This window comes from Mustela nigripes, chromosome 3 (assembly GCF_022355385.1).
Source record: "Mustela nigripes isolate SB6536 chromosome 3, MUSNIG.SB6536, whole genome shotgun sequence".
Classification (NCBI taxonomy): domain Eukaryota; kingdom Metazoa; phylum Chordata; class Mammalia; order Carnivora; family Mustelidae; genus Mustela; species Mustela nigripes.
In genome coordinates this window covers 138,453,386-138,597,564 of record NC_081559.1, presented here as the reverse complement: position 1 = coordinate 138,597,564, position 144,179 = coordinate 138,453,386, and the positions used below count along the sequence as shown (strand labels likewise).

Below are 144,179 nucleotides of genomic sequence, written 5' to 3'. Positions count from 1 at the left end.
GACTGAACCTTCCAGGCACTCTTCATTGTATTTTGGATTAACATTTCCCTAAGGACTTGTTAGGGAAATGCTGAACATCGCTTCTGGTGTTTGCTATATATTTGCATATCATCTTTGGAGAAATGTTTATTCAAATCTGTTAAATATTTTTCAGTTCTGCTGTGAGTCTTTTTGTTACTAGTCATAGAGTTTTTCATAAATTCTGGACCCTAACCCCTTATTAGACATCATTTACAAATACTTTCTTATAACAGTTCTATGATTTTATTTATTTTTAAAGATTTTACCTATTTATTTGACAGAGAGAGCACAGGCAAGGGGAGCAGCAGGCAGAGGGAGAGGGAGAAGCAGGCTCCCTGCTGAGCAAGGAGCCCTATGCTGCACTCAGTTCCAGGACCCTGGGATCATGCCATGAGCCAGAGGCAGACCTTAACCAACTGAGCCACCCAGGCCTCCACAGTTCTGTGATTTAAGCTGTTAGATTTAGGTCTTTGATTTTAAGTTAATTTTTGTATATGGTGTGAGGTAATGACTCAGCCTCATTCCTTCTTACACGGGCTTCCCAGTACCATTTGTTAAAGAGACTATTCTTTCCCCCATTTAAGGGTCTTGGCACCTTATTGAAAATAAGTTAACCATAGCTATATGGGTTTATTTATGGGTTCTCAACTCTCTTGCATTGAGAGTCCTTTTTTTTCTTTTCTTTTTTTTTTTTTTTAAGTAATCTCTACACTTAGTGTGGGGCTTGAACTCAAAACCCTGACATCAAGAGTTGCATGCTCTACCCACTGAGCCTATCAGGTGCCCCATTCCATTGATTTATTCTTGTGCTAATGCCACAGTATTTCCATTACTGTAGCTTTGGAGTAAGCTGTGAAATGGGGAAGTGTGAGGCCTCTAATTTTATCTTACTTTTTCAAGATTGTTTTGGCTATTTGAGGTCCCTTGTTTGTATTGGGGTTTTTTTGTTTGTTTTGTGTTTTGTTTGTTTGTTTGTTTGTTTTTAGTTTTGATTTAAATTCCAGTTAGTTACTGTACAGCATGATACTAGTTTCAGGTGTACAATACAGTGATTCAGCACTTCCATACAACACCTAGTGCTCATCACAAGTACATGCCTTAGTTCCCATCACCTGTTTAACCCATCCTCCTACCCACCTCCCTTCTAGTCACCATCAGTTTGTTCTCTGAAGTTAGGAGTCTGTTTCTTGCTTTGTCTCTCTACTTTTCCCCCCCTTTGCTCGTTTGGTTTTTTTCTTCAATTCCATACAAGAGTGAAACAGTATGGTATTTTCTTTCTCTAACTTATTTTGCTTAGCACAATACTCTAACTTCATCTGTGTTGTTGCAAATGACAGGATTTAATTTTTTATGGCTGAGTAATAGTCCAGTTTGTGTGTGTGTGTGTGTGTGTGTGTGTACACATAGACAAATACACACCACATACCACATCTTTATCCATTTATTAGTTAGTGGATACTTGGACTCTTTCCATAGTTTGGCTGTGGTAAATAATGCTGCTATAAATATTGGGATGCATGTATCCCTTTGAATTGGTATTTTTGTATTCTTTGGGTAAAAACATAGTAGTGCAATTGCTGATCATAAGGTAGTTCTATTTTTAACTTTTTGAGGAACCTCCATACTGTTTTCCAGAACGACTGTACCAGTCTGCATTCCCACCAACAGTGCAAAAAGAGTCCCCTTTTTCCAAATCCTTGCCAACACCTGTTGTTTATTATGTTGTTGACTTTAGCCATTCTTTTTTTTTATTTTTTTAGATTTATTTTTAGGGAGAGAGGGAGCATGTGAGCACAAATAAGCAGAACGGCAGGCAGAGGTAGAGGGAAAAGCAAGCTCCCCGCTGAGCAGAGAGCCCAGTGGGGGCTTGATCTCAGGACCCTAAGATCATGACCTGAGCTGAAGGCAGATGCTTAACTGACTGAACCACCCAGAATTTAGCCATTCTGACAGATGTGATACTTCATTGTAGTTTTTATTTGCATTTCCCTTATAATGAGAGATATTGAGTATCTTTTCATGTGTCTGTTGGCCATCTGTGTCTTTTTTTTTTTTTTTTTTTAAGATTTGTATTTATTTATTTGACAGAGAGAGATCACAAGTAGGCAGAGATGCAGGCAGAGAGAGGAGGAAGCAGGCTCCCCACAGAGCAGAGAGCTCCACAGAGCTCCCCCAACTCGGGGCTTGATTCAGAACCCTGGTATCATGACCTGAGCCAAAGGCAGAGGCTTAACCCACTGAGCCACCCAGATGCCCCCATCTGTGTCTTCTTTGGAAAAATGTGTATTCATGTCTTCTGTCCGTTTTTTAATTAGATTATTCAGTTTTTCGGGTGTTGAGTTTTATAAGTCCTTTATATATTTTGGTTATTCACCTTTGTCAGGTATGTCATTTATAAGTATCTTCTATTCCATATGTTGCCTTTTAGTTTTGTTGGTTGTTTTTATTTGAGGTCACTTGTAATTCCTTGTCTGTATTTTTTACTATGGAGATTTTAAAACACACACAAAAGTAGAGTAGTATAATACATTTCCATGTACCCATCATCCACCTTCAATTTTATCAATGTTTTGCCAATCTTATTTTCATCTGTTACCATTTTTCTATGAGTATTTCAGGCTGATTATTCCCTGCTAGTGTCATTTGACTTGCAAAATCTATGAAAGTTCCCCAGGACTCTCCCTTTTTTTCAGACCATGAATTTTATGGTGAAACGCGGTTATTTGTAAAATGTCCACATCTAAATTAGATTTAATATTTCATCTTGTAAGTTTATAATTACAACTCTAGAGGCTTGATTAGAATCCAGTTCATTTTTCTAGGCAAGAATACTTTATAGGTGGTACCATTCTATTCCTGTTGTCTCAATCTTTTAGTGATGTTGAGATTGATGAGTGAGTTCCAGGGTTAGCAAGCTGATTGATCTATGAACAGTCTGTGGTCAGATTTCCATATAATGCTTTTAGTGTTCATTGTAATTATTGCTGAGATTTACTTCATTTGGAATTACAAAACAGTGCTTTTCTAATTCTTAAAATTTCTTCTGCATTTATTAGTTAGAATTCTTATTATAAAGAACTATTTGGTTATCCTGAAATATAACTCTGAAGAGCAAAGAAAAAATAAATGCTTTTTTTTCCCTTTACATATAATTTTTCAGTGTAATGAAATGATTCTTCAGCATCCTGTAGTAGCAAAGAGTATTTTGGGTTTTGTTTGGATTTTTTTGTGTCTCATTTTCAACTTGTGACTTTTTATTATTTGATGCTTTTTAATCTAGTGCAGTCTTTCTCACTGGTGCTCAAATTGTACCATTTGTTCCATTTTTATGCCAGAAGGAGCCACATCAGGTTGGTCTCATGTCCTTTTGACATGGCTCTGGTAGTCTTGGATAGCTGTACTACTTTCTGTAATAACAAGATTTCTCAGGTTCATTTTTTTTTTGTTGTCTTTTTATTTTTTTTAAAGATTTTATTTATTTGACACAGAGAGAGAAAGAATACAAGCAGGTGGAGCAGCAGGCAGAGGGAGAGGAAAAAGCAGGCTCTCCATGGAACAGGGAGCCTGACATGGGGCTTGATCCCAGAATTCTGGGATCATGACCTGAGCCAAAGGCAGCTACTAAATGGTCTGAGCCACCCAGACACCCCTTTCAAGCTCATTTAATAGATTATTCTCTAATCCTGGGGCACCTGAGTGGCTCAGTGGGTTAAAGCCTCTGCCTTTGGCTTGGGTCGTGATCCCAGGATCCTGGGATCGAGCCCCGAATCGGGCTCTCTGCTCAGCAGGGAGCCTGCTTCCCTTCCTCTCTCTCTGCCTGTCTCTCTGCCTACCTGTGATCTCTGTCTGTCAAATGAATAAATAAAATCTTTTTTTTTAAAAATTATTCTCTAATCATGAAAACAGACATTTTTCCAAAGAGCTGTTTTCTTATAGTGGAAAATAGTACTTAGGAACGCCAGTTTGGTTGCTACCAGTACTCATTGTTCATAGGTTGAATTACTTTTGGACTTCTATACTGGATAGAGCTTGGATGTACTTAGAAAACCAAGGTCATGGAAGTTAATAAATTTTAGTTAATAATAAAATTAAAAGATATTTGGTTTTTGTAAGCTTGATCTCCTTTAGTTTATCTGCAGCCCAAAACTAATGCTTACATCAAAAGGAATGAAGTACTAATACATGCAGCCTTCAAAATATGATAAGTGAAAGGAGCCAGATATAAAAAGTTGCATTTATATGATTCCATTTGTATAAAATATCCAGAATAAATCCATAGAGACAGAAAGATTGGCATTTGCCAGAGGCTGGGGATGGGAAAATGGACAGGAACTGCTTAAAGGGTATGGGCTTTTATGTTGGGATGATGAGAATGTTTTGGAACTGCATAGCAGTGGTGGTTGCACAGTATCATGAACGTACATTGAATTGTATACTCTAAAATGGTTAATTTTATGTTATATGATTTTTACCTCAAAAAACCCTAATGTTTATTTAATATCAAAACTTACTGGGCACCTGAATGGCTCAGTCAGTTAAGCGTCTGCCTTCGGTTCAGGTCATAATCTCAGGGTCCTGAGATCTCAGTGGCAAGCCTGCTTCTCCCTCTCCCTCTGAGATCTCTCTCTTCCTCAAATAAATTTTAAAAATAAATAAATAAATAAAAGCTTACTGTTTGTTGGTAATATTTCATGCAAGAAAGAGAGTTTTAGTCATTGACAAACCAAAATTTACCTCATTGCTATGAATTAATTCTTCATTCAGTCCTGCTCTCCTTTCTTCCCACCCCACCCCCCAACCAGTAGAGCGTTATTAGAAAACTTTAAAAAAAAAAAAAACTACATTCTTAGCATTTTTCCCTTTTATATTGACTATACAATGCTAGTCCTAGACTGCTAAGAACCTGTTTTCTTCCTATAAATGCTAAATACTATAATCTCTATATAGCTAAAGAAATTTTGAGATCATTAAAAAAGTTTATAAAGTGTTACTAAAACAAAGGGAAGTAGCTTATGAGGAGCTCTCACTAACATAATCAAAATTTTGAAAACTAAAAGGGGACACAGTAGGTTTGCTTTCTTAAGAAAATGCTTTTAGGGGCACCTGGGTGGCTCAGTGGGTTAAGCCTCTGCCTTTGGTTCAGATTGTGATCCCAGGGTCCTGGGATCGAGCCCCGAGTCGGGGCTCTCTGCTCAGCAGGGAGCCTGCTTCCCCCTCTCTTTCTATCTGTCTCTCTGCCTACTTGCGATCTCTGTCTGTCAAATAAATGAATAAAATCTTTTTAAAAATGCTTTTAAATAGTATTATATTTATTATCTATTTTTACCTGGCAACTCCATATAGCACAGGGCTCCTAATGATCCATAAAGATTTGATTCCTTAAACTGAATCTTCTAAAAGATTTGTCTTTTTTTGTATCCTGTTCACCCTCACTTAATCATGCCACCATGATTCTTAGGAAAAGCTAAAGTGTCCAAAGTCCTGGAAGAAAATTCGAATTTTAAAATTCAGTCTTGATTAATCTCATTTGCAATCTTAATAAATTTTTTTTATATTTATACTCAAATCAATTATGTCTTTCTTTTGATGCTAGTTGGGTTCATTCTTTTCACATTGTATTAGTTTACTAAGACTGCTGTAACAAAGTACCTTGGACAGAGTGATTTGAACAATAGAAGTTTACTTTCTCATAGTTCTGAAGGGTAGGAATTTGAGATCAGGGTATCGGTAGGGTTTCTTCTGAGGCCTCTCTTCCTTGCTCTGATGGCTGACTTCTCCCTGTGTTCTTCACATTTTCTTCCTTCTGTGTGGCTTTGACTTAACCACCTGTTCTTAAAAGGTTACCTGTCATATTAGATTAGGGTCCATTCTAATAATCCTGTTTTTTGTCTTAATTACCTCTTCAAAGACCCCATCCATGAGTCATTAAGCAGCATCTATACTAAAACTGGAATAATATAGAGAGGATTAGTATTGCCCCTATGCAAGGATGATACACAAATTTGTGAAGCATTCCGTATTTTTAAAATGTTTTCTGAACAGAAAAAAAAGAGCAGGGAGGAGGAAGTGCCTGTCTCGAAATATGGTCACTTTTGGAAGTACTGAGAGTTAGGACTTCTCAACATGTGAATTCATTCATCCTGTAACAAACATACTCCTTTTCTTTTACAGGTCAGTTTGCTGAGAACGAAACTAATGAAGTCAATTTTAGAGAGATTCCTTCACACGTACTATCAAAAGTATGCATGTATTTTACCTACAAGGTTCGCTACACTAACAGCTCCACAGAGATTCCTGAATTCCCAATTGCACCTGAAATTGCACTGGAACTGCTGATGGCTGCGAACTTCCTAGATTGTTAAATAAAATAAATTATAATAAACTGTTAACTTTTTTCAGTATTTAATACCTGTAGTTCAGTTAGTAATTTTTTCATATATAGCATGTTGCCTGTGTGCAGATTATCTTCTGTTCTTTTGCATAGCAATCAGAGTTGAAATTTGTTTGCTACATCAACAAATTAAGGACATTTTCACAAATTGAGAAATAAACAAGTATGCCAATTCGTAGGTGGTTTTGCCTTATCCTTTGGATGTGATTTTTAAAATTAGAGCAGTGGTGAAATAGTAAATACTGAAATTTAAGAATAAATGAACACATTCTACAGGTAAATAATGGGGCTATGTATTTTTGTGTTTTTAGTGTTTTTTTTTTTAAACCTATTCTGATCTTAAAACTGTTGTTAGCATTATTAGAGATATGCAAATAATTTCATGATAAACATGTTTATAACTTAGCCAGAACATTGATTTTTATAATTGTCAAAGACATAAGAGTTGACATTTCTTATGTGTCTTTTGATAAACTGCAGTATTAAGTGTATCTTGTCTTTTTGTTTATTGCTACAATTTAAGAACTTTATTTAAAAGAGATTTTGGAAGATTATTAGGTATAGCTTTTGGAGCAATCACTTTTTGAACTGTAGCCACATGGTCAACAAGTAAACTACATGACTGATTTCATGTGCATTGTGCATTTTGGCCAATCCAAAGTACTGTATTTCACTCACTATAAAGCTTCCTTCACAATATTCATTCTTCTTACATAGTCCCTTGTTGTGACTGCACTTTTGATTATTTAAATGTTTTAAAGGATTCATTACAGACTTTATTTACCTCTTAAAAGCTAGACTTTTCTGAACTATTCCAGTCTTCCTCCACCAACTGAAATGTTATAAAAAATTTTAAAACATTGGGAGATGCAGTGCAAATCTTATGATGCACTTTGATATAGTATATGAATTATCTTCTGTTAATTAAAATATGTCCCAATAAGTATGATACCCATAATCTGTGGGTCTTCTACTTAAATCAGACTTAGGTCATTCAGCTTTTATACTAAACACACAAGAAATTTGAAAAACTTGACAGAGCACCTCTGCTTAGGCATGGGAAAAGGAGCACTGGAGTAGCGTTTATTATTATCTCTAACTTAGTAGTTCGGTAATGCTGTCATTATAGGAGATACATAATTAAGCCTTCAGCTTAGGTCTTTGAGACTGGTTTAATATGGACCAGTTTTTCTGGAACCTGCCAAGAACATAAGCAACCAAGATCTATAAAAGTAATTTTTCCTCATAGAAGACCTAACATTGTACTTTGCAGCTTACTGAAAGCAATTAAATATATTAATTGCATATATTTTAGTAACTTCTCAAGACATACTGGTACATATTTTAGTATAGAAGATTATCAAGTACAAGAATTATATTCTGCTACTTGCTGACAAATAATGTCAAAAACCTAAATAATAAATCTTAAAGGTCAAAGTGACAACTAGAATAAAATTTAACTTTGACCAGTTTTAGTAGGTTACTTTATGTATGAGATCCAGAAGTAGCCTTAAGTTTAAAATACTGAAATAGAACTGAAAGGTTAGGAAAAACTGTATATCTTGCGGCAAATGATACTTGCATGTTAATAAAGGCTCTTGACTGAAAGGTTTGATGAACACTTGGTGTTTGATCTTTTTAACTTTAATTTTCTCGTTCTCCTGAGAATTCATGAAACTACTTGCTTCAGGACATCTTGCCATATGATTTAATAGCAAAAATTTTTATTTGGTTAAATCAAAGAGATCATTTTATATAGCATTGAAAACAGTTTTCTGACACTTGGTAATTAGTTTACTTGCCAAATTATGGGCAAATCTGCCCAACCTTTTTTTTCTACACACAAACTATTACCACAAAATTCTGTTTTATTCAGTTAATATTTTGTTTCTATACTAAGATTACTTTATGATTTGTAGGTTGGTTATCTTTCATGTAATTATTGACAAACGACAGTCTCCTTACTTTTGAAGTCTTCTTGATGCCAAGAAATACAAATTCAGGGGCGCCTGGGTGGCTCAGTGGGTTAAAGCCTCTGCCTTCGGCTCAGGTCATGGTCCCAGCGTCCTGGGATCGAGCCCTGCATCGGGCTCTCTGCTCAGCAGGGAGCCTGCTTCCTCCTCTCTCTGTCTGCCTCCCTCTCTGCCTACTTGTTATCTCTATCTGTCAATAAATAAAATCTTTTTAAAAAAATACAAATTCAGCTCATGTTAAAAGAAGTACATTTAGAGACATCTTGCAGTGCATGGAATGGTCGTCAATCTTAAAAAAAAAAAAATGCTGTTAAAGACTTATGGGTGTTTAACCCTAGAAATTCCTGTCTATATAATTTTCTATAAATAAATTTCATACAACTTAACGAAGTTTGGATGTATCCAGACTTAGTAGTGCTAAGTTGAGCTTTTGATTGGTTATCTCTGAGTTTGATAAAACATTTAAGATCTAGAAATCAGTAAATGCCGTTGATTTTTATATCGCATTTTATTTGCAATATATAAATATGTTTTAATTCCAGTCATATATGTGCCAAGATTTTACAATTCTATTAAGTTAAACTCAAATATTGTATCTAATGATTTCTTGGTTTAAGCAAATATTGATTAACTCAGAAGTATTTTTGGTATGGTAGAGCACAAAACTGGGAGTTAAAGTCTGGAATCTTACGTTAATTAGCCATGTGATCTTGAACAAATTACTGGGCCTTAATTTCATATTTAGCAAATTAGGAGACTACACATTAATTGGGTGATAATGTTTACCACATTAACTTTTTTAATGAACAAACAAGATTGTGGATATTACTTAAATCCAAGATTGCAAACAATACAGATGATAAGATTAGGATTACAAGTGAGAGAAAATGGCTTTGTTGTTACATCTCTTAAAACTAAATTTAAAAAAAAAAAAAACAACTAAATTTCAGTTTTGCTGGTTTTTTTTTTTTTTTAGTTTTGCTGCTTTTGATTATTAAATACCGTACATCAGTACTACATATATTAATTAGAATTAATTTAGAATCCTTATAGTTTTCCATTGCCTGCTACATAAAATCCAATTTTAGTTCTGGTTATCAATAATCGTTAATATAAAGGGAATATTGGCTGTTTTCAAACCAGTATCATGTCATGTAATGCAAGCTCAACCCAAAACTCATTTTTCATTCATACCCTAAATCAGTAATTTACGCTGAAACAGATACATGTGTAAATTACTTACTTCATGTATTTCTAGGTTAAAACAAGTTTCCCCCCTCCAATGCCCTGTTGGAATATTGTTTCCTTCCTCCACATTCCCTTAATTGGTCCCTCCGTGCCCCTAAGTCATTTGCAAATATTTTCTTTTAACAGTTCTATAATTTTAGCTTTTGCATTTAGGCCTTTGATTTTAAGTTAAATTTCGTATATGGTGTGAGGTAATGATCCAGCCTCATTCTTTCTTATGTGGGCATCCCAGTACCATTTGTTAAAAGAGACTATTCTTGGGGCACCTGGGTGGCTCAGTGGGTTAAGCCGCTGCCTTTGGCTCAGGTTGTGATCCCAGGGTCCTAGGATCGAGCCCCGCATCAGGCTCTCTGCTAAGCAGGGAGCCTGCTTCTTCCTCTCTCTCTCTGCCTACTTGTGATCTCTGTCTGTCAAATAAAATAAATAAAATATTTATTTTAAAAAAAGAGAGACTATTCTTTTCCCCATTTAATGGCCTTGGTACCCTTGAATATTTTAAAGTTGCTTTAAGATAGAACTTTCATCTTAATCATCAAATTGTTCTATAAGTTTTGTGTTAGTTGTTACTCTTAAATAGAACCCAGGGGCATCAGAATTAGATTACTTTACCCCTCTGTAGTATGAGATGCTTACAGTCATTTTTAATATAAAAGTGTCTTACAATATTTACCTAGATATAAGTTTATATGTTAAGGCCTTTATTTGTGGTAAGATCTACTGCTTCATTAGAGAAGCATGTATATGATGATAGCTTAGGATATGAAAAATTCGAATTTCATGACTTTATTCAATCAGAATGGTCTAAAATCTTTTAATCAGCCTTTTACATCATGAAGTAAGGCTTGTGATTAATTATGTCTATGCATATCAACTGCTCTAGTTCCACTGTTGGATTTTTTGTAATATATCACTAGGATTTTTAACTATAAGGCATGTTAAGTTTTGATGCAGATTTACCAAATACATTTTACTTTTTGAGTCAGTGTAGTGTCATTTCTGTGAATCCCATGTCAAGTATAATTTTGAATTGGAAAGTACATTTTCTTCAGATTTTCTTCAGACATTTTTTGTCTTTCCATAATTCATCCATTTTTGAAAATGCATGTTTCTTTAGTTTCTTACAGCCATCATTTGGATCAACCAATATGTTGCCTTTTGCCATTTGGTTTTTATTTTGATGAAGAACTAAGACTAAACTTACAGTCCAAGAAAGTCACAAGCTAATTTATGGTGAGGTTCTAGATTCAGAATATAGTTCAAATTAGAATAAACAAGCTGCTTAGATTCTAGACATGACCTATGACAGCTACATCCAGAAAAGGAAGTCATGGTTGTTAGAATATTGACATAAACAGAATATTGAAATGGCAGCATTGAGATAGGGAGGTAATGCATGAGGTGTGCCTATGAAATAGTAAATGCTTAAATATATAACATTTCTATCCAAATGAACATTATCCTTCACTTAGGGCTATTGTTGCTCAAAATGTTTCCAGACTTTAGAGCTTATAATAAGTGTTCTTTTGAATAAGCTCATTAGTGTGAGATGCTTTTCTTTAAATGTTTTGCAATAGCCAGTAAATGTTTTTTGGTGTGTTTTTGTTTTGTTTTGTTTAATCTAAACTTACTGAATAAAGGTAAATGGCCAGGCTCATTCTGGAAGAAGGTGTATAACTAGAAGAATTAGAGTAGCTTTCTCATGTAGCCACTAATCTGGTTTAGGTATCATGGCATGTCACAAAAACCAAAAAGAAGAATGTAGCAGCATCAAAGCTGTAATTCAATGGGTTTTATAAAATTGCTCACTTACAATTTAGCACATCTCTGTTACTTTGCTCAAAGTAGACAGGGTTTAAGCATCGTGCTTGCAACATTTTGGAATGCTGTTTTTTTCCAACATCATATTGAAAGACTATTCCTGTTCTGGGCAAGAACAGCTCTATCTGGTAAAGTACCATACCATTTTTTAACACTGAAGTTACTCTAATGAAAACCTATTCCTAAAGATTTGAATCCAGGAAGTTTCACTGACTAGGGAAATGGCTATACTAAAGTTAAAAAAGGCCAAAAGCTTGTGAAACTAAAACAATTTATGTTATTTGGTTTTTAATGCAACTGTTAACATTCTTTTCCTAGTGGCAATTTTTGCCTTCTGCACATCTTCTAAAAACTAGATTGTAAAACAGTAGGAATGAAGGGGGAGAATTATTTTATTTTTTAGGGGTGTTACTCTGTTATCTTTCCTGGTACCCAGCACAGTACCTTTACACTGCAAGCATTCAATAAATGTTGAGTTGAAGCAAACCCGCTGGTGTGTAAAGGTAGTGTCTCAGTCATGTTCCACTGCAACCTTAAGTTTTATGTCTTAATTACGGATACATAATTATTGAAATAAAAGATTAGTCTGAGACCAACTGGAGATATCTGCACATCATCTAGTCCGCCACTTGCAGGGAAGAGTACTGAATGGAAAGGAAGGAAAGCTTGGTTCAAGAACATTGTTAATGATCCAGCTTCTTGATGTTCTCCCATAATAGTCTCTGAATAAACATTCTAAAGAAGATATAGAAATAACCAACAATAAATGCAAACCTCATGTCATAAGTCTTTAGGGAAAAAACAAACCACAATAAGATACTTATGATAGCTATTTTTTAAAAGAACAAAAATAAATGTTGGCCCAAATGTGTAAAAACTTGCAACTTAAAAAGTTGCAGGTGTGAACATAAAATGTAACAGCTGCTATAGAAAACAGTTTGGCACTTCAAAAAATTAAAAGGAGGGGTTCCAGTTCAAGATGGTGATGTGGAAGATTGAACTCACCTCCTCCAGAGAGCATGCCAGATTACATCTCTTAACAGAACAATTGCTCCTGAGGAAGAACAGGCTGAACAGCTACTGAAAAACAAAGAATAGCAAGAGAAATGGAGACATGCCACAGTTCGAAAGAGTAACTGGTATATCCAGGTAGCCAGCAAAAGTCACTAAACACGCATAATCTGCATAGGGGACACCATACACAAGACCATCGCTTCAACTTAGGAGAAGTAGCCATTTCACCAATTGACAGAAATAAAAAGAAAATCAAGCAAATGGAGAGTTCCAAAAGAAAGAATAAAAACTAAGAAAAAGAAAATGGAACAGACAAGCAAAATGCCTGATAAGGAATTTAAAATCACAAAGATACTGAGTTGGAGAAAATAATTGGAGAACTCAGTGAGACCTTCAATAAAGAGATAGAAAATATTAAACAGAATCAAAGTTGAAGAATACAATAAGTAAAAAACACACTAGAGAGAATCAACACTAGATCAGAAGATGCAAAAGAACATATCAGGATCTGAAAGAAAGAATAATAGCATGCAAACTGAAGAGGAAAAAGAGAAAAAAAAATGAGAATAACTTAAGAGATCTCTTGGACAACATCAATCAAACATTTGTATTATAGGGGTCCCAGAAGAAGAGAGAGAGAGAAAGGTGTAGAAAATTTATTTGAACAAATAACTGTAAAATTTCCTAACCTAGGATAGGAAAAAGACATCCAAGTCCAAGAAGCACAGAAAGTTCAAACAAGATATAGAGACTCCTAAAAGCAGAAAGAAAACAAAAAAAGAGGGGCACATGAGTGGCTCAGTGGGTTAAAGCCTCTGCCTTCAGCTCTGGTCATGATCCCAGGGTCCTGGGATCAAGCCCCATATCAGGCTTCCTGCTCAGTGGTGAGCCTGCTTCCTCCTCTCTCTCTGTCTGCCTCTCTGCCTACTTGTGATCTCTGTCTGTCAAATAAATAAAATCTTTAAAAAGAAAGAAAGAGAGAGAGAGAGAGAGAAAGAAAACAAAAAGAATCAAAAGCAAAGAAAAAAAGTTACCTACAAGGGAAAACTTATAAGACTATCAGTTGATTTTTTTAGCAGAAACTGCAAGCCATAAGAGAGGGACATGATATATTCAAAGTTCTGGAAGGAAAAAATTAACAACAAGAATATTCAATAAGGTTGTCACTCAAATACGAAGGAGAGATAAAGATTTTCCCAGACAAACAAAAGATAAAGGAGTTTATCACCATAAAACTAACCTTACAAAAAAAAAAAAAAAAAAAACTAACAAAAAAATGGGACTTCTTTAAGTGAAAAAAAGAAATGGCCATAATTAGGGGCGCCTGGGTGACTCAGTAGGTTAAAGCCTCTGTCTTTGGCTCAGGTCATGATCCAAGGGTCCTGGGATCGAGCCCCACATCAGGCTCTCTGCTCAGCTGGGAGCCTGCTTCCCCCTCTTTCTCTGCCTACTTATAATTGCTGTCTGTCAAATAAATAAAATCTTTTAAAAAAATGTAAAATGTGACAAAAATACACATAAAGTATGGGGAAAGAGGTAAAAAAGGAAGATAGAGGGGGAAAGAATATTTTTTTCCCTTTTTTAAAAAAAAATGTGTTTGGACTTAATGACCATTGAATTAATATGGACTGTTATTAGTATATTTTATATGGACCTCATGATAACCACAAACCTGTGACAGATACACAAAAAATAAAGAAAAAAAAAAGCCAAACAAAACACTGCAGATACTCCTCAATCACAAAGAGAACAAAGAACTACAAAAACAACCAGAAAACAAGTTTTTAAAATAGCAATAAGTACATGCCTAAATGTAAATGGCCTAATGTAAATGACCTAAATGATACAATCAAAAGACACAGAGTGGCAGAAAGGCTAAAAAAAAACAACACCCATCTACATGTTCCTAGAAGAGACTCCCTTCAGACCTAAAGATGCACACAGACTAAAGGTGAAGGGATGGAAAAACATTCACCATGCAAATGGAAACAAAGCCAGGGCAGCAATACCTTTATCAGACAAAATAGACTTTAAAACAAAGACTGTAACAAGAGACAAAGAAGGGCATTACATTATGGTAAAGGAATCAAGCCAACAAGAGGATATAACAATTGTTCCCAACACTGGGAACACCTAAATACACAAGGCAAATATTAATAAACATAAAGAGAGAAACTGATAGTAATGCAATAATAGTAGGGGACTTTACTCCTCCACTCACATCAATGATAGGTCATTGAAAATCAATAAGGAAAATCAATAAGGAAACAATGTCTTTAAATAACACACTGGATCAGATGGACATAACAGATATATAGAAAACATTAAATCCAAAAACAACAGAATACACATTCTTTTCAAGGGCACATGGAACATTCTCCAGAATAGATCACATATTAGGCCATAAAACAAGATTCAATAAATTTGAGAAGACTGAATCATACCAGGCTTCTCTTCCAATGAAAATAGTATGAAACTAAAAATAATTCACAAGAAAAACAGTGGAAAAAACACAAACTGATACTAAACAACCAAAAGGTAAATGAAGCAATCAAAGAAATTAAAAAAAAAAATACATGGACACAAGTGAAAATAAAAACAAAATGGTCCAAAATCTCTGGGACACAGTGAAAGCAGTTCTAAGAGGTAAGTTTACAGCAGTTCAGGCCTGCCTCAAAAAACAAGAAAAAACTCAAACAGGTGTGCCTGGCTGGCCATGTCATCAGAGCATGCAACTATTGATCTTGAGGTTGTGGGTTCCAGCCCTGTGTTGGGTGTAGAGATTACTTAAAATTAGTTTCTTTAAAAAAAAAAAAAAGACAAAGCTCAACCTCAACTGTGCCTAAAGGAACTAGAAAAAGAATAAACAAAACACAGGGTAACTAGAAGAAAGGAAAGAACAAAGGTCAGGACAGAAATAAATAAAATAGAGACTAGAAAAGCCATAGAAAAACAAAGATAAAATAGAAAAAGATAAAATTGACTAACCCTTAGCCAGACTCATCAAGAAAAAAGAGAGGGGGCATGTGAGAGTGGCTCAGATGGTTAAGCATCTGCCTTCAGCTCAGATCATGATCTTAAGGTCCTAGGAATAGCTCTGTGTCAGGCTCCCTGCTCAGTGGGGAGTCTGCTTCCTCTCCCTCTGCCTCTCCCCTCTGCTCATGTTTGTGTGTGCTTGTGCTCTTTCTCTCTCAAATGAATAAATAAAATCTTTAAAATAAAAAAAAAGAAAAAAGAGAAAGGATTTAAATAAATAAAATCAGGAAAGAGAGAGAAGTAACAACTAACAAAAATACAAAGGATTATAAGAGAATACTATGAAAAATTTTTTTTTAAATGGATAAATTCCTAGAAACACAATCTTCCAAAACTGAAACAGGAAGAAATTTTTATTTATTTTTTGAATTTCTTTTCACTGTTCCAGAATTCATTGTTTATGCACCACACCCAGTGCTCCATGCAGTATGTGCTCTCCATAATACACACCACCAGACTCACCCAACCTCCCACACCCCGCCCCTCCAAAACCCTCAGATTGTTTTTCAGAGTCTCTCATGGTTGTCTTCCCCTCCAATGACCCCAACTCCCTTCTCCTCTCCATCTCCCCATGTCCTCCGTGTTATTTCTTATGCTCCACAAATAAGCAAAACCATATGATAATTGACTCTGCTTGACTTATTTCACTCAGCATAATCTCTTCCAGTCCCGTCCTTGTTGATACAAAAGTTGGGTATTCGTCCTTCTGATGGAGGCATAATGCTCCATAGTGTATATGACCACATCTTCCTTATCCACTCGTCCGTTGAAGGGCATCTTAGTTCTTTCCACAGTTTGGCGACTGTGGCCATTGCTGCTATGAACATTAGGGTACAGATGGCCCTTCTTTTCACTACATCTGTATCTTTGGGGTAAATACCCAGCAGTGAAATTGCAGGGTCATAGGGAAGCTCTATTTGTAAAGGAAATAGAAAATCTTAACAACAAATTACAAGTAATGAAATTGAATTGGTCATTTAAAAACTATCAAAAAAATAAAAGTCCAGGACCACACAGATTCTCAAGTGAATCCTACCAGACATTTAAAGAAGAGTTAAAACTTACTCTCTTTAGGGGTGGCTGGGTGGCTCAGATGGTTCAGCGTCTGACTTTAGCTCAGGTCATGATCCCAGGGTCCTGGGGTTGAGCCCCACATTGAGCTCCCTGCTGAGCGCAGAACCAGCTTCTCCCCACTCCTTCTGACATTCCCTCCACTTGTGCTCTCTGGCTCTGTCTATATCTCTATCAAATAAATAAATAAATAAATCTTAAAACACAAACAACAGCAAAAAAACAACTATTCTCTTCAAACTATTCCAAAACAGAAGAAGAAGGGAAGATTCCAAATGCATTCCATAAGACCAGAATTACCCTTATAGCAAAACCAAAGACACACACTCACAAAAAAAACTATTGGCCAAAATCCCTGATGTACATGCAAAACTCCTCAAAAAAATATTAGCTAACCACATATAATAATATATTAAAAAGATTATTCACCATGATTGGTGAAACTTATTCTCTGGATATAAGGAAGGTTGCAAATCACTGTCATATACCACATCAACAAAAGGATAAAATCTTATGATCTCAATAAATGCAAACAAAACAAATAAACAAACAAAAAAACACCAGTTAACAAGATTCAACATCCACTCATGAAAAAAACAACAAAATAAAGTTAGAAGGAACACACCTCAACATAATAAAGGTCATATATGAAAACCCCACAGTAAACATGATACTCAATGGGGGAATATTGAGAGCTTTCCCTCTGAGGTAAGGAACAAGACAAGAATGTCTATTCTTACCACTTTGATTCAACATAGTACTAGATATCCTAGCCATAGTAATTAGATAAGAAAAAGAAATAAGAGGCATCCATATTGGTAAAGAAGAAGTTAAATTGTCACTTCCCTCTATTTCTCCCCCTGCTCACTCTGTATCTCAAATAAATAAATGAATAAAATATTTTTTTAAATGTATACAATTCTAAAGAAGCCAAACAACATCAAAACTAGCAAACAATCCAATTAAAAGCTGGTCAGGGGACCTGAGTAGACATATAGACATACAGATGGCCAACAGATATATGAAAAATTCTCAATATCACTAAGCATCAGGGAAATGCAAATCAAAACCACAATGAGATACCACTTCACACCTGTTAGGAAGGTGACAAGAAGACAAGAAACAACAAATGTTGGCAAGGATGTGCAGAAAAAGGAAACTTTGTGCATTGTTGGTGGGAATGTAAATTGCTATAGCCACTGTGGGAAACAGAATCAGTTTCCTCAAAAAATTAAAAATAGAAATATGACTACACTACCCAGGTAGTGCAGTCAGTTGAGTGTCCAACTCTTGGTTTTGGCTCAGATTGTGATCTCAGGGTTGTGAGACGTAGCTCCACATCAGGTTCTGTGCTCAGTGTGGAGTTTGCTTAGGATTCTCTTTTTCTCTCCCTTTGCACCTCCCCCTCCAAAATATATAAATAAACTTAAAAAAATAAAAATAGAGGGGCACCTGGTTGTCTCAGTGGGTTAAAGCCTCTGCCTTTGGCTCAGGTCTTGATCCCAGGGTCCTAAGATCAAGCCCCACACCGGGCTCTCTGCTTAGCGGGGAGCCTGCTTCCCTTCCTCTCTCTCTGCCTGCCTTTCTGCCTACCTGTGATCTCTGTCTAAGTAAATAAAATCTTTAAAAAATAAATAAATAAAAATAAAAAATAAATAAATAAAAATAATAAAAATAAAAATAGAAATACCATATGATCTAGTAATTGCACTATTAGATATTTACCCAGCGAAAACAAAAACAGAAGTTATACCTACCCCTGTTTATTGAAGCATTATTTATAATATCCAAGAAATGGAAACAATCTAAGTGTTCATCAATAGACAGATGGATAAGGAAAATGTGGTACACACACAATGGAATATTACTCAGCTATAAAAAAAAAAAAGGTTGAGATCATGTCATTTGAGACAACACTGATGGACCTAGAGTTTATTATGCGAGGAGAAATAAGACTGAGAAAGACAAATACCTACCATATGACTCCACTCATAAATGGAATCTTTAAAAAAGGAATAAACAAATCAGAACTATAAATACAGAGAACAAATTGATGGTTGCCAGAAGGAAGGCAGGTAAGAGGTTGGGCAAAATGGGTGAAGAGCAGCAAGAGATATAGGCCTCCATTTATGGGATATACAAGTTATCAGAATAAAAAGCACAGCATAAGGAATATAGTCAATGATTTTGTAATGGTGATATAATAGGACAGATGGTAACTACACTTGTGGTGAACAAAGCATAATGTATAAACTTGCCAAATCACTAAATTGAACACCTGAAACTAATGTAACATTTTGTGTCACCTATATTTAAATTTTAAAAACTGTTTAAAAAGTTAAACAGAATTATCATATGACTCAGGATTTACACTCCTAGATAAATACTCAAAATTCCTAATGAAATTTTAAACATCAAAATAGCTAGCTGAAGGGGAAAAAATAGTTATGATTACAAGACACTCTTCCAAAAGAGAGTAAAATTTTTTGAGGGGCAACTATTTATCTTAAGGAAATTCATAGCCTCGATTATATATGACAGAATGAGAAAAAAAAAATAAAGCACTAAATTTAAAACATTTGAAAAAAATGCCAAGGAAAGTAGGATGAAAGAATTAACAAAATTATGGGATGCCTGCATGGCTCAGTCGGTTGAGTGGCTGCCTTGGCTCAGGTCGTGATCCCGGAGTCCTGGGATGGAGTCCCGCATTAGGCTCCTTGCTCCGGGGTGGGGGGGGTCCTGCTTCTCCCTCTGCCTCTGCCTGCCACTCTGCCTGCTTGTGCTCTCTCTCGCTCTCTGACAAATAAGTAAATAAAATCTTAAAAAAAAAAGAATTAACAAAACTAGAAACAGAAAATAGGAATTAGTAGATTATAAGGACATTTATAAATATGAGATGATTCAGAATAGACAAATTTATGGGACATACCAAGAGAAAAATGGAAAGGCAAAAATGCACAGATAAAATCAAAAGAAAAAACAATGCCCAATATTTGTTATGAGAAAAGGTATACACAAAAAAAATGATTCCAATAAATTTTTGAATTGTGATTGACTTTTTAGGAAAATATAAATTATGAAAACTAAACCAAGATAAAATCTAAGTTGACCAATGAACCATGGAAGAAAAGAAAAGAAAAATTTTCAAGGCATTTCTCCCAAAGAGGTATAAGACTAGATTATTTTTACAGTTAAGTGTTTGGTTTTTTCATATTTAAGGAACATAATTCCCTTAGAAAATTATTTTAGCATAGAAAAAGATGGCAAATTTCCAAGTAACTCTTATAAAACTGTATCTTGAATTCAATCTCTGACCAAACATCCCCTCCTAAAAAAAAAAAGAAAAGAAAAAAAAAAGATATTCACAGAAGCCTCTTCCACAGGCATATAGAGGCAAAAATTCTAAATGAAATAATAGCAGATCAAAACCAGACTATAGTCAAAGATACTACACCATAATTGAGATTTATTCTAAGAAAGCAAAGATAGATGATGGCAAGAAGATGTCTTGATATAAATTTACCAAAGGAAAAAAGTAAGAAAAAAGATCATCTCAATAGACATTTGAAAGTCATTTGGTGGGCGCCGGGGTGGCTCAGGGGGTTAAGCCGCTGCCTTCGGCTCAGGTCATGATCTCAGGGTCCTGGGATCAAGTCCCGCATCGGGCTCTCTGCTCAGCAGGGAGCCTGCTTCCTCCTCTCTCTCTTTCTCTGCCTGCCTCTCTGCCTACTTGTGATCTCTCTCTGTCAAATAAATAAATAAATAAATAAATCTTTAAAAAAAAAAAAGTCATTTGGTAAAATATTTCTACTCCTGATTTTAACCTAATACACTAGGAACAGAATATATCATACATTATTTTAAAACAATATCAAGCCAATAGTTATCACACTGAACTTAAAATATTCATCAGAGGACTTTTCATTAAAAAAGAGGACAAAATAACAAGTGTTGGTGAGGGTTTGGAGAGAAGGGAGCTCTTGTGCACTGTTCGTGGGAATGTAAATTGGTGTGGCCACCATGGAAAGCAGTATGGAGTTTCCTTACAAAATTAAAAATGAAACTATCATATGATTCAACCATCGCACTTCTGGATATTTATCCGAAGAAAACAAAAGCACTAACTCAAAAAGATATATGCCACCCCCCACTCTGCCCATGTTCGTTGTAGCATTATTTACAATAGCTAAGATATGTAAACAATCTAAGTATTCATCAGTGAATGAATGAAGAAAATGCCGTATAAATACATATATACACACACATATATGTATATACACTTAAACATACGCAGAGAGAATGGACTACTATTCAGCCATTAAAAAGAATGAAATTTTGCCATTTGCAACAACATGATGGACCTTGAAAGCATTATGCTAAGTGTAATAAGTCAGAAGGAGGAAGACGAGTACCATACAATCTCACTTATATGTGGAACCTACAGACCAAACCAAAACAACACAAATCAAGCTCATAGATACAGAGAACAGATAGACTGGACATTGCCAGAGGTGGAAGGTGGGGGACTGAAATAAGTAAAAGAGATCAAAATGTACAAATTTCCTGATTAAATATGTCATGGGAAGGTAACGTACAGTATGACGACTGTAGTTAATAATACTGTGTTGCATATTTTTAAAGTTGCTGAGAGTTGATTTTAAAAGTTCTCATCATAAGAGGTTTTATTCCTAACTATGTATGTGACAGATATAAACTAGACTTATTGTGATGACCATTTTGCAATATATACAAATATCAAGTCATGTTGTACACCTGAAACCAACTAATATGGTGTTTATGTCAATTATATCACTTAAAAAAAAGAGAGAGAGGGAGAACCAACATAAGAATACTTGCTATTGGGGCGCCTAGGTGACTTGCTATTGGGGCGCCTAGGTGGCTCAGTGGGTTAAAGCCTCTGCCTTGGGTTCAGGTCATGATCTCAGGGTCCTGGGATCGAGCCCCTCATTGGACTCTGCCCAGCAGGGAGCCTGCTTCCTCCTCTCTCTCTCTCTGCCTACTTGTGATCTCTGTCTGTCAAATAAATAAAATCTTAAAAAAAAAAAAAAAGAATACTTGCTATCAACATACTACTGTTTCTTGGAAATTTCCAGAAAATTGTCATTTTTTAAATTAGGTATAAATACTGGAGGCAAAAAACAGACAATAATGTGTGCAGGCAATGTGATGTCTCACAGAAAGTCTTCAAAGTGTCAACTGAAAAATTCTGAAGTCTAGAAGAAAGAAGTTGAAAATGCAGTGGACATTTTTGTGGGATGTTTTGTTTGTTTACTTTTGTTTTAGCTGTATATCATATAAGTTCCCATCCTGGATTTGGAAAATACCCATCATCTAAATACAAGTGAAGGAGGAGCTCCCAACCTTCTACTAGAGAAGCCAAAAAGAGACTTCTTCCCAGCTTCCTGACTACCCACGCAATGGGATGTGATCAAGGAGCCCTCATCCTTCAATACTTGCTTTTTATTTTCTATCTTGGCTTCAGTTGAAGATGATGAGTCTTATAGAAATTGATGTTAAAATTAGGTTAAGGGTAATAAACTCTTTAAGAAAAATGGGGGAATCTGATTTTTTTTTAAATTACCTTGGCTAGATAGGGTCAAAGGAGTGGCAATTCTGTAGTATTGATAAATGGTAATCTGAAAATTAAGAGCTCAGGGAGGTTAATTAGCTATTCAAGTTATTTCTTGCCCATTGAGGACAGGGCTTTGAATGCTTGCAAAGCACTTACCAAAGAAGAAAATGGAAGATATAAAGAATTAACAGTGTGAAAGTATAGCCTGAGAGGTGGAAGGATCGCTTTTAATTGTAATGAATAGCTTGAAAAAAGAGGATAACCTCAAATCTGTTTTGTTTCAAGGCAGTTAGAATTCTAGGAAATTTCTAGTATTCTGTTCTTCAGCCACATGCAGCTTTTTGATCATTATAAAACTAAATTTGAAGATTGACTCAATAAATTGCTGAATTAAAATGTTAGTTGAAGGGTGCCTGGGTGGCTCAGTAGGTTAAGACTTTAATTCTTGATTTTGGCTCAGGGTTGTGAGATCAAGCCCTCCATCTCTCTCCCCCTCTGCCCCACCCCCAGCTCACACACTCTCTCCCTCTAAAAAAAAATTAATTTAATTTAATAAAAATAAAATTTCAGTTGAGTTGGTCACTGTGGCTACATGTCTACTATGTAAAATTTAAGATATTGATTAAGAAAAGAGTAGGAACCCCTCAAATTAAATAGGAATAGTTTCTAATCCCTCATGACCCTTCTCGACAACTAAATCTGCCACAATGTTCTGAAGCAGGGACTCCTTTATACCTAGGAAATATACTCTGGGGAGAGCTAATTCTTGCCTCACACATCATTGTTTCAGACTAGGAATATAAATTGAACCCTGGAGATTCCTTAGATCCAGCATCAACGTTAATGAAAGATTACTGTAACTCCATGAAGACAGGATCACTAGGATCACCAGGAGTTTAGGCCACCCCACTTGGTAAAGAATTCCAGCCAGAATGTTTCCTGAGTGGAGGCAGAGGAAATACAATTGAAGAGGAAAACCATAAAAACCTGTTTTAGCGGGCACCTGGGTGGCTCAGTGGGTTAAACCTCTGCCTTCTCCTCAGGTCATGATCTCAGGGTCCTGAGATCGAGTTCCGCATCCGGCTCTCTGCTCAGCAGGGAGCCTGCTTCCTCCTCTCTCTCTCTCTCTGCCTGCCTCTCTGCCTACTTGCGATCTCTCTCTGTCAAATAAATAAAATCTTAAAAAAAAAACCTGCTTTAGCCTTACAACCATTTGTAAAAATGACAAGTACGCCTCTAACTATATATTCTTTCCTGCTATGTCCTGTGTATCTACATGTGTCAACCACCTCCCCTTTTTTCCACCATCTCCTTTTTCCCCCCACTATTTCATTTAGCCCTTGTGGAGGTTCAACTTTATAATTAGTCCTTGAGGGGATCACAAGAGAACTGGAGTAGAAACAGATATCATGTAGAGATCTCAGATTTGTTTTTAAATTCAATAATTAACAAAACATTGAGTCGCTCCTCTCCAGGGAAGGGGTAGTGCCTTTTTTTTTCCAGTTTTATTGAGTTATAACTGACATACAGAACAATATAAGTTCATTTATCTATTCTACTGTTGATGGACATTTGGGTTGTTTCCAGTTTTGAGCTCTTACAAATAATGCTGCTATGAACATTTTTTGTACATGGCTTTTGCTGCTCATATATACACATTTTATGCTAATAGCCAGAAGTAAAATTGTGGATTCATAAGAAATGTTTATGTTTGGCTTTACAAATTTCTGGCTAATGGTCTCCCAAAATGGTTGTACCCAGTTTACAATTTCACCAGCAGTGCATGGAAGTTCTAGCTACTTTATAGCCTTACTAACACTTAGTAACATTTTCATTTTAGCCATTCTAGAGGAGGTACTGCAATACTGTTTTTGTTTAGATATTCTCTTTTGTGAAGTGCCCCTTTTGCCCTGTTCCTACTGAGTTGCTGGTCTCTTGTTTACTTATGAGACTTCTTTATATACTCTAGATATGCATCTTTTTTGCTAGATGTATTGAAAATATCATCGAAGGTGCAGGCTGGCTCAGTCGGTAGGAACATGCAAATCTTGATCTCAGGATTGTCAGTTCAATCCCTGTGCTGGGTGTGGAGCCTACTTAGGAAAGTAAAATAAAATCTTGAAGAAAAAAGAAGAAAGAGAAAATATCTTCTATCAGTTGGTGGTTTGCTTTTCACCCTCTTATTCTTAGATTCTTGTGAATAACAGTTCTAAATTTTAAATAATAAAATTATTTTTCCTTTATGCTTTGTGTTAATACTGTGTTAAGAAATTTTTGATTACCCCAAGGCCCTAAAGCTATTCTCTTATGTTCCCTTTCACATTTAGAATTATAGTCCATCTAGAATTGATATTTATGTATGGTATTAGGCAGAGTTCAAGATTTCTTTTTTCCCACATTAATGTCTAATTGACCCAGTATCTTTGACTAAAAAGGCCATTCTTTCCCCCCGCTGCACTGCACAGTTGCCTTTGTTATAAATCAAGTTACTGTGTATGTGTGGGTCTCTTTCTGGATTCTTTCTTCTATTATTATGGACCAATGAAAAATGAAGCCATTTTCTGTCATTACTGGATGATTCTGAAAGATATTGTGATATCATTCCATATACATATAAAATACATATTTTTTAAGGCCATCCACATTCTGAATCCAACCTATATTTCTAACATTACATCCCACCAGCAGCTGGCACAAGAATCTTTAGCTCTGAGTCATGCAGAGTCCCCAGTCCGAATATGGTTAACTAATGCATTTTAGAAACTTCATCCCCATTATTTGCTGGTTAATAGGGTGAAATTTCTTGCTCTCAGGCTCATATCTAGTAAGTTTGGGATATATGTATGGAATTACAGCTTGTCTCTCATCTCTGACTCCATGCTTTATTGGTCTGACTTTACATCTGCTGCAAGGTTCTGATTCTAATTCAATTCCCTTACCAATTATGTTGTAGACCTGGACTTCCTGCTTGACTGGGGCCCAAACACCATGCCTAAATATTGCCAAAATGTTTTTTTTTTTTTAAAGATTTTATTCATTTATTTGACAGACAGAGATCACAAGTAGGCAGAGAGGCAGGCAGAGAGAGAGGAAGAAGCAGGCTCCCTGCTGAGCAGAGAGCCCGATGTGGGACTCGATCCCAGGACCCTGAGATCATGACCTGAGCCGAAGGCAGCGGCCCAACCCACTGAGCCACCCAGGCGCCCTGCCAAAATGTTCTTAATGGGACTAAAAATGTTTCCATGGAAACTCAAACAAAGTGAGATCTGTTTCAAACACGTCTTGAAACTGTAATGCACCTCCACCGCTGGCTGCACTGGTGAGTTTTGCCTAGAGATCCCAGCCATGGTGTCTACTCTCTAAAGCAAGCTTGACAGGTATTGACCCCTGTCCCAGGTCATGTGTCCTCCTGGAAGTTGTGTCAACAGATCACTGCTATGAGAGCCAGGCCTTTCCTGTAGCCCCTGTCCCTCATTTCCTCTTTTTCCTCTTTCTCTCGCACCTGCAGTCCACCACTCACATTCTGTCCTGCTTCATAATCAAAATGGTATATATCTAACTTATATCCCTACCCTCCTTCACAAGCAGCCATGCCATCCTAATTATCACTTACAAACATTCTGACTCCTTTGTCTTCATGAAAAGATTCTTATCCTTACGTACTCCTATGGTTATTACAGTATTAATTATAATTGCCAAAATAGGGAAGAAATTGATTAAGTTGATTAATAGAGGAATGGATAAAAAAATTTTTATATATACATACATGTGTGTATATATACATATATATGCACACACAAAACGGAATATTCCTCATCCATAAAAAATGAAATCTTGCCATTTGTAACAACATGGATGAATCTAGAGGGTATAATGCTAAGTGAAATAAGTCAGAGAAAGATAAATATCATATGATTTCACTCATATGTGAAATTTAAGAAACCAAACAAGAAAAAATAGACAAAAAGACCAGACTCTTAGAGAACTGCTGATTGCCTGTGTGGGTCGGGGAGGGGATGGGTGAAATAGGTGAAGGGGATTAAGAGTACATTCAGGACAAGCACTGAGTAATGTACAGAATGTTGAATCACTGTATTGTAATACCTGAAAATAATATAGCACTGTATGCTATTTGGAATTAGAAAAATCAATTAATTTTTATTTTATTTTATTTTTATATTTTATTTATTTATTTGCCAGACAGAGATCACAAGTAGGCAGGTGGCCGGGGGAGGGGGAGCAGGCTCTTCGCCGAGCAGAGTCTGATGTGGGGCTCAGTCCCAGGACCCTGAGATCATGACCTGAGCCAAAGGCAGAGGCTTAACCCACTGAGCCACCCAAGCGCCCCTAGTAGTCAATGTGTATAAAAACATGTACATATATATATGCATATGTATGTATATATATATATATATGAATATATGTATAAAAATATGACCCATAATGGAATTAATCAATCATGGGAACACAGAATTGACACAGATGATAGAATTAGCAGAGGAAGTTAAAACTGTTTGTTGTAATTATATTCCATATGTTCAGAGAGTTAGAAATGTATAAGATGCAAAAAGATCCATATTGGACTTTTTTTTTTTAAGATTTTATTCATTTATTTGACAGACAGAGACCACAAGTAGGCAGAGAGGCAGTCAGAGAGAGGAAGGGAAGCAGGCTCCCTGCTGAGTAGAGAGTCCGATGCGGGGCTCGATCCCAGGACCCTGAGATCATGACCTGAGCCTAAGGCAGAGGCTTTAACCTGCTGAACCACCCCATGCCCCAAGAAAAATCAATTAATTTTTAAAAAGATGCTTATGCTTTCCCTTCTTTTCCCACAGCTCTCCTTCAAGACCCATTTCAAAACATCCCTTTCCCAAACTCTGTTTTCTCATTTGCTTTTTTTAATTAAAGATTTTTATTTATTTATTTGACAGAGATCACAAGTAGGCAGAAAGGCAGTCAGAGAGAGGAAGGAAAGCAGGCTCCCTGCTGAGCAGAGAGCCTGAAGCAGAGCTCAATCCCAGGACCCTGAGATCATGACCTGATCCAAAGGCAGAGGCTTAACCCACTGAGCCACCCAGGCTCATTTGCTTTTATTTGTATGTCTACTTCAGCATGTACCACAACTAGCCTTAAATCATAAGTAATTATATGTGCCTATATAATTCTATAATTTACATTTGTCTGTTACCCTTACAAATTGTGGAACACTGGACATATTTTTAATTTCCATAAATCTTGTATTGGGTCTTGTGCACAGCCAATTTGTAAATACATACTGAGTTTAAGCTGAACCCTGGAGTCTAGATACCACGTGACTGTGTGGTGTAGAGGAAAAGAGGATTGAATACTGATTCTACCACTTATTCACCTGCTACCATGCACACCTGTTGCATGACCTTGGCCAAATCATTTAATTTCTCGGATACAAAAATGGGAACAATTAAATACACTACTAGTTTATTAAATGACATAATATGTTTAAGAATACTTAGCGTATAGTGGTCTCATAGTAGGGTTTTTTTTAAGATTTTGTTCATTTATTTGTCAGAGAGAGAGAGAGCACAACGAGAGGGAGTAGCAGGCTGAGGGAGAAGCAAGGAACCCAATGTGGGACTCAATCCCAGGACCCTGGGATCATGACATGAGCCAAAGACAGACATTTAACCAACTGAGCCATTCAGGGGTCCCTCATAGTAAGTTTTTTAAATATAAAGATCCTTAACTACAAAAAGAAGAACAGAACTAACAGATGAAATGATAGGAATTTCCCAGAAATAAATGATTGGAAAGTGTATGCTAGAAATCCCACCATTTTGTAAGTTCTGATTTAAAATTAGCTCTCTCATTATGTAGAATACATATATATGTGTGTGTGTAAAATTTGTAATTTTGACTGACCATCTGAAAGTTGCAGATTTCTTGACATTTTCACCCATAAACACTAAAACGTGTTTGCCCTAAAGACTAGTATACTCTCCTATACAATACAGTGAGTGCAACAAAGTAACTTCGATACAGTAACATTAAATTTTCCTTAATTGTCATAACTTTTTAAAATCTAGCATTTACTGAAGATTTCTTATTGCCTTTGTTTTGTCTTTTTACTCTTATTAATTAATTAATTAAGTTTAAGTAAACTCTATATTTAATGCAGACCTCAAACTTGTAACCCTGAGATCAAGAGTCAATACTATGCTAACTGAACCAGCCAGGGACTCCATCTTTTTGCTCTTCTTTAATTCTAGCACGATCCTATTTTTTCCCCTTTTGTCACACCGGCATTGTTTTTTAAAATGCTAACATTTTTTAAGAGCCCAGGCCAATTGTGTTACAGAATGTCTCACATTCTGGATTTGACTGACTATTCCTTCATGATTTGATTCAGGTTAATATTTTAGTCAAAGAACATTAAATAAGTAATGCTGTATATTTAACCTCAAATCCCAGTAGGAGGCATTCAGTTTGTTTCTTTGGTTCAGTTCATATAGTTATCATCAGTTAGATATCTCTATTAATAAAGAATATGCTTTACCCTTTGGAATTGATGAGTAAGCTGAGAGTTGGTGGTTTGTGACTACCCTGTTCCTCAACAACACTTTATCTAATGTATTAGTGTCCACGGATGATCTTTGCCTGAATCAGTTATTACTCTGATAGTTACAAAATGGAAATTTTCTTTGTGTTTTTTTTTTAAGATTTTTTTAAAAAAATTTATTTGACAGAGAGAGACACAGCAAGAGAGGGAGCACAAGCAGGATTAGTGGGAGAAAGAGAAGCAGGCTTCCCACCAAGCAGGGAGCCAGATGTGGGGCTCAATCCCAGGACCCTGGGATCATGACCTAAGCCAAAGGCAGATGCTTAACGGTTGAGCCCCACAGGCGCCCCCAAAATGGTGATTTTCAATCATTACTTCCTCATTTATTAGCGGGCACTCTTCTGTAAAAGAGGTTTCCCCTTTCCCTTTTCTTTTGGAGTACTGCCATGATTCATCAACTTTTTCTCAGTATTTTATAATTCATTACCATCATTATTCTTTTTCATAACCGAAATATCCCAGTATGACCAGTGGAAATCCTTTCAAGATGGATATCTGGTCTTTTTTATATGTCCTCATCATTCTATAAACACTTAACTTTCTGGCACGGCATAGTTTTTGGCTAACCTTGAGCTCTCCCTGCCGGAAACCTGGAATCAGCCAGTTGCCAATGAGTTCTTCCTTTGAGTGAGGAATAATACTTGAAAACAAGTCTTGTACTTATTGTTACTGGATGATCATTAATTCTGTACCATTTCAGTGGGGAGAGCTAGAAAATGTATGCATGTTTGTGTGTGCTTGTCTTCCCCCCTTTTTTTCGTATGCAAAAGATAGCATGCTACCTCCTCTTTCATGCCCTGCTTTTTTCACTTAATCATTCCATGTACATTCACAGAGCTCTTTCTCATTCTTTTCATAGTTGCACAGTAATTCCACTGTGTAACTACACCATAGCTTATGAACTGGTCTACTATGGATAGGCTCTTAAGTTATTCCAATAATAACTTACAAATAATGTCACAACGAATAACCTCATAGAAATTTTGTTTTGTAGTTGTGGAGGGGTAAATAAATTCTCTGAAGCAGGAATGCTGGGACAAAGGGTAAATGCCTATTTACTTTTGTTAGACTTGCCAAATTCCCTTCCAGGGAGGTTGTACCATTTTGCATTCTCAACAATAATGTATAAACCTGCCTGTAATCTTACAGGTTTACACCATTTTAATTTCTTCCAACCTCAAAGCTGAGAAATGGTATTTCCCATTGAAATGGTATTCCCCCCATGCAGTTTTGTGTTTCTCTTCCTATTGGTAAAGGTGAACAGTTTCTCATGTGCTTAAGAATCTTTCTCTTTTTTTTTTTTCTGTAAGTTGTCAGTTCGTGTCTTTTGACTACTTGCCAGTCAGGTGTTTGGTCTTTTTCCCCCTTTATTTTTAAGAGTTACTTAGATTAAAAAAAAAAAAAAAAGAGTTACTTAGATATTTGGGAGATTATGCCTTCATCTGGGATATATATATTGCCATATTTTCTACCATTTTGTCATTTGTCTTTTGATTTTGCTCAGACTGCTTTCCTTCTAGTCATTATGTGGTTTCATTTTTTACACTTAGATCTTCGATTCATTTGGAAATTATTATGATATATACTGTGAGACATAAATCCAACTTGATGTTTTTCTCAAATGGCTATCTAGTTATCTCAATACCATTTATTTAAGTGTCTATCACTTCTCTAGTGGATTGAGATGCCAAGTTTTTCACATATTAAATTTTCATATGTATTTTGTTCTTTTTCTGGATTTTCTATTCTGTTACACTGACTTGTCTATTCATACACTAGTACCGTAAGACAGAGAAAGAAAGAGAGAGCACGAGCATGGGAGAGGGGCAGAGAGAGAGAGGGAGGCAGGCTCTCAGTTGAGCAGGGAGCCTGATCCAGGGTTTGATCCCAGGACCCTGAGATCATGACCTGAGCTAAAGGCAGACGCTTAACCAACGGAGTCATCCAGGTGCCCTACATTTTATTTTTTAGAGAAGTTCGGGTTCATAGCAAAACTGAGTGGAAAGTACGGAGTTACCATACCCCTCGTCCTCACACATGTACACCTTCCCCACTAGTGACATCCTGCACCATAATGGTACATTTGTTAGAATCAATGAACCTACACTGACACTTAAGTATCACATTAAGTCAATACTTTACATTAGGTTTCATTCTTGGTGTTAGATATTCTTCGGGTGTTAGACAAATGTATAAGGGTATATATTCACTATTGCAGTATCATACACAATAGTTTCATTGCCCTAAAACAAGCTTCTGTGCTCTGCCTATTCATCCCTCCTTCCTCCTAAGCCCTGGCAACCACTGATCTTTTAACTGTCTCTGTAGTTTTTGCCTTTTCCAGAATATTATATAGTTGGAACCATACAGTATCTAGCCTCTCCAGATTGGCTTCTTCCACTTAGTAATATGTGCTTGTTTCCTCTGTATCTTTTCATGACTTGACAACTCATTTCCTTTAAGAGCTGACTAATATTCCAGTGTCTGGATGTACCACAGCTCATCCACTCACCCATTGAAGAACATCTTAGTTGCTTCCAAGTCGTGGCAATTATAAATAAAACTGCTATAAATATGTGTGCAGCTTTTTGTGTGGACACAAGTTTTCAGCTCTTTTGGATAGATATCAAGGAGCACTATCGCTGGATTGTATAAAAAATATGTTTAGTTTTGTTCTCCAACTGTCTTCAAAGGAAATCTACCATTTTGTAGTCCCACCCTTAGTGAATGAGAATCCCTATTGCACCATATCCTCTCCAGCATTTGGAACTGTCCATGTGGGTATTTTAATAGGTGTTTAGTAGTATGCCATTGTTTTAATTTGCAGTACTCTATGACACGTGATATTGAACATCTTTTCATATGCTTCCTCGTCATCTGTATATCTCTGACTAGGTATCTGCTCAGGTCTTCCACCCATTTTTTAATCTAAGTTGTCATTTTCTTGTTGCTATCTCGTTTTCTTACTGTTGAATCCTTTATATATTTGGGATAAGTGTTTCTCAGATGTGTCTTTTGCAAACATTTGCTTCCATTTTGTGGCTTGTTTTATCCTTCTCTTGAAAATTATCTTTTCCGGACAAGATTTTTAAATTTTAATGAAGTCCAGCTTATCCATTATTTATGTCATAGATCATAGCTTTGGTGTTATTTCTAAAATGTCATTGCATAACCAATGATACCTGGATTTTTCCTATATTATCTTCTAGGAGCTTTATAGCTTTGTGTTTGCATTTAGATTTATGATTCATTTTGAGTTAATTTTTGTAAAGGATGTAAGGTTTGTGTCTAGATTCTCTTTCCTATATGGATGCCTAGCTTCAGGACCATTTATTTTTAAAAAAACTGTCTTTACTCCATTGCATTGTTTTTCTCCTTTGCCAAAGATCTGTTGACTATATTTATGTGGGTCTACTTCTGGGCTCTTTATTCTGGTCCATTTACCTGTCTATTATTTTGCCAATACTACACTGCTTTGATCACTGTAGCTTTATAGTACATCTTAAAGTCAAGTAGTATTAATTCTCTGATTTTGTTCTCCTTCAGTAGAGAAATAGATGGCTATTCTGGGTCTTTTGCCTCTCCATATAGACTTGAGAATCAGTTTGTTTATAACCACAAGATACCTTTTTGAGATTTTGATTGAGATTGCATTGAATCTATAAATCAAATTGAGATGAACTGACATCTTGATGATATTCAGTCTTCCTATCCATGAACATGGATTATCTCTTTATTTGTCATTTATTTGATATCTTTCATCAGTTTTGTAGTTTCCCTCACATAGGTCTTATATTTCATTAGATTTATACCTAATTATTTCCTTTGAGGGGGGTGCTAATGTAAATCACGTGTTTTTAATTTCAAATTCCACTTGTTCTTTGAAATACATCAGCAATTGATATTTGCATATTAACTTCATATCCTACAACCTTGCTATAATCACTTATTAGTTCCAGGAGTTTTATCATTTATTTTAGATTTTCCATGTAGATGTTCATTTCATCTGTGAACAAAGACATTCTTGTTACTTCCTTCCTAAACCATATACTTCTTATCTTGTTGCATTAGTAGGACTTCCTGTATGGGGTTGAAAAGCAATAATGAGAGGGACATATTTGCCTTGTTCCTAATCTTAGTGGGAAAGGCTATTTCCCACCACTAAGTATGATATTAGCCATGGGATTTTTATGGATAATTATTATTAAGTTGAGGAAGTTCCCTTCTATTCCTAGCTTACTGAGAGTTTTTATCACAAATGGGTGTTGGGTTTTGTCAAATGTTTTTTCTGTACTTATTGATATGATCATATGATTTTTATTTTCTAGTCTATTGATATGATGGATTACATTCATTCATTTTTTAGGTTACAGTCTTGCATACTTTGGTAAATTCTGACTTATTCAAGGTGTATAACTCTTTTTATATATTATTGAATTAGATATGCTAATATATTGTTAAGGATCTTGAGTCTATTTTCACAAGATACACCGGACTTCTTATACCGTCTTTGTTTGGTTTTGATATTAGGGTAGTGGTGGCCTCAAAGAATGAGTTAGGAACTATTCCCTCTGCTTCTATTTTCTAGAAAAGATTACGGAGAGTTTGTATAATTTTTTTCCTTTAAATGGTATAATTCGGGGCACCTGGGTGGCTTAGTAGGTTAAAGCCTCTACCTTCAGCTCAGGTCATGATCCCAGGGTCCTGGGATGGAGGCGGATCCAGCCCGGCATCAGGCTCTCTGCTCAGCAGGGAGCCCGCTTCCTCCTCTCTCTGCCTGTCTCTCTGCCTACTTGTGATCTCTGTCTGTCAAATAAATAAATAAAGTCTTTAAGATAAATATATAAATAGTATAATTCACCAGTGAATCTTATCTGGGCCTGGTGCTTTCTGTTTTGTAAGGTTACCAACTATTGATTTGATTTCTTTAATATATGTAGGACTATTTCGATGTCTATTACTTTATGTATGTGTTTTGGCAGATTATATCTTCCAAAAAATTGGTGCCTTTCATCCTGGTTACCAAATTTGTGGGCACAGAGTTGTTCATAAGAATATTCCTTTATTTTCCTTTTAATGTGCATGGGATTTGTAGTGATATCTCCCTTTAATTTCTTTTTTTTTTTTTAAAGATTTTATTTATTTATTTGTCAGAGAGAGAGTGAGTGAGAGCGAGCACAGGCAGACAGAGTGGAAGGCAGAGTCAGAGGGAGAAGCAGGCTCCCTGCGGAGCAAGGAGCCCGATGTGGGACTCGATCCCAGGACGCTGGGATCATGACCTGATCCGAAGGCAGCTGCCCAACCAACTGAGCCACCCAGGTGTCCCTCTCCCTTTAATTTCTGATATTAGTAATATGTGTCTTTTTTCTTAGATAGCATGGTTTGAGGCTTATTGATTTTATGATTTTATCAAAGAACCAGATTTGATTTTGTTGATTTTACTGATTTTTTTTCTATTGCATTGATTTCTGCTCTAATTTTTATTATTTCTTTTTCTTTTTCTTCTATTTACCTTGGATTTAATTTGCTCCTCTTTTTCTAGTTTCCAAAGGTGGAAGGTTTTATTGATTTTAGATCTTTCTTCTTCTTTTTTTTTTTTTAAGATTTTATTTATTTATTTATTTGACAGAGAAATAGAGAGCACACGTAAGCAGAGCAGCAGGCAGAGGGAGAGAGAGAGAAGCAGGCTCTCCGCTGAGCAGGGAGCCCAAGGTGGGGCTCAATCCCAGGATCCTGTAATCATGACCTGAGCCGAAGGCAGAGGCTTAACCCACTGAGACACCCAGGTGCCCCTCTTCTTTTCTAATATATATATATGATGCTGTAAATTCCTCTAAGTACTGCTTTCACTGTATACCATGAACTAAAGTTTGTATTTTCACTTGCTGTAAGTTGTAAAGTTGTAAAGTAAGTTGTATTTTCACTTAGTTCAAAATATTTTAAAAACCTATTCTTGCATTTTCTTCTTCAACTCATGCATTATTCAGAATTGTGTTGACTGATCTTCAAGTATTTTGAGATTTTCCTGCTATCTTTCTATTGCATCTAGTTTAATTCCATTGTTGTCTAAAATCAGACAATGTATGACTTTTATTCTTTTAAAATTGTTAAAGTGTGCTTTAAGGCCAAGAATGTGAATGTTCCATGTGAATTTGAGGGGAATGTGTATTTAGCTGTTGTTGGATGAGGCCGTCTATAGATGCTAATTACACCCAGTTGATTGATGGTTCTCTTAAATTCAACTACATCGTTTTTACTGATTTTTCTGCCTGCTGGATTTGTCCATTTCTGAAAGAGGGGTGTTGAAGTCTCAAGCAGTGGATTCATCTATTTCTCCTTGCAGTAACATCAGTTTTTGCATCACATATTTTGATAGTTTTATTTTTTTTTTAATTTTTAAAAATTTATTTATGACAGAGATAGTGAGAGAGGGAACACAACTACAGGGGAGCTGGAGAGGTAGAAGCAGGCTCCCCACTGAGCAGGGAGCCCATCCTGGGATCATGATCTAAACCAAAGGCAGACGGTTAACGATAGCCACCCAGGCGCCCCTGTATTAAAGAGCATACACATTCAGGATTTTTATGTTCTCCTGAAGTATTGATCCCTTTATCATAATACAATGCTCCTCTTTCTCCCTGATAACTCTTTTTGCTCTGAACTCAGCTCTGTTTGAAATTAAACAGCTGCTCCAACTTTCTTTTGATCAGTGTTAGCATGATATATCTTTCTCCATTCCTTTCCCTTTAGTCAATATGTCTTTATATTTAAAGTATATTTCTTGGGGCACCTGGGTGGCTCAGTGGGTTAAGCTGCTGCCTTCGGCTCAGGTCATGATCTCAGGGTCCTGGGATCGAGTCCCACATCGGGCTCTCTGCTCAGCAGGGAGCCTGCTTCCCTCCCTCTCTCTGCCTGCCTCTCTGCCTACTTGTGATCTCTGTCTGTCAAATAAATAAATAAAATCTTTTTTAAAAAAGTATATTTCTTGTATATAACTGTATCCTGTTTTTTTGATCCACCTTGATATTCTGTCTTTTAATTAGTGTATTTGGACCACTGATGTTTAAAGTGATTATTGATAAGAGTTGGATTAATGTCCACCACCATATTTTTGCTGCTTTCTACTTGTTGCAGTTCTTTTTTCCTATTTTTGTCTCCCTGTTGTCTACCTTTCTCTATTTATTTACTGTGGGTTTTTTAAAAAATATTTATTCATTTATTTGGCAGAGAGAGCAAGATCACAAGCAGGCAGAGAGGCAGGCAGTGAGAGAGGGAGAAGTAGGCTCCACGCCGAGCCGAGAGCCCAATGCAGGGCTCGATCCCCAGGACCCTGAGACCATGACCTGAGCTGAAGGCAGAGGCTTAATCCACTGAGCCACCCAGGTTCCCCTGTGGGTTTTTGTTTTGTTTTGTTTTGTTTTTTTAAATATTTGAGAGGGAAAGAGACAAAGAGCACAAGCAGGGAATGGGAGGGAGGAGGGAGAAGCAGACTCCCTGGGGCTCAATCCCAGAGATCCAGACCCAGAGATCACGACCTGAGCCAAAGACAGAGGCTTAACTATCTGAGCCACCCAAGTGCCTGCTTTTGTGTTTTTTTTTTTTTTAAGATTTTATTTATTCGTTTGACAGACAGAGATCACAAGCAGGCAGAGAAGCAGGCAGAGAGAGAGGAGGAAGCAGGCTCCCTGCGGAGCAGAGAGCCCGATGTGGGGCTCAATCCCAGGATGCTGGGATCATGACCTGAGCCAAAGGCAGAGGCTTTAACCCACTGAGCCACCCAGGTGCCCCGCTTTTGTGATTTTAATTGAACATTTTATAGGATTCCATTTTCTTTCCTTCATTAGCAGTGTGTGTATATGTGTGTGTGTGTAGTTTTTTAGTGATTACCCTAGTTTCCACATTTACAACTAATCCAAGTCCATTTTCAAATAACACTATATTGATTCATGAGTAATGCAAGTAACTTGTAGTAACAAAGTAATCCTAACTCATTCCTCCCATCTCTTGTATTATTTGCTATCATTCATTTCATTTATACCTAAATATATATAAATATATATGCACATACATAATTGAATACATTTTTGTCATTATTTTGAGAAAAATGTTACCTTTTAGATCAATTAAGAAAAACAAAAATTAAAGTTTTTATTTTACTTCATTTATTCCTTCTCTCTAAAGAACTCCTTTTAACATTTTTTGCCAAGCAGGTCCACTGGCAACAAATTCCCTTAATTTTCATTTGTCTGAGAAAGTCTTTATTTCTCTTTCCCTTTTGAAGGATAATGTCACAAGGCACAGAACTGTAGTTTGGTGTTTTTTTCCTCTGAACACTTTAAATATTTTACATCATTCTCTTCTTGCTTGCATGGTTTCTGAGAAGTTGAATATAATGCTTTTTCTTTGTTCTTTTATAGGCCGTTTTCCCCCTGTGACTTCTTTTAAGATTTTTTTTTTCCTTGGGTGCCTGGGTGGCTCAGTTGGCTAAACAACTATCTTTGGCTCAGGTCATAATCCTGGAGTCCCAGAATCGAGTTCCGGGATCGAGTCCCACATCAGGCTCCCTACTCACCAGGGTGGCTTCTTCTCCCACTGACCTCTCTCCTCTCATGCTTTCTCTCTCTCGTTCTCTCTCTCTCTTTCAAATAAATAAATAAAATCTATACAAAGAAATTAAAAAAAAAGATTTTTTTTCTTAATCTTTGATTTTTTTGGTGTTTGCATATAATGTGCATGTAGGCTTAGGCATAGGCATATAGGCATAGGCTTAAGGTTTTTGCTTTTGTTTGTTGGGATTCACCCTGCTTGGTAACTCTGAATTTCCTGGACCCGTGGTGGTTTGGTGTCCGACAGTAATTTGGAGAAATTTTTAGTCATTATTGCTTCAATATTGCCTTTGATTCTTCTTTTCTTTTGGTATTCCTATTATATATACATTACACCTTTTGTAGTTGTCCCACAGTTCTTGGATATTGTCTTCTGGGTTTTTTCCAGTCTTTTTTCTCTTTGTTTCTGTTTCTGTTGTCATATCCTCAAGTTCAGAGGTTCTTTCCTCAGCCATGTTCAGTCTACTCATGAGCTCATCAAAGCCATTCTTCACTTGTTAGTGTTTTTTATCTTCAGCATTTCTTTTTGATACTTTCTTAAAATTTTCATCTCTCTGCTTAATTACCCATCTGTTCTTGCATGTTGTATACTTTTTCCATTAAAGTTCTTAGCATTTAATCATAGTTTTAAAAAATTCCTGTTCTGATAATCCCAACATTCCTGCCATATCTAACTCTGGTTCTTGTATTTATTCAGTCTCTTTAAACTATTGCCCTCATAGCATAGGTACATGTTCACAAATGCAAAAAACTCTCAGTGTTTTGGGCAAGGGAGGTTGTAGAGACATCATCAGGTAGGCATGCTCAATTACTAAGTCAACATCCAGTACCTTTCACCTCTCTGGGAGTTTGGGAAGTTGGACTGAAAGTTTCAGGATTCTAATCAAGGCTTGCCTTTTTGGCAATCAGCACCCAACCTGAAGATAACTAGGGGCCTGCCAAGAGTTAAGATATGATGCTCCTGTCACTAAGAAAATTCCAAGGGATTTAGGAACTCCATGTCAGGAACCAGAGACAAAAACCAAACATATATTCCTTATTATACCACCTAAATCTTTTAATACTTTTTGTTCCATTTGCTGTTTTTCTTCAGGAACCATCAACTATGCCTATATATTTATATATTTAATAGTATTTTTATGTCTTTCATATCTATAATTTCTTCTCTACTCCTTAAAAAAACCCACATATCCAGTCTGTGTTTATCTGTTATCTAGTTTTCTCAAAAATGTCTTCTTATAGTTTGTTTGAATCAGGTTCTACACAAGGTTTACAGAATACATTTGTTTAATAACTTCTTATCTTTTATTTTTTGAGTTTTCCTCTACCTCCCTTTTTGCCATTTATTTAAAAAACTGCATCATTTGTCCTGTAGAATTTCCTATAATCTGACTTTAGCTATTTGCAGCCTTGTGATGCAATTTAATAAGTTTCTCTGTTTCACATGTCTCTCATCCTTACTTCCTATAAACTGATCATGAGATATAGAGTCTTGATAAGTTTTTTGTTTTTTGGGGCTTTTTTGTTTGTTTGTTTGGCAAGAGCACTTCACATTACTTTCTATTTTATTGTGTTCAAAAGGCATATAGTATCTGGTTGTCCCACTATTACTTATATTAAAGTTAATCAATTGGTTCAGGAATATTGGCATGATCCATCTAACAAAGTTCCCCTTCAACTTTTTGTTCAAACTGATTGCTTTAGCACCCATTGATGATTGATGGCGGCCTCCATCATTTCACTAGGGCTAGCACAATTATTATTCTTTTATTCTTTCATAGTTTCCATGTACAATAACTGAAATTCTTCTCTGAAGAATTTCCTTGCATCAATCATTTGGTTACCTTGAAATAGTTTATAGAGTCAAGGCCAAAAAAAATGTTACTTTTCCCTTTCCCCTTTTTGACCAATGAATTGGTGACCTAGCAAATGCCAAAGGCAACCAATGAGGTTTCTTTCCAGTTACTGTTATGAATTTATGATTTTATATTATTGTGTCTGTATATAGATGTGTATACACACATACACATACATATATATTTCCAAGTATATAATTAAATGCTTCAATTTATTACAGTCCTTACTTTTCTATTGCTTAAACCATCTTATCTTTGGCCAGAAGATCTCCTTCAGAGTTGGCTTCCCTGATAATTTTAAACTTTGTTCTTTTTAAATTTCATTTGATAAAACCAATTAAGCAAATAGAGCCAGGAACAGAATAAAGTTTAATATTTACCTATCGGTTCTCTAAATTTTCACTTAGGTAATTCTAAGTGTGTACTTGAATCCCCAGGAGTCTGAAGAATATTATATTTTAAAGAATTTATCCAACAGTAAAATTCATGCTCTAGGAGGATGTACCATGTTTATCTTATGATTTCATATACTGTATGTCATATCCTAAGATTACATTTCCCTCAGTACTAGCATATTATGTTTTAAGAAGATATTAGGATCCTTCCTCAACATCAAACCAAATAATTATGACCAACACAGCCTTCCCTCTTCATATGGCTAACATTGTCTTTTCTTTTCTTTCTTTCTTTTTTTTTTTTTAAGAGTGTGTGTGTGAGTGGGGAGGGGCAGAGGGAGAGGGAGAGAGAATCTTCAGCAGGCTCCACACTGGCAGAGACACAAGGCTCGATTTCACCACCCTGAGTTCATAACCTGAACCGAAATCAAGAGTTGGATGCTTAACCGACTGAGCCACCCAGGTGCCCCAGTACTGCTAACATTTTCAAACATCTCCCTCTCTACTGACTCCCTTTACCCTATAAAATTGCTTAAATCACTTTCTGAAAATAAACAAGAAATAAACGTCCCCCCAGCTGTTGACCTTGCATTTATCTTGAATAGTTTCATCCTTCTTTCTCTTCTCTGACAAATCTCTTAATGTCTGTATGTCTTCCCTTGCCAGTTCACTTGACAATTCACTCCAATAAAAAATAATCTGATGACTATCATTGATAGACCCCACATCGCAAGTTCAGTAGAACCTTTTTTTTTTTTTTTTTAATTTTTACGAGTCCTCTTGGATGAATTTACATTACTGCTTACTCCCAGTTGAGGCTCTTGGATGAATTTACCTAACTGATTACTTACTCCTTGTTCAAGACTCTTTGGCTTTTAGGTCACTCTCCTCCTCCTAGCTTCTGACCTCAGCAACATGTACTTCTCTTTCCTAAACTCTCATTTGGAGCGATCTCTTTATTTTCATGGTTTCAAACATAATCATTTTACTGAATGAGCCAGACTTTATGTGGTGCTATTTCCTGCTGAAATTCCAAACTGGGCTTTCTTTGCCCTGGATAAAATCTCAGGAAGGAGCCAGAACTTCTCCAGCCCCTTTGTCACAAGAACAATCTTATCATAAAAGCATTAATTTTGAGCACATCTAATGTTATATCAAAATCCAACACTTCACTTAAATGAAAGCATCTCCCTATCCTCTCCCAGTTTGAGTCTGTGATGTAAGATTGCTGGCTGAATATATTCTCTTTAAGTGTGGCAGTGAACTCTGTCTTTTTTTTCCCTCTCTGGCATTTCTTGTGTTATCTCCCCTCATTGTGTATAAGCTTCTTCTTATAGGAGACATCACATCTGATTTCAGTAGGGCTGACCCCTCTGGCACCCAGGAGACAAGAGTCAGCCCAGCCCTAATCAACCAGGATACCTCACCTCTCTCATCACTGATGAGTTGAGAGGTAGAGTTCATTAGAGCTAAGCCAACTGGAGCTGTTCTCAGATATTTGCTGCTAGAACTAGGAATACTTAGCTGGTAGGATGGATATGAGTCTTGAGACTAGTGGCCATTCTGCTCACCACAAAGACTGACAGAAAAAGAGCCCTGCATATCAGTTGAGGCTCTGTGAACTCATTTGAGATAGATTTTACAACTTTCACTTGAAAAAGGCGTAACAGATGTCCTACAGGAAATTTAAAATCTTGCAACATGTCCAAAATGAATGATTTTTTTCTTCCCCTTCTACTTTCATTACTTCTATCTCTACAAACTCTCATATTTCCAAGTAAAAAAACCTGGCACTCAACTCTTTCCTTGTCTCCTGCATACAACAATTCTTAGTTCTGGGTGCCTGGATGGTTCAGCTGTTTAAATGACTGCCTTCAGTCCCAGGATCAAGCCTCATATTGGGCTCCCTGCTCAGCAAGGAGTCTGTTTCTCCCTTTGACTCTCCCTCTCTCATGCTCTCGCTCTCTCTCCCTCTCCCATTCTTTCTCTCAAACAAATAAAATTAAAACAAACAAACAAACACAAACCTCAGTTCTATCTGTTCCCCATTCTAAATATCTCTAGAGTTCTTCCTTTTCTTTCTGCACATGCCCTAGTCCAGTTCTCTTCCACCATTTGTCAGATCCTTACAATAGCCTCCTTTTCTGACTTATCTTCTATGATATTACCTGATTAAAACTGTTCAGTCACCAGAGCCATCATGCCAAAAACACAAATCTGGCCTTACCACTTCCCATCTGAAAATACCTCCAATTTGGTAAATGCTTTCTAAGATAAAGTCCAACCTGCTCATCAACTAACAAAGCCTTCCATGACCAGGTCTTGCCTGCCTCTTGTCTCCTACTTCCTTCCATCCAATTTCTATTGGACAATACCAAACTGTTACCTCCTGTTGACACCAATTACACAGTTCCTGCTCCCTATGCTTGGAATGCCTCTCTTGTGTTCCCTTTTCACCTCTGCTAGGGCCTTAGTTCTTCTAGATAACTGTTTTTAGCTGCTAGGCAAGGTCAAGAGCTCCCTTCTTATGATCCTGTAATAGCCAGTAAGTAGCTTTTTCCATATTCTAGCAAAATCCTTTCTTTCATCTGTCTTTCTGATTGTAAGCAATGTTAATATGCGAACGGTATCTTCCTCATCTTTATATCCCCAGTGCCTGGCATTCAATATATGCTTTTTGATAAAATTTTAAGTTCCGCAGTTTAAAATGAATCAATTTGATTAGAGTTCTTTTTATTTTAAAACTCTATTGACATGGGTCATTAAGAGAATATATTTGGAAGGATAATACTGTGTATTAGTTAAAGAATTCAATCTGTAGAGTCAGACAGTTGGAGTTCCCAAGGTAGAATTCTGATCCTGCTATGGTTATACACTAGCTGTTTGACTTTGGCAAATTACCTAGCCTCTCTAGGCCTGTTTTCTTACCTGTAAAATGAGAATTGTTTTATGTACTTCATAGTGCTGAATTAAAGATTATATAACCCAAGAAATATAAGTGCCTCTTACACTGCCTATATGGCACATACAAACATTCCATCAATTGTTATTAATAAAGGCAGGTCTGGAAAGATGCCACATGTGGGGAAGAACACTGGGTGGGGCAGGGAAAGGCAACATCCCAACCTTGAAATTCTGTCTATAGCAAGCTCAGTTCAAAGCACTGTCTGGTTCATAGACCAGACTATTCTATGTTCACAAGAAACTGGGGGATCTCGTCATCGGTATTTCTCAGTCACTGACACACACTGAAGGGGCAGTGTGTGTCAGTGACTACTCCTTATCTCTAGCTAACATGTCATCTGCCCACTGGAGAGAGAACTTAGAGTAATTCAGAAGAAAAATTAGCTATTGCCTGTCACCTATACAATGCTATGTGGTTTACAAAACTTCTTCAGATTCATGATTCATCTACACTCTGTCACAAACCGTGGGTTGGCATTTTTGTCTCCATTTTATAGGTAATAGAACCAAGATTCATAGATGTTTAAATAACCAACTCCAAGTCATGGAAACTAGGATGTTGCCGAGTTAGGATTCAAATGAAGGCCTTTCGATTCTAAGTCTAGGGCCTTTTCTAACACACAGTAAGAGATCAGGCAAAAGGGAACACAAAAATGGGATGGGGATGTAAGGCAGAAAGATTATAGGATAAGAAAGAACTAGCTGGCAAGGACAAAATCAGAAGGGCTGCCATCCCTCCTGAGGAGTATAAGAATGATAAATATGTGTTGGGGCAATGAAGGCCTTATGAGCTGGTGAAGAGGGTAATATGAATTATGAATATGAATTATTTTCCTTTGACAAGGAAAATAACTTATCTGGAAAGCTTTGAAGAAATCATTGACTCTCCATTTTACAGATGAAAAAAATCCAGATGTAGGGAGATACCTGATCACCCTTCAGTTTCATACCATTAATGGGAGAGCCAGTCCAAAGACTAGCCACAACTTACTGGTATGGGTGTGTTAAAATCTTGAAATGCCTTTTCCTTTTTAAAAATAGCTTTACTGGGGAGGTGATAGCTGGCTGGTTGGCTCAGTCCGTAGAGCACGCGACTCTTGATCTTGGAGTCATGAGTTTCAGCCTCATGAGCATAGAGATCACTTGAAAAATAAAAAACAAAAAAATTTTTTAAAATAGCTTTTTGGGACATAATTCATATACCATAAACTTCACCCATAATAATTACTCAATAATTTTGAGTAAATTTATACAGTTGGGTAACCATCACAATCCAGTTTTAGAACATTTCTGTTCTAAAAAAACACTGAAATACTTCAGTAGTGGTTAGTAAATAGCCACTTCCCTCAAATCCCCAAAAGAATCACCCTTCAATTCTCAGAATCACTCTAGACCTCTCTATGATCTATTTACAGTATCTGGTCCACAGAGCAGGAGCATCCATGTCCTTGCCCCAACACTGAGCAGCTTCTGTTCTTCCTGGTTGGTACCTTTGCTACATCTGTGCCCCATCTGTTGTTAAATAATGTTTGTGTCACCCCTGGAAGGATCAAGGCAAGCATTTAACTCCTCTGGTTCCTAATCTGAGCTTTTCACATAACATCCTGCTTTTCAGAAAGATAGGAAATTAAGTAAGTGAACAAAAGAAAACAAGAGCTATGAAATTATGTCTACATACAAGATAGACAGGTTTTGAAAGTCAAGAGATTGAGCTGGTATTTATAGTGATGGTTACCTCTTCGGTAAAGGTATTCTTATCTTGAGGTTTATACACTTTTGGTAATGGATGAACTTCTGAAGATCAGGTACCTCCCTGAAATACAAAATTTCATGAATACACACATTTTTCTGTGAAGTGGGTCCATGGACCAAAAAAAAAAAAAAGTATAACTTGCTAGGAACATGTTTGGTAAGAGGTTTGGGGGAGAAGTAAAAAAGGAATGTGCTCAAAGAGTACATACCTGGGGAAAAGAATTTTAGCTAAAGGGATAGGAAAAAGAAAGAAAGTGAAGACAAAGTTCTCCTAATTCATGGTTTTATTTACAAGCCAGATATGTATGTGAATCAACTATTTTTGACATGTAGAATAAGTCACACAGATTAGGTCACGTATATAAATGCTTTATTATTTTGCTAACTTTCTTTGTCCTCTGTTAGGAGAGTCACATGAAATGACTAATTTGGGTTATGCTTTTCCTAAAGTACCACTCTAAATTGTAAATCTGGAGTTTTGGTACTTCATTAAATCCCATCTATGGCTCAACTGGATTACATTAGAATTTTAAAATTGTTAACTATGGCCTGCCAGTAGGTCTACATAAATTACGATGAAGTCAAATTCATTCCTAGTATATCTATAAATGTGAGTTTTAAATTCAAAATAGTACATCATTCCCATTGCATTTTATCTTAGACTTTTTAAGATGGTATTTTGGACATATTTAAATTTTGATGATATCTACTAGGCACATGGAATTTGAAATCTGGAAGAAAACTTGGAAGATTATGCAGTCTGATTTGCTCATTTTATTGATAAATAAACCCAGAGAGATTAAGAGCCCTGACCAAGCTTGCTTGTGACAGAGCTAGGACAAGGCTACAAACATTGGATTCTTAGCTTGGTGCCTTTTCCAACATCTAGTTAACAAGCTAATGGTTACTTAACTGTGACATTTCTCTGATGATATCAGTCAGTAGGAGAATATGAATAAACCATCTGTGGAGACATAGGCTCAAGCAAAGACTCAACTCTGCCTCTTCACACTCTGACAAGACGATTCTCATAGGACTGCTCCTAACTCTCCAGTCTAGTGAATCACTAGAACTCAAACATTCATAAATCATGTAATATTATCAATATTGTGGCATTTGCCCAATGATCAGTTGTGAGTTCTCCAAGTTACTGGACTCTGGTTTCCAATATTTCCTCCCCTTTTCTGCCAGAAAGTTCAGCTGCTTTTAGTCTTCTGTGTCACAGCCTCTACCTTAGCCTTGGTGGGGACAACCTCAGGCACATACATAGCTTCTGCATGCCCCTTTTTTTTTTTTTTTTTTCCTTCAGGGAGGTAGAGGTGGGGTAGTTTGTGATATGAGGGAGAATACCTTCTTGAACATGATAGTCATTTGTAATTGATGTGGAAATAAAAAAACTATCAAACCTAAGAAAAATAATAATAATTGCTTAATATCATCTAATATGCATTTTATGTGTAAATTTCTCCAATTGTTTCAAAAATATCTTCTTTACGGCTGGTTTGAGTCAGGATCCAAACAAGGTTAACATGACTGCATTGGCTTAATATGTCTCTTAAGTATCTTTTTTCGCAAAAGGTGCTATTAAAAAGATTCCTTAAGGGCATGGGAAATTTTAATTTTACTATTATTGAACTGTTTTCCAAAGTGATTGTCCAAATTTGCTCCCATAGAGCTCTTATTGAGAGCTTCACTCCGCTTTTGGTATTGTCATACATTTTATCTGTTGCCTATGTGATAGCAAGCCCCACACTATAAAGAAATATGTAAGCCTTATCTTCAAACACTGCATAAGTCAAATGTTTTATTTATTTTTAAAATTTATTTATTTATTTATTTGACAGAGAGATCACAAGTAGACAGAGAGGCAGGCAGAGAGAGAGAGAGAGAGAGAGAAGCAGACTCTCTGCTGAGCAGAGAGCCCGACGCGGGACTTGATCCCAGGACTCCGAGATCATGACCTGAGCCAAAGGCAGTGGCTTAACCCACTGAGCCACCCAGGCGTCCCAAGTCAAATGTTTTAGATAGAAAAATATTATGCTCGCTGGAGATACTATATGTTCCACCCCATCTGAAAGTCACTGTTTTAGCTCCTGAGTACATCAGGATCTCTCCATTATATATTAATAAAAACATGAAGAAGATAGTAAGCATATATCACTTAACATTTCCCAGGAAAGGTATGACTGGTACAGACTTTTCCCTCCCCTGAAGGTCCTTTTTAAAAGGACCTTTTTAACATAAAGCCCCAGGGACCAGATGTTGATTTTACTGAGGAGTGTTAAGAATTCTGTTGATTCCCTTTTCTTATTCATATGTCATGGCAGGTTGTTGGTTCTGAGGATGTCACAATGCTTTGCTTGTGGAGTCCTCTGATGTCACTTACACCTTAGGAAGAATCAGCTTTTAAATAAAATGAACTTTAGATGGTAAAACTTGATCTTCTGGAGAAATTTTCAGAGATCATGGGGATACAGATCTCCAGAAGAAAATATATATGGAAAAACTTTCCTCTTTCATTGAGATTATATGGGTTTTACTCACAGTTGAAATGTTAAGAACACAACTGAGCTGACACCAGATACGCTTCCAGATGATTCCTGGTTGCTAAGAGCCTCCAAACATTCCTCAAGGACACCATCCTTTTGCACAACAAAGGGAAAACCAGCCCATTTCTGGCACTATGATGGTATTCTAAGAGGAAAGAGCAAACCAGTGTAACTTCCTCTCCATCAATTAAAAACAGTTGGTTTAATATTACACTATAGGATAACGTGTATTTTAAATTATAACGTGTATTTGACAGATCACAAGTAGGCACAGAGGCAGGCAGAGAGGGATAAGCAGGCTCCCCGCTGAGCAGAGATTCCCGATGGCGGGGGCTCCATCCCAGGACCCTGAGATCATGACCTGAGCCAAAGGCAGAGGCTTAACCCAGATGCCCCCTGATTTTTTAATTTTTTTTTTTTAAGATTATTTGAGAGAGAGCCAGCACCAGCAGGGGAGAGGCAGAGGGAGAGAGAAAGGGAGAAGCAGACTCTCCACTAAGCCGGGAGCCCCACGTGGGGGGCTCAATCCCACGCCCCTGGGATCATGACCAGAGGTGAAGTCAGGTGCTTAACCGACTGAGCCACCCAGGGGCCCCCCAAATGATCTATCTTTAGAGTGGGAAGGAGGATATTCTACATTGTTCTTATATTTAAGTCCTACAGAATTTTCTTAAAAAGAGCTCCAAGTTAATAAAATGACAGATTTCAAGCTTTTGTTCTGCTAAAGTAAAAGCCTACTACTCAATATGTCAGCCATTTAAATTTTTAAAAGAGCAAGAACAGGAGGTGCAAGTCTTTGGCTTCCATTTTCCTCTTAACCAATGACATCTTCAGTTTTTGGATAGCTTTTTAAAATGTGGCTTCCGATAAATGTTGGCAGAACTGGTGCATTCCCAGAATAAATACTGAATGTTCAGCTTTCCCTATTCAAATAGGGACCTATTCAAATAGGTCGAACGACCACAAAACTGCCCACTGTGAAACAGGCTGAAGAGGAGTCCAGATGTGATAGAAGGGGTAAGTGTATCCTCAAAGTGCACTGGTACATTAAAAAAACAAACAAACAAACAAACAAACAAACAAAACCACACCACATCTAGGGTCAAATCTCTAAACAAATGTGGATGTCGTAACAACCATAACCATTACTGACACACGTGAAGTTTAAAACTGACGGGTTGGAGTAGAGGGGAGACAACAGTACACGAACAATAGAAAAACTTCAAAAATTTCTCTTCCCTTTCAGGCAAGTTTCAGCTCTACAAATGTACCCTTGCCTTTAAAATAATCAACGTGTTGTGTTGCTCTCAATCCTCATCCCATGGTACAAAGAAATCTGCGTCTTTCTCCCCCAAATTAGGAATATGAGAAGCCTTTCAGACCGTCAAGACTAGAAAGCAGCCCCACGGAAAGTGGTATCCCGCCCGAAGGATGTGAAAGTGGGCATGGTGGTGTGACATCGATGGGGGGGGGGTACTTCAAACCATACACCTGTGGTTAAAAAAACAAAAAGAAAAACCCACGGGACTGGAGATCACCAAGATTTTAGGGTATATAGAGAAAAAAACAACAACCGTGGCCAGGTCAGACCAGAAGCGGCGTTTCTTGGGCGACAGTAGCAGCGGGTGGGGCAGCCGCGGACGCCGGAGAGCAGGATGTGACTGAAGGTACCAACAACGCCATTTACCGCGCTCTCGCCTGCCCCTCCTCCCCGGAGGCTCAGCGCGCCAGCCAATCCCCTCCCGCCGTCCCCTTCCCACCGGAGGCCCCGCCCCCGGCGCCCAGGATGCTGGGCCCCCGCGGCGTGACGCGAGCACGGCAACTCCGCCCCCTGCGTCTCTGGCCTCGCCGGCCTTGGGGGGATGGTTCCATCATGGCGTCAATGCAGGTGAGAGGAGTTTGCAGCATCTGGGCGGGCGAGGGAGCCGCCGAGAGGACGCAAGCGTTTTGTCGGGGGCGGCGTCTGGGACTCTGGGGTACCCGGACGGGCTCGGGAGTGGCCCTGGTGGCCGGTCTTTCCCAGCTTCAGGACGTTGGGGAGGGGTGAGAGGTGGCGAGAAGGGCGGGGGAGGGGGGGTCCTCGGTCGGTCGAAGCGGACACCAGCCGGCTGGGAAGTTGGGTGATAAAGAAGGCTAAGACGAGGAAAGGGAGAAGTTTGGCGTTGGCTCGGCGGCAGTGGTCTCGGAATCCCCTCTTGCTCGCTCAGACGTCGGCCTGCTCGCCCGCCTCAGGGATGCCTTCTCCCTGGTCCTTGGCCGGGCGGAAACAGCTGCTCTCGCCGTGGTAGCTGGGGCAAGGGCGGCCCTGAGAGGGGCTGAGTGTGGGGGAGCTGAAAAGGCGTTCCGAGAGAAGGCGGCTGGCTGCAGAAGCGCTTTGCGGCCTCTGCCCAGGCCTCCCACGCCCAGCTTCCCCGACTGCCCGGCCCCTCGGCTCTCCTCTCTTTGACTCTTAATCCTTTACCCCGTGGGTACCTTTCTCTCTTGGTCTTCGCATTCTCAACGAATATTAGTCCGGCGGCTCACTTTGTCGCTCTTCCCGAAACTGCCCTTGAATATCATTTGCCGCCTAATATGCAATCTTCCTGAGATCTGAGTCACCAGCCCCTTTATACCTCCGGGATAGCTCGCCCTCAAAAAAAAATTTTTTTTTCCCCTACGGTGCCCCACCCTTATGGTCCGCGGTAAGGCTTTTGCCCCTCTTCCCTAGATCTTTAGTGGAATCTTAGTTTGATAGGAGGCGTTTATTAACCCGTGTCCTATCTCTCTGACTTAGCAGTTCATGGTTTTCTGGCTTTCCAACTTAATGCACTCCTTTTTTCCAAATCCAAGGAGTTCGAATTTTTTTTTTTTTCCCCCAGGCAAAGATGGCAACCACAACTGCAGTTTTGTAAAGATTGTCTCTGCATTATCTATAGCCTGCATTTAATTTTACAGATGAAGACTAGCTCGAATGAGAACATATAGGAAGAGAAGGTAGAACTGTTTGGAGTGGCAGCTGAGTGCTTTTTAGAGTTTTAACAACATCTTAAAGACAACTACGTTTTTCTTAGCATTTAGTGCTTTTGTTTCTGGAAGAATAAGCAAGCCTTCCTACCCCCCACCCCCCGCCCCATTTCTAGGCGAGAGTAGTTTTTCTTCTCTTTTCTGCGTCTTCCTCTTTTTTGCACATATTTGCTTCACGTTTACTTCTGTGTTGTCTGTCCCCTTTCAACCTATTTTCCATGCGATATTCTCTTTACCTTCTCTTCTTCCCCTGGACTTTCCTGCAGAATAGAAAAATGTCTTAACTTTCCTACTTTCCGCAGATCCGTGCGGGGGTGGGGGCGGACAAGAACAATTTGAGGAAACATTATACTTTACACTTGTCTCCCCAGAGACATTAGAGAAGTTTCGTCATTTGAGGCCAAAAAAGGAACTGTGCAACACTAGTTGAACAGAAGGCGTATAAAATAAGATTATTTGTATTAAGATCAAAACTATTTAAGACTAAAAATTATGGTTAAAATCCACAATGCTTGTGATTATATTTGACAAGAGAATTATTGGGATGACTAATTAGCTGGTTAGATTCAGACTTAGAGTCTGAAAAAGGGCAGATTTCCATTTTTAAGAGAAAAAGTGAGTATAGAACTGAGTCAGTACCGAACTTATTGATAATCTTGAATTTTACATGTGACTTAAGCAATAGAAAGAAAAATACATGCCAGTGAAATACTGCATTTTTCTGTGTCCCAAGTATTACCAACCATCTTACCACCCTTTATTCCTTTGTGTCTTCTGATTAGAGGAATGGAAAACTGATGTTTACTATTTTAATTAAAACCGAATCTTTCCTTTTGTTTGTATTTTTGAAATATTTGATACAGGTTTTCTGGTTTCTTGAAAACTAATCTAGATAAATCAAGCTTTTTGAAACACAATACTACTTTTCTTTGTGGTTATTCTGTCTTTGCTGAACAAAATTTTTTCCTTACCATCTTAATAGCAAAATTTTGTTTTAAAGATTTCTATTTTTTAAAGTAATCTTTACACCCAGCATGGGGCTCGAACTCAAAACCCTAAGATCAAGCGTTGCATGCTGTACCAACTGAGCCAGCCGGGAGCCCCTTAATAGTAAAATTGAACTGTTCAGAACAACTGAATTACATATAAAACTGCAACCAAATTACGAAATTTGTTTATTCACTCATAAATTTCAAAAGCCTACTGTGTCTGATATGGGTCACGGTGCTGGAGATAGGGCCGTGAACAAAAACAAAGATTTCTTGCTGTAGGTAGGGGAGATAGATAAGAAGCAAATATTTAAGTATTATATTAGGTGATAATACTATTAAGAGAAAGCGTGGAAGGGAGTTAGGAAATGGATATTTTGGGGATTTCAGTTACAGTGCTTAGGAAAAAGTATACCATACACAAATGCTGCTCTGACCATGTCCTTACCTAAAAAGTTTTCAGATTTCTTTAGCTTATGCCAGGATATTATTGCTGTTGAGATTACTTAAGCTGTAAGAACTATTTTAAAAACCTACAAATTATGGAAATGTAATACAGGATTTGGTTACTTGGTAGAAAGGAAATAAATAGTCTTCAGAATCAACATCAGGTAAGGGTGGACTTTGGCTTTTTCATTGGAGAGTATTTTGAAGTTGAGGTTTTAACTCTTAATGCACCCTATCAGGTGCCTCCCAACTTTATCTCAGGTGGTGCACATAGAAAATAATTTTTGAATCACACACTAAGGTGGATGAAGTGAAACACTGGGAATGAGTATCAGTATTCTGACATGTCTGTAATGCTCGGGTTGCTCTACTCTGTAATATTGCTAAAGTTGTTCTTCAATACACAGTTCAAGGTTGTGGTTTTCAAACTTACTTGAGCCTTTGAGATATTCTCCCCCCCCCCTTCTTACTAGAACGAAGTTGCAAATTAACAAGATTGTGGTTAGATTATGTTCTAAGAAAGCTTTCTTAGAGAATTGTAGGCTTCTGGCAATACTTAAAAATATGAGTACTTAGTATAAAGAAACATCTCCATTTAATTGTGTTAGTTCTAGAAATGTTAAATAACTCCTGTAGATTTTCTGCTTTCTTTTTCCTCTCTTGCCTAATGGGGTTCTTAACTGTTGATTTGACTGGATGGAAGGAGATTAAGATTTAGTAACAGATAGATTATGAATGTGTGCTTATTTTCATACGACTGTGTAAGATTGTTATGTTTTATTCACAACTCTGCACTGCTCTTTACTCAAGTGTCTGGCTGTAGTGATTGAGAGAGGTAGAATATGGGTTCTGACTTTTTTAGTAGTCACATTGCCTGGACAGGCGGCATATGATTATTGTTTGATGAGGCCGTGAAGGGGTACAGCATAATCAAAACTTAGGTAATGGATTCATCTTAGATCCTGAGGCTTATTGAATACTGGGAACTTGGGGGAGTGTATATACCTAGAATTATATATCTGAGAAGGTTAACTGGGTACTCGGCTTGGTATAGGGAGCTGTTGGGACAAGTCAGGGAAAGGGGGAACAGTAGGGAATAGAACGGAAGGTACTTTGTTTGAGAAATCTAAACATAGGTGGAGTACAGGTGAATAAGGAATAAAGCTAAGATAATCATCTTAACTTTCAAAGCAGTCACTGTGATACTTTCTTTTAGCTGTTAATCAATTACTGCTTAATTAGACAATTTCTATTTTTATCCCAAAGTGTGGCATTTAACTTTTCAGGTCTCTTCCACTCCCCTGGGCCATATATCTCAGGAGAATAGGAAAAATACCTTTTCTTTGTCTCTTAAAGTCACCTGGTGATTACAGTAAATGTTTAACACTTCAAAAAATGTTTCTAATTAGCAAGTTCTGCATTAGTTTAATTCTATCTTAGAGAAATCTTTTCAGCAATTCTATAATGGTAAGATTGAGTTCCTATAAAGGAATAACTTAAAGGTGATGTTTTTATATACATATTCCCCCAAAGGTGACTTATTTTCTTGGTTTATATGTTTGCCATAACCTTAACGGTTTTCAAAGTACTTTTCTGTTCTTTTCTCCTTGGATTCTTACTCCAACCTTGTAAAATGGGAAGTCAGATAATCCTATTTCATTTCAGTAGAAACAGAGAGTGACTTTAGGTAAGTGATCGCTTATTTGGAAATTGACTTACTCCAAATTAATAGCAACTGAGTGCTGAAGCTGCGATTAGAAACCAAGCTTTGAAATTTGTTGATGCTATGAAGTTGTATATAATTAATATGTTAACAAGTTTGGCATTGTAAAGAAATCATTGGGATAATTACTTCTCAGTCAAGAAGTAAATGTTTACTGGGATAATATTATGTAGCTTCTGTAGCTAAGATGGGAGAAAAATATTCCTTATATTTTATAACATATTTTTTGCATACATTTTAAAAAGGGTCTTTATGCATGTACTTATGCACTGAATAAAACTATGGCAGAGGTTTACTGTTCAAAGATAGTCTTTATTATCAAGGAGAGTTTTTATTTTATTTTATTTTTTTAAGATTTAAAAAAAAATTATTTATTTGACAGAGATCACAGAGAGAGAGAGAGGAGGAAGCAGGCTCCCCAGTGAGCAGGGAGCTCGATCCCAGAACCCTGGGATCATGACCTGAGCCAAAGGCAGAGGCTTAACCCACTGAGCCACCCAGGTGCCCCATCAAGGAGAGTTTTAAAAGTAGAAGTGATCTGGCATCTTTCTGAAAATACAGTTCTGCATAGTGTTTATTTGAATTGAATATTTGTTACATGTTATTTCTTTGTATTGCGGCTCTCTGCATTAATTTTATTTACAAAATACTTGTTTGTGTTTGTGGAGTGTTTTTAATTCTTCATTTGATAGCCTTTTTTGTGAATGCAGGTGTTGGGTCACCAACAAAAGGCATATGCCTTTGAGTTACTATATTCTGAGAAAAACTAATCTCATTCAGTAAGTCTTGTAAAAACTTCACTAGGTCTTCTGGAATCAAAAGACCTGGATTTAGGTTCAGTTTCACTACTTAATATCTATGTTGCCCAAAAATCAGGGTGTCAAGTTGGTGGTTAAGACAAAAGAAAATTAATAGAGAGGTAAACATGTATAAAATTATTTTTTTTACTTTCTCAAATCTTTTTTTTTCTGTATTTTTCCCCATTTTGGTACATGGCAACTTTTTTCATCCATTTGTTTAACCAGAAACCTTGGTTTAATCCCATCCTCTAGTGAAAACATTAGCAAATTCTGTCGAGCTCGATCTTCAAAATATATCCAGAATCCAACTGTTTATCCTTTCTTCTGAATTACTCTGTGATGTAAATCATCATGATCCCTCATCTGGAATATATCAACAGTTCCATAACTGGTTTCCCTGCTTCTGCCTTTTATTCCCTCACTGTGTTTTTCTCAGCCCAAATATTATTTAGATTCTTTCAAAACAAAAGCCTAATGTCACTTTACTTACAAACCTTCTGTGGCTTCCCTCTTTTACTCAGAATATACAGTTGAACCTTTAATAATGAAGGGTTAGTGGTAGTGACCCCTTTGCAGTCCAGAATTCATGCATGGCTTTTGACTTCCAAAAACTTAACCATTGGGTGCCTGGGTGGCTCAGTCGGTGAAGCATCTGCCTTTGGCTCAGGTCATGATCCTGTGATGGGTCCTGGGATGAAGTCCTGCATTGGGCTCCCCACTCAGCAGAGAATCTTCGCCTCCCTCCGACCATACCCCCTTTTGTGTGCTCTCTCATACACACACCCATTCTCTCTCAAATAAATTAAGTTTTATAATAAATAATAATAAGTAAAATAAGTAAATAAGTAAGTAAAATCTTAAAAAATTAACCACTAATTGCCTACTGTTAGTTCAAAGCCTTATTGATAACGTGGTTAATATATATCTTAAATGTTATATGCAGTGTATACTGTATTCTTTTTTTTTTTTTTAAAGATTTTATTTATTTATTTGACAGAGATCACAAGTAGGCAGAGAGGCAGGCAAAGAGAGAGGAAGGGAAGCAGGCTTCCCGCTGAGCAGAGAGCCTGATGCGGGGCTCCATCCCAGGACCCTGGGATCATGACCTGAGCCGAAGACAGAGGCTTTAACCCACTGAGCCTCCCAGGCGCCCCTGTATACTGTATTCTTATAATAAAGTAAGCTAGAGGGAAAAGTTAAAATCATAAGGAAGAAAAAATGTATTTCTAGTACTGTACTATATTTATAAAAAAAAATTCACATGTAAGTAGACCTGTGCATTTCAAACCTATGTTCAGGGCTCACCAATAATCCAGAGTCCCTGTTAAGGCATAGAAGGCTTTATTACATTATCTATCTCATTCAAACACCCCCCCCCCCCCCGACTTGTCCATACTCCTTGCTATTTCTACCTCTGGGCCTTTACTCTTACTTCCTCAGCTTGGAATCTTCACCTATCTGGGTGGCTCACTTCCTTTATTCTCTCAGGTCTATCTTTAAATGCAGTTACTTAGAGAATCCTTCCTTGACCACCAAATGTAAAATAGCTCTCCCATCCCTGCCACTTAAAATTCCCCTTACCCTGCTAAATTTTTCGTAGCCCTCACATTTGTTTATTTATTTATTTATTTATTTATTTACTATTTCTCCTGAACATAACTCAGTACCTGGCATGTAGCAGGCCCTCAGTAAATGTCGAAGGAATAAATGAGCACAGCTTGTGGATTCAGATAAATGGTTTGAATTCTAGCTGTGTAACTTTTTTTGCCCAATATAAAATAGGGATAATAATCATGGGGTAAAATTGCAAATCATTGCACATGTGGATTTTTATAGTTGTTATAATGCTCTAGACCTCTTATTTTGAACTACCCCTATCAGATACTCACTTTAAGAAAAAAAATTGTTGGGGAGCACCTTGGTGGCTCAGTGGCTTAAGCCTTTGCCTTCAGCTCAGGTCATGATCTCGGTCCTGGGATCAAGCCGCACATCCGGTCTCTGCTCAGTGGGGAGCCTGCTTCCCCTTCTCTCTCTGCCTATTTGTGATCTCTGTCTGTCAAATAAATAAATAAAATCTTAAAAAAAAAGATTTTATTTGAAAGAGAGAAAGCATGAAAGGGGGGATAGGAAGGAGGGGACAAGCAAACTCCCCACTGAGCAGGGAGCCTGATATGAGGCTGGATCCCAGGACCATGGGATCATGAACTGAGCCAAAGGCAGACCCCTAACTGACTGAGCCACCCAGGCACATTGGAAGTATGGTTTCTAATTAGCATGTATGCTTGACTAATTCTCAAATACTGAAGAGGATTAGTGAAGTAGTATTTTGAACCTCCTATATCAGTTTTAAATGGCAAATTCTGTTTTTTATTTTTTAAATCAAAATATAATTCATATACCATGAAACTTAACCTATTAAAGTGTACAGTTCAGTGGGTTTTAATATATTTATAACCACAATCACTATCTAATTCTAGAACATTTTCATCACCTCAAAGGAAACCCTTTACCTATTTGCAGTCACTCCCCATTCCTTAACTATGCCCCACAGAAATCACTAATCTGTTTGCTATCTCTATTGGTTTGCCTATTCTAGGTATTTCGTATAAATGGAATCATACAATATGTGGTCTTTTGTAACTGGCTTCTTACCATAATGTTTTTGAGTTTCATCTGTGTTGTAGCTTATATCAGTACTTATTTTTTATGGCTATGAGTTCATTTTATGGTTGTCTGCCTACAGTTTATCTGTTCCATCAATTGATTGACATTGGGTGGTTTCCTGTTTCCATTCATCAATTAATTGGCAATTTGTATTGTTACACATCTACTTTCTGGATAATGCCACTATGAACATTCATGTACGTGTTTTTTGTTTTTTGTTTTAAATTTATTTATTTGTTAGAGAGAGAGAGCAAGCACAGGCAGACAGAGTGGTAGGCAGAGGCAGAGGGAGAAGCAGGCTCCCTGCCCAGTAAGGAGTCCGATGTGGGTGGGACTCCATCCTAGGACGCTGGGATCATGACCTGAGCCAAAGGCAGCTGCTTAACCAACTGAGCCACCCAGGCGTCCCTCATGTACGTGTTTTTATTTGGACATGTTTTAATTTGTCTTAAGTGTATGCCTAGTAATGGAATTGCTGGGTCATTTGGTAACTCTATGTTTAACTTTCTAAGAAACTGCCCAGACATTCCAGGACAGCTGTACTATTTTACATTCCCACCAGCAGTGTGGAAAGGTTCCAATTTCTACACATTTTGGCCAATATTTGTTGTCCCTTTTTTTTTTTTAATTAAAGCTCTGTTAGTGGATGTAAAGTGATACCTCTTTGTGGTTTCGATTTGTATTTCCCTAATAACTAATGATATTGAGCATTTTGCATTTATTGGCAAATTTCTTGGAGAAATGTCTATTCAAATCCTTTGCCCATTTAAAAACTAAAGTTGACTTTTTATTGAGTTGTAATCAAGTTTTTTGTTTATTTTGAATACAGGCCCCTTCTCATATAAGTGATTTGCAAACATTTTCTACTATTAGTTGTTTGCACTTTCTTTTTTTTTTTTTTTTTATAAATTTTTTAAAAAGATTTTATTTATTTACTTGAGAGAGAGACAGTGAGAGAGAGCATGAGCAAGGAGGTCAGAGGGAGAAGCAGACTCCCCATGGAGCTGGGAGTCTAATGCGGGACTCGATCCTGGGACTCCAGGATCATGACCTGAGCCGAAGGCAGTCGTCCAACCAACTGAGCCACCCAGGCACTTTCTTGATGGTGTCCTTGAAAGCACAAAATTTTTAAAATTTTGATGAAGTCCAATTTATCTTTTTTTAAAGATTTTATTTATTTGATTATTTATTTGATTATTAAAGATTATTATATTATTTGATTATTAAAGGTTATTATTTATAGGCAGAGAGAGATGGGGGGGGAGCAGGCTCCCTGCTGAGCAGAGAGCCCGATGCGGGGCTCGGTCCCAGGACCCTGGGATCATGACCTGAGCGGGAGGCAGAGGCTTAACCCACTGAGCCACACAGGTGCCCCCAGTTTATCTGTTTTTTTTAATCTGTCATTTATGCTTTTGGTGTCATATCTAAGTAATCATTACCTAATCCAAGGTAATAAAGATTTATACTTTATTACAGCTGTGTGGGGTTTTTTTTTTTTTTTTTTTTTTTGAGATTGTTACAGTTTTAGCCCTTATATTTAGGTTTTTGATTCATTTTGATTAACTTTTGTATGTGGTGAGGCATATTTAGTTTTATAGCATTAATAGAGCAGCTTTTTTTTTTTTTTTGAAGTTGCATAGGCCCAAGCTGAGAGCTCATCAGATTTGATAGTACCCTGCTGGATTTAAGTGATTTTTCTAGGTTGAGTGGAGCTGTTAAACTGTTTTTCAGGTGAGAATTTATATTGCAGCCCTACTACTAAGAAATGTGATTGTGGTCCTGATAAACAATTACTGAGAATACTTATTCATATATCAGCTTTTATAGTAATTAAAATTGGCGTACCAACTTCAGTTTTTAGACTTGAAAAGTTTTGAGCCATAGGACATTTTAGAGGTCAGCTTGTTCAACCGTCATACTTTTTGTTTAAGTCATTGCTGCATTTTGTGATTAGATGTAGTTGGTAAAATATAGTTTGTTTACTTTTGTACTACATGAAGATACATTGAACAAATTGAATATATAGGGTTTTTTTTTTAATGTAGATTTGTTATGAGAAAAACTCACATTTTTAGGAAATCCAGTTGGGGGATTCTAGTGGGGAAAATTATATACATGAGCATGTTGGTGTTCTTTAGTTCTTGTGGGGTTTTTTTTGTTGTTGTTGTTATGTTTTTTTTGTTTAAGATTTTATTTATTTATTTGAGAGAGAGCATGAGCAAGGAGAAGGTCAGAGGGAGAAGCAGACTCCCCAAGGAGCCAGGAGCCCGATGCGGGACTCGATCCCAGGACTCCGGGATCATGACCTGAGCTGAAGGCAGTCGTCCAACCAACTGAGCCACCCAGGCATCCCGTTGTTCTTTAGTTCTTGATGTTGCTTAGTGGAAACCTTCATAGAATTCATTGTAACAATTAGTTTAAGCTACCGTGATTGATACTTCTACCTTGATTTTGATACTTCAGTATTCATGGATTCTGTATCTGTGAGTCTGCCTACTAGTAAAGTTTATTTGTAAGCCTAAAATCAATCCTCATGGTGCTTTTGTGATGATTTGCACACATGTGCAGGGCTTTGAAAAATTGGGAGTTGCTAGATGTAGATCAAACAAGGTAACATTCTGTCTTGCTTCAGCTGTCATGCTGTAAACAAGTGTCCTTTTCTCAGTCTATTTAGTGCCACGTTTTTTGCATTTCAGCACTTTTGGGGATTTCACTGTTTAAAATGGCCTCCAAGCAAAGTATTGAAGTGCTGTCTAGAGTTCCAAATTGCAAGAAGACTGTAATGTACGTTTTGTAGAAAATGTGTGTTAGATAGCCTTTGTTCAGGCATGTGCTGTTAGCCTTGGGTTCGATGTTAATGAATCAACAACGTATATTAAGGAGTCTTTAAACAGACACACGAAAACCTACGTTATTAATTGGTTGAATGTGGCCAAAGGATGCAGGAACCTAACTCTGTATTTCCCTTAGGAACAGTTGTTCAGAGTCTGTAACATAACTACTGTAAATAATGAGAATTGGTTGTATTTTTATTTAAATTTCAGTCTGTTCAGGGTGCTTGGATGGCTCAGTTGGTTAAGCCTCCCACTCTTGATTTTGGCTTGGGTCACGATCTCAGCCCTTCATGGGGCTCTGCACTGCCCATAGAGCCTGCTTAAGATTCTCTTTCTCCTTTTGCCTCTCTCCTGCTCCCCCCCCCCCCCCGGCAAATAAGTAAATTTCAGTCTCCCTTTGATTTGAAATGTATTGAAACTGGTAAAATGTAATGTCCTTGCTACATCCAGGTCACCCCGCCCCCGCCATTTTATACTATAGATCAGTTTCTTCTAGTTTTTTTTGTTACCCATACAATTCTGATTAGTGGTTTCCCATTTTGGCATTGTATTGAAATCACCTGGGGAGTGCTTTTTTCCCCTTTTTTAAAAAAAATTTCTTTTCAGCGTAACAGAATTCATTGTTTATGCACCACACCCAGTGCTCCATGCAATAGTGCCCTCCATAATACCCACCACTTGGCTCCCCCAACCTCCCATCCCCCGCCCCTTTAAAACCCTCAGATTGTTTTTCAGAGTCCATAGTCTCTCATGGTTCATCTCCCCTTCCAGTTTCTCTCAACTCCCTTCTTCTCTCCATCTCCCTGTGTCCTCCATGTTATTTGTTATGCTCCACAAATAAGTGAAACCATATGATAATTGACTCTCTGCTTGACTTATTTCACTCAGCATAATCTCTTCCAGTCCCATCCATGTTGCTACAAAAGTTGGGTATTCATCCTTCTAATGGAGGCATAATACTCCATAGTGTCTATGGACCACATCTTCCTTATCCATTCGTCCGTTGAAGGGCATCTTGGTTCTTTCCACAGTTTGGCGACTGTGGCCATTGCTGCTGCAATAAACATTGGGGTGCAGATGGCCCTTCTTTTCACTACATCTGTATCTTTGGGGTAAATATCCAGTAGTGCAATTGCAGGGTGATAGGGAAGCTCTATTTTTAATTTCTTAAGGATCTCCACACTGTTCTCCAAAGTGGCTGCACCAGCTTGCATTCCCACCAACAGTGTAGGAGGGCTCCCCTTTCTCCACATCCTCTCCAACACATGTTGTTTCCTGTCTTGCTAATTTTGGCCATTCTAACTGGTGTAAGGTGGTATCTCAATGTGGTTTTGATTTGAATCTCCCTGATGGCTAGTGGTGATGAACATTATTTCATGTGTCTGATAGCCATTTGTATGTCTTCATTGGAGAAGTGTCTGTTCATGTCTTCTGCCCATTTTTTGACATGATTATCGGTTGTGTGTGTTGAGTTTGAGAAGTTCTTTATAGATCCTGGATATCAACCTTTTGTCTGTACTGTCATTTGCAAATATCTTCTCCCTTTCCGTGGGTTGCCCCTTTGTTTTGTTGACTGTTTCCTTTGCTGTGCAGAAGCTTTTGATCTTGATGAAGTCCCAAAAGTTCATTTTTGCTTTTGTTCCCTTTGCCTTTGGAGACATATCTTGAAAGAAGGTGCTGTGGCTGATATTGAAAAGGTTACTCCTTATGTTCTCCTCTAGGATTCTGATGGATTCCTGTCTCAACGTTGAGGTCTTTTATCCATTTCAAGTTTATCTTTGTGTACGGTGTAGGAGAATAGTTGAGTTTCATTCTTCTACATATAGCTATCCAATTTTCACCTGGGGAGCTTTTAAAGGAAAAAAAAAAAAACTAGCCCTAGAGATTGATTTAATTCATCTGGCATGCATCTTGGGTATTGGAATTTTTCTCAGCTCCTGGGTTTCTTTTTGTTTTGTTTTTAAGATTTTATTTATTATTTATTTGAGAGAGAACACACACAGAAGTGAGCCTGTTGGGGGTAGGAGGCACTGAGGAGAGGGGGACAAGGAGACTCGATGCTGAGCACAGAACCCGATGAGGGCTTAATCTCTGGGCCCTGAGATCATGACCTGAGCCGAAACCAAAAGTTGGACAGTTAACTCTCTGAGCTGCCCAGGCAACCTGATCCTGGATAATTCTAATATACAGCCTAAGTGTATAACTAATCTTCATTGTAGTGGGGGAACTTAGGTGTGCAAATGGTATAACTTGGATATGATATAATAGGCCTCGTGGACCAGATTTACAATTCAGGAGATAGTAGACATTTCAAAGTTGATATCTCTGGAGAGAATTAAGAACCAAATTTGAGCCTGAAAATGTTTATATGTATTCCAAACTGTCTGTATCATTACAGTTCTATTAAGGGACTCCCATTTCCTGCACATAATAAAACAGACGTTGACAGCTTTATCATTTTTTTTAAAGATTTTATTTATTTATTTGACAGACAGAGATCACAAGTAGGCAGAGAGACAGGCAGAGATAGAGAGGGAAACAGGCTCCCTGCTGAGTAAAGAGCCCGATGTGGGGCTCGATCCCAGAACTCTGGGATCATGACCTGAGCTGCGAAGGCAGAGGCTTTAACCCACTGAGCCACCCAGGTGCCCCAGCTTTATCATTTTTAGTGAATTCTCTTGTTTGGTGGCTATTTTATACACAGAAAGTGTCTGCCATGAGTTCTTTTGTGGAGGAGGATTAATGAATAATATACATTATGTGGCTGTTGTGTGGTCCTGTAGCCTCAGTTAGGAGTTGAATGATTGTTCAGTGCCAGTTGTGTACCTAGACAAACAAATTTTATGCCATGAATCTTTGGAGCTGAATTTGAGTAGTTACAATCTCAAGTTGTTTTGGTGTGGTGTTTTAAATAATCTTAGGAGCCCTGTATTAAAATACAAGTAACCTTTGGAATATTAGTCTTGCTTTTACTCTTGCTAGCTCTTGCATCTCCCATCCTAAGTCCTGTGCTGAACTTTTTATCAGTCCATTAAGATCCCTCAGAATCAAAGTTGTTTATGATTCTGGGAACTGGGTCTGTCTCCCCTCCCCTTTGGTTGAAGTGACGCAAACGTGTAAATTCTGTCGTACCCTTATTTGTTGCTAGGAATACTTAGCAATTCTTTTTAGTCCCCCTCCTTTTTTTTTTTTTTTTTTCCCCTGTTGTTGTTGTTGTTGTTTTGGGGAGGAGTGGGGGAGAGAGAATCCAAATAGACTCCCTGCCTAGGGCAGACCCCAACTCCTGCTTGATCTCCCAACCCTGAAATCAAGACTTGAACGTTCGACCTACTGAGCCTCCCAGGTGCCCCACTTTTCAGTCACCTTTAATTTTTTATTTTTTATAAACATATATTTTTATCCCCAGGGGTACAGGTCTGTGAATCACCAGGTTTACACACTTCACAGCACTCACCAAATCACATACCCTCCCCAATGTCCATAATTCAGTCACCTTTATATTGAACTTCCATTTTGAATTCTGGGTAGTTTTGATAGCTCCCCATCTTCTGTTACTGTTTCTGGGATTTAAAAAACAAAGAACTAGCAAGTTATTTAGTTAGCCCTTTTGCCTTATACCAGACATCATGAATCCACCAAACTTAGCCTCAGTCTTCACAGGTGTACACATTTTTTTTTTTAAACTCCTAGCACTTTTTACCTCTTTCATACTACTTTTCATTTCTGCTTTGTATATATTGTAAAGGTGCTTTGTCTTTATTAGGTTTTAACTCAGAGCAGTACACTCAAGTGGTAAGCACACAGATGTTTTCTCAGTATTCTATTTACTTAAATAGAACAGAAACTTAAATGCTTTTTTTTTCTTCAAAATAAGTCAGAAGTGATTTGAAAACATTGATTTCTTGCTGTATGTCTTATTTCATTGATGTCTGTCTTTGCTTCAGCTTCTGCTCTGGCCGCATTAGAAGCTAAAGAATTGAGTTGAATGGGAAAAAGTATGTAGAACTTAAAATCAGTATTAAATTTCCTTTTACTTATATGCATCCTTTTTTTTTTTTTAAGATTTTATTTATTTATTTGACACAAAGAGAGATCACAAGTAGGCGGGGGAGGGGGGAAGCAGGCTTCCTGCTGAGCAGAGAGCCGGATGTGGGGCTTGATCCCAGGATCCTGAGATGATGACCTGATCTGAAGGCAGAGGCTTAACTCACTGAGCCACCCAGGCACCCCTGTGCATCTTTCAACTAGATTAATATTTCATTGGTAATTCTTTCACTTTGGAGAGATCTTTATGAACTCAGTGAAAATCTTTTTTTTTTCCAATTAGATGTACAGTCCACACACTTTATCTGAACAGCAGATAATCTTAGATCTTGCTTCATTGATACTAAAACTTTGTAATTGCTTTCTTCCTGAACCCAAATATGTTGCATCTCAAGATACTTCTCATATCTTAAATTGTATTATTTTTCCAGATGTTTTATTCTTGGGTTGTGTCTGGGTGTGATTTGGGTATAGCCTGTTTATGTGTGCTTATAGAGGTGGAGGTATGAGGTTGTTTAGGGTGGGGGTGTTTTGGTACAGGCTGTTTGTGATTAGTTCCTTCATGTGTTGAAAAGGACAACATCTGTTGATCTCTAAAATGCACACTTGTTTCTGATAAGCCTTTTTATTTTTTAAATATAGTTGAGGCTGTTACATAGTGACAGAGCTTTACTTCAGATTCTTCCAGCTTAAGGTGTATGGAAGAAATTGGTCAGTTTAGAATACTACTACCAAAACAAAACAAAAAACCATCACACAAATCAACTCTGAAAGGATAAAGAAGTGTGGCTTAATCCTGGCAAGCCTGTAGTTCTTAGAAGTATGTGTTGACAGTGATAGAAGTACCAGAGTAAGCTGAGACAGTTAATGGTGGTGGCTTGGAAGGAATTATCCATGATTCTAAACAGTGAAAGTGATGGGAATTGGTGCTGCTTCTCTCTCTTTTCAGCAACTATTCTTTTTTTTTTTTTTTTTTTTTTTTTTTTTTTTTTTTTTTTTTTTAAAGATTTTTTATTTATTTATTTGTCAGAGAGAAAGCGAGCGAGATCGAGCACAGGCAGACAGAGTGGAAGGCAGAGTCAGAGGGAGAAGCAGGCTCCCTGCGGAGCAAGGAGCCCGATGTGGGACTCGATCCCAGGACGCTGGGATCATGACCTGAGCCGAAGGCAGCTGCTTAACCAACTGAGCCACCCAGGCGTCCCTTCAGCAACTATTCTATAATTACTTATTTGTATCTGCTTCTGACTGAAAGCAGATTTTTTTAATTTAAAATATGTTGTTAATGTTTTTTATTATTTTACATTCATAAAGTAGTAAAAAATAAGAAAAATTCAGTTCTAGTTTTTTTTTTTTTAAGATTTTATTTATTTATTTAACAGAGATCATAAGTAGGCAGAGAGGCAGGCAGAGAGAGAGGGGGAAGCAGGCTGCCCGCTGAGCAGAGAGCCCAATGCGGGGCTCGATCCCAGGATCCTGGGATCATGACCTGAGCCAAAGGCAGAGGCTTTAACCCACTGAGCCACCCAGGCACCCCCAGCTCTAGTTTTATAATTGAAAAAAAATTTAAAGGTAAATTGATAATTTCTTAAACATGGGTTGCTAAAATTGATTATATAAATCAGTCATATATACTTTTCATATTTCTTATTTTTATTAGGATGAAATATAGTGTAAATACATTTTATGTTCTCTTTATTATTCAAATGGACTGTTTCATGTTACTCTCTGGACAAAAACTAGGTTGTTGTTTTGTTTTAGTAATCTTTACACCCATCTTGGCCTTGAATTCACAACCCTGAGATCAGGAGTTGTGTGCTCTTCCAAGCTGAGCCCTCCATATGCCCACAAGTTGTTTTTAGTTGAAATTTCAATGGCCTTGTATTTCCAGAAAGTTTACATTCTAGTGTTAAAGAAGTTGTTGGCTTCTGAGTTTGCATGGAGTAAAAGAAACATGCTAAAGATATTCTTAAGAATCTCAGATTTACACTGTGGCTATTTTTGACAACTGAGGCCCAACTATATATAAACTTATAAGCAAAAATTATTATTAAGACAGCAATTTGCAGTACTTGGCTGGCTCAGTTAGTGGAGTGTGCAGCTCTTGATCTTGGGTTTGCCAGTTCAAGCCCCACATTGGGTGTAGAGATTACTTAAAATCTTTTTTTTTTCTCCAAGATTGATTGATTCTTTTTTTAGAGAGAGACTGGTAGCAGGGGGTGGCAGAGTGGCAGGGTGGCAGGGAAGGGTGGTGGGGGAGAGGGGGCAGAGGGAGAAGGAGAGAGACTCTCAAGCAGGCTCCACACCCAGCACAGAGCCCAGCTCAGGGTTCAGTCTCACAACCCTGAGATCATGACGTGAGCCAACATCAAGAGTAGGATGCTTACAAACCATAAGTGACTCTTAATCTCACAAAACAAACTGAGGGTTGCTGGGGGGAGGGGGTTTGAGAGAAGGGAGTGGGATTATGGACATTGGGGAGGGTATGTGCTTTGGTGAGTGCTGTGAAGTGTGTAAACCTGGTGATTCACAGACCTGTACCCCTGGGGATAAAAATATATGTTTATAAAAAATAAAAAAATTAAAAAAAAAAAGAGTGGGATGCTTAAGTGACTGAGCCACCCAGGTGCTCCTAAAACAAATTTTTTTTTGTTTTAAAGAAGACTTAGAAATTTGAACTTGATCTTTATTAAAATAGTAGCCTTTTATAACATTAATGTCTTTTATAAAACATAAATTGAAACTTCTGAAAAAGTTAAGTATTTTTATTTTGGTCGTTTCTTTGTATGTACACATACATGAAATACTCTGCTATCTACTTTGAGCACCAAGTCTTAATTAAGTACATTGCCATATTCTTTATGTTAAAAATCTTCCTATAAGCATTAAATATCATTTTTATTTTCTTTTCCTTTTTTAATTCTTATCTGCTAAAGTTAATCTAATCTTAAAAAAGTTTCTATCTATTTGTCAAGAGAAATAATTGGAATAAATCCCTAAAATCACAGGACAGCATAACAACATGCTGAGGAAGAAAGCAAACAATTGTGTACTATCAGTGTAGTAAAATGCACAAACTATCTTTTCATTAAATGGATATTTGGATTTAACAAAGTAACTAACCCAGAATCTTAAGGTTGAGAGTTCACTTTATGATTTTATTCCTGCTGATGGAAATCTTTGGAAAAAGTGCTTAGAAAGCTATCATATTTTGTGAACATATAAGTGGGTAAAGGGTGATAAGGGGAGAGAGAAAAATTGTTTTTACTGAGCAGCTTTTCCCCCCTCAATACTATTTTTAATTAAAAATGGAAATTTACTTGCTTTAGATAACAATAAAAGGTAATGATAACATGAATTATGGATCTTTTTTGTTTCATAGTGGTGATTTGTTCATTTGGTCAACTAAAAAATTTTGTACTAAAAACAGCTCTTTATACAGTAGTTGCTTCTTCATCTGCATTTTTGCTTCTGTGGTCCAGAAGCAGACAGTTTCTCCTTCTGACGTATCTTCAGTAGAAGGTCAAAGGTCAGTAATATCCTAATGCTGGGTCACAGGGCTACATCATTCACCTCACTTCACATTCTCGTGTAGGCATTCTGTTACCTCACATCATTGCAAGGAGGGTGAGTTCAGTATAAAGTATTTTGAGAGAGAGCGCATTCTTACAACTTATTGCAGTGTATTGTTATAGTTGCTGTATTTTATTACTAGTTGTTAATCTCTTCATGTGCTTAGTTTATAAATTAAACTTTATCATATATTATATGTATAGGAAAAAACATAGTATCTATTGGTACTGTCTGTCGGTTTCACATATCACAAGAGGTCTAGTAATGTGTCCCCCTCAGATAAGGGGGGACTACTGTATTTATTTTGGGAACGTGTTTAAACTTGTGGTTATGTAGAAACATGGATGTGTAGAAGTCACACTATGTTCACATTAGATGAATATAATATCATACAGGATTTACAAGATAATATAGAGAAGTGTTTAAAATTTTAATGAGAATATATGCATCACTATAAACTATGGAAAACTAATATTAGGTAAATATATTGAATAGACAGAACAATGTCTAAAGAAAGCTGTATATAACTTTATTTGTGAAAACAAGTAGAATAACCTGGTTTCTGGGAGCTTTAAACTAAAAGGAAATTTAGAGATCATTTAATCTTTTTTTTTTTTAATGAAAAAAATGGGGGGCGCCTGGGAGGCTCAGTGGGTTAAGCCTCTGCCCTCAGGTCGTGGTCCCGGGGTCCTGGGATCGAGCCCCGCATTGGGCTCTGCTCAGCAGGGAGCCTGCTTCCCTTCCTCTTTCTCTGCCTACTTGTGATCTCTCTCTGTCAAATAAATAAATAAAAATCTTTAAAAAAAAAAAAAAAATGGGCCCAAAGTGAGGTAACTTAACTTAGCTAGGTTTACAATACTTGACGTGTACCTGCAATTTGTGAAATGTACACCCCTAACTTAAGTATTTAGAATTTATACTTTTCAGATAATTCTACTTGACAGAAAAGAAATGGTCTCAAAGAAATTGTCTGTATTATCAATTTTATCTGCCCAAGATGAGTTCCATTATAAAACTAGATTTTATGTTCCCTGGAAGATGTTGAACTCAGAACAGTAAAAATCGCAATAAGAATGCAGTACATCTTTAAAAATATGTATATTTATGGGGCGCCTGGGTGGCTCAGTGGGTTAAGCCACTGCCTTCGGCTCGGGTCATGATCTCAGGGTCCTGGGATCGAGTCCCGCATGGGGCTCTCTGCTCAGCAGGGGGCCTGCTTCCCTTCGTCTCTCTCTGCCTGCTTGTGATCTCTCTCTGTCAAATAAATAAATAAAATCTTTAAAAAATAATAAAATAAAATAAAAATATGTATATTTATTAGAATAATTTCTAAGTTATGATCAGTAAATTACAAATCATTGGCCTTGTGTTCCTTTGGGATTAAATCTGTAAGAAGGAAGGATTTATCCAACTAAGATCCATCAAATTTGTGGCTTAAGAATCTTACAAAATCTTATTAACCATAAAACTTTAAAGGTAAAGGCCCTGAAAGCTGTCTTGACATAGAGAGTTGTGTCTGTTTGTTCTGATAGTGTGTCATGCTCTCATTGTTTCCTGTTGTTTCTCATGTTCCTATTGTTTCCACTTATTTTTCCCCAATATAAAATAAGCTTTCATATGCACTGCTCCCCCTCCACCTTCAATTTTATCTTTAAGTTTTCAAGAATAGTGTTACTTAGTCTGATGGCGTTCAGTGTTTTCTGTCTCTTGAAATACTTGATGACAGTGAATTTAAAGTCACAGGGAGGGGTGCCTGGGTGGCTCAGTGGGTTAAAGCCTCTGCCTTCAGCTCAGGTCATGATCCCAGGGTCCTGGGATCGAGTCCCCCGGCGGGCTCTCTGCAGGGAGCCTGCTTCCCTTCCTCTCTCTCTCTGCCTACTTGTGATCTCCGTCTGTCAAATAAATAAATAAAAATCTTAAAAAAAAAAATTCATAGGGAAAAAGCTCACCAAAAATGGTAGAAAACTACTTTGCTTTAGGGGTACCTACAAAAAGAGGGACCAGTAAGTAAGACATAAGGAGTATAGTAGAAATAGGAATGAAGCCAAGTTTTGTATAACAGGATCAAAGGGGCTACAGCTTTTCACATGAAAGATTATAAGTGTGAGTGGTAAGTCACCAAAATGAGAACCCCGTGTCCAGTGTGGGGCTTGAATTCATGACCCTGAGATCAAGAGTTAAATGCTCTACCGACTGAACCAACAAGTCTCCCTGAGCACCAGTAGATTTAATAAGTAAGTGGTATTGAACCTTGAGGCTTTGAGGGATTGAAGTTTAAGTGAATATATTAGAGGGGAGTTAGAGGCAGTGAATGTTGGCTGAGTTCAAGGAGTTGGGACAGAGAAAGGAAAGGAGGAAATAGAGATAGAAGATAAAGGACGACTTTTTGCTTATTTTAAAGCTAGGAGAGATCCAGTTGGTGACTGAAGGGAAGGAGTTATGGAATGGGAAAGAGTGACGTTATTAGAAGTCAAAATACTAATTATGAGAATAAGATCCTAGAGGACAAGGTCTGGAGAGAGAAAGGGATGGGAAGGTTTTGAGAAGGGAAGAGAATCTCTTTTGTCTGGGAGTTAAGTGAGGGACCAGAGATGGACATAGAGGAAGTGTGATTCCTTTTTTTTCCCATTTAGTTGTTGGCCAAAAATGGGGAAACAAGTTGGTAGTTTGCATTCTTTGCATGTTTAGTATTTTTTGCTAAGAGGAAGCTTTCCATTAATAAATTTTGGAGAACATTTGGGGCTAGTTTTATAGATTACAGCTGAGAGAAAAGCTGGTTTGTTATTTAAAAATACTTCCCCAAAGCAAAAGAAACTGATGCATATTTTAATTTGCTCTCTAATAAAGTTGGTTAGGGAAAACAACCAAAAAATTTTTAGGATAGTCTTCTTTTTTTTTTTTTCTTTTAATATTTTATTTATTTATTTGACAGACAGAAATCACAAGTAGGCAGAGAGACAGGCCGGGTGAGGGGGTGGGGAGCAGGCTCCCTGCCAAGCAGAGAGCCCGACGTGGGGCTTGATTCCAGCAGCCTGGGATCATGACCTGAGCAGAAGGCAGAGGCTTTAACCCTCTGAGCTACCCATGCGCTCCAGTCATCTTTTCTTTTTATTTACCATCTTATTTTTTTCTTTCTTTATTGCCATCTTGGAATTCTCATGCTACTTTAGTGTGTTTATTGAACTTTAAACTTTTCAAAGTAATGTTTTATCTGTTGTAAGATCTCATTCTATCCTATGAACAGTCTGAGGTAGGTATTTAATTATGCAGAAATTAAGATAAAGATGATTATTCAAAGTTGCATATATTATACACTCCTGGAAAGCAGGTATTGATTTTTTTCAATTAAGCATATCCTTTACAGCATATTCTAACTTGTACTCTTAACGTTTGTGCTTTGCTTACAGTTTGAACAAATCAGTGATAGATCCTGTTATCCTAAATCATAATTCTTACTTCTTGTGATAGATCTGCAGTTTGAGTTGTAGGCCAAACCAAACTTGCCACTCTTTGAGGACAGTATTATCGATCATTTTATTCAGCGTATTTATTTAAGGCTTGATGTGTGCCAAAACCTGGCTATAATGTGCTTTTTCCACTACTTAGCATGTTTTACGCTTTATGACATTTTATTTTCCTGAGTAACTTCTTTATTAACACTTAACCAAAGTCCGTGAATATAGCCCCGCCTGGCAGATCTGGAAGGTAAAAAAATTTTGAACTGTACCTCTACAGGGGGAGAAAAACCCCCAATTTAATTATTCTTCCAAAGTTAAAAAAAGATTAGCTTAAATGAGATCTCTTCTCAATCAGGCTTAATGCTGATTACAGCTTTCCATCTATGGGAAGAAATGTGATTGAGGAGAGAAAGTAGATTCTGGGCTGTATTTTACTTCATTTGGAGCCAATATTTCTGGGTAACTTAAATATTTTATTTGGAGTGGTAATTTTCAAAACAAAAGATAGATAACTTCTGAACTAGCTTGAGAAATTCAAGTTTGGTTCTGGGGCTGTAAACTCTTTGCCTCCTGAATGAAGCCAGGGTGGGTTAAAATATGAAGTATGTGTGAGGCATGCATTGGGTTCATGGTAGAGATCATAGCCAGCCTAAAAAGCCTCATTTGAAAGGAACAACTGTGCTTCAGCTCTGGTTAACTTGTTTTCATCTGTTGCTCTGAATGTTCGCAAGAATCTTGAATGTTATAGGTTTATAGGTTTAAACTGAATTTAATCTCCGCTGCCTCCAACCACACATAGAGATCAGCTGTTCCTGCCTTTTTCTCGTACTGTATTTCTTTCAGATAATAGCACCACCATCCATCCAAACTAACATCCTATAGTCATTCTCATTTCTTCTCTTTCTTCTTCCTCCCATCTAGTTACCACTAAATCCAGTCCACTCTGCATCCTGATTTAGTTCTTTGATTGCCCTGGTTGTTCACTAGTTATGTCCCAACTCTTTTTTTTTTTTCTAGTTTTCAGTCTGATTTCCTCGCCTTTATTCTGTCTTAACTTCTTTAGTACATCTGCCACACCATTATTAAAGTTACTCTTTTTTATTAGAAAAAGAATATTTATACACATTTATTGTTGAAATGTTAGAAAATTAGATTAGCAAAAAAGAAGAATCACTACTCTAGGAAAATCACTGGATGTTGAGACTAAGGGATTATTTTAACAAATTTAAAAACATTTATTCATTTATTTAGAGAGAGAGAGCCCTCATGCTCTGTGGGGAAGAGCAGAGGGGAGGGAGAGGAAGAGGGAAAGAATCCCAATCAGACTCCATGCTGAGCAGAGAGCTGAGCATAGGACCTGTTGGAGCCTGTTAAGGGGCTCTATCTCACAACTCATGACATCATGACTTGAACTGAAACCAAGAGTCGGGGGTTCAACCAGCTGAATCACTTAGGTGCCCTGGGGTTGTTTTAATTTTAATTTAATTTTAATTTTTTAAGATTTTATTTATTTATTTGATGGAGAGAGAGAGCACAGGCAGGTGGCCAATAGGCAGAGGGGGAGGGAGAAGCAGGCTGCCTGCTGAGCAGAGGGCCTGCTGTAGAGTGAGCTGAAGGCAGATGCTTAACTGACTGAGCCCCCCAGGTTCCCCATTTTAATTTTTAAATATTTTGTTTTGTATGTACACAACTCATGTCATTAAAAAGACAATGCCTTGACAGTTCCTTCCCTAGCCATTCTGAGTCAGTCCTTGATGCTAAATTCTAGATCCCATATTCTTCTCATAGGCATTTTACATATCATTAATTATCTTTTCCTCTTTTTTGATTCTTTCTATATTTACGCATATTTAAGTTCTTAAAATATAAACACCTCCATCCACCACTTTTTTTTTTTTAAGATTTTATTTATTTATTTGACAGAGAGAGATCACAAGTAGATGGAGAGGCAGGCAGAGAGAGAGAGAGAAGCAGGCTCCCTGCTGAGCAGAGAGCCCAATGTGGGACTCGATCCCAGGACCCTGAGACCATGACCTGAGCTGACGGCAGCGGCTTTAACCCACTGAGCCACCCAGGCGCCCTCCATCCACCACTTTTGCCAACTCTCTATTGCTCTTCCTTCTTTCATAACCAAACTTTTTTGAGAGTGACCTAGAAAAAAAGATTATGAAATAGACATACAAAAAAAATTGAAAATCACAGGTGAATATTTAAATAATAAAATACCTAGCTTAAGAAAAAAAATTACCATTGGGATGCCTGGGTGTCTTAGTTGACTGGGTACCTGCCTGCCTTAGTCTCATTTCATGATCCTAGGGTTCTGGGAGGGAGTCCTGCATTGGGCTCCCTGCTTAGCAGGAAGCCTATATCTTCCTCTCCCACTCACCCTGCTTGTGTTCCCCCTCTCTCTGTCAAATAAATAAAATCTTTATTTTTTCAAAGGTTTTTTTTTTTTTTTTTTGTTAAGATTTTATTTATTTGATAGCAGAAGTAGGCAGAGGGGCAGGGAGAGGGAGAAACAGGCTCTCTGCTTATCTAGGAGTGGACTTGAAAGTTCGTACTGTGTCTTTGTTTAGTTTTACCATATGTCAGAAGTGGTTAAGTCAGTTTATGTTTTTCAGTAGTACAAGAGTCCCAGGGACACCACATATTCTTCTGAGTTAAGTTTTGTAGATGGCATCTCATTGTGGTTCTATTTTGAATTCTTTGATAATAGGTCAAATATTATTTGTTTATGGACCATTTGTGTTTCCTTTTGTATGAAATGCCTGTTGATTGTTTTTGATTCATTTGCCCTTTATTGATTACAGGCTAAATTCTTTTCCCAGTTTCAGATCTGGTTTTTCACTTTCACAGTATCTTGATGACCCCCCCCCCCACAAAGTATTTGTCAGTGTTTTCCTTTTGTTCATACTTTCTGCATTTTGTTTAAGAAATTCTTTTCTACTCTGATCTTGTGAAATTTATCAAAAATTTTGTCCCAAAATGTTGTCTTCCAAAGTCTTATGGTTTAGCCTTTCACATGTAAGTCTTAATTTTTTCTTTTACTGCCTACCTAGTTTGTCTCAGTCCCATTGATTAAGAGCCTTTCCTATTTGGTCATCAGTCAAATTTCCCAATAGTATGGGTAGCCATCTGGGCTCTCTTCTGTCCTATTTGGTCTATATGTATCCATACTTCACAGTTTATGATGAAATCTTGATACCTAGCAGGGCTGGTCCTGCCATCTTGCAAATCTAGGTGTCTTTTCTTAAGCCAGACATTAAAGGAAATTTGCGAAATAATGCCATTCTTACAGTTTCTGTATCAGAGTTATCTTCATAAAATACTTGTATGTTATTATTTTTTTAAAAGATTTTATTCATTTGTAATTTCATTTATTCACTTGAATAAATAAAATTCATTTATTCACTTGAGATCACAAGTAGGCAGAGAGGGAGGCAGAGAAGGTGGGGGAGCAGGCTCCCTGCCCAGCAGAGAGCCCGATGTGGGGCTCGATCCCAGGACCCTGAGATCATGACCTGAGCTGAAGGCAGAGGCTTAACCCACTGAGCCACCCAGGCACCCCAATACTTGTATGTTACTAAGCAAGAAGTTTATGTTTATTTTTATTTTTAAGTGAATTAACAAACTTTAAAATTTTACAGTTGAAATTTCTAATACAGTAAGTGTTAATGCATATATTTGCCACATGTTAGCAAAAGCTTCTAAGACCAAAAAGTTTAAGGGCCATTGCTCTAAAGTAAACATTTAAAACTATAATATAGTTTATGTTAAGTACACTTTTAGCTATATCTCATAAGTTTCTTTTTTTTAAGATTTTATTTATTTATTTGACAGAGATTACAAGTAGACCCAGAGGCAGGCAGAGAGAGGAAGGGAAGCAGGCTCCCTACTGAGCCGAGAGCCCCATGTAGGGCTCCATCCCAGGACCCTGAGCCACTCAGGCACCCCTGTATCTCATAAGTTTTATAGGTAATATTTTGGTGATAATTTCTGAATATATTTTGTCTATAATATGATTTCTTTTTTTATCATTTAATTGTTTAAAAGTATGTCTGAAAATTTCCAAATATATGTATTTTCTTCTAGTTCTTTTCGCTGCTTCTAACGGAACTGCATTGTGGTCAGAGGATGTGATTTGTATCATACAGTTCTTGGAAACTCATTCAATTAGATTTTATGGCTTAATGGTGATCATTTCTTATAAATGTTTTATAAATGCTTGAGAAACTTTTTCTCTAGTTATTAGTAGCAGTGTTTTAGAAATGCTCTGTTGATGGGTGAGCAGATAAGACAATAGTAACTACTCTAGATATTTTAAAGTGGAGAGGTAGAACTAGAACTACAAAGCAAGGGGAGAGGTTTTAAGAGGAACAAAGGAGGTTTGTTTTCAAAAGATAGGGGCCTTGTACTGCTTAATGACTGGAACTTGAAGAGCTTGAACTTGCTGAGTTGCTAGAGCTATTCTGAGAGTTACTGCTATTGGTAGAAACCTGCTGCTCTTGACTTCCAACAGGAGACACCTTCTACTGAAGGTATTACCAGAACCAGGGATGGGGAATGGCATTTTTCTTACTTTTTTTCCCACACTGCCTCCTGTTGGCAGAACCTACAAGGGAGTACCCTACAAGTGTAGTACCAGTCAGACAAAAAAGCCTGTAAACTACTTTTGCCAAAAAAGTAGTTTACAGGCTTTTTTTTGTCTGATTGATTTGTGCATTACTTTGAGATATGTTAATAAAATTTCCTATTGTTAAGGTAGATTAATTTCCTTTGCTTATCTATTTTTGAGCCTGAGTTGGGTAATATACAAGTTCTGTGCTTTTGGTGAGTTGAACCTTTTGTCACTATATAGATTTCTTCTTTATCTCTGTTAGATTTTTGGCCTTAAAATTGGTTTTGCTTGATACTAGTAAAAAATGTCAGCTTTCCTGTGGACTGGTATCCTTTTTTGTCCTTTGACTTTGAACCGTTTCTGTGCTTTTATGTTTTAGTTCTGTCTTTTTAAAAACCTCGTAACTATATATTTTCACCACCTCTTTAACTTTCTTTATCATTTAAAGAACTTAATCTAATTTTTTTAATGGGTAACTGATATCGTGGAATTTAATTCATTTTGTAATTTAATTCATTTTGCTATTCATTTGGCCTGCTTTTTATCTGTATCTTTGTCTTTCCCTTAGTAAGGATTGATTTATTTTTCCTTTTTCTCATTTTGTTTTTCCCACTTGTTTTAAAGATATAACTCCTGTTCTTTTAGGAGTTGCCCTAGCTATTTTTTGCATTTTTTTTTTTAATTTTTAAAATTTTTTATAAACATATAATGTATTGTTAGCCCCAGAGGTACAGGTCTGTGAATCGCCAGGTTTACACACACAACAGCACTCACCATAGCACGTACCCCATTGTCCATAACCCCACCACCCTCTCCCTACCCCCCTCACCCCAGCCCCCCTCAGTTTGTTTTGTGACATTAAGAGTCTCTTATGGTTTGTCTCCCTCCCGATCCCATCTTCTTTCATGTATTCTTTTCCTCCCCCTCAAACCCCCCACGTTGCATCTCCACTTCCTCATATCAGGGAGATCATATGATAGATGTCTTTTCTCCGATTGACTTACTTCGCTAAGCATAATACCCTCTAGTTCCTTCCACGTTGTCACAAATGGCAAGATTTCATTTCTTTTGATGGCTGCATAGTATTCCATTGTGTATATATACCACATCTTTTTTTTTTTTTTTTAAGATTTTATTTATTTATTTGACAGACAGAAATCACAAGTAGGCAGAGAGGCAGGCAGAGAGAGAGAGGGAAGCAGGCTCCCTGCTGAGCAGAGAGCCCGATGCGGGACTCGATCCCAGGACCCTGAGATCATGACCTGAGCCGAAGGCAGCGGCTTAACCCACTGAGCCACCCAGGCGCCCATATATACCACATCTTCTTTATCCATTCATCTGTTGATGGATATCTAGGCTCTTTCCATAGTTTGGCTATTGTGGACATTGCTGCTATAAACATTCGGGTGCACATGCCCCTTCGGATCACTACGTTTGTACTTTAGGGTAAATACCCAGTAGTGCAATCGCTGGGTTGTAAGGTAGCTCTATTTTCAACTTTTTGAGGAACTTCCATGCTGTTTTCCAGAGTGGTTGCACCAGCTTGCATTCCTACCAACGGTGTAGGAGAGTTCCTCTTTCTCTGCATCCTCACCAGCATCTGTCATTTCCTGACTTGTTGATTTTAGCCATTCCGACTGGTGTGAGGTGATATCTCATTGTGGTTTTGATTTGTATTTCCCTGATGCTGAGTGATGTGGAGCACTTTTTCATGTGTCTTTTGGCCATCTGGATGTCGTCTTTGCAGAAATGTCTGTTTGTGTGTTCTGCCCATTTCTTGATTGGATTATTTGTTCTTTGAGTGTTGCGTTTGCTAAGCTCTTCATAGATTTTGGATACTATCCCTTTATCTGATAGTCGTTTGTAAATATCTTCTCCCATTCTGTCAGTTGTCTTTTGATTTTGTTAACTGTTTCCTTTGCTGTGTGAAAGCTTTTGATCCCAGTAGTCCCAGTAGTTAATTTTTGCCCTTGTTTCCTTAGCCTTTGGCGATGTTCCTAGGAAGAAGTTGCTGTGGCTGAGGTTGAAGAGGTTTTTGCATTTGTTTTGTTGTTGTTATTCTTGTTTGTGTGTTTTTTAAGATTTATTTATTTATTTGACAGAGATCACAAGTAGGTGGGGCAGGGCAGGTGGGGAGCAGGCTTCCTGCTGAGCAGAGTGACTGCTGATGCCCAGCTCCATCCTAGGACCCTGAGATGCTGACCTGATCTGAGGGCAGAGGCTTAACCCACTGAGCCACCCAGGAGCCCTGTTTTTCTTGCTTTTATTCCAGACTTTTTGCTAATGAAAATGTCAAACATGAAGAAAAGTAGAAAAGATAGTAATCACTACTACCTTCTCCTGCTCTCCAAAAGTTAACACTATCTTGACTTTCTAACACCATCGATTACTTTGTTGGTGAGCTTTACATAAATGAAATTATATGATACGTACTCTTTCCTTTGACCTCATTTGGTCAACATTTGTTTATAAGATGATTCATGTTTTGTGTGGAACTGATTCATTTTTATTGAAGTGTATGAATAGACCATAAATTAATTACCCATTTTACTGTTAATAAACTGTTCCTAGTTGGGCCTATCATGAATAATGCCACTATAAACATTCTTATGCATGTGTTCTGTTTTCATACATATGTTGGATAAATACCTTGGGATGGAAATGGTGGATGAGTTGTAGTTTATATTCAGATTTACAAAATGCCAAATGGTTTGTCATTAGTGATATCTAATTTAATGTGCATAGTTATCAAAACCTAAAGCTTACCAATGTTGATTATAATTGTCTTTAAAAAAAAATAAAGCTTATGAATATTTGTACTCTTTTATTCATGACCCTAAGATCAAGAGTTGCATGTTCTACTGACTGAGCCCGCCAAGCACCCCTGTTTCCACTCTTCTCAAAAAAAAAAGTGACCTTCAGATGATTTTAACTCCCCATCACATGTCTTCCAATTTATGTGTTGATTGCCCTGTATCTTGGTTTTGTCCTGTTTTAATCTTACCAATTGATATTTTGAGCTCATATCTTTTATTGAAATCTAAAATCTGAAAAAGAAGTTTAGAAACCAAAATTTATGTGTAAGTTGACTACAGATCTTTCTAGTGGTGAGACCTGACCTGAATGATCATGAGACTGCATAGTCTTGAAAGAAATCACATGTACTGTAAATGTGCATGACTGTAAATATTTACCTGCCTAAGTGCTAAATCCTAATTTGCTTGATGGAGGTGCTGCTTTATGACATTATTGACATTGTTATTTTTATAAAGTCAAAAATTTCTTGATTTTGAAACACATCAGGTCCCAAGAGTTTTTCCATAAGGAATCCTGGGCCTATATTGTTTTATATTCAGTGTTCAGATTTACTCACATATTTATTTTTTCCTTTCCATTCCTTCTTGGATCTTAAACTTGTCATTTGGGATCATTTTCCAGAAGGAAGTCAATATTTATCTTATCTTACAGTTGGTTACTGTTGGTGGTAAACTTGTTTTGTCTGAAAGTAGCTTTATTTCACCTGTGATCCTGAAACTTAGTTTTGCTTGATATAAGAGCCAAAATTGCCTGTTGTTTTCACTTTAAAGATAAAATTCCACTGTTTTCTAAGTTGTAATGTTACCCGTCCTTATTGTTACTTTTATAAAATGATAGCCATCAGCCTAGTTTCTGTATCTTTGTGGGTAATCTATCTTTTCTTTCTGGATTTAGGATTAGCTCTTTTTAGTTGAGATTCTTTGCATTTTTAAAGTTTGAAATTCTTTTTATTTACGCTGTTGGAATTCATTGGGTTTCTAGGACCTGAGGATTGATATCTTCAGCAACTTTTTAGGAAATTCTCCATCATTATCTCTTTATAAATGTTGCCACTTATTCTCTTTTGTCTTGTTTCATACTTTTATCTCTGTTTCTCTGTTACATTTCTGGATAAACTCTTCAGATTATTGTTTAGGTACTAATTTAATCTCTTATTCAATCTGTCCACTGAATTTTTTTAAAGTTGTATTTAGATATAACTTACATGCCATAAAATTGACCGTTTAAAGTGTAGAGTCAATGGTTTTTAGTATATTTACCTACTTGTGTACCTGTTCCCATAATTTAATATTAGAATATTTTTGTTACCCCCAAAAGAAAAATTGTACCCATAAGCACTCTTTATCACTTCTCTCCCCACTCTGTCTCCTTCGGGCAGACACCAGTCTACTTTCTGTATCTGTAACTTGCCTGTTCTGGATATTTCATATAAATGGTATTATGTATGTAGTCTTTTGTGACAGATTTGTTTGACTTAGCATAATGTTTTTGCAGTTCATCCATGTTACAGCATTTGTCAGTACTTCACTCTTTTCACTCTTTTTTATGGCCAAATAACATTCTGTTGTCTGGACACACTTGCTTACCTACTTGTCAGTTAATGAACATTGGGTTGCTTCCTCTTTTTGGCTATTGTGAATAATGCTGCTCTCAGTATTTGTGTGCTGGTTCTTACGTGGATATGTTTTCATCCATTGAGCCCTTAAATTTATTTTTTAATTATATGAGAAATCACTTCTACATTCTTGCTGTAAAAGTCCTAGTATAATAATGCAAATAGGAATGTCTTCTTTCTCATCCATTTCCACTGCTTCGAGGGGACTGCTGTAAAATGGTTGTGCTTCCTTCTGACCTCCTTTTATGCATTTATATAACATTTGTATAAATAAATTTTTTTTAAGATTTTGTCAGAGAGAGAAAGAGAAAGCACAAGCAGGGGGAACAGCAGGCAGAGGGAGAATTAGGCTCCTGACCAAGTAAAGAGCCAGATGTGGGACCACCCCCAGGCATCATGACCTGAGCGGAAGGCAGAGACTTAACCAACTGAGCCACCAAGGCATCCCAAATCTCTTGCTTTTGTTTTAACATAAAGAAATTATATATATTTTGAGCCTTGCTTTTTAAAATATTTTTAACATTTAAATTTCACTTAACAGGATAGTGTATTATAAGTTTCTGAGGTTATTTAGTGATTCTCAGTTGCATGTAACACCCAGTGCTTAGTATATCAAGTGCCCATCACCCATTTATCCCACCCATCCACCCATCTCCTCTCCAGCAACTGTTTTCCTATGTTCATCTGTTTTGTTTCTTAAATTCCACATATGAGTGAAATCATATAATTGTCTTTCTCTGACTTCTTTCACTTAGCATAATGCCCCCCAGTTCCATCCATATCATTGCAAATGGCAAGATTTCATTCTTTCTGATGGTTGAGTATACATATACCTATACCACATCTTTTTTTTTTTTTTTTTAAAGATTTTATTTATTTGAGAGAATGAGCTGCCAGGGGAGTGGAGAGGGCATGCACAAGCAAGGGGGCGGGGCAGAGTGAAAAGCAGACTCCCCACTGAGCAGGGAGCCCAACTCAGGGCTTTATCCTAGGACCCTGAGATCATGACCTGAGCCAAAGGCCACCACTGAGCCAACTGAGCCATCCAGGCACCCCTATACCACATCATATCCATTCATTTGTTGATGGACATCTGGGTTCGTTCCATATTTTGGCTGTTATGGCTCTATTTTTAACTTTTTGAGGAACCTCCATGCTCTCTTCCAGAGTGGCTGCACCAGTTTGCGTTCCTACCAGCAATGTAAAAGGGTTCCCCTTTCTCCACATCCTCACCAACATTTGTTGTTTCCTGAGTTGTTAATTTTAGCCGTTCTGACTGGCATGAGGTGATATCTCATTGTGGTTTTGATTTATATTTCCCTGATTAAGGCTTGCTTTTTATTCTTCAGTATATTTTAGGGTTCTTTTGTTAGTACACATAATTCTTAGTGGTTGCTTAGCCTTACTTCCATATGACATAATTTGTGTAATTTAGCTATTGATAGACATATACATATATTGTTTCTGGATTTTATACTTGCAAATAGTGAATTAGTTCAATTAATTAATTAATTAATTAAAATTATTAATTTGTTTTGAAACATCTTAGTAAAGACAAAAAACATTATGTGCCAGGCAGTTTTGAATGCTAGGAACACAAAGATAAATAGACATAATTTCAAGATTCTCACAAGCAAAATTGTTGCCTCAAAGGGATAGAAAAGTTTTTTTCCTCAAGGACTTATATTTGCTTCTGCCAGTTGCCTGACATTACTTCTTTTTTTAACAATGATTCCTTTTTTTTTTTAAATATTTTTATTTATTTATTTGATAGAGAGAGATCACAAGTAGGCAGAGAGGCAGGCGGGGGTGGGGGTGGGGAAGCAGGCTCCCCGCTGAGTGGGCTCAATCCCAGGACCCTGAGATCATGACCCGAGCTGAAGGCAGAAGCTTAAACCACTGAGCCACCCAGGCGCCCCCTGACATTACTTCTTGGGCCACTTTTGATTAAATTCTTGCGTAAGATTGCAGGAATTCATACTATGAACCGACCTGAGTGTCCGCTTAAGGTTAAGACATTTCATGGTAGAAGTTCATTCTTTCTCTGCCCATTGCTCTGTTCAAAACCGGGAAATTTCTGTGCCCTGTATCTTAACTTACCCTTATGTTGAAGAGTTTTTAGTCTTCTTTCCTTGCTTTTTGGTCTTGCCCTTCCTTGGGTTCGGTGGAAGTCCCCAAGGTGAAATCCAGCTATGATCCTTTTTTTTTTTTTTCTTAAGATTTTATTTATTTATTTGACAGAGAGAGATCACAAGTAGGCAGAGAGGCAGGCAGAGGGGGAAGGGGAAGCAGGCTCCCTGCTGAGCCGAGAGCCCGAATTCGGGACTCGATCCTAGGACCCTGAGATCATGACCTGAGCCGAAGGCAGCGGCTTAACCCACAGAGCCACCCAGGCGCCCCAGCCATGATCCTTTTATTTCAGGATTCCTACACTCACTTTTTGCTTTTTTTAAATTTTATTTTATTTGACAGAGATCACAAGTAGGCAGAGAGAGGGAGAAGCAGGCTCCCTGCTGAGCAGAGAGCCCAAAGCGGGGCTTGATCCCAGGACCTGAGATCATGACCCCAGCCGAAAGCAGAGGCTTCAGCCCACTGAGCCACCCAGGTGCCCCTCACTTTTTGCTTTTTATAGAATTTTTCAGAATATTGGCTCTGCCATTCTGCTGAAAAAGAAATTGTTTAGTTTTTAAAACACATCCTTCTTTTGGTTTTCAGCTTACCATGATCCTGGTTTCTTTCTTTGATCACTCCTCCCCTTTTAGGCACTACTGTACCCCCAAAGCATGTGGAAATTATTACATATTTATCTTTCTTTAGGCTGTGGGATGTTTTTAAGAAGAGGAATCTTTAAGTCTTGTCACATTTGCATTCCGGTCTGATGGAGGCTTTCCATTTCCAAAAAGGGGACAAAGTTTCAACAAGTAACTGTTAGGCACCAAGGTCTGTAGAAGTGTATTTAGAATTCAGTAGGAAAGAAAATGTGTCCTTAATTTGCATGAATCAAATTCTGCTTCATTTTAAAATAAGGTGAGATCATTTCATTGCCTGCCTCTCACCCTGAAAGAACAAAGAGAGCCATTATAATTGTTTAATGTTGGGGAAAAATAGTAGTAGTTTGATACTGTATGATAGTAATGTGTATAGTAATCTTGTTTTTATTCCATTATGTTCCTGTATTGATAACCTTCCACTTCCTCTTGGTTGGTAGATGAAATGAGAGAAAGGCATTGTTAGCCATTTCACATACAGTTGTATTAGCAACCATTGACATTTATCTCTAAGCTTTTAATGTTTTTTTTTTTCTGTTTTTCCCTAACCTAAATAAGAATTTTTTTACCTTTTATTTAAAAAAAAAAAAAAAATACATTTATTTATTTATTTATTTATTTTAGAGGGAGAGAAAGACCATGCGCGGGAGGTGGGGTTGTGGAGTCCTAAGGGGCAGAAATCTCAAGCAGATGCCCTGCTGAGCGCAGAGCCTGAGCTGGGGCTAGTTCTCACAACTCTGAGATCACAACCTGAGCCGAAATCAAGAGTTGGATGCTTCACCTATGGAGCCACCTAGGTGCCCCAGAATTTTTATTCTTTAGAATACAGGCATACTTCAGAGATACTGTGGATTTGGTTTAGACCACTGCATCAAAGCAAATATCATAATAAAGTCAGATGTAATTTCTGGTTTCCCAGTGCATATAAAAGTTATATTTATACTATATTATAGTCTTAAGTATGCAGTAACATTATGTCTGAAAAAACTGTGCATAGGGTAATTGAAAAATACTTTTCAATTTCAATTGAAAAATAATTTTCAGGTAGCTGGGTGGCTCAGTTGTTAAGCACCTGCCTATGGCTCAGGTCATAATCCCAGGGTCCTGGGACTGAGACCTGCATCAAGACCTGCATCAGGCTCTCTGCTCAGCGGGAAGCCTGATTTTCCCTCTCCAACTCCCCCTGCTTGTGTTCCCTCTCTTTCTGTCTTTCTATGTCAAATAACTAAATGAAAATCTTTGAAAAGAAAAATACTTTACTGCTCAAGAATGCTGACCACCATTGAGCTCTTAGTGAATTGTAATCTCTTTGCTGGTGTAGGTTCTTGTCTTGCTGTTGATGGTCACTGACTGTTCAGGGTTGTAGGTGCTGAAGGTAGGGGTGGCTGTGGCAATTTCTTAAAATAAGACAAGAGTGAAATTTGCCATATCAATCAACTCTTCCTTTCAGGAACTATTTCTGTGTTTAACAGTATCTGACCCACAGTAGAACTTTTTCAAAATAGGAATCAATCCTTTCAAACCCTACCATTGCTTTATTAACTAAGTTTATGTAGTACTCTGAATCCTTTCTAATTTCAACAATTGTCACAGCATCTTTACCAGTAGATTCCATCTCAAGAAACCACTTTCTTCGTTCATCTATAAGAAGCAACTCGTCATCCATTCAAATTTTATCAGGAGATACAGCAGTTCTGTCACATCTTCAGGCTCCACTTCTAATTCTACTTTTGCTGTTTCTACCACATCTGCAGTTACTTCCTCCACTGAATTCTTGAACCCCTCAGAGTCCTCCATGAGGATTGGAATCAACTACACTCCTGCTAGTGTTGATATTTTGACCTCATCCTGTGAATTACACATGTCCTTAATGGCACCTACAAGAGTAAATCCTTTCCAGAAGATTTTCAGTTTGCTTTGACCAGATGCATCAGAGGAATCAACTCTATTGGAACTATATCTTATGAAATGTGTTTAAATAATGAAACTTGAAAGTCAGAATTAGTCCATGATCTATGACTGCAGAATAGATGTTATGTTAGCTGGCATGAGAACAACAATCTCTTCGCACGTCTCCATCAGAGCTCTTGGGTGACTAGGTACATTGTCAGTGAGGAGCAGTATTTTCAAAGGAATCTTCCCTGAGCAGTTGGTCTCAAGAGTAGACTTAAAATATTCAGTAAACTGTTGTAAACAGACGTGCTGTCATCCAGGCTTTGTTGTTCTGTTTACAGAACAGAGGGAAAGTAGATTCAGCATAATTCTGAAGGGCTCTAGGATTTTTGGAATCATCAATGAGCATTGACTTCAGCTTAAAGTCCACAGCTGTGTTAGTCCCTAACAAGAGTCAGCCTGTCCTTTGAAGCTTTTGAAGCCAGCCATTGACTTATGTTCTCTAGCTATGGAAGTTTTAGATGGCATTTTCTTCTAATAGAAGACAGTTTCATCTCCATTGAAAATCTGTTGTTTAGTGAACCACCCTCGTTAATTATCTTAGCTGGATCTTCTGGAGAACTTGCCACTTCACCTTGCACTTTCATGTTATGGAACCAGCTTCTTTTCTTTCCTTAAACCTTATGAACCAGTCTCTGCCAGCTTCAGACCTTTCTTCTGTAGCTTCCTCACCTTTCTTAGATTTCACAGATTTAAAGAGTTAGTGCCTATCTCTGGATTAGGCTTTGATTGAAGGAGCTCTTGTGGCTGTTTTGATCAATCCAGACCAGTTAGACTTTGTCCATATCATCAATAAGGCTGTTTAACTTCTTACCACTTGTGTATTCACTGAGTTAGCACTTTCAGTTTCCTGTATGAACTTTTATGTTGCATTCACAACTGGCAACTTGGTGCATTTCATTTGATGTGGTATTTTTCAGCTTAAACAGTAGTGTGCATTATGGAACAACCATAGTAGTATTTAAAAAAAAATACTATCATACCCATCATCCTCAGCTGTGTAAAAAAAAGCAAAAACTGGAATAATATTTAACAGTGGACATTGATGAAAATGACAGTAGCTGAAGAGGCAGAGATCACATTGTTAGGATAATACTTTATGGTTAAGCCTGTGCTACACAAAGTGTGGTGTGTGGACCTGGTACCAGGCCATGCTTTTCATTTAATGAGGAGTTGGAGAAATTCTCCTTGATAATTTAATAACATATTTCTCCAGCTGGTTTCAGTGAGGCAGTAGATTATAGTTTAAGAACACGTGAAGCAATAAATGTTTGTAGTATTGTAGTACTATCACTGAAGATGATTAGGGTTAAACAAAAATAATGTGGCGTATCCACCAAAAGTAAACAGACTCTTTTGTTAGGTAATGAAGGGTGGGGTTGAGTTATTTGCATTCATGGCTGATCTACCAAGCCAGAGCCACTGAAAAGCCAAACCAGTTTGGTGGTGGTGGTGGTGGTTGTGGTTTATGTAGGTTCCCCACCCAATGTGGGGCTTAAATTTACCACCCTGAGATCAAAAGTCGCAGGTTCTACTGTCTGCCAGTGAGGTGCCTCAAGCCAAATCAGTTCTGAAAGTGTTCATAAGCATTGCTTCTCAGGGTATCTAGATGTATCAAGATCTTTCTTATTGAGTATATAAATCCACCAGGATCTCTCACAGCTCAAATTCCTGAGTCTTCCAGACTCGAGCCAATGTAAGATGAGGCTTAGATATATGAGTTTTCGGATTTATTCTGTGTTTGAGGTGCTTCCAAACATTTAGGTTCTGGGCCTGCCTGTTTTTGATGGACAAGAAGAGAAAAAGAAATTCTCTTGCTAGTAACTTCAGGCCTTTTAGTCAGGGAGGAGAAGATGTCTGTGTACTGCTGTTATGTAAATTCTGGAAATAAAGTGTATATTTAAAGATTGAGATCATGTATTTTTGGTTAGGTGTTAAATATTGAAAAAAGAATCATTTTAGCCATATTTAACTTACTCAGAAATTAAACTTTTATTAATATAATGTTCATAGATTTTTAAATGTACATTTAAAAAATATTTAAACATCTGGAATTGATATCTTACCAATGGTGTTTAATTGGCAGAAGTTTTCCTTTTCTGGTGTTCTGTAAGATAATGGTGCATCTTATGATGATGTTTCTTAGATTCAGAGAACATGGTACATTTGCAATATATGTAATTAGTTTTCCCATACCTCACCAGTTTAGGTACAGAAAAGGGTGATATTTGGTCAAGAACCACTAGAACTCTAATTTCTTGGCTTCTTCCTCACCCAGTGGTTTCTGGGTAGTTTCCTGCTTCTTTGTTTACAGTAGTTACCTTTTGCAGCTATTTCCCATTATTTCCAGCTACCTCATTCTGTAGCTGCCATTTTCAGTACTGTCTGGGAAAGCTGACCACATTGCCATGCTATAGTTTTCACAACGAGTGGTATCATTGCTTTTGTATTTCTCTTTTGCTTTTTCTAAGTTTTGTCTTCCAAATTAGGAAGCTATTAGCTATTATCTCCTCATGAGATAATAGCTTTCTGTTGATTGAGGCTACATGGTGTGATCTCTAGTTTACAGTCGTTCTTCATATCCTCAAGTGAGTAGGAATTATTTTTTTATTTTTACATCAAATTTTTTAGATCTTTCTCTTTTAGCTTCTGGTTCCACATTCAGGAAACTCAGATTCAGTCCCCCCCCCCCTTTTTTTGTTTTTGTTTTGTTTTCTTTTTGAGTATAACTGATTAAAACCAGTTGCTTAGAAGATCCAGTGGACCCTTGAGAGGACCGATTGGTTACTTAAAGACATGTTGGGGCACCTGGGTGGCTGAGTCAGTTAAGTATCTGACTTTGACTCAGGTTTTGATCTCAGAGTCCTGGGATTGGGCTCTGTGTTCAGTGAGGAGTCCGCTGCTTTCTTTCCCTCTGCCTCTGCCTGCATGTGCGCACGTAAGCACACTCTCCCTCAAACAAAGTCTTTAAAAAAATAAATAAATAAATGTCCTGCCTTCTCCAAGGAATTACTGTTTCTTTTCTTTTCTCTCTCTCTCTCTCTCTCTTTTTTAAGGATTTTATTTATTTATTTGACAGAGATCACAAGTAGGCAGGGGGGGGGGCAGACTCCCTGCCGAGCAGAGAGCCCAATGCAGGGCTCGATCTCAGGACTCTGAGATTATGACTGAGCCGAAGGCAGAGGCTTAACCCACTGAGCCACCCTGGTGCCCCAGGAGGCCAGTAATCTTAGCATGTGAGCTTCTGAATTGGGCTGTTCACAGTATGGCAAATGATTCTGCGGAGAGTGACCAAAATGTAAGCCATAGTCTTTTAGAACCTAATCTTGGGAGTAACATTGTTTCTGCTATATTCTGTTGGTCACTGACAGTTTTGGTACAGTGTTGGAAGGAACTACAGAAAAATGTGAATATAAGGAAACAGAGTTAATTGGAGATTGCTCTTAGAGTTTGGTCATCACAGGTCTCTTGAGAACATGTAAGGAGTAGTATCAGGGTGTGGAAAACATTTCTTTTTTGTATCACTATATTCAGGAGACCTAGGGTTAATTATGCCAGTAAAATTCTTCATAGCTTACCTTTTTATCCTCCTGTTTCAGTTAGTAGCTATGCAAATAAACTTCCCTTGATTTGATAATTAGAGATTGCTTTCCCTGTTTCAGTGAGGTTCTCAAGATCCCCAAAATGTGGTTATTGAAACAAGATTTTCCCAAGATGCTTTACACTAAGGGGGTTCCGTTACTTTTGGAAGCCTCTGTGTTATCTTCTTCCCCTTGGAGAATCATGTGCTAGTTAGTATATTAGAAGTCTCTGAGTGGCACCTGGGTGGCTCAGTGGGTTAAAGCCTCTGCCTTCGTCTCAGGTCATGATCCCAGGGTCCTGGGGTCGAGCCCCACATCGGGCTGGCTCTCTGCTCAGCAGGGACCCTGCTTCCTCCTCTTTCTCTGCCTGCTTGTGATCTGTCAAATAAATAAATAAAATCTTAAAAAAAATAAAATAAAAAAGAAGTCTCTGAGAAGGCCTGCATTGAAGAAAATAGTTTCTCCATTTTGTACCCAGTGTTTTTAAAAATGTACTTGATCACTGAATCACTATATTGTATACCTGTTAATATAACACTGTATGTTAACGATACTGGAATTAAAATTAAAAACTTAATAAAGGGGCGCCTGGGTGGCTCAGTGGGTTAAAGCCTCTGCCTTCGGCTCAGGTCATGATCTCAGAGTCCTGGGATCGGGCTCCGCATCGGGCTCTCTGCTCAAGCAGGGAGCCTGCTTCCTTCTCTCTCTCTCTTCCTGCCTCTCTGCCTACTTGTGATCTCTGTCTGTCAAATAAATAAATAAAAATCTTTAAAAAAAAAAACTTAATAAAAACATTTACTTGATCATATAACCCACATTTGTTATTGTAAGTGGAATAAATTAAAAACCTTGTTCTAACAAAAATTTATCACAATTACATTCCTTTATTCAAAACAAGTTATTTAGGCAGGCAGCTTTTTTTTACATTTTAGGTAGTTAAAATTTCTCTTAAGTACTTTTCAGTTTGTAATTATTTTACATTTTGGGAGGCAACTGACGTCAGAAATTGCAAGTAGCCGATACTTTATTTTCATTGTTATTAGCAATTGTGATATTGCAAGATCCAAGGGAAGTTTTCATTCTTGGCCATTTAAAGGGCCATTTAGGAGATTTTGTTTTGTTTTGTTTTGGGTTTTTTGGATAATTTGTATTGATTTATTAGCAAATGTTTTTGAGCATGTTTTAAGGCCCTGGGTTTGCTGTGATCAACAACATTGTCCATCCTCCTTGTAAGGAGGCAGCCAGACAAATGTAAGAACGTAATTGCAGAAGGGCTGCAGAGAACAAAGCAAAGACATGATGGTCCATAGATAGCTAGCTGTCTGTGGGTCAAGTATGTGCCTATTAATAGGTTCTTGTGCAGTGATTCTCAAGAAAGAAGGGAAAAGTTTTCTAACCTGTAATGGTGTTGGATGATGTTAAGCTTACTTGAAAGTATCCAGCATTGAAAAGATCTAGAAACATGCTATATTGTTAGTAATATTTCATTGTCCAGAAAAACTACAAGCTAGCTTTTAAATGGAAAATTGTTGAGTTCTGAACAGATATCCATGCTTGTTTACTTTAATGCAAGAAAAGATGCTCATTAAGAGTCTTTATAGTGTTACATCAGTTCTAATAACATTAGTTATTTGGTTTTTAAACCCATAAGCTGTGGGCTTCTGTGGTTTTTGTGTTGCTTTGTTGTATACTGGGAAAGAATGTCCACTAGTGATTACATGGGAAGAGTGAGCAATAAAAACTGTATAAACAAGAATGTAAAATATAGCCATTTGGGGGCATCTAATGTGTGGAAAAATAACTATATATCAGGTCCTGACATTATATTCTGGAATTGAAAGTTTGTGTGTAGGTATCCTATTTAAAAATGAAAACAAATATGGGCTGTAAATTGTAAATTAAAATTATTCAAAACATTTTCAAAAGGCTTTTTGCATATGTGGTTACTGTATAGTTTTTTGGCAAGCTTGTATGTCTAAAGTGACATTTTTAAAGGATGATGGAGAAGTGTGGTTTTTATAATTGGAAAGTAGTAAAGGAAACACTGCTGAAACTTTTAAGCAGTTATAATCTGGGCTGAGATCTTATAACCTCAGTGGAGTAGCAGTGACGTTTTGTAGGTAGTGGTCTGCTTTTCGTAACCACTTAACAGCATCATTGTTTACAAATCTATTTAGAAATATTTTGATTGTGAATTACAGGGCAAACAAAAATTAAAGAGGTATATAAGATATATACAAGATGAAAAGTTCTTGCAAAAGAAAAGGTGTGAGCATTTGGAAGAAATTTACTCAAGGATTTCAGATGGAAACTAGAAGGATGTTTATATTGTCTTTTTTTTTTTTTTTTTAGTACAAATTACTGTTGATATTCTTTTCTAGAAACGACTGCAGAAAGAACTGTTGGCTTTGCAAAATGACCCACCTCCCGGAATGACTTTAAATGAAAAGAGTGTTCAGAATTCAATTACACAGTAAGTATTTAATTCTTGAAGTCATTGTTTCTTTTATTATTAGTGTAAAGCATGAATATACACTTATTTTTAAAAATGTAATATTTGGGGGCACCTGGATGGCTCATTTGATTAAGTGTCCAACTCTTGATTTTGATTAAGGGTCATGAGATCAAGCCCCTCTTTGGGCTCTGCACTCAGTGGGGAGTCTACTTGAGATTCTCTCTTGCTGTCTCTCACTCTGCCCCTCTCTTTGCTCTCTCTCCCAAATAAATCTTAAAAAAAATTTTAAATGTGGAATTTTCATGTTTCATACCACTTTATTCCATCAAGAGGTAAATAAATAGATCTTATCCTATGCTTTCGTATTTCCCATTTTGTATTTCCCATAATAGTATCATCATACACATTGCGTATGATGTATGATTTGTTAACCTTTTTTTTCCCCAACCATATGTTGGTTAGTAACATTTTAAAATGTTTCCTACTAAAGAGGCAGCATATAAAAACTTTGGCTTGACTTTTGTTTATGAAATGATCTTCATCTAAAATAGAGCAGTTTGGCATGAGGTTGTTTATCAAATTTTTCAAAACCACATGTAGAGGTTTGAAGAGAATAATAGTCAAGAGGTGTCTCCAATCCCTGAACGCATTAATTGCCCTGTACAGAACGGTAACTAAATGCCAGACTCTCTTCAGCAGCCTCTTTTAATAGATAAGAAACTTCATGAGGATAGAAAAGTGAACCATAGAAGGAAGACACAGAAATGGTCTAATTCTGCTCCTTCCTTGGGCACAAAGAAGTCTTTTTCAGATATGAAACCAAGAAGAGTGGAGAGAGACATATGTGTCCTCTCATAAAGATGAGCATTTCAATTAGTTTGAAATGTTTTTTTTTTCTATTTTTTTTTTCTTTTTTTTAATTTGCTGAGTCAGAGTGAGAAGGAACACAAGCAGGGGGAGTGGGAGAGGGAGAAGCAGGCTTCCTGCCCACTGAGCAGGGAGCCTGATGTGGGTCTCAATCCCAGGAACCTGGGATCATGACCTGAGCCGAAGGCAGATGCTTAACCACTGAGCCACCCAGGCCCCCCAAGCGATAGAAGTTTCTTAAGTGAAGACACAGAAAAAGCTCTCAAGTGAGAAGGGTCCCGACAGAGTTGCCCTGAAATGTTTTCTAAAGTATCATTCTAAGATCTCACAACCCAGTACAGTCTATTTTTACCATTCTTTTGACTTTATAGTTGTGTTAGACAAGGCTAAATGTTCTGAAATGGGGCGTGGGGAGAGGGATTTAAAATAATGGAACCTTTCCTTAAAATCTTCAGAAACATGAAAGAGAGAGGAGGCAACAAGATAAAAAAGTATACAGTAAACCAAATTATAGGACAAAAAGAATAATTCAAATAGTGATATATTCTAGGTCCAGAGAGGAAAAGTGACCAGAATTCATGGACATATTTATCCTTTTAGAGAAGTAATTTTAGTTAGCTTTGACTTTGAGATTTGAGTCCATACTTATGACAATTCAAGCTTTTTAAAAACAGAGATGTGAAGAATGGATCTATTGATGTTTGGATGGATATATTGTTGTTTGAAAATGAGTACGGATATCTAGCTCTTTAACAATCTTTTTAAAACATGGCTGGGTTCTCAAGCATTTTTAGGTTCCCTGCAAAATTGAGCAGAAGGTACAGAGATTGCCCACATACCCTCTGCTCTCACACATGCACAACCCTCCCCCATTGTCAACATCCCCCACCAGAGTGGGACATTTGTTATAATTGAGGAGGTGTGATTGACACATCGTAATCCCTCAGAGTCTATAGTTTACATTGTAATTCATTCGTTGTGCTGTATGGTTGGGTGAATGTTCAATGACATGTTTCATCATTATGGTATCATGTGGAATATTTCACTGCCCTGAAGATCGCCTGTGCTCCAGCTACTCATCACCCATCCCATTGATCTTTTTACTGTTTCTGTAGTTTTCCCTTCCCCAGACCCTCATATAGTTGGAATCCTACAGTATGTAGCCTTTCAGATGGCCTCTATTACTTAGTAATATTCATTTAAGGTTCTTCTGTTTCTTGTTGTGACTCTTGATTGATTTTTTAATTTCTCTCAAGTGAAATTTGAAAATGGAGAACATATTTAGAGTGTATGACATTTGTTCTATATAATTAAATGAAGATTTTTTGGGGGGGTTGTGTATAATGAACAGATTATATTCCATTTTCATCAGTAATAATCAAGTGCTTCCTATTTCAGCCTTTCCCATTTTCAGAACCACGTAATATAATGATTTATAAATGGTTAAAGGAATGTTTTACATTTGTACAAATGGAAACATTTGTTTAGATTGGCAAGCAATTTTACCACAAATTGTTTAACTACCAAAACTGCAGTATCTTTGTTGTAGAATAAACCTGTCATTTTTAGAGATGTTTGTCAGACAGTTTTTCTTTTAAAATAATTTACTGTAAATGAGTCACAAAAGTTTTTTTTATCTTTGGCTGTCTTCCAGGATATAAAAGTAGTCTTAAAAAATTAGATCTTAAAAGGTATGTTTAAGTGGAATAAGAATGATGATTTTTTTAAAAAGCACGTTCAGCTTTCTGGAAGACAGTTTTGTAGCATGTATTAAGACCTTTTGAAAAAGCATATCATATCCTTTGAACTAATAAATAAACCCCTATGCTGAACTAAGGAAGGAACAGAGACATAGAAAGATTAACCCAGGGGTGCCTGGTTGCCTCATTTAGTAGAATGTGCGATTCTTTTATTTATTTATTTTTTAAAAGATTTTATATATTTATTTGATAGAGATCACAAGTAGGCAGAGAGGCGGGCAGAGGGAGAGGGGGAAAGCAGGCTCCCTGCTTGAGCAGAGAGCCTGATGCAGGGTTGATCCCAGGACCTTGAGATCATGACCTGAGCCGAAGGCAGAGGCTTTAGCCCACTGAGCCACCCAGGTGCCCAGAACATGAAATTCTTGATCTTAGGGTTGTGAGTTTAAGCCCCATGTTGGTGGACATAGAGCTTGCCTTAAAAAAAAAAAAAAAAAAAAAAAAAAAAAAGGTTAACTTGGAACTGACTATACTCATTTCAATATTACTATTTCTAGAGACAATTTAGAAGCAATTTAAATGTCAGTAAAAGGGAAATGGTTTCTCAAAGTTAGACCATGGAATGGCATCCCTTGAGTTACAGCCTGTAGTCAGCATGAAATGCAGAAAGTTTGTATAAACATAATCCCTTTGAAAATCCCTGAGAGAGACCATATTGGTGTGTATCCTGTCGTAATTTATCCAACGGAGCTAGTTTTTCCTTTGGAGGGGAATAGTTGGCCATTTCTTTGATTAGGAGCTATGAATGCATGAAAAATAACTGTTTAAACATTAGAACCCTAGAACAATAACTACTCACTGGAAGTTAAGAACTGAGACTTCTCCCATTTTATTCATCCTCAGAGGCATGTGCCCTTAATTGGACTCATAAACACTGAGGATTTATTTTTGTTTATTTGTTTTGTTATTTTTTTAAAAATTTTATTTATTATTATTTTTTAGAGAGAGCAAGGGGGAGGTGGGCAGAGGGAGAGAGAATCTTAAGCATACTCCATCCCCAGCATGGAGCCCGACATGGGACCATGACCCTGAGATAGTGACCTGAGCTGAAATCAAGAGTCACACCCTTAACCAACTGATTCAAGTGTACACATAATTTAACATAGTTTAACTACATATAATTTATCAATTCCATTGATAAACTATAAAATGGCTAGAATGAAATGTACTGAAAGTACTTCAACAGTGATTATATTTGGGTGATTTTTGTTTATACCTTTCTAAATTTTCTATAGTGAACATATATTGCTTTTTCAATTAGCAAAAAGTTATTTAAAATTATCCTGCACAATGTTGAAAATATATGCCACCTTTGACGTGTCTCACCCAGATATTGGAAGGATTACTAAGATATTTGCTTAGCTATTATTTAAAAGCTGTATTTGGATAGATCACAGGTAAATTTATGGTACAGTATGTCCTAAAATTTTTTTTTTTTTAAGATTTTTATTTATTTGCCAGAGAGAGAGAGAGAGAGAGAGCGAGCAAGTGCAAGCGAGTATACACAAGCAGGCAGAGAGGCAGGCAGAGGCAGCGAGAGAAGCAGGTTTCCTGCTGAGCAAGGAACCCTATGCGGGACTTGATCCCATGACCCTGGGATCATGACCTGAGCCGAAGGCAGTGGCTTAACCCACTGAGCCACCCAGGCGTCCTTGTCCTAAAATTTTTATTTCAGGATTTTATTTATTGTCAGAGAGAGAAACAGCACAGAAGCAAGGGGAAAGGCAGGCAGAGGGAGAAGCAGGCTCCCTGCTGAGCAAGGAGCTTGACTCAGGACTTGATCCCAGGACCTAGGATCATGTCCTGAGCCAAAGGTAGACACTTAACAGACTGAGCCACCCAGGTGTCTCTGACCTAAAATTTGCCTTATAAAGAGAATGAAATGGCACCAGGAGGGGGTGCCCAGGTGGCTCAGTTGGTTAAAAAGCTGGACTCTTGGTTTGGTTTTGTTTTTGGTTTTTTTTTTTAAGATTTTATTTATTTATTTGACAGAGAACACAAGTAGGTAGAGAGGCAGGCAAAGAGAGAGGAAGGGAAGCAGGCTCTGCACTGAGCGAGAGCCCGATGCGGGGCTCCATCCCAGGGTCCTGGGATCATGACCTGGGCCGAAGGCAGAGGCTTTAACCCGCTGAGCCACCCAGGCGCCCCTGGACTCTTGGTTTTTGACTCAAGTCATCATCTCAAGATCCTGAGATCAAGCCCTGCATTGAGGTTGAGCCCAGAGCTGCCTGAGACCCTTCCTTTCCCTTCCCCTCTTTTCTTTCTCCTGCTCTTACTAGCTCATCACTCATTCAATCAAACAAATCAAATCAACTTTTAAAGAAAGAGCACCAGGAAGTCCTCTGGTTTTTCCTTGGAATAGTCATTGTGCATAGTAGATGTCAGGGATGAAGGGGGATCTTGATGGCTAGCAAAGACCCAGTTTGTAAGGAGAACACGTTTTCGTTTTTTATTTGTTTTTAATGCAGCTTATGCATTATATTTAATTTACTATGTACTGGTTCTGATATCAGGAAAGTACTACGTGTTTTGCATATGTAATGCCATTTATCTTTGCAACACTTTGAGATGAGTGTCCTTTTGTAATGAACTTTTAACTTTGTTTTAAATGTGTGTTTTAGAATTGAAATAGTTAAAACAAGTAAAACAATAGTTTTACTTTTTACAAAAGTAAAACAGCTTACTCATGGCCACCGCGAATGGACAGACCTGTGTAATTCAATGTAAACTATTGCTTCATGGTCATATCATGTGTGGTATTCAGCATACCACACATGATAGCTATCCTTTTAAAGGCATGCATGTGTTAGCTGATTGCTTTCTAAGAACAGGCACATTTATTATACTAATCCATAGTATGTGGGGTGATGACTAGAACCTCAACACTGTATTCTCAATATTACTTCCTTAATACTGTACTTAAAGTAATAAATTTTTATACCTAAAAAGTTTAAGATGAAAGGAATTGGCCAGTGCTTTCATTAGGAGTCTTATGATTAGTCCACTTTTGCTTCAATGTGGCCCCACCATCTTTGCCACCATAATCCTTATTCTACTCCCCTTTTTAAATTTTTATTTATTTATTTTTTTATTAGAGAACACATACATGACCAGCAGGGTTGGGGAGGGGGGTGGCAGGGAGGGAGAGAGAGAGAATCTTAAACAAGCTTAAGATGCAGGACTCAATGTCAGGATCCTGAGATCAGACCTGAGCTGAAATAGAGAGTTGGATGCTTAACTGAGCCACCCTGATGTCCCAGTTTTCCCTTTTTAAAATTAATTAATTTAATTAATTTATTTTTAAGATCATTTATTTGAGAGAGCATGAGCAGGGGAGGGGCAGAGTGAGAAATGTACCCCCCCCCCTTTTTTTTTTTATAAGAGAAGAGATATGGGTACTTGGCTGGCTCAGTCAGTAGAGCATGTTACTGTCAATCTCAGTATTGTGAGTTCAAGCCCCATGTTGGGCATAGGACTTACTAATAAGTGAGCAAGGGATTGATTGTAATTATAAACAGATGTATATTCATTATTATTTTATGTGGAAACAAAGTAGGCTTATAAAGAGGCTATAGAAATCACTTCTAAGTGAGATACCTACCACCTCACACCGGTCAGAATGGCTAAAATTAACCAGTCAGGAAATGACAGGTGTTGGCGAGGATGCGGAGAAAAGGGGAACCCTCCTACACTGTTGGTGGGGGTGCAAGCAGGTGCAGCCACTCTGGAAAACTTTATGGAGGTTCCTCAAAAGATTGAAAATAGAGAAGCTACCCTATGATTCAGCAATTGCACTACTGGGTATTTACCCTAAAGTTACAAATGTAGGGATCTGAAGGGGCATGTGCTCCTGAATGTTTATAGCAGCAGTGTCCACAGTAGCCAAACTATGGAAAGAGCCTAGATGTCCATCAACAGATGAATGGATAAAGAAGATGTGAGATAGATAGATTTCGTGTGGAATATTATGCAGCCATCAAAAACCACAAGGGGTGCCTGGGTGGCTCAGTGCTTTAAGCCTCTGCCTTCTGTTCAGGTCATGATCTCCTTGGATCGAGCCCCACATCGGGCTCTTTGCTTAGCAGGGAGCCTTCTTCCCCCACCTCCTCTGTCTGTCTCTCTGCCTGCTTGTGATCTCTGTCTGTCAAATAAATAAATTTTTTTAAAAAGCCCACAAAATCTTGCCATTTACAGCAACATGGATGGAACTAGAGGGTGTTACGCTAAACGAAATAAGTCAGTCACAGAAAGGCAAATATCATATGATCTTACTGATAGGAGGAATTTGAGAGACAAGACAGAAGCTCATGGGGAAGGAGGAAAAAGTGGGATAGAACAAGGACAGAGAGGGAGACAAACCATAGGAGACTCTTAATCTCAGGAAACAAACTGAGGGTTGCTGGAGGGGAGGGGGCTGGGTGATGGACCTTGGGGAGGGTATGTACTATGGTGAGTGCTGTGAATTGTGTAAGACTGATGTTTAACAGACCTGTACCCCTGAAACAAACTATACATTATATGTTAATGAAAATTTTTTTAAAAATCTCTTTTGAGTTTTAGGAAACAACTGAAACGTGAGAGACAAAGGAAAGGCATTATAGAGCCTTGAATAGCCATCAAAGTAAGGGGACTGATGTTAGCTTATCCTTTTTCCTGTTTCGTCTCTAGAATACTGATGAGAAGATAGGTCTAATAGCCATGATTCTCTAGTTGTTGTTGATACCTACTTCGACTGTTGTTTCTAAAATGATATCAGAAAGGCAGTTCATTAGTTTGATGCTACCTATAAAATCTTTAATCATTGCAAAAATAGTATTTTGGGAAAAATAAGGTAGTGTAAAGTCATCAAAATTGACTTTGGTGTCAGCACACTTGAGTTGGGTTTTCGTTTTGTGTTTTCAGACCTGGATTAAAATTTGGCTCTGTCCTTTGCCAGTTGTCTGACTTTGAGTTGGTTACTTAACCTGTGAGCATCAGAGAAGGGTGTTAATACCTACTGTTAAAATTGTTGGGAGGATGAAGTATGCTGTTGCACATGAATGACTCTTATCTCAATGCCTGGTATAAAGCAAGTCTTCAGTGTTCCCTTTCTCAGCCCAGTTCTTACCAGAAGTTTTTAATTTGCTTTTTTCCCCCCCCTTATTCTAGGTGGATTGTAGACATGGAAGGTGCACCAGGTACCTTATATGAAGGGGAAAAATTTCAACTTCTATTTAAGTTTAGTAGTCGATATCCCTTTGACTCTCCTCAGGTAACTGCCTTTTTTTTTTTTATTATATTTTTAGATTATAGCAAAACACTAAATTAGTGACTTTTGACTAAATACAAACTTATAAAGAAATCCATTGTAATTATGTGAATAGATTTGTTCCTTTATGTTATCTGTAATATAATCAAGATTTTATGAACATTTTACTTTATTGAGATTAGAGCTTTGCTGCTTTTATACTCTGAGAACTTAACATTGTTTTTTATGAATAGATGTTAGCAGAAAAGGGGTTGGAAATCTAACCCAGGCCCATGGGGTGTGGGAGAACTGGAATAACTGGAGGCACTTATTCCTAGATAAGATGATTGAATGATATTGTGAGGGGGCAAGTGATTTGTTGAAAAGAACACTTCTTTGATTTTGCATTGACATGTTGTCCTTGCAGTCTTTTAGTACCATAAAGATAGAATATATTACAAGATGTTAAATATCTAAACATAAGCCCTAAGTCTGATCATTATAATTTGAGGCACAGTTAGTTTACATAATGGGTTAATACTCAGGCAAGAGATAATGGTGATAGAAGAACTTTTCTGAGAGCTGTTTAACTGTGGTGAATGATTAATCTTTGGGAGTTAGAGAAAAGGAGATTCTAGGATGACTTCCAGACTTCCGACTTGGTGAGATGGGTAAATAAGTTACTAGTGGCAAAATGATAAGACTTAATGCCACCTCAGTGTAGTACTCCTAGATAATGAGGTTCTGAATAGTGAAACTTCTCAAATACCTAAAACTTGTGAAGTGCTAAAATCATTATTTTGGAGGAAATTCCTATTTCATTGCCACTTTAAATAGAATATATACCAAGGAGTGTAGGAGTAGAGATGGAGGTCAGTTCTTGTAATGTGCTTTAAATACAAGAAATTGCTTTAATAGAGGCACAGAATTAAATGGAAATGGATTCCTTGAGTTCTGCAGTTTTTGTACGAGCAGAAAATAAGATTAGGAAACCCATTTTTATCATTTTCATAAAATAAAGCTAAGGATTATGTATTGTCATGACCTCTAGGCCTCTCTATTAAGCATGTGTAGACTATGATAAGAAACCAAAGCAAACATCTTCCTTTTCTCTAGGAAATGATCTTCACATTTTGTAGCCTTTTGACTTACCAGCATCATTTAAGATAGTTAATTCTTGAAGGCAGTGGTATCTCCTTGTCACCTTCAACCGGTTCTTCTATACTTCAGCTAAGTTTTTTGAAGGGTTATGAAGGAAGAATGTGACTCACCAACTTCAAACTGTTGACTGGGGGAATATTGGAGAAGGCTTACTCTGGGAGCCCACAGATTTTTCATCAGAGGAAAATAGTATTTTAATAAACATGAACCAAATCAAGTGTCCTCTAAATTCTTTCCTTAGTATTTAAATCTAAATCAAATACCAAACTATGGAGATCATTTGAATTTCATCTTGAATATTTCTGTAAGAGCGTTTGTAATGGATTCTATCATTTTATCTCAAATTATTTTTTTCTCCTTCCCTATTTTGACTTCTGGCCTCTCTTCTGAATCTTTGATTTTGGTGTTTTCTGTGTTCTTTATTCAGCATCCCCTTGTTCTTCTCTCTCTCTTTTTTAAACATCTTTAGCCATTTTAAGCAGCTAACTCCCAGATCTATAGTTCTGTGTAGATCTTTTCTTTCTGAGGTTTAATTTCACACCACTGTTGGATATCACTACTCGAATACCTCCAGATGTCTCAAATTTAACACATCTAAATTCAATATTTTCCAGTAACAAAATAAGGAAAAAAAATTTTTTTCTTGAGTTATTGTTCACCTGTCTGCTTGCATTGAAATTCTTCCGTTCCCCTCACTGTCAAATGCAGCTGTGCACATCCTTTTGCAGTGCTTAACTCAATTCACTCTTACCCTACTGTCAATGCTGTAGTCCAAGTTTCTATCTTTCATGTGGACTAATACATAATAGCCTTTAGTTCTTTCCACGCCTAGCCATCTGTTCATAGTGCTGTTAGATTTCCTTGAAGGTGCAGTTACCTCATTGATTTGCACAGACACACAGTGCCACCATCACCACCACAACTGTCCCTATCTCCTCCTTAAAACCTCTAATGCTTCCTTATTTTCTGCGGTGTCAGGTCTGCTTTAGCTTTTCATGTAAGTTCAAACTTAACCATTTCATCCACACATTACTTCAGTGCCTTCTACTATGTAGTAATATTTGTATTATACTTTTCTAATGTAACGTCCATTTTTATTTTATCTTGTAACGGCTCTAACGAAGTGGTTAGGGATTGATCTTTGTAAGTGAAGAAATTAAAGGCTTAGAAGTAAAGTGTCTTGTTCATGGTTTAAAAGCTAGCTAATAGGATAGTCAAGACTCAAACCCAAGTTACTCCTTTCCATACTGTCCCGTTAGGGGTGAGTACCAGAATGGGGAAAATGCTTATTTATCCAGACAGTATTGTTATCTCTAAAAGTGAAAGATAATATGTAGTATGATAACTTTGAAAGCTCTGGGGCAGTTGTTGCCAATCTTTTAGAATAGATTTTATATCACTTTTTAACATCACTCTCATGTCACAGAAGTTGTATATTCTAGTATCCATGATTGAGAAAATAACAGCTGCTCTAAGTCTACTAATACTTGATAACTATTTTTTAATTTTTATTAATCAAGAATCTCTATGATTATAAAATAATGGTAATGGTCTAGCAAAGCCTGTGAACCTAGAGCACATGTGGCAGGTCCCTGGAGTGTATGCAAACGAGGGGGAATCGAGGGCATAGGTCTGAGAGATAATTTGGGCTGGAGGATCCATCATGGATTGTATAGCCCAGTATAAGAGTTTTGGTTTTCACTCAGAATGGGATGAAAAACCTTTGAATATTTTGAGCAGATGAATGACACGATCCTACCTAAAATTAAAAGGAAGAATTTGACTGCTGTGTGGCACATTGACTGTTGTGGGTGTATAAGGGTACAGGGAAACGAGACAACTTGCAGTAATCCAGGTGAGGGGTTGGTGGTGACTTGCACCAGAAAGTAGTAGTGGAGGTTGTGGAAGATGGCCATATTTTGGACTTACTTTATTTTACTTTATTATTATTTTTTTAAAATTTACTCATTTGAGGAAGAGGGCTCAAGCGGGTGTAAGAGGCAGAGAGAGAGTCCTCAAGCAGACTCCCCACTGAGCAGGGATTCCAGGACCCTGAGATCATGACTTGAGCCAAAATCAAGAGCTGGTCTTTAGGCAACTGAGCCATCCAGGGGCTCTGGACCTGTTTTAAAGGTTGAGCCAGCAGGATTTACTAATGAATTGATAAGAAATATGAGCGAGAAAAAGGAGTCAGGGAAGACTCCATAACTTCTGGCCTGTGAAACTGGATGCATAAGTTGAAGTATAAATTATATGCTTTGGGAGCAAAAGAGAAAGCAATGACTGGTTTAGAATAGAATGAGGGGGCAAAGAGAAACCTGTTTGTTCTGGGACTTAAAGCAGAAGAAGAAAAGTTTATGTCAGAAGTGGAACAAATCATGAAAAGACATGGCTTCTCCTGAGATTTATGAGCAAATGTAGTTTTGTGTATAAATAAATGGAGGGCTACAGCAGGAAATGAAAAAGAAAGGATGTTTTGGGGCTTATCCAAGAGTGTAAAGGATTTGAAGATTTATCTCAAAGGAATTGGGAGGTATAGTCACCTCTCCTTCAAAACTGAAGTCTTCAAGTTTAGTGTCTTTACTGTTTTGCTTCTTTTCCTTTCTACTTCCTCCCTCACATTAGCAGCTCTTCCCTTCCAGATATCTTTGGCCTTTAAACTCTCTTCCTCTGTCAGAACATCCCATTTGAATGCAATAAAATTGAAACACATTATCTTGTAAATGTCCTGGTTATACTTTGTTTTTAAGCTTTTCAACTCTAATTTTTGTTGAAGATATTTTAGGCATTTTAGAAATAGGTGACGAAGTTTTGTGTTTTTTTAGGGGAAAGAGGATACTGTACTTCGTCCTGAAACCATATCAGTGCTAAAAGTGGTACTGAGGGTGCCTGGGTGGCTCAGTGGGTTAAGCCGCTGCCTTCGGCTCAGGTCATGATCTCAGGGTCCTGGGATCGAGTCCCACATCGGGCTCTCTGCTCAGCAGGGAGCCTGCTTCCTCCTCTCTCTCTCTCTGCCTCTCTGCCTACTTGTGATCTCTCTGTCAAATAAATAAATAAAATCTTTAAAAAAAAAAAAATAAAAGTGGTGCTGAAAATATACTTACCTTGATTACAAAGCTTTAGAAACACTGGTGCAAAAGAGTAGCTGCTTTCTCCTCACCCTTATTCCCCTTCCTATTCATGCCAGAACCTTTGGTTCTGTTGCTCAGTACTCCTTCATTGCAGAGATCCAGAACCTATTTTCATAGTGTTCTCATCCTTTTATTTGTGGTGTCATTTTCCTTGCTCTTTCATGTGATGGTGGTTAAGCTTTCCAAAGTCTTAAGTAACCATTTTTATTGCCTTAAAATTGTCTAGCATCTAGGACACCTGACGAGGAGAAAGGGAACAGTGAACCCTGTTTGTTGAAGCCTTGGGGGTAAAACAATGGGAAGATAAAGGAGAAGACTGGTAGGCTAGAAGAACACAGCTTACAAAGGAGAGAGAATGGTTACCATCCAGGGCACCCAAATTTAGTTTCATTGTACCCAGGAATTTTGACTTTGTAATACTTGAACAATTGCATAAGGGTAGTAAGGGTAATTATGGAAGACAAAAAAAAAAACTATTAATATTGATGCTACTAATACATGTTAAGTGACTAAAAGTGGAAAATTGGATTAAAAACTATGCTAAAACTCCAGTCCGTAGTTACTTTTGTCAAATATTTACCATTTATGCTAGATTGCCTATATCATATATTATTAATTAAATATCTGATCATAATAAATTCTGCTTACATGTTCAGTTTTTGTAGTTTGCCCATTAAGTATTGCCATCTACTTACAAATTTTCTTTTTTAAAATTTTATTTATTTATTTGAGAGAGAGAGAGTATGAGAAGGGGGAGGGTCAGAGGGAGAAGCAGACTCCCTGCCAAGCAGGGAGCCTGATGCGGGACTCAATCCCGGGACTCCAGGATCATGACCTGAGCCGAAGGCAGTCGCGTTAATCAACTGAGCCACCCAGGTGCCTTCTAACTTAGAATTTTAATAAGAGAAAACATTCCCTTATATTGTCTCTGGTATCCATTTTGTATATTGGCTTTTATATTTTATAACTTATTCATACTGCTTATTCTTATTATGTGTTTCGACCTAATTTGATGCAACATTAGGTGTCTCACTTTCTAATTAGTTGCAGAACACTAGCCTGAACATAGTAGTATGCCTTCCTTGTGGTCAGATCTCAGTATTGGGTCATTCAGTATTGGGTCATTCATACTCATAAATATGAATTTCATATTAGAAACAGTTACCTAAGCTCCATCCTCTGTTTTGTGTCATCATTGGTGGCTTTCATTCTTAAATTGGTAATTTTGTGAGACACACTGTATTGGTACCAAAAGTTACCCAGAGGTTGGCTTGCTTAAAACTTAATGTTGGATGTGGGATATGCTTACTTAACTCCAAAATTATGATACAGGGCATAGTTTTTCTTAGGTCTCACTTGCTTTTGAAAATATGCCATACTAATAGATGTTTGGAAATTTACATTCGTCTGAATACTATTTCTAATGCAGACTCTGAACTTCAGGTGTGATTCACATGCATTAGCTTGGAAATACACCGTACTGATAAGGAGATGTTCAGGAATTTAGATTCATGCAGACTCTGAACTGCAGGTGTGATACACATGCCTTAGATCTAAGATCCTTTTCTAAAATTGTGGCTTTTTTTTTTTTTTCCGTAAAACAGCTATTCTTTAAAATCTGTAGTTCCATTTTATTGTTTGGTTTATGAATATGTACAGTTCTCTGGTTGTTAACTGTTGATATGACTAAGTTTGAATTTGAATAAATTATTTTAAAAATAAATAATTCTAAAAATAAAGAAATTAGCAAAGTTCTTATTTATTCCCTTCGGTTTCAAATTCATGGTATTCAGATGTCTTGTTAAATGTGAGTTTTATTGGCTACTTGGGACTCCCCCCCCAAAAGTTTTTAAATTTTGAAAACAGCTAATCATCCCTTAGGCTTTCAGAACCTGCTTGGCTGTATTAAAGTAACTGAAATGTCCCATTTCCTCCTTTGGATTGTACCATGTGTTAAATAAATGAGGACGGTTAAGAGTCCGATCTTGAAGAAGTTCAGCCTTGGTTACTTTTTACATCACATGCAAAGAACCAGAATCGCAGAGTTTCCATCAAAAGTGTCTGTGGAAACTGCTTAACAGCGTTTTTACATGAATAAACTTTGAAAAAAGTTTTTTCTTTTATTTCAGGAATTCATCTCTGACATGTAAACTCAGCCTTTCCATGTTTAGACAAACTTCTAAAATTCTGTATCTGGCAGGTTAGGCCCTAGGAGTTACCTATAATATGTGCAGCTAATTGATTTACCTACATGCAGCATGTTAAAAAGCCCCAGCTTTCCCCTCCCCCTTTCCTTTGCTTTTCTTTTTTTAAGGTTTACTGAGATCTGATTTCTTTTTATTTCAGTCCCTTCAGCCTTTAAAGCTTTTCTGTCTTGATTTCTGGCTCTCTTCGGTGCTTATCAGTGTCTGCTGCTCCTGCTGTAGGTGTCTACTACTGCTTTCCGTCCCCTTTCCTCGCTTCTGATTTCCTTTTGATTCATGGGTACTCCTTGGTTCTCAGGTCAGGTGATTTAGTTTATAATCTGTTCTCTCCAAGAGCACTCATTGCTTTCCTTCTGCTTTGTGGATTGGCTAGTCAGAGCATGTTGTGATAACCTTTGTATTTTGCTGTCTGTGTATTTTCCTTGGTGGTTGCTGATGCACTGATTAGTTTTTGCCAAAGAAGATAACTTAGCAATTCTTCATTTTTTGGCACTTTCAGAGCACTATTCTATGTGACTTTTTAAAAAGGAAATCTGACTGGAAAAGAAATACCCTTTAAAAAATATTTGTGACCAGGGGATAAGGTCTTGGGCATTGTTTGTATTCTTAATGAAAATATCCTGTTGGTCAAATGGAATTTTGTGGCTGAATGAATACCCAAAGCAGATGCATGTTCTGTGAGATTTGTAAACTCCCGCTCTAGACATCTATAACACATTGTGGGAATATCAAATATATATAGTAAACTACATGTTTATAAAAATAAAATTTAGAATAATTGTGGGTAGACTCAAAGTACGGAGCTGCAAGACCATTTAAGCAGTCATTTCCTTTTACAGAGAGCCCCCCCCCGCTTTTTTTTTTTTTTTTAAGCAAAAAGTGATGAAAAGGAGACTAGCACTGATAGATAAAATTGAGATTTAAATGGTAGGCTTCAAACACAGCTGTGCTAAAGTTGGGGATTGGGTGGTCTTCTGCAATCAGGCAAGGCAAGTAACTTGATATCTCTTACTTTGAGACTTATTTTTAGTTTTCAGCTTTATTTTAGCTCTTTTTAGTGGGAATGGAGGGTGCATGACCAAAATGTAAAGAAACAAAATATGCAAGTGTGTAAAGTCATTCCTTTGAGAAAAAAATTCCTTTTGTTTTCTTATATTGGCTTCAGCCAAGGAAACAAGTTCCATATATTAGTAGTATGTTTGAAATATTAGTGGACTCCTACATATATGAAAGAGTGCTTTGTTAAAATGTAAGTATTTGCGAAATTGAAATGAAGACAATTTTGTAGCTAGATACTTGAAAATAAAAGCAAAAAAACCAGTTTATGGTACTTCTCCGTAACATGTCCCATATTAAATGCTGACATACCTTACTCTAGCCACACTTATTTCACTGGCTGTCTTTTTTGTTCTTATATAAAGGGGGAAATAGGTTATGCCTAAAGCAATAAATACTTCATCAATTTCTGATATAACTGAAGGTGGGGTTTCTTCTTAGTAAGATTTTGTTGTGTATTCAAGTGTGAGGGAGTTTTAGGGCTGAGAGAGATACATGTAAGTCTCATTTGGGAACTACTGGTTAATATTTGATGAGCTTTATAAAAATCCCACCATACCTACTGAATCAGTATCTGTGAAAGTGGAGCTCTTGCATTTATATTTTTACTCAGATCTTCAGGTGATTTTTTTTTTTTCTTAAGGTCAGGAGTTAGTAATTACTATTAACAACAGAGTAAAAATGTTAGATCTTACCACAGAACAAAATACACATAAAGATTGGTGGATTAATTTTTATATCAAAATAAGTAATTTTTATGAGGTAAAATATAAACAGCCTGAAATATTAGACTTCAGTGTCTTTGTCCTAGTTTGGGCTGTGCTTACAGGTTCTTTGGGATGTATGAATTCAGTCTTCTCCCTGTTCAGATGCTTAGGGTAGATATGTTTAAGAAACACTACTATGGGATACTTAATGAGTTATTAGGGCAAAGGAAGGAATAATAGATTTATTACCTTACAGTTAGTGTGGTGACAAGGTGGAGAAAGGAAAAACTGTTAGAAGAATTGAGTAGAAAAAAAGGCAGAGAAAAACTTGACCCATTCAAACTTTTTTTTGTGTGTAGGCACAGTTATTTGAGGATCACTAAGTAGTAATGTGTATGTATCATAATGGATGAGCAAGTTTAGAGGAGATGGTATATATAAATTATTTCCTTTTGCACATAGCACCTTAGGTGGTAGCATTGTTACGGGTGAAAGGGGTGTTCTTGTCACATGTAATTCATATTGTCTCAAAATTGAATACTTTTGTATTTCTGTATGCAGAGAGCAATGAGTAGAATGTGAAAAGACATAATTGTCTTTATTGGGCTAAAAATGCATGGTAATTTATAAATTTTTAAAGGGATTTGTGAAAAATAGCTGAAATAAAAAAAGAGATGACCTGGATTTTTTCTCTGTATGTTCCATTCCCTACATCCTCATTCACACAGTGAAACCAGTACTTTGTGGATTGATGAGAATAAACAACAAGCAGTTGTTTATCTTGTTTCTGGCACTTACTTTATTTGTTTTTAATTGATTTTTAAAATAGTAAGTTCTATGGAGAATATTTTATTTCTTGGTAATAGAGAATATTTGAGTGTTAATGGAATTTTATTCTTTCTTAGGTCATGTTTACTGGTGAAAATATTCCCGTTCATCCTCATGTTTATAGCAATGGTCATATCTGTTTATCCATTCTAACAGAAGACTGGTCCCCAGCGCTCTCAGTCCAATCAGTTTGTCTTAGCATTATTAGTATGCTTTCCAGCTGCAAAGAAAAGGTAGGACTTCTCAGAATTATTCCAGGTAATATCTCTTTTTTTAGTTTAGGTAGAGAAATTATTTATAATTTATGTGAAGGAAGACTTAATGCCTTTTATTAAGAAGTTATGGGTAATATGCTTAGTAACGGATTAGAAAATTACTTCGATAATCTTTCATGCCATGTAGAAGTCAGACATTGTTTTATATTTCTTAAACAGAAAATTTCTGCAGATGTTCTCAAATAATTTGAATTTTATTTCTGTAAGCATGCACAAGGTAGAAGTGTACAAGAAATTCTCATTTCTAGATTTCACAGTGGAAAGTCCCAAGAGCATGTTTCCCTTCTCCCCTCTGCTGGCTCCCACCCTATCAGCCTCTTTTGGGGAATTTCCCAGGAACCAGAGCTTTCCTATCATGCTTGATCATCATGATTAGGTTGAAAGAGAAAGGTTAAAGACCAGCAGAATTTTCAGGACTTTTCTTCTCATTCCCTTTTTTTTAACCACAGATTCTGTCTGATGGAAAGGTAAAAACACCAGAAAGAAAAATCACATGAGTTAAATTTAGGATACCCTTGTAAAGTATCTAAATCCTGTGTGCATTTCTGGCCCTCTTGTGGTTTCTGCCTGAGAGTGAGTGTGTAGCCCAGTGTTCATGTATTTCTCTATTTTAAAGCCTCTTTTCTTCATGAGGTTTTCCTTTTGTATCGGGTCTGAAGGAGAACAGCTTTACTTTACAGATTAGGGGTCTGTGTAATAACAGCAGCTTTTCCCCCCTGTTTTCTTGAAATTGAACTCTCATTTTTACTAAATTAGCATTTAGAGAACTTTAAATTAGTTTTTAGAGAACTTTAAGTAGTTTATTTTTAAATGATAGGTTATCTAGGCTGAAACACTCTAAGCCATTGTTTGCAAACTGAATTTCTTGAAATGTTAGTTTTATAAGAAGTTTCTTGGTGTTAGGTTTAAAAAAACAGATTCTTTTTTTTTTTTTTTTTTTTTTAAGATTGTATTTATTCCTTTGACAGAGACAGATCAGAAGTAGGCAGAGAGGAAGGCAGAGAGAGGAGGAAGCAGGCTCCCTGCCAAGCAGAGAGCCCGATGCGGGACTCGATCCCAGGACCCTGAGATCATGACCTGAGCTGAAGGCAGAGGCTTTAACCCACTGAGCCACCAGGCGCCCCCCCAAAAACAGATTCTTTTTGTTCAAAGAAGCATGGGGAAATAATGGTTTAAATTGAATTTTTAAATTACAGTATTAATAACATTAATATGCAATCTATATACCATAAAAGAATGTAAGAAACTTCTGTCAGTTAAACTGTGACAGTTAATACATGTTAAAAGGTATGTATCCCCATTCAGGAATATTAAAATATGCAGAAAAACATACATCTTTGAATAGTTGCAATAGGGTACACATTATCTTACTGTAGTGTTTTTTAACTAACTTTGCCTATGGGCTTTCCTAGGTTGCATTTTAAGGCTGCACTTGAGCTTTTGTTAACCTTGAGGGCTTTGAAAACAAGTCTTATTTATTGCTTCCATGTTTTCTCTGCTTCTACCCTCTTCTATCCTCTACACTTCTACCCTCTACACACACGTAACTTTTAAATTTTAGGTATAGAGTAGAGCAGTTGAGGTGAACACCAGTGATGTGTGCACATAACTCTTATAGGTGCCTTTTAATGATTAGTGCTTTGTTTACATTTAATGTAATGATTTACAATAAATAAGTAAATAAATAAATGTGATGACTTACTATTAAAAACTAGAAAATGACTATATTCTCCATTTCCTTTATCCTTTTCTAGTCTTCTCTCATCCCCCTCACATTTCAGTTGTCTACTACTAGTTTTTCCTGCATAGTTAGTATAAGCCTTATTACTCCATTTAAATTATTGGTAAGTTATATTATATAATACGAACTAAATTATATTTAACCAAGATAGTAATTTGGAAGCAATTCTGGCAGCATTAGTTCTGTGAAATGCAGTAAAATTCTGTATATGTTTATTAGGAACCTAGTAAGTACTGTTTCTACTGTGCTAATAAGTACTAGGTTATAAAGATGAAGAGGAAACTTGTTTTGGAACTGAAGGGATCTAGCTCCAAATAAGCTTTTAAAAGTCTTCTAACCACCCACCAAAAACTTTTTTCTTTTCTTTTCTTTTTTTTTTTTTTTATCTTAACATTTATATTCAAAAACTTTTTTAAAACAGGCGAATTTTATTCTGTGGTCAATGTGGTTCTATGAGTTTCACTTAAATATTTGACTTGAATACAAATTTTAATTTTTAGTATAAGTATTTGGGAACTTTGATTTATTCATAATTCTTTGATTCCAATTTTCATTTTCGTAGTCAGGGATGTTTTCCTCAATTGAAGGCATTTAAATCCATCATGTCAGGTAGATTTCAGTAGATTAAAAGTAATTTCTGATATTGAGAAGTCTTTCAGTAATCTACCATATATTCTTTGTGCCCTTATAATACAGATAGTCCAAACTTTCTAGTTTGTATTCCATCCCTAAAACAATTTTGGTAATCCATCATTTTATATAGAACCAAATCTATATAAGAACCAAATGTCTGTGATCTCTTACCAGTTTGGTTATATTCTTAAGCACATAGAATGAGTGTTTTTTTCTTCCTTAATTTTTTTTTTTTAAAGATTGGTTGTTGGTTTTGTTTTCTTTGTTTTTGAAGATTGGGTTCTAACCAGTATACAGAGAAAATGAATTTATGAAGTTATTTGTTACAGTGGTAGCAATTTATTCCACATTAACACAGATTATGGCTTGCAGGACAAATAGCGTTGTCCTGCAAATTGCAATAGGGTAGCAAGTTGCTAGCAACAGATGATCTATTCTTTAAAGTAGTCAGGCATCTATTTTCATGATACTTTTTCAGATATTTTCTCAAACTTTATCAGCAGGGTAATCTTTGGGTAGTTTAACATAAACTCTACTCTTCCCTTTTCTTAAGTTACTATTAATATTAACTTGTAAGGGCATTATTAGGCTCAATTAAGATCAGAGTTCTGTACGTGAGTTGTAGAAGTGCCAGGTAGATGCCTGTTTCCCTACCTGCTGTCTAGGCAGTCCTACTCACTATTGGTTTTTGGTTGGACTTATCTACTAACCTGTGCTCAGTAGCTTTAATACAAATTTGACATGTTTCCATATTTTTGTAGAGACTCACAGTATTTCTTTCTTTTTTTTTTTTTTTTTTATTATTACTTATTTGATAGAGATCACAAGTAGTCAGAGAGGCAGGCAGGGAGAGAGAGGAAGAAGCAGGCTCCCTGCTGAACAGAGAGCCTCTTGCGGGGCTTGTTCCCAGAACCCTGGGATCATGACCTGAGCTGAAGGCAGAGGCTTTAACCTACTGAGCCACTCAGGCTCCCTGACTCACAGTATTTCTCATGTCTGGTCAGTCCAACAGTTTTCAGGAAAATTCCCGTCCAAAATTTATCTTCATTGTTGTTGGCATCACTATTTCTGCTGTAGCTCCCTTGCAGAACTGCCATATGTATGTAATACCGTGCTAGTTGGGCATATATATGGCAGAAATGCCAAGATAGCTTTCTCCCCTTTTTCCTCATATATTGTTTGCAAACTGAATCCTTTGGTCTGTCCTTGGTGATGTTTACCTTACTGGAGGTTTATAAGTTGCTATTAATTTCTCAGACAAACTGAGTTTAGATAGACTTTTCTGGTTTTTAATTAGATAAAATAAATGGAACCAAAATTCCTTAAAACCTAATGCTGCCACTTTGGGTTAATAGTCATTCTCTAGTAATCCCACTGGAACCTAATCCAAATCACATATACATGCCCCTGTTTTTATTTACTTTTTAAGTTTCAGTGTCAAGGGTCTACTTTTCCTGGAATATATTATTTCAGTTGCGCCACATCAGCATTTATATTGTTTTTAGACAATGTAATAATTCTGCTAAGGTTTTTTCTTCCATTTTACAACTTCTCTTATTTAAACTCCTTTTGGTTTCAGAGACGACCACCAGATAATTCTTTTTATGTTCGAACATGTAACAAGAATCCAAAGAAAACAAAATGGTGGTATCATGGTAAGCACAGTTTTATTTTAGAATAATAACTTCATAGCATTTTGGTTTGAAGGATTATATATCTGTTTGCTTGCAGTAAAGAAAGGAATATATAACTAATGTAGTTTTGTAATATGGAGAAGAGTCTTTAAAATGTGAAGCCATTTAAAGGATATGTTGGACTAGATTTTTAATGGAGCACATAAAATCATGGCTACCATACAAGTAAAATCTAAAATTGCTTTAACATTCTGAAATGCTACCATTTTATTACTTTAAAACGGGTCCTTAATAATCTCCAGATGGAATTAGTTATTGTGAAACCTATTACTTGAAATAGAAGTTTTGATGTCTTTCGAAATTAATCTGGTACTGTACTTAGTGGCAGGAGGGGGATCACATTGTGAGAGATGGCCCATTTAATTAAAGAAAGCTCTTCCTGTTCTAATAGTCCTCAAAAATTTGTGTTTTCTTATGACTGTAGCTATATGAGTACAGTATTCTCACTAATGTTATTTTATTGTTTTTGTTGGGAGAGTGCTAATAGCTTTATAATTGAAAACTGCAAGCATCTTTTCTAAACTGACCTCACTGCCTCCCTAAAGAGGTGTATTTGAAATTCAAAACAAAATTTTATATTCCTCAATGTTCTTTTTGAAGTGCGTGAACAGAAAATATCCGCTGTGATTTTTGTATCCATAAGAGCATTTCCCTTATTTTTCCTTTATAAATGTTAGTCTAATAAGAAATTAGAATTGACAGAGCTAATTTATAGGAATATGGCCTTTCCCCCTTACCTTTGTGAAACTTGTTAACTGAGTTAGTTTGAGTCATTTAACAACTTCTTAAATTATAAGAGTTCTGTTAGGTGTTGATAAGTGATGATTAAAATCAACATAGCACTACATCAGCAGTTACAAGTTAGAAAACACAGTGAAAGAATGCCATTTTTGAGAGCCAACAGATAAATATTCCAGCTAATGTTAATGACAACTATAGATGATCTAGAAGAAAAATGACGAAACTTGGAAGAGCTATGAAAAAATAAAGATATTTGATGACAAACCAGTATTATAGAAAAATGTATAGTCTTTACAAATTACAGGTTTAATATAACTTAGTAAAATTCCAGTGGAATGATGGGTGGGTGTTTCAAAGTTTGGGGAAGACTAATAGGCAAGAAGAGCTGTTTGGATTTTGAACTAAAGGATAATGAAGGAGAATTGGTCTACCAGATACCAAAACATATTAATGCAAGAGTAGACATCAAAATAGAATTACTTTCTATTTGTATTTGTATTTCTATTTTTTATATGTAAGATTTGAATATATAATCAGTTGGATGTCACAAAACCGATGAGGAAAAGACTAGTAAGTAATCCTGTTAGGAACTTGGTAATCATCTTGGGAAAAAAAATATTTAAATTTTTACTTCATATGTAAACTCTTCCTTGTGGATTGAAATTTTTTTTTAAGAAAACAAAAAAATGTAATTTTTTTTTTTTTAAGCTGAGTATCAGTTCGGATAAAGGAAGAATTTCTGAAGTTAAAAGGAATCAGAAATTAAATAGTTGTATGGAAATTTAAACCTTTTAGAAGACCTTTTATTTATTTATTTATTTATTTATTTTAAAGATTTAATTTATTTATTTGACAGGCAGTAAGAGAGGGAGCACAAGCAGGGGGAGTGGGAGAAGCAGGCTTCCTGCTGAGCCGGAAGCCCGACATGTGGCTCCATCCTAGGACCTAGGCTGAAGTGTGACACTTAACAACTGAGCCACCTAGGCACCCCTGGAAAAATCTCAAAGCACAGTCAGCACAAGGTTTAAAAATGTGAAAAACAATTATAGCTTATTAAAAATAAAGACCATTTATGAAAATTGCTTAACATAATACATACAATTAAAAGTATAGACCAAAAAGTTCATAGTAAAGTAATTACAGATTTAGTATTTTGAAACTGTTATTGAATTGCAGAGTTGAGTAAAATGAGTGCAGTGCCAGAAAAGAGTAAAGGGTAGAATAAAACAGTACTCTCCTATTTGCTGTTGGTATAGCAAGTTCAGCAATATTTAACAAGCTTAAATTTAAGATTCAAGGCTTTTGTCTCAGTGACCAAACTTCTGAGAATCCATCCTAAGAAAATCTGATTAGATTTACAAATACAAATTATGATTAATCATAATCAAATTATGATTATTCTGGTTCAGGTCCCAGTCCCAGGATTTTCCTAAGAAAATCATCTTTAAAACAAGAAGTGTTTTATACAGTGGAATGTTCAGTGGAGCATTATAATATACTTTATTTCTTATCCCCCATGTGCTATTTTTCTGGAATGAATCCTGCACAGGCACATACAAAAACACCCTCCTGCCTCAACCAGTCCTTGCCCTGCACACACCCTCTTGGGAACTCTTTCACCAAAGTCTTGCTGATTACTTTCTCTTTGAAAGAATCTAATAAACTGTATTACTGTGCTTGGAATGCTGGTTTTGTTTTAGTTTTCAAGATATCCTCAGGTAATTCTGATGGAGCTTGTCACTTGAGAACTACTGTTTCAGGGATCCTGAGGTATAAAGGGACAGCTTTCTGTATAAAATGAATTAATAATCAGACTTAATTCTTTCTGAGTACTGAAAGTCTGCTAAAACACTTAACAAGACCTACAGCCCTTTACTTCAATTTACATTGCTGGCTTCTCATTCTTTCTCATCTTCTTGCCTTTTAGGACCAAAAACCAAACTGCCTCTTCTCTCTGTGCCCTTCTGAGGAGCCCTTCTGAAAAAAAAAAAAAGAAAGAAAGAAAGGGAAAAAAATTGAATGTCACAGATCCTTTGGTCTTAGCATAGAAAGTTCCCAGATTCATAAAACGTTAGGATCAATCGGTCAAGAATAATGACAAACACAGCTAAATCAAACATTTTTTAAAGTGTCAAAGTTCTAAAGATAGTATAGTTACTCTTTTCCAACCCAGCTTCACTAATAATAGAAAAATCCCCCATTGTCTTTTCCATAGTGTTTTTATTTTTATTTTTATTTTTTTTTAAAGATTTGATTTATTTATTTGACAGAGATCACAGTAGGCAGAGAAGCAGGCAGAGAGAGGGGAAGGGAAGCAGGATCCCCACTGAGCAGAGAGCCCGATGCAGTCCTGGATTCCAGGACCCTGGGATCATGACCTGAGCCAAAGGCAGAGGCTTTAACCCACTGAGCCACCCAGGTGCCCTTCCATAGTGTTTTTAAACCACTGGAGTTTTGTCTACGGCCATACCACACTGAATGTACCCGATCTTGTCTGATCTCGGAAGCTAAGCAGTGTCGGGCCTGGTTAGTACTTGGATGGGAAACCACTGGAGTTTTCTAATAAAACTTGAGAGGAAATTGTCTTGGAGTAATTAATTTTAAAAATACATTCATTTGGGACACCTGGGTGGCTCAGTAGTTAGGTGTCTGCCTTCAGCTCGGGTCATGATCTCAGGGTCCGGGGATCGAGTCCTGCTCAGTAGGGAGCCTGTCTCTCCCTCTGCCCTCCTCCACCCCCCGCTTGTATGCATTCTATTTCTCTCTCTCTCTCAAAAAAAAAAAAAAAAAAACACCCTTTATTTTGAAAGTGTAACCTTCTTTACCATTCTGTCCTGTCCCGATGTTAGATAGTATATTCCTGTTTTTTCCCCTTTCCTTCCTCCCTAGTAGGGAAATTTCAGAAAGATTACAATCTTTCAGGCCCTCTGATGCTCCTTTTTATAGTTGAAAGGATTTATGAGAAGTCCTTTCTCTGAGATTATTCCCAGAATTTTTCGTTATGTGCTTTTGATAAGAAATGGAGAAAGGTCACATAGTGAAACTAGAAATATAAAATAAATTCTTTAAAATAAAATACACTTCATATAAGTTTTTTATGGTAGTTTTTAATCTATTAACTAAGAAATTTTTTACTTTCATGACTAAAGTAGAAAAGCCTTTTAGTAGTTTAAGCTATTAAATTTTCCACCTTAGCTCAGAAATACCAAGAGGCTTTTCAAACTAAATTGCCCCCCCTTTTTTAAAGATTTTGTTTATTTATTTGAGATAGGGAAAGAGCGAGTGATGGGGAGAGACAGAAAGGGAGGGAGAAGCAGACTCCCCACTGAGCAAGGAGCCCAACATGGGGCTCAATTCCAGGATCCTGGGATCATGACCCGAGCCAAAGGCAAATGCTTAACCAACTGAGCCACCTAGGCATCCCCAAATTAGCCTCTTAATGTATAATAGTCCAGGGTTTGTGTAAGAATTCATTTTATTCAATAAACAGATTAAAAGTGTCTCCCTCCCCTCTCCCCCCGGTACAAATTAGCCATCTTAAAAGGACTGAATAATATTTCAACTAAATTATGATTATTAAATTGTTTTCATTTACAGATAATTCTGTTTAAAACATCCCAGTTTATTGACTTACGGTGATTATTCATATCTCAATATGTTTTTCTACTCATGCTTGGATCTTGCATATCTAAATCATTCCTTTCCCAGAATCCCCCTTTAAGTCAACAGTTTGCTCCAGGAGTGACCCTCATATGAAATCAAGCGCACGTAATACTAGTTATACTTTGACATGATAGAGCAACTGCTCTTTCATAAAGGGGACTGGGTGTAGACAATCTTCCTTGAACTTTTCCTCCATCTTTAAAAAACTAAAGCATTTCAGCTGTGTAGCATATATTATCTTTGCCTTTATACATTTCAGAGTGAGTTATAACAATGTGAAAAATAGCTCACGTTGGCCTTATATTTGAAATTGGAAAATCTTTTAAGTCATGCTAACTCATAAAGCAAAACGTGTCTGCTCTGTTTTTGATCTTTCCAGATGTCAGCTTATGTTTTTCTGTTTAGCTGCTTTAGTTCCAAAAAGATCTTCATGGATTAATCATATTCTCCTTACAACAACAAATTATCAAGAAATATGGACTCTTGTTATTTCTTAGCATCATCTAATTCTGAAAGGGGATTATAAGGTCAAATCAGAGTCCTGATGTGACCTGCAGACCTTAATAAAAAGATCAGAGACTGAGCAAAGTCTTGCTTGGAATTAGATGAACTCACTGAAACACTTAACATTTCAGTTTTTATAAGCCAAGCAGAATTATAGCCCTCAGGTACAAGCTCCATAGTCCTGTGTGGTGCTAACCAACATACTTGGGTCAACATGGGTAAGAGTGTTTCTCAGTATTTGGAATCAAAGAGGCAAGAGAGGTTTGGGTTTAGATTCGTAATATCTGTGTGCTTCAGAGAGGGCTTCCTGGATGCAGGATGGATGCTCTATTAATGAAAAACAGTAATTTGGCAATTCAGTAGATGTCCTGGTTATAGAAGAGTAGGTTTCCACTGATACACCAAAATTGAGCTGCCAAATAACCAATGTTAAGTTCTTGTGAAAAAAGTCTCTTTCAACTTAAACTATCTTCCACATTTTTGGTATATCTTGAAAATGTAGACCAGGGGCACCTGGGTGGCGGCTCAGTGGGTTAAGGCCTCTGCCTTTGGCTCGGGTCATGATCCCAGGATCCTGGGATCGAGCCCTGCATCGGGCTCTCTGCTCAGCGGGGAAGCCTGCTTCCTCCTCTCTCTCTTTGCCTGCATCTCTGCCTGCTTGTGATCTCTGTCTGTCAAATAAATAAATAGATAGATAGATAAATAAATAAAATCTTTAAAAAAAAAAAGAAAAGAAAAGAAAAGAAAATGTAGGCCAGTCAACTGCTACCCTACTGTTACTTGTGGTATCATACCGTAGGCATTTCTGTTTGCATTTCTTTTCTTTTCTTATTTTTTTTTTTAAGATTTTTATTGATCTGTTTGACGGGGAAAGATTACAAGCAGGCAGAGAGGCAGGCAGAGGGAGGTGGGAACCAGGCTCCCTGCTGAGCAGAGAGCCTGACACAGGGCTCCATCCCAGGAGCTGAGCTAAAGGCAGAGGCCTAACCCACTGAGCCACCCAGGCGCCCCTGTTTGCATTTCTTTTGAACTTCTCTCTATCTCCTATTAAACTGTAAAAAGTTATAGATATCGGGCGCCTGGGTGGCTCAGTGGGTTAAGCCGCTGCCTTCGGCTCAGGTCATGATCTCAGGGTCCTGGGATCGAGGCCCGCATCGGGCTCTCTGCTCAGCGGGGAGCCTGCTTCCTCCTCTCTCTCTGCCTGCCTCTCTGCCTACTTGTGATCTCTCTCTGTCAAATAAATAAATAAAATCTTTAAAAAAAAAAAAAAAAAGTTATAGATATGTGAATACATACTCCTTATTGTTACTTTGAGTTTGCTATCAACCTGTTCTCCAGAATTTTATTACTTTTACAGTTTCTATTCACTAGAGGGTTAAGGTCATATCTGCCTTGGAATACAAATATTCTGTGTTGTAAATTTAGCCAGAGGCCCATATGCTTTGAAAAATCAATTAAACACAATAGGTTTAAAAATAAAAAATTGGGGCGCTTGGGTGGCTCAGTGGGTTAAGCCACTGCCTTTGGCTCAGGTCATGATCTCAGAGTCCTGGGATCGAGTCCCGCATCAGGCTCTCTGCTCAGCGGGGAACCTGCTTCCCTCTCTCTCTCTCTGCCTGCCTCTCCGTCTACTTGTGATTTCTCTCTGTCAAATAAATAAATAAAATCTTTAATTAAAAAAAAATTTTAAAATTAACAAAGGGTAGTAACCAAAATAAGTATTTGAATAGACAACTCATTTCAGCATACAAAGGGGCTGAGGAATTGACCTATAGTTCAGGGCTAGAATGGTCCATAGAAAACAAATGTTATACAGTTTAGTACACAAATGAATGAATGAGCGTCAAAGTTTAAAATCATACAATAGACATAATTGCGCTTGAAAAAGATAAAAAGTATCTTTTTATGGGACCATAAAAATACTTCAATAAGATAGATAATAGAATTCATTAATAATATGATCCATCTGTTTCCTAGCATCCAGATTAAACATACACAACTTGGTTTCATAAGTGATTGCTTTCCACAGATGGCAGTACTGATCTAGTTCCTGAAGCATTTTCCTTAACGTGATACAAAATTGAGCAGTATAGCTCAAGACTGTAATTGAGTATTGGCTTCAGAAGACTAGGCTTACAGGAAATAGATTGGCATGATGTTTAGTTGTTACGTCCAATAAACTGTTAAGTTTATAAATTTGGGGAGGAGTAGAGAATATCTTCTTGTTTTACAAAACTGTAGACTATTTTGGTTCCATTCAGCTGGAACATTTACTATAAAAATTCTAAGGATTATTAGGTGATAGGAACACAGTCATCTCAGACTAGTATTAACAAAATTTCCTGCCTTATAGCTGTCCATAGAATTACCTAATTATTTGTGAACTTTTTTTTACATTTGCAGTACCTTTTAGGATTAGAGAATCACTTTCTAAATTTCTAATTCCAGATTTTACTCAGTCTAGCAGGTTTTTTCCTTTTATTTCTTGCTGGATAACAATTCTGTTGTCTTCTGTGGAATCTTTCTTAGTTGATTCATAAAAGCAAACAAAAAAACCTTTAATTCCTAAAACTGCTGAGATACAAACCTATGTGTAAAGATTTAGTTTAGGGACGTCTGGGTGGCTCAGTTGGTTGAGCAGCGGCCTTTGGCTCAGGACATGATCCCAGCGTCCTGGGGTCAAGTCCCACATCAGGCTCCTTGCTCATCGCGGAGCCTCCTTCTCCCTCTGCCTCTGCCTGCCACTCTGTCTGCCTGTGCTCACTCTCTTTGACAAATAAATAAATAAAATCTTTTTTTTTTTTTTTTTTTTTTAAGATTTAGTTTAGTTTAGTTTTGTTTTTAAGATTTCATTTATGGGACGCCTGGGTGGATCAGTTGGTTAAGTGCCCGCGTTTGGCTCAGGTCATGATCCCAGAGTCCTGGGATTGAGTCCCACATTGGGTAGGCTCCCAGCCTGCTGCTCTCCCTGCTTGTGCTCACTCACTCTTTCTTTCTCTCTGACAAATAAATAAAATCTTTTTAAAAATTCATTGAAAAAAGTATTTTATTTATTTGAAAAAGAGAATGAGAGAGAGAGCACAAGAGGAGGGAGGGGCAAAGGGAGAAGCAGACTCCCCGCTGAGCAGGGAGCCCCTATGCGGGGCTTGATCCCAGGACTCCAGGATCATGACCTGAACCTAAGGTAGTCGCTTAACTAACCGAACCACCCAGGTGCTCCAAAGATTTAGTTTTGTCTTGGAAGTGAAATCCTACTTCATATCTACTTACTACTGTGTTCCTTTTCTTCTAGTCTTTAGTCTTTGGGAATATCCAGGGAGGTAGTCTCCAATATAATGTGATGGTTGTGAAGTCCATTAAAATGTGATAGGTTTTATGCTCTGGGGAAAACTAACTGACCTTCTTCTAATGTAGTTCTCTCTCACTCATATCTCCCAAAAGTCAGTGAAGTTAGCCATGATAGATGTCATCTCTTTGGAACTGGTTATTTGTGTATTATATTTGAGGGTATACTTTTAATAAGGGCTTCTACAGTTCTAGAAAAAAAGACTTTTTTTTCAGGCCTTCATCTTGCTACAAATATTTAGTCAAGAGGTTAGAAATATTGAGGTTTTTTTTTTTTTTAATTTATCTATTTATTTTCAGCATAACAGTATTCATTATTTTTTCACCACACCCAGTGCTCCATGCAATCTGTGCCCTCTGTAATACCCACCACCTGGTATCCCAACCTCCCAGCCCCCCACCACCACTTCAAACCCCTCAGATTGTTTTTCAGAGTCCATAGTCTCATGATTCACCTCCCCTTCCAATTTCCCCCAACTCCCTTCTCCTATCTCCCCATGTCCTCCATGCTATTTGTTATGCTCCACAAATAAGTGAAACCATATGATAATTGACTCTCTCTGCTTGACTTATTTCACTCAGCATAATCTCTTTGAGTCCTGTCCATGTTGCTACAAAAGTTGGGTATTCATCCTTTCTGATGGAGGCATAATACTCCATAGTGTCTATGGACCACATCTTCCTTATCCATTCATCCGTTGAAGGGCATCTTGGTTCTTTCCATAGTTTGGTGACCGTGGCCATTGCTGCTATAAACATTGGGGTACAGATGGCCCTTCTTTTCATGACATCTGTATCTTTGGGGGTAAATACCCAGAAGTGCAATTGCAGGGTCATAGGGAAGTTCTATTTTTAATTTTTTGAGGAATCTCCACACTGTTCTCCAAAGAGACTGCACCAACTTGCATTCCCACCAACAGTGTAAGAGGGTTCCCCTTTCTCCACATCCCCTCCAACACATGTTGTTTCCTGTTTTGTTAATTTTGGCCATTCTAACTGGTGTAAGGTGATATCTCAATATGGTTTTAATTTGAATCTCCCTGAGGGCTAGTGATGATGAACATTTTTTTCACGTGTCTGATAGCCATTTGTATGTCTTCATTGGAGAAGTCTCTGTTCATATCTTCTGCCCATTTTTTGATATGATTGCCTGTTTTGTGTGTGTTGAGTTTGAGGAGTTCATTATAGATCCTGGATATCAGCCTTTTGTCTGTACTGTCATTTGCAAATATCTTCTCCCATTCCGTGGATTGCCTCTTTGTTTTTTTGACTGTTTCCTTAGCTGTGCAGAAGCTTTTGATTTTGATAAAGTCCCAAAAGTTTATTTTCGCTTTTGTTTCCTTTGCCTTTGGAGACATATCTTGAAAGAAGATGCTGTGGCTGATATCGAAGAGATTACTGCCTATGTTCTCCTCTAGGATTCTGATGTATTCCTGTCTCACGTTGAGGTCTTTTATCCATTTTGAGTTTATCTTTGTGTACGGTGTAAGAGAATGGTCGAGTTTCATTCTTCTACATACAGCTGTCCAGTTTTCCCAGCACCATTTATTGAAGAGATTGTCTTTTTTCCACTGTATATTTTTTCCTGTTTTGTCGACGATTAATTGACCATAGAGTTGAGGGTCCATATCTGGGCTCCCTACCCTGTTCCACTGGTCTATGTGTCTGTTTTTATGCCAGTACCATGCAGTCTTGGTGATTACAGCTTTGTAATAAAGCTTGAAATCAGGTAATGTGATGCCCCCAGTTTTATTTTTGTTTTTCAACATTTCCTTAGCAATTTGGGGTCTCTTCTGATTCCATACAAATTTTTGGATTATTTGCTCCAGCTCTTTGAAGAATACTGGTGGAATTTTGATTGGAATGGCATTAAAAGTATAGATTGTTCTAGGCAGTATAGACATTTTATCAATGTTTATTCTTCCGATCCAAGAGCATGGAAGGGTCTTCCATCTTTTTGTGTCTTCTTCAATTTCCTTCATGAGTGTTCTGTAGTTCCTCGAGTACAGATCCTTTACCTCTTTGGTTAGGTTTATTCCCAGGTATCTTATGGTTCTTGGTGCTATAGTAAATGGAATCGATTCTCTAATTTCCTTTTCTGTATTTTCATTGTTAGTGTATAAGAAAGCCACTGATTTCTGCACATTGACTTTGTATCCTGCCACGTTGCTGAATTGCTGTATGAGTTCTAGTAGTTTGGGGGTGGAGTCTTTTGGGTTTTCCATATAAAGAATCATGTCATCTGCGAAGAGAGGGAGTTTGACTTCTTCATTGCCTATTTGGATACCTTTTATTTCTCGTTGTTGTCTGATTGCTGTTGCTAGGACTTCTAATACTATGTTGAACAAGAGTGGTGAAAGTGGGCATCCTTGTCTTGTTCCTGATCTCAACGGGAATGCTGCAAGCTTTTTCCCATTGAGGATGATATTTGCTGTGGGTCTTTCATAGATAGCATTTATAAAGTTCAGGAATGTTCCCTCTATCCCTATACTTTGAAGCGTTTTAATCAGGAATGGATGCTGGATTTTGTCAAGTGCTTTTTCTGCATCAATTGAGAGGACCATGTGGTTCTTCTCTCTTCTCTTATTAATTTGTTCTATCACATTGATTGATTTGCAAATGTTGAACCATCCTTGTAGCCCAGGAATGAATCCCACCTGGTCATGGTGGATAATCTTTTTAATGTGCTGTTGGATGCTGTTTGCTAGGATCTTGTTGAGAATCTTAGCATCCATATTCATCAGTGATATTGGTCTGAAATTCTCCTTTTTAGTAGGGTCTTTGCCTGGTTTGGGGATCAGGGTAATGCTGGCTTCATAGAAAGAGTCTGGAAGTTTTCCTTCTGCTTCAATTTTTGGAAACAGCTTCAGGAGAATAGGTGTTATTTCTTCTCTGAAAGTTTTGTAGAATTCTCCAGGGAATCCGTCAGGTCCTGGGCTCTTGTTTGTTGGGAGGTTTTTGATCACTGCTTCAATCTTGTTACTAGTTACATCAATTTTGGGAGTTTATAGTTTTCCAGGAATGCATCCATTTCATCAAGGTTGCTAAGCTTATTGGCATATAACTGTTGATAATAACTTCTGATGATTGTTTCTACTTCCTTGGTGTTAGTTGTGATCTCTCCCTTTTCATTCATAATTTTATGAATTTGGGCTTTCTCTCTTTTCTTTTGGATTAGTGTGGCCAGTGGCTTATCGATCTTATTGATTCTTTCAAAAAACCAACTTCTAGTTTCATTGATACGTTCTACTGTATCTTTGGTTTCTACCTCATTGATCTCAGCTCTAATCTTGATGATTTCCCTTCTTATGTGTGGAGTTGGTTTGATTTGTTGTTGATTCTCCAGTTCTTTAAGGTGCAGAGACAGCTGCTGTGTTCTGGATTGTTCCTTTTTTTGAGGGAGGCTTGGATGGATATGTATTTCCCCCTTAGGACTGCCTTTACTTATTGAATTCTTTGATCATGTTTTACAGACTTATGTTTGTCTTGATCCACGATGGGTTTGCTCTAAAAACTTTTTTTTTGTAAACCATCTTAGATTCAATAATGTTTTTTCATCTAGCTAGGAAACAGTATTCCTTTTGATAACAAATGGATTTTTTACTTCTTAGTGATGGCCTTTTTATTTGGGGAAAAGTTAGCCATGCCTTTAGCTCATACTTGTCTCCATACTTAAGTATTTGCTTGTAGATTCTTTGATTACTTAGAGCTGTGACAGATTTGTAATGTTTAAGTCATTGTGTCCCTGTGGGTCCAACTATCAGAGATAATAGAACTCTATTTTCTTTTTTTTTTAATTAATTAATTTATTTTTTAAAGATTTTATTTATTTACTTGACAGAGAGAAATCACAAGTAGACGGAGAGGCAGGCAGAGAGAGAGAGAGGGAAGCAGGCTCCCTGCTGAGCAGAGAGCCCGATATGGGACTCAATCCCAGGACCCCGAGATCATGACCCGAGGCGAAGGCAGCGGCTTAACCCACTGAGCCACCCAGGCGCTCTAGAACTCTATTTTCAAAACTTACTAATAAGTTTATTTCTCTAAAGATAGAGTATTCAAGCCAGGGAATATTAGTCGTTTTTTTGTTTGTTTGTTTTTTAAACCTCTAATCCAAGGTAGGGATTGGGCTAGGGAGAATAGCTTTATATGGATTTCTTAATCATTTTGGTGGATTGTAGCACATTCTACAGCACTTACTATACTGGAGTACTTCAGAATGAACAACCTGATGGAAATACATTTATGTTGTAGTCTATCAAAGATGATATACCTTTTGGAGATAAGATCTTATTATTGGTGATTAATTAGGTACTTGATGTTCAGGTTGAATTTTGTCTCACTTTTCTTACTGTATACATTGTAATGTGGTAGAATACTTAAGGTTTGACTTATTAGGTAGAATTTAGTGCCATCTCTTAGCTTAGAGGTCTGTGTGATTAGTTTTATTTTTTTTTTTCCAAGGACCCTGGAGTTATAAATTACTCCGTTGGAAGAGTGATGTTTTAAGGACCCTCTTTACATTCTTAAGTTTGTTCTGCATCCATGGCATCCATATCTCCTTGTTGTTCCAAGTTCCATAGTAATTTAAGAAACAGATACTTTGATGTGACACTTAGAAGCTATAGGCTATCTGCTTATTTTCTTCTTAAAGATATTTTCTTTAAAGATTTCGGATGATGTATTTTAAAAATCTAGTATAGGGACGCCTGGGTGGCTCAGTTGGTTGGACGACTGCCTTCGGCTCAGGTCATGATCCTGGAGTCCCGGGATCGAGTCCCGCATCGGGCTCCCAGCTCCATGGGGAGTCTGCTTCTCTCTCTGACCTTCTCCTCGTTCATGCTCTCTCTCACTGTCTCTCTCTCAAGTAAATAAATAAAATCTTTAAAAAAAATAAAAAAATAAAAAAAAAAATCTAGTATATTTCACCCTTTAGATTGGCATTAAAATATAGAGTAATAGTCTGTGAGTTTGCCCAGTATAGAAATCAGATTTACTGGTTTTTAGTTTTCATTGAGTTTTATTAACAGTGTATGGATCCTAAGGTGGAATAGTTAAGTATTTTGGCCAGTTTTTCAGCAGCACTCTCCTTGAGAGCTTTCACAACTCTTGGATAGTTGCCATTAGTCTGTCTTCTTTCTAAAGCTGCTTTCTGAAGAGTAACCAGTCCTCAAAATAAATCCTTCAGATATGTCTTGTGAAATAATTTTGTAAAATAAGTTAGGAACTCCTTGGGGCGCCTGGGTGGCTCAGTGGGTTAAGCCGCTGCCTTCGGCTCAGGTCATGATCTCGGGGTGCTGGGATCGAGTCCCGCATCGGGCTCTCTGCTCAGCAGGGAGCCTGCTTCCCTTCCTCTCTCTCTGCCTGCCTCTCTGCCTACTTGTGATCTCTCTCTGTCAAATAAATAAATAAAATCTTTAAAAAAAAAAATAAGTTAGGAACTCCTCAATCTTACATAATGTGTTGAGGTTATCAGAAGACATTATTAAATCTGTGAGGTGTTTTTTTTTTTTATTGGCCTCGTTTGTATATGTATCTATATTGGCTAAAAATGTTATTAATTTATCTTTAGAAAATACACTTAAACATTAACAGTGTATTAATTAATTTGTTAATTGTGCCTCATTTGTGAAGTTATTTCCTTTATAAAGACAAAACATGGATTATCCTGTGTTAAATACTATGACATTGTTCGTCAGGAGTTTACTTCCTATCTCATTACAACTTAAAATTGTTGCTCATAAAAGAACTCTTTACGACTGATAAATCCTTAATATGTGCTAACATAATCAATTTATTATTTTAAATAGAACTAACATACTGGTGCATCATTTAAGACTTGTGTGAACTACTATTTCTGTGAAAGAATGGAACTTGATTTGTTTGTTATTATATAATTGAACACAAATGGGACTTTTTATTTGTAAAGATTGGGGGAGGCAAGTCAGACATGTAAACCATGTTCTTCTTGAAATTATTTCTGTTAGACTAACTTGTATGGATTTTACTTACGCATGTTTGACTTTTTTAATTGTCTTTTTCTCTCCTTTTCTTAAAGATGATACTTGTTGATGCCACTGTTATCATCCTCCTAGCAGAAGATAGTCCTACTGAGAAAATGAGCACTTTGATCATTCAGTCTTTGAACTTTAACCTTTGACTGGAAGTGACCTATAGGCAATGAAGACTACTTCCTTTTACTGCATTTTTACTCGTGTGCATTCTGGGCGCATGTTGATCGCTGGTTCAGTCCAGGCAACTGACATGCTTTTATTAGTCATACAGTATTAATGCAGGTGTCAGGAAATGTCAATATAATTCCATTTTTTATTTTTATTTTTTTAAGCTTTTGGAAAAGTTCCAGGTCCTCATGTATTGTGCAATAACAATGACTTCCTTGGCGGTTTTGGGACGTTCATTGCCGGCAATGGACGTTAAACAGGAAAAATTTTCATTAACTCCTGCCACCCAATAATTAATGCATGATAGGGCCTATGAAATGAACTTACTGGTTATAATGGGATTATAAATAAAGTGAGGGATCCAACATTACTTTGAAAGTCACCCCAACTGTTTATATTTGGATTCTATGCACTGTGATCCTAAGGTTTAACAGCATGAATTAACATGCGTCTTTAAAGGACTGTAATGAAAGATCATTGCGTATTTATTGAATTGTTTATATCTGCTGTCAAATTGTTTTGACATGGAAGGTTTTCAAGTAACATTGGCAGAGAGGTACAATATTGTTTATCCCTATGGTGAAAATAAATTCATTTGTTGTATATAGTTCCTCAATCTCTGGAGTAAAGGTATGAGTAAATCTAGGGTATGAACCGTTGAATCAAGGCTTGATCTTGGAAGTAAGAACAATGGCAGTGAGGATGAAACTGCTGCAGTCCTTAATTGGGGCTTGTTTGTACAGTAACGATTTTTCCAAGTAGATTAATCTACACTCTGTTACTTCCTGCTAGCCATCAGCATGAGCCCTACTGCCTAAACACTATTTCATTTATTTATGTTTGAAAAATCCATAAAGAGTTTTCATTTGCAATTTTGTTTCTTTTGTTAAGTTTTAAGTCAAGTTTGAATGTTACAGTACTTCAATTGAAAAGCTTTTGTCAAGTTTTTTCTTGTAATTTTTTCTTTACTTGTAAGTATCATTTTGTCCTTTAATCCTGTACCCTAAAATAAGAAATACATTTTTGACAGAGGCTTAATGTTTTAACAAAAGAGTGTGGACATTTTTATTTTAAAATTTAGGCAAAAGTACACTCTAGAATGGTATGTTTGCTTATTTGTCTCACATAACCGTACAGTTTTTCCTGGAGGGATTTGTTTTATTTTGTTTTCTTGTTGTTGAAAAGACTTTGCTTACAGCTAGATAAAATTTTTCTATAGAAAAAAAAATTGTTGAAACGTCCAATTCTCAGTACCATGTAAGTTAATGATATTGCAACTAGGTTCTCTTTTTAAAAAGCAATTATGTATTTTATAAATTACCTTTTCACATATGCAAAAATCTGTTTCTACTACAATGTTATTTTTACTAATGCCTGTTGTTGCACTCTTTTTGACATATCCTGCAGTGAATAAATATATGAATCAATTTGGGCTTAAAAATAAAGGCCAATTGGCTGAAAGGTTTGAAGTATGTACCCCAGCAAAACATCCAATCAATAATTGGCAAGGAATATTTTCAAAATTGTTTTTAATCTCTGTATAGATGACATTTTGTAGCTTTGTACATGTTGTTAATTAAGGGCATATAATTTTACACTCTAAAAGTATAATTGCTGAACTCAGGGGTGGGTAGACTTCAAAAATATGTCTGCTGTAGAAATAACTTGAAAAAAAAAAATTAAAACTATGGCCAGCCACCAAATTGTGGATACTGTTTATACTATAGTTAGCAAATAACACTTTTTAAAATTAAACACATTTTTTGTTCTTTCTTGACTAGATACACATAAGTTCTCATAATAGTCTATCAGTCTTATCATTTGGCCTGTTTAACTAAGACAGAAAATGTTTTTTGCGATGCTTTGAGCTACTCTTAATTTTTAACTGCTTTTTTAATATGAAATCTGCAGCGGCAAATTACGTATTTCTCATATTTTACACAACTGCTCCAAACTACTGATTGACTTGATCATTTTCAGGGGTGGGGGATCTTTCTCCGTATTGCTGGTCCACGTACTAAAATTCTTTTATAAAGAAATGACCTGTGACATTTAGTCACCAAAGGAATTAATATACCAGGTCAAAGATTAACAGTGCTGTCCTGTAGATTAATAGGTCTTATATAGCCTCAATTGAGTTTTTTAAAATAAAAGAAGCAGTATTTTAACATACCTCTTTCTCTACATAGAGATACCATAAAATAAAACAAAGTAGAGGAAAGTAAAGGAAACCAAATAATTTCAGTACATTTTATGGTTTAAAGAGAAGATAAGATGAAATACCTAAAATATAGGAATACCAACCATTCAGAATTTGCAATAAGGTAACACCTTATTCATTGCAGTACTCCCTTGAACTTAGGAATTATTGGAAACTCCTTTGCACTTCGATTTAATTAAGTTAATTTTAAATGTAAGTTAAACATTATTAAAAGACATAAGACGTTTACCTAAGTCTTTGCTCTAGAGAGGGCATTTAATGGCTTTGTAATAATAAAAAGAATATTTCTCTGTAATGTGTTATTGAACAACAACCAGAATACCAAGAAAATGTACATAGGATTATGCTACTTCCCTCTTTCCTTGCTCCATGGGGCACTATCTGCTGCATAGGCCTACAGAATTATACTTTCATATTTAGACAATATGTACTCTCTATTTATTTATTTATTTATTTATTTTAAGGCCATTCTTCTGGTTTGCCAAATTCTATTAAGACAGTGATACATTCATTTCCTTATTTTGCATGCTTAGATCATGAACTTGGTGCCCTCTCAAAAATATTATGTGAAGTAGGTATTAATGCCATAGATTTTAAAGAAAGAAATGGTTTTCAGTTTTTTTAAGATAAATTTTTTAAAATAAATTTTATGGAATTCACCTCTAAAGGACTTAACTTGTAGTGGATGAATTCCTCCTTTTAGCTAGCAGGGAAATAAAGCTTTTTTTAATCCCCAAAAGAAAATGCTAAAATAGCTTTTATATACAGTTCATCTGGAGAAAGATCTTAATCCTTATTGTTTTGACTAGGTATATAAATATTTGGTATAAAATAACTAGGATAGTTTTATTAGTTTTTCCCTTCTGAAATTTTAAATATATGCAAATATATATCATTAGATTCCTGTGGCAAATAATAATTTCTTCAGATTCTAAAGCAGGTATCTAGTGACTGCTTAATTATTTCCAGATTGCATCAAAGATGAATTGACAAATAATGGAAATGAGTAGTGATATGCAAATGGTATGTAACCACATATTACTTGTTTCTGGTAATCAAGTCTTATTTTTTAAAAAGCCTATTGTTTTTGAGAATTGAGATATTTAAAACTTGTTAAAGCTTCTTCCTAAAAATAGATGAGAAGAGGAGGTACTGTATGTTCAGAAGTTTTTTAAATAAAGAATTCAGTGTCACTAGTTCTAAGCCTTTATGGTTACTGCTGCTTATATTTCTCAATCTCACTTTTATTTAGTTTTTTGTACATATTTTAGCTGAATGCTTAGGATTTATTAAGTGTATATAAATTGGTTTTCAAAAAGAACTGAGGCTTTCCCATATCTTTTCTGCGGATTCACTGTTAACAAAATCAGCTACTGCATGGTTCTGTGTTATGCTAATGCCTTTGCATGATTAAGATCTGTGAAGGTGTCTCTTAGTCTGCACCCCTTGGCCCTAATCCTCTTTGCAGTCTTTTGTTTGTTTTTATCTCTTTCATTTTTCTTTCTTCCTTTCTCTTCAGAGATGTCCAGTATGTCAGTCTTCAGCAGTTTCCCTAAGTTTTCCCCTCTCCTTCCTTACCTCTCTTCCTGTCTTCCTCCCTTTCTTCCCCTTTCCTTTTCTTGAGGTTAGGGAATCCAAAAGAGGAAGATTAGTGAAATTACATCAGAATTTTTTCTTTAAAAAGATTCCTTCCTACAAATAAAATACATAGAGTTTCTGATACCTAATTTCAGTTCATCAGTATGTGGCTAAATTTGTTGAATAATTGCTTAATAAATGAGCTGTTAACTAGTAATTTAGTTCCTAAATACTAATATTGAGGGCATTTGGTTTACTTTTTGGATGGTGACTGTCCCAAAGCCTAATTATTTCCCAAATGAATTAAATTATTTGTTTTGGTAAAAGTGTTTGTCCATTTAAGTTGCTAAGCCATTTTGAGATTTTTTAATAATTTGTGGGAACTTTTGTTTTCTCAGCATGAACTGTGTATTAAAGACAGGCTTGTATGCATCATTATCATTAGAGGCCTTTGGAGTCTAAACATGTACTTCAGACTTAGACCTTTATTCTTAAAGTTGAAGTTCTGCTCCTGACTATGGTCCTGTAATTGAGGTGTTTATTGATTTTAATTCTCAAATGGTATTGGGACTTACATTTAGGGATGAATCTCCAGAATGGTTACATGAATGTCTTTTTTTACGAAAAATTTTTTATAAAACATTGTAATATCTGAAGACATTTTGAATATGTGGAAGGAATGCCTGAATAGAAGCTGGTATATTTTAAACATGAGTAAAGAACTAATTGAGCAAGTTGAGTGCAGTTGACAGTGAAAAAGAGAACAGTTTCTTGATGCATACATCGTCAGGGTTTTGTGAAAAGTTTGCTTCTGCAGTCATTCTAAGCTGCTTTCTCAATGGCAAAGCATGGTTCTGGGCTTTGGCTTATTAGTTGTGATATCACTTGTCAAATTTAGCAGTTAATGGAAAGATTGCATAATCCCACCTCTCTAATTTTAAAGTGGAAACAAGTTGAGTAAGGAATGTGGTTGATAGAAACCGTGAAAATCAAGTCTCTCTATAGTTAACTACAGATTATTTATATAAATATTGATTAGCAGGCTCGGGGTAAAATAATTATTTGAAAATATTAATATATCAGTTATCTATAGCCAAGAATTAAGTCAATGTTCAAGTTAAAATGGGTTTGTTGTTTTTAGTTGGTACCATTTTTCTCTCAATATTCAGAAATACGATTGTGCATTTTATTAATAGGAATGGAAGCTCATGCTTGAGGGTTTGAATAGGGTGGATGTATATATATTTTATAATTCAAGTTGTAAAATATGTAAAGCTACTGCTTTTTGAATAGAATATAAATGTTAAGACAAATCTATATATTATATATTTTTAAATACATGTATCAAACTTTTGTTAGTTGAATATAAATTACATTGTGTGCTTTATGGAATTCAGTAACTTTTAATAATAAAGCAGTTGTCATTGATTTATTTTATGTAGACTTGAATATTAAATTGAATAGATATTAAATCTCTTTGTAGTTTATAATGTAAAAATTTACTTATGTACTAGCTTCTCTTTACAAAGGACTGTGATCTACAAAGGATTGTGGAAACAGTAAAATGCCCATTTCCAAAGATAAGTGCAACAACATGAAGATAGTCACTAAAGCACTTGTGTATTTAACAGATAATGTTTACTTAGTGTAGCCTACTATGTCTTAGTGGTTCTTCATGCTTTAATTAATGAAATCCTGAGTAAAAGGTGGGTGTTTTCAGAAAAGGTGGAAATTGAGACTCAGGCACTTGCTTAGAGTTACCATGAGTCTGATGTTGCTGAGCTTTAAGTTGTATGATTCCTAAGGATATACTGTAGAGAACTTTGGGATGTTTTCCTGAATATCCACACAGATCAAATAACTTACTTAGGTGAGTGACTCCGGAAGCTATGGGAAGAGAAAAGGAGATAAGCAGAAGAAGGGGTATCTCTCTGCATCTCTGTTATTCATAGCAGGAAGAAATTTAATATTCTCTGCTGATTTCTAGGTTTTCTATTCACGGGGCATGTGCATGCCCAGGAGCACCTTACTCTTCACTGGGGCAGCTGTGCTATCATAAAACTACCTTATCTCAGCATGCTCGTTCTGCATCCCTCAACATTAGATGAGTAGCTGGTTAGATAAATGTAAGGTCCAGCTTCCTTTGTATTTGGACTTTGGTGACACTCTCTCCCTTTATTATAATCCTTAAAATAATTTCTACCTCTCATAGAAGCTTTAAGCCACTGTGAATAAGTGATTCTGTTGAAATCCCTGTATTCCTTAGTACTTTTCACTCTAACATATGGCAGAATTAAACTTGAACTGAATTGAAGTCCAGTGCTGCAACTCAGGGTTTTCTGTGCTTGGGTAATATGGACTAAGGCCACAGTGGTTCTATATCTGTCCTGGGAATTCCTGTCAATAAATATTTTAAATTGCTTATGAGATTTCTTTTTAATGTTTGCTTAAGGCAAAATATATAAGTGGGAGACCTGTGTGCTCTTTCTAATTCAGTGGAGTGTGGAAATGTTTTAATAATGAAAGTTGAAATAAGAAACTAAGGTAGAAATTATCTTCTCATATAGGTACTTGGCCTTCAAGGACCTACTGTGGGTAGATAAAACTCATCAGGCAAGAACGTAATAAGGATGGCTATATCCTGCAGAAAAGGTATCCAACTTAATATTAAAGTTTTTTATGTTTCTCCCCCCCCACACCCCCAAATACATATTTCTCTTCTTTCCTGTCACGATGGCATTTCTATCCAACCTAGTTATCCAGATGAAGAATTATCACTAGTCCTCTCTGACACTTTTCCATCATTAATCTCTATTGAGCCTGTCTTTAAAAAATATATATCTAAAATTTCTCCCTTCCCTCCAGTGCCATTGCCGGTATCCTGGTGTTCCCAGGCTGCTCTTCAGCCATCCACACACCTTGTTCCATATAAGTAATAGCAAAACAAGACTACCTGTACTTGGCTAATGTTCTTCCATGTTCCTAGAATGTTCATCATCTCTCTTTCTACCTGAAAAGTCTAGTTCAAATGTAGTTACAGGGTATCTTTGTCCTTCTTCCCTTCCCACTCCTTACCAGTTTTCTATCCTGGATTCTTTAATAAAAGGGACAATGTCTCAATGGTGCTTGTGTCCTCAGCATGTAGTATACAGTACCTATCCTATAAACTTTTAATAAATGTTTGTTAAATTAATTTGATTGTACTTGTATTTTTATACTAACTTTTCCCAAGAAACTTAACTCAGGTGCTAGCAATTTTGAAACATAGATCTAAACCACCTGTGTGAAGTGTCAAAGCAGAACACCCTATCCTTACTACCGCAGAGAGTTTGAAAATAACTACTTTGAAGTAAATCATTAACCATTTGTAACTGGTTTTATTTTATTTTATTAAAAAAAGTTTTCATATATTTTGCTGTACCTGAGGAAAATCAGTTACCTTGAATTATTTACAAATTAAGAATATAATTGGTTTAAGTTAGATATATTTGTGGAGACCAGAGATTATAAAGGTAAACCTAATACTAAGCTTAAAAACAGGCATTGAGCAAATACTTAGTACTTTTATGTTAAAAATGATGACAGATAAAAGAAAGCACATTATCTTCAAAGGGCCTGTGTTATAGGCAGGATAAGAAAGAAAAATAATGCAGCATCAAAAGTGATGAGCACTACAAGGTACAGCAAATAGCAGTTTTTGGTAATCACAGAAGTGAGTTGACTGCAAGAACTGTAATGACTTGAAAATTATAAACCTTGTGGGTAAGTTCTTGGCAAGTCCAATGACCCCAAGTACAGAAGCCCTGGGACAGGATATGCCTGTATGAATGCCGAACTAGTTGAAGTTGTGGCTCGTTCAGAGTAAGCCAGTGGGGGAGCAGCAGCCAAAGGCCAAATGATGTGTAGAACTTTGTGAGTGAGGGTAAGTTAGAAATTGGTCTTTTCGGTTTCCATTAAACAGTGGAGGCTCTCGTACTCTGTTCCTTTCATCCTTAGAGCATTCCTTTATCAATTCTAGGAGATAATAAAGCTGAGCCACTGTGTCAGTGGCAGTATGGCAGGGAATGTTGCCCAGAAAATAAAACCAGGAGTCTGAGCCACTATACCAACATCCCACCCATCAGAACTAGTTGAAACCCAGAAACCAGCAGAGTTCCATCCCCAGAGTAAAGGGCCCCTGAGGAAACAATCCTGTTGAGATGTTCATCTTGGAATGGTTCAGGGAATGTCAGATTTTGAACTTGGATTGAGGTGACGTCTCTGGCAGTGTCCTCAGGAGGCAAGGAGTAGATGAAAGTTTGAAGACCTAGGAAGAGAATAGCTTCCTCCACTTACTATACTTAAAAATGATTTATTTTAATACAGTGACCAATACACAAAGGTCATCCCTTCCTCCACCTCCCCACCCCAAAGATTTTATTTGACAGAGCACAAGTAGGGAAAGCAGCAGGCAGAGGGAGAGGGAGAAGCAGGCTCCTGCTGAGCAAAGAGCCGGATGTGTGGCTCTGTCCCAGGACGCTGAGATCAGGGTTATTCCTTCTAGGAAACAAGACATTATGGAACAATAGACCTAGAAAGCACTGGAGGTATAGAGGTGGAGGGGAGTGACAGGATCTGATACAGTTTACTGCTCTGCATACCATATCCTGTTGCAAACTTTTAAAGAATAAGGAACTGTCTTGTTCATCTTTTTTTTTTTTTTTTTAAGATTTTATTTATTTGACAGAGATCACAAGTAGGCAGAGAGGCAGGCAAAGAGAGGGGGAAGCAGGCTCCCCGTTGAGCAGAGAGCCCGATACGGGCTGGATCCCAGGACCCTGGGATCATGACCTGAGCTGAAGGCAGAGGCTTTAACCCACTGAGCCACCCAGGTGCCCCGTCTTGTTCATCTTTAAAGCAAATACTGAGTGCCTGCTGTATCTCAAGGAGCTTATGATCTGGTAGGGAAGACAAATGGTTAATTAAAATAGTGTGCCAGTTGGTGTGATAGGCTAATCAGAGTGTTGAATGAACATCAAGGCGAGGACAGCCAACACTGTCTTAAGTTCAGATGAGAATTCCCAGGGGAAGTGGTGGGCATTTGCTAGGCAAAGTTGGGAGAATGAAAATGAGGGCATCCGAGATAAAACGCACAGGAGGTCCCCAGGGTGAGAGAGAGCAGTGTTTGGAGCATTGCATTTGGATGAGGGAATGGTAAAAATAAAATGGAAGATGAAACTAAAGCTAGAATTTGAAAGACCATATTAGTGGAGTTTTGATTTTATCTCATGGTTGACAGGGACTGATGAGTTCAGATTTGCACTTAAGAGACATGCCTTGGCTGTAGTCCTGGAGAGTGAACTTGAAGGATCAGAAAACTGGACAGTTAAAAATAAGAGACCATTATCAGTACCAGACAAATGACGATTTGAATTTATTATAAAGTATTGGCATAAAGATAGACGTATCAGTGGAGCAGAAAGGAGAGTCTAGAAATTGGTTTTTAACAAGGTCCTTGTAGGGGGGAAGAGTAGTCTATTCAACAAATGGTACTAGAACATTTGAAAAGCTATTTGTAAAAAAATAAAAATAAAAATCTTCTATACAAAACTTAGCCCAAAATGAATCATACACTCAAAGAGTAAAACTGAAACTTCTTCAGGTAGACAGAAGCTTTGAGATCTTGGATTTGGCAAAGATTTCTTAGCCATGAACCAAATTACTAAAACCGATTGATAAATTGGACTCAATAAGATTTAAAATTTAGGTTTTCAAAGGACAAATTGAAACACCAAAACAGTATAGTTGCAAAATATATATATGATAAAGACTTATATTTAGATTTTTTTTAAAGGATTTTATTTATTTATTTGACAGATCACAAGTAGGCAGAGACAGAGGGGGAAGCAGGCTCTCTGCCAAGCAGAGCCCAACATGGGGCTTGATCCCAGGACCCTGAGACCATGACCTGAGCCAAAGACAGTTGCTTAACCCACTGGGACACCCAGGTGCCCCAGACTTGTAGTGAGATTTTTAAAAAGCTCTTAGGATATAATAACATGAAGCAAAAAAACCAATTTTAAACTGTTTGTGAATTTTTTTACTTGAACTAACCTGAAGCAAATACAGAGATGGCAAGTAAATAGATGAAAAGCTGCTGAGTATCATTTGTTATTAGGGGACAACAGATTAAAAGTACAAGATAACCACTGCACACTTGCTACACTGACCTTACCAAGTTTTGGCAGGATGTGGAGTAATGGGAAGTTTTCTATACTACTGATGGCAATGTGAAATTGTATAACCACTTTGAAAAACTATCTGGTAGCTTTTTAAGAAGTTAAACATAGGGCCCCTAGGTGCCTCAGTCACTTAAGTGTCCGACTCTTGATCTAAGCTCAGGCATTGATCTCAGCATCATAAGTTCAAGCCCCACATTAAACATATACCTACTACACAAATCAGCCATTTCACTCCACACAAATACTTGTACAGAAGGGTTTGTATCAAGTTCGCAAAATACCCAAACTGGAAACATTCCAAATGACCATCAGTAGGTGAATGGGTAGCCAAAGTGGGATATCCGTACATCAGAATACTACTCAGCCATAAAAAAGGGATAGAACATTGATACATTTATATTATGCTGAGGTAAAATGCCCACACAAAAAGTATACTATATTTTTATTTAAAATTCTAGAAAATGCAAATTTACGTATAGTGACAAAATCAGAGAAGTGTCTGCCTGGAGATGTGGGGTGGTGGGAAAAACCATTTGGAGGTGATGGGTACTTGATTATCCTGATTTCACAGGTGTATATGTATGTCAAAACATTAAATTCCACACTTAAGCATTAGTAGTTTACTGAACATTATACCTCAATTAGAATTAGGAAGTTTTAAGCAATAAAGACAAAGGATGGCAATGGCCTGAAGTCGAGTATAAGAAAATGGATGGCTCAACCATCATCAGTTTGCCCAAGATGACAGCTTAGAAGTGATGGAGCAGGAATTGAAGTCTGAATCTGACTGACTCCAGAATCTAGGCTCTAAGTCAATATGCTTATACTTAACATGAACCCCGTATATTTGGCTTGGACAACTGAGAGGAGGCTGATGACTTTCACCAAAACACCAGGTGAGGGGCAGATCTGGGGGAGGAGATGTGTTTGTACTTCCTCATAGCACCAAGTACAGTAGCTTATATAGTCAATGAGTAGAGATGTAAGCTGAAGTTTTTATGTGGCAATGCTAATGAAACAGTGATGTAATTTTACTTAGGTCATGAGCTTATTGCCTGCTGGCCTACAGCTAAAAAGGAATTTAATATTTTCTAGGCTAATAACCTAACCAATGAATTAGTTATTTCTTAACATCTTTGAAGTGATCACCCCTAACTACGTTCACTGATGGGAATTAACTCAGAAAATTACTGCACTTTTGAATAAATCTTATTAGAAAGTTATTTCTTTCAGACTGAAGTCTCCTTACATACTATCTGACCTGGATTAAAGAGTGTCCCCTTAAAAGATAATGCTGAAGTCCTAATTCCCAGTATCTCCGAATGTGACCATATTTGGGAATGGAATCATCGAAGATGTGATTAGGTAAGGTGAGGTCATCCTGGAGGAGGGTGGACCCTAATTCAATATGAGTGATGTCCTGCAAATTGGAGAAGACACAGAGACACAGGCACTTTGAGGGGAGAATGCCACGTAACAATGCTGTAATGCACCTACAAGCCAAGGAACACCAGGGATTGCCGGGAACCTCCAGGAGCTGAAAGAGGCAAGGAAGGATTTGTCCCTGGAGCCTCTGGAGAGCATGATCCTGCTGATACCTGATCTTGGACTTCGTGCTCCAGAACTGTGAGAGAATAAATGTCTGTTGTTTTAAGCCATTCAGTTTGTGGTATTTTGCTACAGCAGCTCTGGGAAACTAATCATACACTTTCTAGCTCTTTTTCCCCAATTCTACCTTCTGGAGATACATGGAATAAGTTTTGGTCTCTTCTCCAGATATTTCCAGATGTTTTGAAAACATGTTTTTGTTTGTTTGTTTGTTTCAAGAAGATATCTCCCTTGCTGGTTTTTTACATGATACATTTTCTTTATTTCTTTTTTTAACGATTTACTTTAGAGAGAGAGCACAAGTTGGGGAAGGGGCGAGGGAAAGCACTGAGTAAGGAGCCTGACACAGGTCTCAATCTCAGCATCCCAAGCTCATGACCTGAGCAAAAAACAAGAGCTTGATGCTTGACCTACTAAGCTACTAGGCGCCCCCAGAGAATACATTTTAAAATAATTTCATTCTTTTGTAGGGTCAAGATGCCTCAAAGTGTGGTTATCAGAACCGATCTTACTACAAATAGTTTGATCTACGAAACAGAACAGAATTTGCTCTCTGGTTTAGGTCAGGAGTTTTTAAGCTCTTTCTCAGAGCTCTAGGAATTTCTTGGATGTACTTCAGGGCACACTTAAATATATCTCGTATAGGGGCGCCTGGGTGGCTCAGTGGATTAAAGCCTCTGCCTTCGGCTCAGGTCATGATCCCAGGGTCCTGGGGTCGAGCCCCGCATGGGGCTCTCTGCTCAGCAGAGAGCCTGCTTCTTCCTCTTTCTCTGCCTCCCTCTCTGCCTACTTGCGATCTCTGTAAAATAAATAAATAAGATCTTTATATATATATATATATATCCTATAAATTCTGCATAATATTACATTAGGAGAAGGGATTTGCTATTTAGAACTTGTTAGTTCTAAATAAAGTTCTAAATAGCTCTAAATAAAGAACAAGTTTGGAAAACAGTAGTTTAGACGATACTTTTAATAAAGCTTAAGATTTAATCCACTTTCTTAGCCACGCCCCATGATTTTGATCAGTAAAAGGTACATCATTGACTTTTCTTATATCTACGTAGGGTTGTTTTTGGTTTTGTTCCATTTGTTTTTTGCGGGGAGATGGGGTCCACTTAAGTAGGTTACTTATTCCCATAAGATTTTACTTTGTTCAGTTCCACCATTCTATTGGGCCTTGTGTTTTTTGGGTTTTTTTTTTAATTCCATCATGTGCTATACTCTCTCTTCCTTCTCTTCGGTACCACACCTAAGAATTTCTATACCTTTCCAGTGTTTAAAAAAGCAAGTAAGACATACAGCATACAGTAAGCCTACAGCATACTGTTTAGTGTCTGCAGCACAGTGTGTTCTTTAAACCTTTTAACTACTCTCTGCTATTTTGCTACCAAACCTCAAACTATGATCTGTCAGGCCACGTTTCTATATAGTTGATCAAAGAAAGGAAATGCTGGTTATTCTGGTGCAACACATTCTTGGGGAAGTTATGCTGGTTCCAAATGGTCGTTTCTTTAGTTTCTATTTGAATAACTGAATTCTACATACTGTTTTGTGATTTCTGATCTGTTGAAATATGCACGTTCCAGTCTTAAATAAATAGATATATGTATGTTTATAATATATAATCTCGAGTGACCACAAAGTGGGTGTGGCTGCTGTGGGAGTGCACCACCTTCCTTCATGAAATAGCCTGCTGGTCAGCTTCAGTTAGTGCGGTTGGCTGGTTGGTATCCTCCAACTGTAGCCCTTCAGGATCCACCTCAGATGTAGAGCCTAAATCACACTTTCCCCAAGCAGCCCTCAGCCAGTAACATGGCCTGGCCGTTAGTACTGAATGTGGGACTTCTCTAATAGGTAATCCTTGTTCTATCTAGATTTTCCCATTAGACCAATAAGACCTTGTCATTTCTGCATCTGAGACTGATGCTTTGCCTACCCACACCTACTTCCTCCCCTCTTTCCCTTCACAGGCTTCAGATCTGCATCATAGTTTTTTCCTTTTTCCTTTTTTTTTTTTTTTTAAGTAAACTCTATACCCAACATGGAGCTCAAACTTACAACCCCAAATTGATTTTGTCTAATGCTTTTTCTCTATTTTTATCTTTCATTCTATTAATGTGGTATACTACATTTATTAATTTGCATATGTTGAACCATCTTTGGATCCAAAGGGTGAATCCTGTTTGATCATAGCGTGTGATCCTTATCATATGCTGTTGAATCTCATTTGCTGAGATTTTCTTGAGAATTTTTATATATTTATATATCTGTATTCATTATTTCTTGTAGTGTCCTTACTTGGCTGTGGTATCAAGATAATTCTGGCCTTATAAATTGAGTTGGGGAGTGTCCCTTCCCCTTAAATGTTTTGGAAGAGTTGAAAAGAATTAGCATCAGCTCTTCTTTAAATGTTCAGTAGAATTCCCCTTGGAAACCATATGGTCCTGGACTTTTCATTGTTGGGAAATTTTGGGTTACTTATTCAATCTCTTTACTCGTTATTGGTATGTTCAGATTTTCTTTTTCTTCATGTAAGTTTAGTCTTTGTAAGTTGTGTGTTTCTAGGAATTTATCCATTTCTTCTAGGTTATCCAGTTTCTTGGCATATCGTTATTTTTTTTTAAAGATTTTATTTATTTATTTGAGAGAGAGCATGAGCGAGGAGAAGGTCAGAGGGAGAAGCAGACTCCCCACGGAGCTGGGAGCCCGATGCGGGACTCGATCCTGGGACTCCGGGATCATGACCTGAGCCGAAGGCAGTCGTCCAACCAACTGAGCCACCCAGGCGTCCCTGGCATATCGTTATTAATGGTAGTCTCTTAGGATCCTTTTTTTCAGTGTTATCAGTTATGATGTCTCCTCTTTCATTTCTGCTTTTATTCAAGTCTTCTCTTTTTTTCGTCTATCTAAAGGGTTGTTTTTTTTTTATCTTTTCAAAATATCAGCTCTTAGCTTCACTGATTTTTTTTTTCCTATTGTTTTTCTAGTCTCCATCCTGTTTATTTCTGCTCCAGTCTGTTATTTCTTCCCTTTTGCTAACTTTGGTATTAGTTTGTTCCTCTTTTTCTAGTTCTTTGAGGTATAAGTTAGATGTTTTATTTGAGATCTTTTTTCTAAACGTAGATCTTTATCATTATAAACTTCCCTTTTTGAACTGCTTTTGCAGTATCCCATAAGGTTTAGTAAATTTTGTTTCTTTCCATTTTCATTTGTGAGCTCAAACTTACAACCCCAAATTGATTTTGTCTAATGCTTTTTCTCTATTTTTATCTTTCATTCTATTAATGTGGTATACTACATTTATTAATTTGCATATGTTGAACCATCTTTGGATCCAAAGGGTGAATCCTGTTTGATCATAGCGTGTGATCCTTACCATATGCTGTTGAATCTCATTTGCTGAGATTTTCTTGAGAATTTTTATATATTTATATATCTGTATTCATTATTTATTTCCCTTTGACTTCTTTTTTGGTCCATCGGTATATTCAGGAATATGTGTATAATTTACACATTTTTGAGTTTTCCAGTTTTCCTCCTGTTATTGATTTCTAGGTTTATTTTATTTTAATTTTTTAAAAGATTTTATTTGTTCACTTAGCAGAGTAAGAGAGCATAAGCAGGGGAAGTGGTAGGCAGAGGAGAGGGAGAAGCAGCTCTCCTTCCCTCCCCTGCAAGCAAGGAGCCCAAAGGAGGGCTCTATCCCAGAACCCTGGGATTATGACCTGAGCTGAAGGCAGACACCCAACTGACTGAGCCACGCAGGCACCCCTGATTTCTAGTTTTATACTATTATGACCAGAAAATATACTTTGTATTATTTCATTCTTCTGAAATTTGTTAAGATTTCTTTTGTGGCCTACCATAGGATATATTTTAGAGAATGGTCTTTATGTGCTTGACAAGAATGTACATTCTGCTGTTGGATGGAATGTTCTGCACAATGGACTGTTAGAGCCATTTGGTTTAATACTTTATTTTTTTTTCTTTAAGTAGGCTCTATGCCCAACATGGGGCTTGAACTCACAACCCCAAGATCAAGAATTGCATGTTCTACAAACTGAGTCAGCCAGGTACACCTCCATTTGGTTTAAAGTATGACTCAAGTCTGTTTCTTTATTGATTTTTTGTCCAGATGATCTATCCATTGAGGTCCCCCACCATTATTGTATTGCTGTATATTTCTCTCTCTCTCTTTTTTTTTTTAAGATTTTATTTATTCCTTAGAGAGAGAGAGAGAGAGAGCACAAGCAGGGGGAGAAGCAGAGGGAGAGGGAGAAGCAGGCCTCCCCACTGGTCAGGGAGCCTGATGTGGGGCTCAGTACTAGGACCCCGAGATTATGACCTGAGCTGAAGGCAGTCACTTGACCAGCTGAGCCACACAGGTACCCCTTGTTGTGTGTTTCTCCCTTCAGATCAATTACTATTAGCTTAATATACTTAAGTAAATAAGTTTATATATTTAAAAATATATTTAAACTTAATTTAAAAAATATATTTAAGTATATATATGATTTGGGGTGCATATATATTTATAATTATTATATCTTCCTGATAAAGTCACCTCTTTATCATTCTATAATGACCTTCTTCATCTCTTGTTACAGGTTTTGACTCAAAGTCTATTTTGTCTGATAAAAGTGTAGCTACTATGATCTAGTTTCCATCAGCATGGAATATCTTTTTCTATCTTTTCACTTTGAGCCTATGTTTGTCTATAAAGCTGAAGTAAGCCTTTTGTAGGTGGCATATAGTTGTGTCTTCTTTTTATTCATTTAAACACACTCTTTTGATTAGAGAATTTAATCCATTTACATTTATAATAGTTATTGATAAGTAAAGACTTATGAATGATATCTTACTATTTTCTGGTTGTTTTCTAGTTCCCTTGTTTTTTTCTCCCTCTCTTGTTACCTTTGGAATTGATGATTTTTCCATACTGATATGCTTTGATTCCCTTCTATTTATCTTTTGTGAATCTACTGTGGGTTTTTGCTTTGTGGTTACCACTTACATAAAATATCTTGTAGATATTACAGTCTATTTTAGGCTGGTTACAGCTTAACTTCAGCCATGTACTCTGCCCTTTTATCCCTCCCCTTTTGTTTTTGATGTCAGAATTTAGCTTCTTATATTGTGTATTCATTAACAAATAATTGTAGCTATAGGTGTTTTTAATACTCTTGTCCTTTAGCCTTTATCCTAGAGTTAAGTGATAAACACACCACCATATTACTAGGTATTATAAGGTATTAGGTATTCTGAATTTGATTATATACTCACCTTTACCAGTATGTTGTTTATTTTCATACATCTTCATGTTACTATTTAGTAGCAACTTGAAGAACTCCTTTCAGCAGTTTTTGTAAGGCAGGTCTAGTGGCAGTGAATTCTCAGCTTTTCTTTGTCTAGGAGGGTCTTTATCTCTCCTTCATTTCTGAAAGACCACTTTGGCAGATCAGCTATTCTCTTTTGACATTTTCTTTCCCCAGCTCTTTGAGTATATTATCCTACTCTCTCCTGCCTGTAAATTTTCTGCTAAGAAATCTGATTATAGCCTTATAGAGGTTCTCTTGTAAATTGCAAGTGTCTTTTCTCTTGCTGCCCTTTTTTTTTTTTTTTTTAAGATTATTTATTTATTTATTTATTTGAGAGTGAGAAAGAGAATGAATGTGGGGGAGGAACAAAGGGAGAGGGAGAAGTGAACTCCCCACTAAGCAGGGAGCCCAATGCAGGGCTCAACCCAGGACCCTGGGATCATGACCTGAGCTAAAGGCAGACACTTAACTGACGAGCCAGCCAGGTGCCCCTCTCGCTGGTTTTTAAGATTCTCTCATCTTTTATTTTTAACAGTTCATTATAATGTATCTTGAAGAAGATCTCTTCAAGTTGAGTTTTTTGGTGACCTATAAGCTTCATGAACTTGGATATGCAAATCTCTTCCCAGATTTGGGAAGTCTCAGTCATTGTTTCTTTAAAATAGCTTTCTGTGGTGCAGCCACTCTGGAAAACAGCATGGAGGTTCCTCAAAATGTTGAAAATAGAACTGCCCTATGACCCAGCAATTGCACTATTGGGTATTTACCCTAAGGATACAAATGTAGTGATCCAAAGGGACACATGCACCCGAATGTTTATAGCAGCAATGTCCACAATAGCCAAACTATGGAAAGAACCTAGATGTCCATCAACAGATGAATGGATCAAGAAGATGTGGTATATATACACAATGGAATACTATGCAGCCATCAAAAGAAATGAAATCTTGCCATTTGCAACAACATGGATGGAACTAGAGCGTATCATGCTTAGCGAAATAAGTCAAGCAGAGAAAGACAACTATCATATGATCTCCCTGATATGAGGAAGTGGTGATGCAACATGGAGGCTTAAGTGGGTAGAAGAAGAATAAATGAAACAAGATAGGATTGGGAGGGAGACAAACCATAAGTGACTCTTAATCTCACAAAACAAACTGAGGGTTGCCGGGGGGAGGGGGTTTGGGAGAAGGGGGTGGGATTATGGACATTGGGGAGGGTATGTGATTTGGTGAGTGCTGTGAAGTGTGTAAACCTGGTGATTCACAGACCTGTACCCCTGGGGATAAAAATATA

General features: G+C 37.1%; 2 protein-coding genes and 1 non-coding gene across 4 annotated transcripts in view; all 3 read left to right on the top strand.

Annotated features, from left to right (window-relative positions):
- ELOC (elongin C) overlaps window positions 1-6,586 on the top strand; it is a 24,048-nt gene extending 17,462 nt beyond the window's left edge. For both annotated transcript variants that reach the window (XM_059394738.1, XM_059394737.1), the window contains exon 4: window positions 6,193-6,586. In XM_059394738.1, the coding sequence (XP_059250721.1) occupies window positions 6,193-6,383 (191 nt within the window). In that variant the 3' untranslated portion in view covers window positions 6,384-6,586. The remainder of the gene's footprint in view (window positions 1-6,192) is intronic.
- LOC132014733 (U6 spliceosomal RNA) lies at window positions 5,939-6,045 on the top strand. The gene has a single exon (XR_009403384.1). It is a non-coding gene; the product is annotated as a U6 spliceosomal RNA (small nuclear RNA).
- A 42,067-nt stretch (window positions 6,587-48,653) lies between the features above and the next one.
- UBE2W (ubiquitin conjugating enzyme E2 W) lies at window positions 48,654-131,174 on the top strand. The gene is made up of 6 exons (XM_059394731.1): window positions 48,654-48,770; window positions 90,148-90,239; window positions 97,994-98,096; window positions 107,237-107,392; window positions 111,388-111,463; window positions 125,811-131,174. The coding sequence occupies exons 1-6, from the start codon at window positions 48,669-48,671 to the stop codon at window positions 125,822-125,824; spliced, it is 543 nt and encodes a 180-aa protein (XP_059250714.1). The 5' UTR covers window positions 48,654-48,668; the 3' UTR covers window positions 125,825-131,174.
- The last annotated feature ends 13,005 nt before the right edge of the window (window positions 131,175-144,179 follow it).

Coding starts and splice junctions, on each gene's coding strand:
- UBE2W (XM_059394731.1), top strand. CDS start 48,669: ATGCTGGGCCCCCGCGGCGTGACGCGAGCACGGCAACTCCGCCCCCTG. Junction 48,771..90,147: donor CCATCATGGCGTCAATGCAG/GTGAGAGGAGTT, acceptor ATTCTTTTCTAG/AAACGACTGCAGAAAGAACT. Junction 90,240..97,993: donor GTTCAGAATTCAATTACACA/GTAAGTATTTAA, acceptor CCCTTATTCTAG/GTGGATTGTAGACATGGAAG.